The sequence below is a fragment of the Bacillus rossius genome (genome assembly GCF_032445375.1).
Source record: "Bacillus rossius redtenbacheri isolate Brsri chromosome 9 unlocalized genomic scaffold, Brsri_v3 Brsri_v3_scf9_2, whole genome shotgun sequence".
Lineage (NCBI taxonomy): Eukaryota > Metazoa > Arthropoda > Insecta > Phasmatodea > Bacillidae > Bacillus > Bacillus rossius.
Window position 1 is genome coordinate 29,326,880 of NW_026962013.1, and position 143,892 is coordinate 29,470,771.

The 143,892-nt window shown below is 38.2% G+C and overlaps 3 protein-coding genes across 5 annotated transcripts; all 3 read left to right on the forward strand.

The window, feature by feature from the left end:
* The first annotated feature begins 30,091 nt into the window (after window positions 1-30,091).
* Window positions 30,092-54,829, forward strand: LOC134542759 (uncharacterized). Of its 2 annotated transcripts, none has more exons than XM_063387262.1 (3): window positions 30,092-30,370; window positions 49,802-49,966; window positions 52,010-54,829. In XM_063387262.1, the coding sequence occupies exons 1-3, from the start codon at window positions 30,298-30,300 to the stop codon at window positions 52,213-52,215; spliced, it is 444 nt and encodes a 147-aa protein (XP_063243332.1). In that variant the 5' UTR covers window positions 30,092-30,297; the 3' UTR covers window positions 52,216-54,829. The 2 variants fall into 2 exon arrangements, with proteins under 2 accessions (XP_063243332.1, XP_063243333.1); XM_063387263.1 differs by lacking the exon at window positions 30,092-30,370 and adding an exon at window positions 35,809-36,268.
* Window positions 54,830-67,629: 12,800 nt separating this feature from the next.
* LOC134543091 (uncharacterized) lies at window positions 67,630-102,542 on the forward strand. Its single transcript, XM_063387872.1, has 4 exons — window positions 67,630-67,704; window positions 94,409-96,078; window positions 97,201-97,338; window positions 101,951-102,542. Exons 1-4 carry the CDS (start codon window positions 67,638-67,640, stop codon window positions 102,122-102,124), a joined length of 2,049 nt encoding a protein of 682 aa, XP_063243942.1. The 5' UTR covers window positions 67,630-67,637; the 3' UTR covers window positions 102,125-102,542.
* LOC134543090 (uncharacterized) lies at window positions 74,783-87,666 on the forward strand. 2 transcript variants are annotated; one of them, XM_063387871.1, is made up of 5 exons: window positions 74,783-75,220; window positions 79,035-81,061; window positions 82,425-82,562; window positions 85,515-85,718; window positions 87,541-87,666. In XM_063387871.1, the coding sequence occupies exons 1-4, from the start codon at window positions 75,106-75,108 to the stop codon at window positions 85,689-85,691; spliced, it is 2,457 nt and encodes an 818-aa protein (XP_063243941.1). In that variant the 5' UTR covers window positions 74,783-75,105; the 3' UTR covers window positions 85,692-85,718; window positions 87,541-87,666. The 2 variants fall into 2 exon arrangements, with proteins under 2 accessions (XP_063243941.1, XP_063243940.1); XM_063387870.1 differs by having other exon boundaries at window positions 74,815-75,220; window positions 79,000-81,061.
* Window positions 102,543-143,892: the final 41,350 nt, after the last annotated feature.

Here is a 143,892-nt window from a genome sequence, read left to right on the forward strand (position 1 = left end):
CCTAAAAAAAAAAAACATCGATCATTCCCATCAACAAAACAAAAGAATTTGAAAGCAAACATTAGGTGAAAAAGTCCACCACCCCCTTCCCCACCCCCCTAAATAAAATTCCGCGCACGGTCCTTATCCGACCACCATGGTTCATAGCTGAGGACTGTGGTAGCCGAACTCCGAGGCGCATTTGGACGCACACCGGCTTTCGGAACGAGGAGATCTGGGTTCGCGGCCCGGCTAAGGCGAGGGCGTAAATTCGTATTTGTTAACCAAAAGAGTCACGTATCCTGTCCCGTGGACAATGAATTGTCAACTGAGAGTTCTTTTTAAGTTAACCTGTCAATAATAAGACATCAAATGGTGATTGGCTGGATCGTTTGCAACTAAGCATGAATGATTGCCAACGGGCCAAAAATATATATATAAAAAAAGATAGAATAAAATGGGGTGAGATCACTGGCTTCGCACCAAGGCGATTCGGGTTTAAATTCCCGGTAGGGTTGAACGCGAGTTTTTCACAAGTGTAAGACGTGGCGGACGTTGCCGTAAGCCGGTGGCATTTTCTCGGGGTACTTCAGTTACCCAGTTTCCCTCCTTCCAATCATTCCTTCGATGATACATTATCATCTCATCACCATTCATTGACTCTAATGACTTTGATGTGGAGGAGATGTTACTTAAATTTTTCCGATATTTATTCAGAGGGATTTTACACTAAGAAAATCACCGAATGTCATTCAGGATAAAATATTTCTTCTTGTAGTTCATGACAAAATGGATGAGTTCATTTCACGTACAGCTGACTTTTGTGGCCCAGAAGAAAATTCCGATTTTAAAACTTCGAACGCTTTCAGTTTTCCGTAATTACAAGCTAAACGTCCAAGCGCGATAGTGAACAAGAACAGTAGCTGAACACGAGCATGTGTTTAATCAATTGTATTCGGGTCAGACAGGCGGGGATTTTGTGTGAAGTCTGTGGCCAACACAAAACTAATTAAATTAAGACCTTAAGATTTAATTACAACGTCAAAGATGTAGCTGGTGTCTTGAATAAAGACATTTAAATCGCAATCTTAAGAAAGTAAGGGGTATAGGTTATGTTATAAGTATGGATGGGCCAATCATTTTCTCAAATCCTTAAATACTATCAAATCTTTAGTATTCAAAGAATTCGATAAAAAAAAAAGATTAGAAGGAAAATTTCAGAGGAACACTAATAACCTCTAAAATTTACTAGTCCAACTTTTTCTTCATGCCTATCCTGTTAAAATTCCCGAAGATATTGCACTTCTAAAAAAATGTAATTCTGTAAATAAGATTGCAATATGTATTGATTGTGTAAACTTAGTTTGTGAAATGAGCATTTAAAGGATTGTTTGTTTTAACACCACAGATAATATTATTTTAATTTTCTTGTAAATTATTTCGTTTCTTACCCTTGACACCTAGATTTGGATTCGAGGGGGTGTATTCGAGGTACTCTCTGGAATTTGGATCCGATTAAATTGGGATTCGACCCATCACTGGTTATAAATAAATACAGATACAATATTAACCTACTTTTTACACATGCAGTGGCTCAATCAGTCAGAACCATTGTTTCTTCAGAAGGTTTTTTTTGCATAGCAATAGTACATTCTATTCTGTGCATGTTTTGCACGCCAACTCCAGTGATTTATTCTTCTCGCGTAGGCCATCAGTTATCTCGGCGAACGTGAGACCATCCTTGTGTTTATCCGGGCTCGCGGAGGTTCAGAGCAAACAGATAAAGTTGGCGAGGGTCAACACGCTCCCATTGGTCGATTGCTCGCGTCTCTTGCGCGCCCCCTGATCGATAAAAAGCTCCCGGCTGTGGAATGATTGTCATCCTCGGCGGGAGGTTTTTTATAAAGGTCTGTTGGCTGAAGGCTGTGGGGGGAAATTGAGTATAAGGCAACGGTTACAGTGGGCGCGCGTGTTCTGATGAAAAGAGGTTCGTCGGAACAATCAAACAATGCGAATGAAATGGAAGTGTTTACACTGCCTCCAACCGCCTCTGCAGATTACGCACGAACACGCCAGAACGAGTTGGCCGTACAATACAGTTTGATTCTAAGTATTTAGTTGTGACGTCCAATGTGCTTGTAATAGGTTTAACCAATGGGTCATACCAATGGACGCAGAAAAATTAATTGTTCTTCTATTAGAAAACGAATGTCTGTGGGATATGCAAGAAAAACTTTATATATTGCAACGTTGTAGGTGTCATTTTGAAATATTTAAATACTTAAAAGATCTAGAAAGAGCATTTGATAATCTCCTTTATCGTCTCCTGCAGCCAAAAATACGTTAAAATATTCGGTTTTTCATTACTCATTATTAAATACTTTAATATCGGACTTTAAAGGGCATACGCATCATCTGAGGGTTCCATAATCGCTGGTGGATAGAAGTAAACAGATAACAGAACATTTGCCGCATCCCCTAATTCTTTTTGTCTGATCCACTAATTATGTGTATAGTATGCCGTGATAATTTCTGTCAGCCTTGCAACGGGTACTCGTGTAAAGAGCAACAGTTCAAGTTGTCGAAGCCTGAAGAATCTACGATACCACCCGCAGCGCACGTGTCTCGCCGCGCTTTTTTTTTCTTTTCCCGCGGCGATCGCTTCGGCTGACGTCGGAGCTGGTCGGTCGGCTTCGGGGCTTCCGAGGACGTGACCAGAAGCAGGTAGTTTCTTAGTTTTTTAGGTGCTGACTGGCGGCGGAGTGAGTGGTCAGTGCAACCACTCACCACCAGGGGCGCTTGCGTCCCTGGTCACTAAATCCAGTACTGGACAATTAGTAAAGCGGACCACGAGTCCAAGTGCCCAACCCCCTCATGGTAGACTCTTTTCTACTCTGTCCAACACTTCATCCAGACCATCCTCTGTCTCCTGTAAATTCCTACACGTAATGCATGCCAATTTGCATCCCGCATGAATGTGCCCAGATTTTCCCTGTGTCTATGCAGGTTTACCTGGGCCCAACCTATCTCTAGTTATAGTCTAGATTTAAGAGTGAGGGGAGTTAGTCATGGCGCCAATCGCTGCCATGGCTGGCCAATCCCCTCCTAGCACATGATGCATGCGACCCTCTCCCTGCATGGCTAATCCCAGCATGACTAGGCGTATAGGCCTTTGCCTGAGACGCACCTAGGTCCCTCCCTAACCCGGACCCCTACAAAATACACTTAGTTTTAGTTAGGTTAGGAAAATAAATCGCCAGAAGCCGGTCACGTCTTCCACCAGCAGCTGGTGACGTCTGGAGGGTTCTCTTGTTGGTCGGAAGAGGTGTGAATGCCTCCTCCGAGCGAGAGAAAACCAGACTGGAGGCAGCCACCTCCGTCCACGCCCCGCTGTCACCGCCACGCTCAAGTCCCCTCGTGAGGACTGGCCTTGGGATCGTGGTGAGCCCCGACAACTCTTAAACGCATTAAAACTATGAAGTTAACTTGTCGTCAGGGACGACTTGTAAAACTTAAAGGCGGAGTATTACTAGTAACGAAGCGAATGGTAACCTAGACTCGCTCTACAGTAGTTATGCGTGAATCGTTTAAGTTAGAGGGCGTAATAGAGGCTGATCAGCGGTGGCAGCGAGCCCCGGGGATGGTGGGGAGGGGGTTGTAATATTTTTTCATAATTTATTTTGACGAGGAAAGTAATTGATACGCCAAAATTAAACTCTAGCACTTGAGTTTCCGACAAGCCTTTAGTTACTGACTTGTCATGAACTTTTAGTAATTTTTGAAGACGAAACAGCTTAAAAAAAAATTGGATGTCTGTAAAGTCGGTTTACGGACGATAGTTTAACGTGACATCATAACAAAACATTGATGAAATGATTGCATTCTTTTATGAATAAAATTGAATCATTTTTATTGAATTATCACTATTTTGTATGGATACAAAGAAGGAGTGAAATTAAATCTACAATTTTAATTGATAAATTTACTTTTATTTGCACTCATTAATTCAAATATGTTTATTACTTTAACGAAGAGATTATTTTAACTATAACTTTTATACATGTTTGCTATTTAACTTCTTCCAATCTGTGTTATTCTGTTAAGGATAGGACGATGATAGGAAAAGTAGGAAACGAATGGGAGTGTTTCAAGTTTAATGTGCCTCGAAAAAGTCAAATCGATGGTTGTTCCAATCGAGTGGAAGAGAGATAGATGCGGCGCAAGCGTACAATGAGCGTAACGGGACAATGTGCGTAACGGGACAATGCGCGTAACGGGACAATGAGTAATCCTTTTTCGTGCGTGCAGCCGGCGTTCATCGGTTTATTAGACATCACGTAAAAAAAAAACTTTGTATTTTTTTTCCAAGAGCGAGTCGAGTAATTAGAGTCGTCCGCTGTAGAAGCTGAATTAAGAACTCTTGTCCGGGAGCTAAGGTAACGGGAATATCGGCAAGTTGAAGCGCTCGCCAACCGCGAGTCAACACCCCTGCAGCTGGAGGAGCGGGCGAGCGCTGCTGGCGCCGTGCTCTACTCGCTCCCCTCGAGGTGTTGCAGAGCGAGTGCAGCACGGCGACTCGGCGAGCGGACCTGGGGACCAGCCGTGTCCACATGACGACGCGCTTGCACGAGCAGTACTGAAGGCGAGCACGGGCTGCTACAGTTTGCTTGCTCTTAAAACATATTTTGGAAGCATAACTTTAACATTTCAGAACTCGTGAAAGGTATTTTACAAACACGCCTTTGAGACGTTAGGCGTAGTTGTGACTAAAGCCATTTGAAAAGAACAAGTTGCTATCCAGCATTTTTACAGACATTTCATTATTTTGATAACATTTGTCGCTCATGTTTTTAATCTTTTTAATATATCTTGTTGTTTTCGGGCCATGAAGGCTCGCTTGTTACGAATTGCCAATACAAATGTTGTGACTTATATTCTCAGCTTAAAGTATATAAATTGTTTACTCTGCAATTTTTTAAATATAATCTATTAATATTACCCCATATATGACGCAAAAAATAATTTGTTTAATGTTTGTCTTGTTAGACAAATAGATAATTATTCATTCTTATGAGAATTGGCTGTAATAATTGGATATTAGCGCAGTTTACTCTATTTCTTAAATACTTCTATCAAATAAAATATCACGCCTTTCTTTGTTGTAAATATTTTTACGGCGTGGTTTGTACGTTAGTGTCAACAGTCCCTCGCAGTTTGAATAAGGGTACTGTATAAAATCATATTGAGGCTCTGCTTAATGTTGTACAGTTGTGTGTTTACATAATTGGCCTGAGAGACATAGTGAATCTGCCCATTAGATGTTTGATGAAGCTTGTTGTAATTGAAGTATTGCCTCTGATTTATGTAACAAACTTGTGTGCCATAGCACTTTCGTATTCACTCGTGCTAGTATATTATCCAAACTCCCCCCTCGTGACCCACTCCTATCTACATTGGTATTGAGTTTACACCCTAATTCTTTTTGTCTGATAAACTAAGGGTGTATCGGATGCCCCAGCAGTTTTTGTCAGATCCCCTAGTTACTTAGACAGGTGTCAATAAGTCACGTGGGATGGTAGAACGACCACGTATAACAGAGATTTTGTGGGAGGAATCGGCGATGAGGAAACCGAAATTGAATGTCCGGACCGGGATGCCGACCCGAGTCCATCCCAGTCCACGGGTCGTGACCTTCCACTCCCCTCCCCACGCGGTTCGTGTCCTTCCACTCCCCTTCCCTCGCGAGTCGTGTCCTTCCACTCCCCTCCCCTCGCGGGTCGTGTCCTTCCACTCCCCTCCCCTCGCAGGTCGTGACCTTCCACTCCCCTCCCCTCGCGGGTCATGACCTTCCAACTCCCCTCCCCTCGCGGGTCGTGTCCTTCCACTTCCCTCCCCTCGCAGGTCGTGTCCTTCCACTCCCCTCCCCTCGCGGGTCGTGTCCTTCCACTCCCCTCCCCTCGCAGGTCGTGTCCTTCCACTCCCCTCCCCTCGCGGGTCGTGTCCTTCCACTCCCCTCCCCTAGCAGGTCGTGTCCTTCCACTCCCCTCCCCTCGCGGGTCGTGTCCTTCCACTACTCTCCCCTCGCGGGTCGTGACCTTCCACTCCCCTCCCCTCGCGGGTCGTGTCCTTCCACTCCCCTCCCCTCGCGGGTCGTGTCCTTCCACTCCCCTCCCCTCGCAGGTCGTGTCCTTCCACTCCCCTCCCCTCGCGGGTCGTGTCCTTCCACTCCCCTCCCCTCGCGGGTCGTGACCTTCCAACTCCCCTCCCCTCGCGGGTCGTGTCCTTCCACTCCCCTCCCCTCGCAGGTCGTGTCCTTCCACTCCCCTCCCCTCGCGGGTCGTGTCCTTCCAACTCCCCTCCCCTCGCGGGTCGTGTCCTTCCAACTCCCCTCCCCTCGCGGGTCGTGACCTTCCAACTCCCCTCCCCTCGCGGGTCGTGTCCTTCCAACTCCCCTCCCCTCGCGGGTCGTGTCCTTCCAACTCCCCTCCCCTCGCGGGTCGTGTCCTTCCAACTCCCCTCCCCTCGCGGGTCGTGTCCTTCCAACTCCCCTCCCCTCGCGGGTCGTGACCTTCCACTCCCCTCCCCTCGCGGGTCGTGACCTTCAACTCCCCTCCCCTCGCGGGTCGTGTCCTTCGAACTCCCCTCCCCTCGCGGGTCGTGTCCTTCCAACTCCCCTCCCCTCGCGGGTCGTGTCCTTCCAACTCCCCTCCCCTCGCGGGTCGTGTCCTTCCAACTCCCCTCCCCTCGCGGGTCGTGACCTTCCACTCCCCTCCCCTCGCGGGTCGTGACCTTCAACTCCCCTCCCCTCGCGGGTCGTGTCCTTCCAACTCCCCTCCCCTCGCGGGTCGATTCATTCCAACTCCCCTCCCATCGCGGGTCGATTCATTCCAACTCCCCTCCCCTCGCGGGTCGTGTCCTTCCAACTCCCCTCCCCTCGCGGGTCGTGTCCTTCCAACTCTCCTCCCCTCGCGGGTCGTGTCCTTCCAACTACCCTCCCCTCGCGGGTCGTGACCTTCCACTCCCCTCCCCTCGCGAGTCGTGACCTTCAACTCCCCTCCCCTCGCGGGTCGTGTCCTTCCACTCCCCTCCCCTCGCAGGTCGTGTCCTTCCACTCCCCTCCCCTCGCGGGTCGTGTCCTTCCACTCCTCTCCCCTCGCGGGTCGCGACCTTACACTCCCCTCCCCTCGCGGGTCGTGTCCTTCCACTCCCCTCCCCTCGCGGGTCGTGTCCTTCCACTCCCCTCCCCTCGCAGGTCGTGTCCTTCCACTCCCCTCCCCTCGCGGGTCGTGTCCTTCCACTCCCCTCCCCTCGCGGGTCGTGTCCTTCCACTCCCCTCCCCTCGCGGGTCGTGACCTTCCAACTCCCCTCCCCTCGCGGGTCGTGTCCTTCCACTCCCCTCCCCTCGCAGGTCGTGTCCTTCCACTCCCCTCCCCTCGCGGGTCGTGTCCTTCCAACTCCCCTCCCCTCGCGGGTCGTGTCCTTCCAACTCCCCTCCCCTCGCGGGTCGTGACCTTCCAACTCCCCTCCCCTCGCGGGTCGTGTCCTTCCAACTCCCCTCCCCTCGCGGGTCGTGTCCTTCCAACTCCCCTCCCCTCGCGGGTCGTGTCCTTCCAACTCCCCTCCCCTCGCGGGTCGTGTCCTTCCAACTCCCCTCCCCTCGCGGGTCGTGACCTTCCACTCCCCTCCCCTCGCAAGTCGTGACCTTCAACTCCCCTCCCCTCGCGGGTCGTGTCCTTCCAACTCCCCTCCCCTCGCGGGTCGATTCATTCCAACTCCCCTCCCCTCGCGGGTCGATTCATTCCAGCTCCCCTCCCCTCGCGGGTCGTGTCCTTTCAACTCCCCTCCTCTCGCGGGTCGTGTCCTTCCAACTCTCCTCCCCTCGCGGGTCGTGTCCTTCCAACTCCCCTCCCCTCGCGGGTCGTAACCTTCCACTCCCCTCCCCTCGCGGGTCGTGACCTTCAACTCACCTCCCCTCGCGGGTCGTGTCCTTCCAACTCCCCTCCCCTCGCGGGTCGTGTCCTTCCAACTCCCCTCCCCTCGCGGGTCGTGACCTTCCACTCCCCTCCCCTCGCGGGTCGTGACCTTCCACTCCCCTCCCCTCGCGGGTCGTGACCTTCCACTCCCCTCCCCTCGCGGGTCGTGTCCTTCCAATTCCCCTCCCCTCGCGGGTCGTGTCCTTTCAATCCCTTCCCCTCGCGGGTCGTGACCTTCCACACCCCTCCCCTCGCGGGTCGTGTTCTTCCACACCCCTCCCCTCGCGGGTCGTGACCTTCCACTCCCCTCCCCTCGCGGGTCGTGTCCTTCCAACTCCCCTCCCCTCACGGGTCGTGCCCTTCCAACTCCCCTCCCCTCGCGGGTCGTGTCCTTCCAACTCCCCTCCCCTCGCGGGTCGTGACCTTCCACTCCCCTCCCCTCGCGGGTCGTGACCTTCCACTCCCCTCCCCTCGCGGGTCGTGTCCTTCCAATTCCCCTCCCCTCGCGGGTCGTGTCCTTTCAATCCCTTCCCCTCGCGGGTCGTGACCTTCCACACCCCTCCCCTCGCGGGTCGTGTTCTTCCACACCCCTCCCCTCGCGGGTCGTGACCTTCCACTCCCCTCCCCTCGCGGGTCGTGTCCTTCCAATTCCCCTCCCCTCGCGGGTCGTGTCCTTCCACTCCCCTCCCCTCGCGGGTCGTGTCCTTCCAATTCCCCTCCCCTCGCTGGTCGTGACCTTCTACTCCCCTCCCTTCGCGGGTCGTGACCTTCAATTCCCCTCCCCTCGCGGGTCGTGTCCTTCCACTCCCCTCCCTTCGTGGGTCGTGTCCTTCCAACTCCCCTCCCCTCGCGGGTCGTGTTCTTCCACACCCCTCCCCTCGCGGGTCGTGACCTTCCACTCCCCTCCCCTCGCGGGTCGTGTCCTTCCAACTCCCCTCCCCTCGCTGGTCGTGACCTTCCACTCCCCTCCCCTCGCGGGTCGTGACCTTCAATTCCCCTCCCCTCGCGGGTCGTGTCCTTCCACTCCCCTCCCTTCGTGGGTCGTGTCCTTCCAACTCCCCTCCCCTCGCGGGTCGTGTTCTTCCACACCCCTCCCCTCGCGGGTCGTGACCTTCCACTCCCCTCCCCTCGCGGGTCGTGTCCTTCCAACTCCCCTCCCCTCGCGGGTCGTGACCTTCCACTCCCCTCCCCTCGCGGGTCGTGACCTTCCACTCCCCTCCCCTCGCGGGTCGTGTCCTTCCAATTCCCCTCCCCTCGCGGGTCGTGTCCTTTCAATCCCTTCCCCTCGCGGGTCGTGACCTTCCACACCCCTCCCCTCGCGGGTCGTGTTCTTCCACACCCCTCCCCTCGCGGGTCGTGAATTTCCACTCCCCTCCCCTCGCGGGTCGTGTCCTTCCAATTCCCCTCCCCTCGCGGGTCGTGTCCTTCCACTCCCCTCCCCTCGCGGGTCGTGTCCTTCCAATTCCCCTCCCCTCGCTGGTCGTGACCTTCCACTCCCCTCCCTTCGCGGGTCGTGACCTTCAATTCCCCTCCCCTCGCGGGTCGTGTCCTTCCACTCCCCTCCCCCCGAGAGCCCGCACACGACGAGCAGCGCAGAGAGCAGTCGGCGTCCTGGCGCCCCGAGACAGAGAGAGCCTCTCCGGCGACGCCCGCCGACGCCGTCGCCTGACGGCCACCCCCCCCCCCCCCCTTGCCGTGGGAGGACGGGCCTTTGTCGTCTCCAGCTGCTGCCATTGTCTTGTCGGGCGGATCGATGGCCCTTCGCCGACGGCGTGTCGTCAGAAGGGGCTGGTGGGGGAGAGCGCTGTCCCCTCCAGTGGCGTGCTCTCGTCGGGAAGAACCCCCTCAAGAGACTACTGGAAGCTACCCCGTGCTACCCTCTCCCCCTTCTCATCAGGCTCTTCGGCGACGAGCGCCTATGGTAGTGTCTGTACAGTCAGGGTCGTGCAACCTGTCTCCAATTTGACAGCTCTCACAAAATTGTAACATTGTGCACGCATATCACACATCTCTCATAAATATTTGTTTTAAAAATTTAACAAATAAACTTCCAGATTTCATGGCTTGATAGTTTTTTGGTAGGTTATTGTAAAGTTTGGTTATGCTTATCGTGCGTGACCATACTTCCCGTTTAAGCGAGACAGTCCCGCTTTCAGGCTGTCTGTCCCGCTGTTCCCAGCGAGGGCAAAAATTTTACTGCCTTCGCAAACAAAACAATAATTTAATATACCCACCTATTAATTTAATTTACCTGCCCATTAATTTAATATATACCTCTAAATTTAATATGCCTTACTATTAATTAATATACCTTACTATTAATTTAATATATCCAACTATTAATTTAATATACCTACCTATTAATATAATATACCTTATTATTGATACAATATACCTTACTATTAATTTATATACCTACCTATAATTTAATACAACTATCTATTTTTAATATACCTTAATATTGATTTAATATACAATTTATTAATTTAATATACCTGCCTATTAATTTATTGCGCTCGCAACGCACGGCGGGCGACGTAAGAGAGAGAGCGAGTTCCACACCACTCCACTCCTCTCCCCTTCCTCTTCATTCCCCTTCCACATACCTTCCCTTCCACTTCCTTCACTGAGTGAACATTACCTGCAATACGAACTGCAATTTTGGAGGAATGGATAGAAAAGAAATAATAATGTTTACGCAAAATTGAAGCAATCACTGAGAAGACAGCTCATTGGGCTTGGATGTGGAGCCCACATAGCTCAAAACGCGATCGAAACAGCCGCATATTGTCTCCCTGTTGACTTCGAACGCATCATTGTGAAAATCTATTCATTTTTCTATATCTACAGCGTTCGAGTAAAATATTTGAAAGAGTTCTGTGATTCAACTGTGACGCTGCGGTTGATCAGCAGAATGTAGGTAAAAATTGTGGTGACTGAATTTTATAAGAAAAGTAAAGAATACTTGAAACAGTTGTATTAGTTCAACGTAGAACTAGAAGGGTTTGATTGGGCAAATCTGACAAAAGCACCTACGTGTTATGAAGTAGATAAGGATTTGTTGAGCAGCCAAGATAACGAAAGTGTTCGACGATTTTTCGCTTATTTCCAACTACGTCACAGATCAAAACATCACTAGCTGGAACGCTGAGAATGTTGCTGCTTAAGACAGTTTGGTGGAATTATCCAACACTTTGGCTAACAACCTCAACTGTACGAACTTTCGTATAATTATTGAGTACGTTATGTGTCTGCCTGAAAGTAAAGCACCTGTCTGAAGAGTTTTTTTCTCTAATGAACAAAATATGGACAAGTGAGAAACAGTTCAGTGTCGCAGTATTGAAAGCCATTCTGATTACCAAGATTAACATCAACAAATAAAGTAATGACCTCTATATTTTGAAAGAGATTTGTTCAGCCGACAAATACAAAACAACTGCCTAGATGTTAGATGTCATGTCACTACGGCTTATTATTATTATTTTCGTCAGAGCGGGTCACTTGCCGAATTTTGCAAAAAAAAAAAAAAAAGGTTTTGGTATTTTACTAGTTTTTATTCAAAAACGAAGAACATTAATAATAAGTACGTTGTATTACATGTTAGCTGAGCTAGCTTAGTAACTCAGCTAACATGTAATAATACACCCTACTGATTATTAATGTTCGTCATTTTTGAATAAAAACTAGTAATACCAAAACGTTTTTTTACGAAATTCCGGGGGTGTCCCGCTCTGACGAAAAAAAATGGCCACGTTAGTTATAGATACTGACTGTGACACTAGAAGATCCATATTTAATTGTATTAAAATCATATAAATGAATAGCTGCATGATCGTAGGATAATCTGAGTAAACATGTGTATACGAAGTGTGTTTTTAGGTGTGTGTGTTTATGCAAAATGTATATAATTTACAAACAACACATTAAAAAATATCCCTAATATAATTACTTTTCTACTACGTACATTTCACGAAATTGAAACTGTGAACAATTTCATCCTTTTTTTATGGATGAAAGCTGTAATTTTAAACGACAGTCTATTTTATACATAGGTACATAAAGGGATCAAATTAAGATTGTGAACAACGTGGTGCGGTAACTATTATTCAATTCTAAAATTTATTCACAACACACGGTTCGCGATTTTCATTCGAACTACGCTTGGCACGTTGCCGTGTTTGAATTTCAGAAATTGGTGGCAGCATTTCACTCGTTGACTAGCTGGCTACGGCTCGATAAATCCTGTAATGATTTTAATATGACAAACTGCATTTCGAAACAAATTTTGCGCTTATTTTGTTCTTAACTTCGTGCAGCTTAGCTTTTGTATAATAAATCCATTAAGCTAACCTGTAGCCAAGAGCGTACGCAGAATTTCTTTTCGGAAAGGGGGGGAGGGATGACCACTTTGCAGGCTGTTTGCTTTCAAATCTTTTCCTTTTGTGGGGGCGCGGAAGACTACCAAAATGGAAGACTACCATAATATCAGTATTCCGCCTGGCCTCTTCGAAAAAGGCGGAAAAGCACCATAATTTCAAAGGACGAGACGGAAATCTCCCATATTTTCATATACACTCCATGGAAAGAGTACAGCGGCATTGCCCTCGAAGTAGTGTTGTGAGAATACTCGGTAGGTAACGCTGTCAACCCTCTAGCATACAGATTGCGCTTCAGACGGTGATAGTTGCAATAACAAATCGTACTATCCATATCGCGGACGAGAAGAAAGAAATGTTTCCTAAAATGTTATATAGGTAGCACTGTATTCTTATTATGACGATTCCATTCTTCGGAATGAGGAAAATTGCCTTACTCGTAAAATCGTAATCATAGAATTTACATTTTTGCACACTGGAATGCTTGAAGTAATTGTAGATCATTATTTAATGAGTGCAAAACCAACGCAAATGTTTTCATTTTTAGGGTGACAGAACACAAAAAACCATAGAAATTAAGATTTTTAATGTCCACATTAAATTATTTAAAGTCTACAAAATGTGTTTTTAAGATGCTGAAATGCGAAGGAAATATTTTTGTGTAGTGTAGTTTGTTGGCACAGGGCAACAGCACAGGCGCTCTAGGGGAGACATAGGATCGTACATCGAATGTTGGTGGGCTTTGCACAGGTTTGCAGTCTTTCAAAAAAACATGTTACTATGTGTAGCATATTCTTCTTCTTTAAAATTGTAAGACTTATAAACGAATTATGACATACATAAAAAAATAGCTACCATATAAACACATAGAATAACAACCAAAAACACATTAACACAAGACATACACTGATACATATCAATAACTTTACGAAAAAACACGAAACAACACAACACACAAATAAATAAAGATTAATAAAGTATACAAAATAAACATATAGATTGTAAAAGTAACTTTTTGCTTAAGTTTTTTACCAATGAATGTTTCTAGATTATTCAAAAAGATTTATAATTTTTTACAAATTTTATAGTTACTAATGGTTTTAAAAGTGTCACTAATTCTATAATTGCAAGTTGAAATTCTTAATCCAAACCGAATATTATGTCTGAAACATCAAAAATGGCATTAAAACGTATATAATTAATATAATGTGTATCACTGATTGAACGTCTAGTTAATAGAACATGCAAATTAAATTTATATAGGAATGTAGCATATTTAAAAGGAATTTAAAAAACCCAAAATTTGAAAATATTAATTTAAGAATATTTTTCTTCGTACTTTCAATTCTATTACAATCAAAATTAGTAATTTAATTCCAAATTACGACACTTCATTCTACTTCACAGCTAATCAATTTGAACAACAAAGTATGTATACAAGTTGTTTCGGGCCGAAGCCCGGCCTAGCCTCACCACCTCCACCTCCTAGGACTGAACCCGTGAGGGTATTCCAGGAGCACTAACTTTTCTTCTTTTCATCCTGATGTCACCTGGTCTTAATGGCATCAGGATGTTTGGCCTCAGATGTTCATATGCCATGATTTGAATGGTTTAGCACCATTCGTTTGCCTCAACCAGAAACAACTTATCCATTCTGTTTGAGCCGCCGTGCCTGCAGCCAGAATATAGCTTTGTCAATTTTATAATATACTTTGTCAAATGCATCCATGCAGATTTTAAAACACGACGGCTGATGTTAAAACTCTTCAGTCATTCCGCGTGGGATCTCTTGCATGCCATTGCTCCGGGACATACAATCAGGTATAGATGCAGAGAAAGTTATATGTTGGTGAAAAATTAAACTTGGTATCCACTATAACTCGAAGGTACTAAAAGTGGACGCCACGTTTAATGTCATTAATTTATTACTATGTTTTTTTACTAAATGTTATTCAATAAATGCTATCGTAATTCAGAGAAGTTTATTAACTTGAAAACCAGATCTGGACAGCTGAAATATTTAGCTGAATATTTTTACAAACATATTTTCTTTTTTTATCAGCATCTTTTTCTTAATCAATTCCGATTACAGTTGGGATATAATTTATTAAATATTAAAGAGTAGTTGAGATAAACTACTACTTTGCGGAACATCTAAAACCATGGAATTGCATTTGCAAATTTGACTGAAAAGCATCTATTTGTAAGATAATTAAAACAAATATACGCCACGCATTGTTTGACGAGGCCTAAAATTAATATTTTTTTTTAATAATACGATTGGGTTGGAAAGTATAAAAGGCTTTGCTCATGTTGAAATAAATAGAATATTTTATTTATATCTGGATGTTATACTGGTGCGCGCACACACACACTATATAGGCCTATATAAATTCCGATTACATTTGGAATATCATTTATTAAATATTAAAGAGTAGTGGAGATAAACTACTACTTTGCGGAACACCTAATATCATGAAATTGGAATTGCATTTGCAAATTTGACTGCAAAGCGTCTATTTGTAAGATAATTAAAAAAAAAACTGTGTGTTAAAGACGATCTTCCTGATTGAAAATTACGTGGTTTTTCCAAATGATATTTATAGGAATAAAATTAATGTGCCTAAAAATATTGTTTTCTTCAAAAACGTCTAAAATACTACATAACAGAGGTATTGGTCAATATTTTGTGACTAAAATTTAACTGTCAAATATACTTAAAAATATATATATATACCGATAAATGGTTGAACACACATATGTATACATCAACTCACTGACTGATACACACTTAATTTAAATATTTTATGTACAAAAGCTTTATTTATAACATGTTAGAATGATAATGCTACAGTTACAAAAACCTAAAACGCTACAAAAATATAAAAAATATTTTTGCAAAACTCCGTTCCCCCGGAGAAACCGCATGGGGAGCCCAAGAAAAGAAACGGGCTCCCCATTTGGAAGCCACCCGAAAAGGTTTTTTTCTATTCCACCCACCGTTTCTTTTTGTAGCCTGACTTGTTACAAGGGATTGTGTTCATACCAGAGAAAATGCCACCATTTTGTCTGAGCAATCCGCCTTGGAGGAGCCGGGGTGCGAACCCGGGTCCTACAATTCACAAGGTAGGCGCTCTACCCCAGAACCAGAATGGTAGAACGGAAACTTGCAGTCTTCTTAACACTGACATGGTGTTATTTCACGAGTTTACTGTAGTTTCGTGTGTCAATAACACGTGCAGTAAGTGTAGTAACATCTAACATCGGTAATGAATAAATTTATAGATTCTTATGTTCTTCGTTCAGCATGAATTGTGTAATTTCATAACAGTGAAATATAATTTGTGTAACTACTCTGGCAATTTTTTGATTGATTTTCATCAAACAAACTTACAGTTCCGCTGTACAATAATTATATAGAAATATTAACTAGTAAAAAAATATGTAATGAGCTTCCACTGTCGATGGTAAAGTTATTTTGAAATAAGTGTTAGAAATTAAAAGAGTGTGTTTAGTTAAAATATCTGTGTGCTTACAAGCATGAAGTTATTAATAACATTTTATTTATTTGGTTTTAAAGCCACAGAAAAGTTAACTTTTTTATATTACCTTTGGCTTTCTTTTGTTTTACCGTGCTTAATATGCGCAGCTAAAACTGGAAAGATATTCAAACAGCTGTTTGCAAATATGCATTTTCAAAATCTTAAATTAAGTACTAAATCAATGATAGTGTTGGTGATGTCAAATTTAAAGATACATTACATACTGACCTCGCCGGAATTTTAGGTAATGATAGTACTGACCTTAAATCGATCAGTTTCTGAAGACTAAGAATTTAGATGACACTAGTTTTGTGAGATCTGCTTACTTATTAAGAAATATTCACATTATTTGAATACGACTATATTTTATTGGAACTTACAGTACTCCTGAGTACAGAATTCTTGGAAATTGCTTACATCAGGGTTAAGCAGGAGCATAAATGCTTTATTTCATACAATGGAACCCTCAGAAACTTAATTAAATCATTGGGATTATTAAACATGAACTTCTTTGAGTACACAACTACATAAAGTTTTTATTTAATATTTGTACACATCGCTATTTAATTATTTGTAATTTTAATTGTAACAAAAATTGGAATCCGGTGTTTTTATTTTGGAAGTGTAATATTTCGAAGTGTAATAGTATAAAACATGTATTATGTTTTAACTGTTACAGTATCAAAAGTTCATTTGATGGTTGTGTATGTTTATTTTCGTCCAAAAATTAAGAGATTTCACTTTCTTATAATTTAGTTGTTTTAAATTATTATTATTATTATTATTATTATTATTATTAGAACCTTTCCTTCAGTTCAACAACTTAAGTAGATATAATAATTTCTTTATGAAATTAAATTCTTCATAGGTACATAGGTACTACACTTGATATTTTGAGATTATTACGAAATAATATATAATTTTATTTTAAATAATTTTTTTTGAAAACGTACGGGTTTCAAATACCAAATAAATACATTAATTTTTCTTTCAATTGGGGAGATTGATTATATATATAATTTAGGACATACACTATTCCTGAATATAATGTATGTCATAAGAAACCTCAATAACAGACAAGAAAGATAAATGTGCAAACATATAGAAAACAATAGACAGAAAATTACGTAGAGAGACTTGGTAAAAAAAATTATTTCAGCACACACGGACACAGTGGGCTAACAACGATGAGACGTTAGCATCAAGAACAGTAAAATTTAAAAAAAATTGTCCGACTATAATTCACAGTAACTAGAAAATTTATGTTATAATATTTTAGAGTTTGATTAATAATTTATAATTGCTTAGCTTACATGGTCGTCAAACAGGTAAACCTTTACAAGAAATTTTTTTTTCTCTAAATTGTAAGCCTTAATAGTTAATTGGCGGCATCCGAGTAGAAAAGTGTTTAGTCGGACGTGCGGTTCACTGCGAATCGCTAAGCAAGTTTACGGACGGACGAACGGGCTACGGATCTTGTGACTTGTAAGTCCAGCTTTATTCATTAAATACCTTGCATAATCGCGTATTTTCTTACGTCCCTAAAAAATGAAGTGATTGTCAGGATGATTTATTATAACGTCCGCATATTACTAACTTAGGTAATGTAGCATGGTTATATGATACAATATAATTTACACCCGAATGAGTAGTACAGCTTTTTTTTTTTTTTTTTTCAAAAAGATTCTGTAAGTTAATAATAAGGTTCAGCATTTACAGATACGATAACATAACTAGCGCTGTCTGTGATCACGTGTACTATACAACTGGAACATTTGTGCTGCAACCTACCGGCAAAGAACGAACTATCAGTAGAGCCTCTTTAGCGCTATCTGTTATGGATGTATAACACTGTTTTACGTAGCCTACTTAACTAAGTTCTCGTACTTCACTTACTTTACGGCATAACTAAATTATTTAGGTACAATAAACCAACATATTTACGATAAAATGACAATTTTAATAATTTACGGTAATTTTAATTTTAAGTTGATGAAAAAAAAAATGTTTCGAAATCATAGCACGGGTAGAATTTACATAAATAAATAAAAAATATACGACAAAATATATGTGGAACGCTAGATATTTTTGTACTTCAATAACATTTTAACGTATTTAGAACATAAGCAAACATGGCTACCACCGCAGCCATGTACTCGGCTTCGATTGGTCGCACGGTTCAAAGTAAATGGAAGATCTCAGCATGGATCCGTCTCTGTCTGCGTGGTATTGTAGATACTTTGTTCGGCGAGATCCGTGTCATTTGTAGAACGGGTTAAAGAGGTTAAAATTTGGCCAACGCTTTCGGTGCTAGGATTTAATTAAAACCTTTTTCACAACAATGACGCTGACGTATCTCAGTAGCGCGTTGCTTGTTTCCAGCCACGTTTGAAAACATATCCAACTATCGTACACTTAAAATACACACTAAAACTTCGTTAAAGAATGTTGTAAATAAACACCTTTACCAACTATGTGTGTACTAAGTAATCGATTTAAAATGGGGTTAACAATTAGAACAAATATTTCAAAATTTTAACAGGACACAATTATGCAATACAAGCCAACATACACTTCCAAAATGTGTGTAATATTTTTATTAAAAAAAAAATACTCTGTAAAGTAATCAATGTGGGAAATGATAATGGCACTATATGCGGCCGTGCTATACCTAAGTGTTAACTATATTTACCAAGGCTTTGTGAAAATGGCCGTAGAACAATAAATAAAACTGTAGTTTATTCCTGACTGTACAACTTATTCCAACCTGATGGTGATGGCTCAATGCAGGTCACAAGACCATTATATGGCTTACATGTTACTAAAAGCAGGGGCGTAGCCAGGGGGGGGGGAGGGTTTAGGGGTTCAACCCCCCCCCCCCCTTAGCACCAAATCTTTAATTAAATTCTTATTCATCACTCAAAAAATTTCATATTAAAATTAATAAAATTTTTACCATTACAATATTTTAATTTAAGTACTGAAAACTACTAAAATAGCACTATTTTACACCTTAAAATCCAAATTTTCCCGGGGTGGGGGGGGGGGGGGCATGCTTCTTAACACCCTCCATACACAAATCCTGGCTACGCCACTGACTAAAAGTAAAAGCTTGTATGGTTGTTAAATCTTCTTTCATTACTTTTTAAATTAATTTTGTACGAAGTGCCCTAAGTTTTATCAGTTTTTTAAATAGAATACATATTAACCGAAATACGCCACACTAGTTTCAATAGTTAGTAGGCCATAACAATTGTTATCATTTTATATAAAAATCTGCCTTCTTCAAGGCATAGATTACACATTGAGATATTTGTAAAGATCATAAAATTGTGTAAATTGGCAGTATTATTACAGTTGTAGTCATTACCAAAAATGAATTCTCTACTAAACGCTACATAATGACTTCGCAGGGAAAGTATATTTATAGCAGCTAGTCATACTGATGCACGTAAGCCACCATATTAAATATTTTAATTTTTCGAAGTATTGATTTAATGTTAATTTTGCATTGCTTATTAATTTTTTATGACAATGCGTCGCTCATATATTCCTACGCAATTACACAATGATAGGCTGGGTTTATAAACTACAAGAGGGACGCAATGTCGCATCAATTAAACAATTAGCGAACGCAAGAAAATCACGTTCGTTTTATAAAGCACCAGAGTAGCAAGACCTTTTAAAATTGTAAAACCTTAGAAAACAATATTTTTTCCCCAGGCTTATTTTGATGATTCTTGTTCATCAATAAAACACATGAAATTGTCAATCATTTGTTTTAAATGTGTTATTTTCTTTTACTGTGCGATATTTTAACAAGTGGAAGCGTTACGTATAAGGCCCGTCTACAATTGCATTGTCCCAAATTGTGTCCGACGGACACTGATCGCTGATTGGTCCACGTGACCCTCTGACGTCATGGTTGGCGTGGGCGGTCCGAAACTTCCTCGTCAGAATACATTGTCAACTTGAACTCTTTTCGTCCCAAAACTGCAATGGCTTATGTCCAAAAAAATTATTAAATCAAAATACAACTATGTTAATCTCAAATTATGTTAACCATTGTATTAATTTTCACATTTAAATGTATGGCCAATATGTACGGCTATGTGGAAATACATAAATACAAGGTGCTGAACTAGTACTTTTTTGGAGGGTATTTTATTTTGTTTCTATTATTATTATTATTAGGGGATTTTCGTGAGTATTCATCATAATATATCTCTTTCCGTTTCGTCTCTAACTATTTGGAATTTGATTTTAAATTTGATATAAGATTTATTTGTAGTGATTCTTAAAATAAAATTTGCTCTGTTAACATTTTTATATACAGTGCGAAGCCGGTGACTACAACTAGTATTATAAACGTATTTCTAAACTTATTACCGTTGTTATAGTTTTTTTTAAATAAGTAGGCTCTAATGTTTAGCTGCCAAAGGAATAATTTTTGTTTTTCGCGTGGGTGACTGCAGATTACGTAGTTTGTACCCTAGGTTACGAATGTTGGCTCAAAGGATATTACAGCGCTAGGTCGTGCTGTTTGCCAAGCCAAATGAATTAAATAATAAATGCTTACTGCAAGCTGAAGTATCAAAATTGCGCAGGGTACAATTCCCCATCAAGGCGTCCTCATTTCTTCCAGACAGAGGAAAAAAAAAAAAAAGAATCAGCGGGCGTTACCTAACTTCCGCTTGCCGGCGCTAAAACGCGTTAATTGCACGCCGGACAAGTAATTGAGTTAGCTGGTGTCTTTAGCTGCCAGCCGCGAGTTAATTAAAGGCCGTTCAACAAGTGCAAACAGAAATCCCTTCCGAGGTCACAATGACATAGATTTCTTCGTGTTAGCCCGAGTACTTGTGCATATAACATAACACGATGGCCTTTCGGTTTGGTATTTATTAAAATCATCCAGTAATTATTTTCAGGCCTGAATGTATTTAGCTGCATCCGAATAGTAGCCTAATGGACCCCCTAGCTAAGGTATCCCCTGGAAGTGCATCGTAGTGGACGCGACCATCTTTGCGTTGCTTCCGAACTCTTACAAGGGACGCCGATGCATTCCTACACGCGTCCACTAACTCGAGATTTATTCTTTATTATTTAGGAATCGTGTATTATTCTGTTTGTATATAATATTACTTCATATTTTGTCGCATAAGATATGTTAAAAAAATTATAAGAGTAATTTATAACATTAATAAATATTAACATTAATAAAAATTATGGAAAGTCGAACTTAAAATTATAGGGTTATTTAATGCTCATTATAAGTAATTATTTTTTATAATTTGAGAGTCATAAAAATATTTTTATTTTGATAGCTTACATTTATAACATCCACGCTACATTAAAATTTTTAAATTGGTTGTTATTTATGTTTTGCTGAATATTCGTAGATGTCACTACTCAAAATGGCTTCATGAAAGACCAAATGACAACAAGTGGTGCTAACAGTAAAAATCTTCGAATACTATCCACCCCTTATAAATGCGTCCTTTACACTGTGGCTGCATTTAGTAATGGACGTAGGGGTATGTGTGCTATGGACGGATCCATATCTATTCGGATACAGACATTGTATCTGGGTTTTTTTTGGTACATCGGTGCAGTTCATTCCAGTCCAGTTCCTTCTAGAACATTCAGGGGTGGCTCCGGGACAGGCTAGCCGGGAAATCGCCCGGGCCCCGCGCCATATCTTTAAATTTTTATTTATTTTTGTTTGCCTAGCGTTATATTGACATCATGGGCATAAATGGGAAAAAGAAAATTAAATTTTTATTATATTGTAACGTGTTGGTCAAGGCCTATATCAATTCATGCTTTCGTATTTGAAAAAGAAAATTCAAAGATTTTGTTGCCACGTATAATGAATGACCTTTTTCTACGGAAAATTTCATCGTAAGCACTTTTAAAATTGACCCGAGGATAATTTACCAGGAAAGAATATTAAAAAAAATATTAAGATAAATTAGCAAAACCATCGTCGAAGTTCGAGTACCAGATAAGGTTGAAAATGTTGCTTAAAAAAAGTAGATTTTTCAAATTTTCCGAGGGAGGGTCTACATGAAAACAAAAAATCCCACGGCCCCGAAAAGTCCAGGGCCGTTACTGAGTACACTGGAGAACATTTTAGTACATTCTCACTCACTGTATCTAGTGGTCGCTGGTGGGTATTCGGTGGCCGGTTTACTATGGTACATTCGAGAACATGCCTAATACGTTCATTGCCGGGTGATCGTTGGTAGCTTTTCGGTGGCCGGTGGTCAACTCGCATGCACAAATACGCGCGCACACACGCACACACGTACGCATAGACACGCACGCATACACACACGCACGTACACGTGCACACGCACACACTCACACGAGAGAAAATTATGGGAAACTTTAATTGAAATGCATGAAAGTGCCCGAGGTCAACCACATCCGACCACCATATCTCCCACCGCCACCACCATGTTGCACAATGGGAGACTCAAGGTTACAACCACACACAAGCACCAGTGCTCTAGGGTGGGTAATAGTAGCTGCCAGTTGAAAATACGGACACACACGTGCTGATATATACATTACTTTAAGTAATACATTTTTTTTGATAATGACTAACAGTAAAAAAAATAATGTCTGGTGAAACTATTTTATAGCCTCTGAAAATCGCTTGATGAGTGCTGTTATAGATATGAATTAATAAAATAAATCATTATGGTTATAAAATAGTTTAAAACCCAAGATGGCGTCTCTCTGTCCTCATCTCTCCCCCTTAACGCGCAAACAGATTATATTAAGGTTTACTCAGTAGCTGTAAGACGAAGATCCCTGGGTAATTTGTGACGAGTAGTTATTTTATTTGGTTGGAAAATTTACTGTGGAAATATTTAAACAGCGCAACTATAGTTGTAAAACGTGTCCTCCTCGCTACAGCGTCCATTTCTTGTAGGATGTCCCTACTCCACGAGGCATTACGTAATTGCGACCCGTCACTAGCGGGAACTGGGTTGGTGAAGAGACGTAGTGCGTGCGTGTGGGAGGCGGCCATTAGAGACACCACATACGGTCTACTCGTGTGCGCGCGGTGTTAGGCCCGGCCCACAATGATACGGTAACGTAAAAACCAAAACGGACCCTGATCCGCAAGTTATTTACGTTTCATTATCCGTATGCAGCTTATACAACGCGCGGAAACGTAGCAACTGGCGGCCAATTTCTATTGAATTTCTCAATTACAAATTTAATCGAAAATTTTTTTTGAGATACGAGAACAACACACGGCCAGAATTTAAATATATAATAAAAATAAACCACAACGTATTGATATAGCACTAGTTATTCTTGTACTTGAAACAATTTTTTACGTATTTAAAAATAACAAACGTATCTACCACCGCGGCCAAATACTCTGGTTCTATTGGTCGCATGGAGCAACGTAAACGGAAGAGCTGGGCTTTGCCGAGCTAATCTGTACGGGTTCGTGTCCGCATACGTGCCATTGTAGATACCCCGTTCCTTGAGATCCGTCTCCGCTTCCGGTTCATTATATAAAGGGCCGTAGAGACGCCACAACTGAGACACCGTTATGGTATACGAAGTCTCAATCACACGAGACAGGGACAAAAAAAATTGGGTGGGCCTGTGTCGGGACACACGGCCGTTGGTTTAACGTAATTGACTGCGTAAATAAAACTTTTAATACACAAACAGACACTCAATGATACATAATTATTTATTTCGATTAATATTCGGAACAGTTCCCTTACCCCCCCTCCCCCATCCCCCAATCACCACCCCGCATCCTTCGAGCTAACTCAAGGTCGTATCAGCGAGCTGACTATACGTTAAATAATGACACCGCACTTAAGTATCTAAGACTAATAGTTAGTGAACTATTAAGGTAAGACGATATCGACCTTTTCGTTACGATACCAATTTTTGTTTTGATAACCGTATGTTTCGGTGTGATTTCAAAGACGTTTCACGTCAAAACTATTTATTATTCCTAGACTGGCAAATGCTCATTATAGTCACAATCGTATCGCTCAGACGTTTACAGCCAAGCATAATTTTTTTGAAGTGAAACTTCTCTACAGCCGGTAGGGTAGGTCGAAGCTCATTATATAGCATAGATGAAAATGCTACGCTCAGGAGTGGAACGCTCGGTGGTGGAGCTTGGGGAGGGGGAACATTGATCGCCCCACTCCTCACTCTCGGGCCGAGGCCACACAGAAAGCAGTGCTATATTCGCTATGTTCGCTGCGCCAGCCGGCCAGACAGGATATTCTAGCTCGCGATGTCAGAGAGACGCGTGCCGTATGGGATTCGAGCGATGATTTCGACGGTGATAATATTCTGCTGGCTCTCACAGTATGTTAACGTAAAAAGATATGGGTTAATGAATTTAATCTAAAAACAAAAGAATTGGAAAGAATTTCGTCGTTTGATTGTGCAGTTGCTTCCGAGGCCGAAGCCAAATTTTATGGATTATTTCAGAATAAATTCAACTCAGTTTGAAATGATTCCCTTGGAATCCAATCCCAGGCATTTCCTGCCTTCTGTATGCTTTCATTGATTTATTCCATAAACATGGATATTCACGTAATATTTAAATTAACTTTTCCGTCGACTTGACTACTTAAAGCACAATAGTGAGAGAAATTAAACTTCATAAAAAGCAAACGAAGAAGTACAGCACAATTCCGCATTTAAAAAAAAACCAGACGTTTTTGATTATCTGCGCATGCGCGGAGTCAGCGACGTTTGTAAAAACATCCGAGAACCAAACACCGGGCGACGTCGCCAACTAACACAGCTTTGTGTGGTCAGTGATACCTGAGATGCAGCTGGCGTGGCGAACATCGCGAACATAGCGAGTCTAGCGCCAAGCGTGGCCGAAGCCAGTGAAACGACGCTACGACACTCGTCGGCAGTTACACTGCTGCCAACAGTGGCGGATCCAGGATTTTGGTTTGGGAGGGGCTTGACCCAGCTGAGGCTAGGCTTCATCAAGGCAAACACTAAAACAATAGTGGACCCAGATGCTTTTGGAGGGGGCTTGAGCCCTTTAGCCCCCCCCCCCCTTCCCTATGGATCCGCTACTGGCTGCCAACTACACTAGTACTGCTGACCGGACACAGCCCGCTGGAAACACGGTGACAAACTCACTCGACCGTCTCTCAGCTGCATATTTCAGACATATTGTTTAGTTATATCGTTCAAGTGAATTATTGAATACTTGGTTGTATGTATTGTTTAGGCGGATTACTAAAGGCAGCATTCGTTTATTTATTTATTTTTTTAAATTTAACATCTTTGCTCTTGGTGTACGGCATTCGGTAGAAGTAATTTCGTGAATGGACACGAAGTCGCATGGAACGAAAATGTGTGACAACGGTGCTACCGGATGGTGCGAAACAAAGTTCACAAAGCCAAAGGGAAACATTAGTATAGTATTGACTGTTGAGTGAATTTTTACAATATGGGCAGTATTTTAATACAATTATTTGTCGAAAATCAGGTCCAATGCCGGTGTTTAGTATTTTTTTTCTTTTTGTTTTATCGGAGCCGTTTCATTAAACACGTAGTTTAAAATTTCGAAAGAAAAAAAAATTGAATGATTCGATAGTTTACGTAGCTTATCCGGCGGCGAATTCTAGCGGCGGGTGCGGAAACTACGCGTGGTTGCCATCAAGAAATGTAGATGAAAACACAATTTTCGTATATTTATCACGCACGGCATTATTTTAAAGAATTCTACGTTCAATTTCGTGTCCGAGTATTTGCAACGCGAGAACACATGAATTTGCTTGTTACCGAGGTTAGATGTTACACACCTCTGGCGAGTACTGAAAGACTAGCTGACTTTTTATTTTTATTTTTAAATATCAACTTTTAGCGACACCTGCACCAACATCCCTGGGCGAGAGAGAGGGGGAGAGAGAGGGTTGTCGTACTCGTACTGTAGTTCCTCCAGCGCCACTTACGCCCTCCACGGCGGGGCGGGCTGGCAGGATGACGCCAATCATCTAATATCGCCACTTGGCCATCTTGAGGACACACGGTGTGGGCTCATTGAGGGCAAGAAGATTCACAGCACGACAGTAGAATGAAAACCTTTCACAGAAAGCGTTTCCCTCCCCCCCCCCCTTCCCAATACCCTAGAGCAGTCTTTCAATACCCTTTTCACAATGACGCGGAAACTTAAAAAAGAAGAAGAAGAAGTCAACCAATGATATTGGTTGGAAATTTGTCCTGACCAGGGTCACATAGACAGGTCTGGCAACTTCCCTTTCATTCTCCGTCCGCTTAGTGAATCTCGCGGCCTCTGGAAGATTCGACACATTGCATTTTACGTGACTTGTATTTTTTTAATTAATAGATAAAATAAAATAAAAAAAATGTGAAATTTGCTCTCATATTTCTAACTCCGAACAAAATTAGACACGATGTATATTTAACATGTCACATAAGTAATATATATATTTTTAAGCTACCTACCATATTTGTTATCTGCATATTCAGCGATAACACACCACTGTTTCTTGCGTGAGATCTCGGAGGGGTTGGATGGGATAGAATCACTTTGCCAGCTGTTTGTTTTTAAATTCTTTCCTTTTGTTGGTGAAAAAACATATCTGTTTAGGACTTTTTTGTATTGTGTGTGTGGGTGTGTAGGGGGGGGGGGGAGTTTATCCAATTTGTTCCGCCCTCTCGCGTACTCCTGCAGACAAGTTGTAGCAGATTAATAAAAGTAAAGTAAACACATAACTTTATCACATTATAAAATTTGTATTTCAAATTAAGAATAATTAAGTTGCTTTATTTTCTGCACAGTGAATAAATTAAGAATCGTGGCAATAGTAAGGTATTAAAAATTGGAAAGAAAAAATGTTTTTGTTCTAATTATGAATACACACCAACAAACCCATAACAATTCAAATTTCGCTTTGAGGCGGAAACACACATAAGTGTTCAGAAACAATACGCCAATAACTTAGATCTTTGACATTTGTCTGTTGTCTAACAGCAAACTAACAAATGTTGGATACATACAAACAATATATTATTTATCAACATCACAAAACCAATATTTAAGGGTCTCGCAATGTTTAAAAAATTCAAGAAAATAGTTTTTAAATATTTAACAGACAAGATTTTTTTTAAAGCCTTTTTTATCCCTCAAAATTCGAGGGCGCAATGTTACTGAAATGCACATCAGAATATAGTATTTAAAATGATGTTTAAGACTGGTGCATTTGTAGTATTAATTTTCGTATATTTCCAAAGGTTTAATTAAAGTTTTTTATGCAACATGTGTTTTTTCGAATGAACGTTAAATTTGCAATAAATACATTTTTTCTCTAAAACATGTAAACTAATAAACTTGTAAACATTGATGACTATCGTATGTGTAGTGCACTTGTATTGGCCAGACACCTTTGATGTTTAATTGTTTATTTTTGTTCTTCTCTCAGGTAAATATCGCATGTTGGCAATATCGCGATATTATGCTGTCGCATCGCATCCGTCGCACTGTTGTGATGCAAGCATAATTGAATATTTTAAAACTTTATTTGCTACGCAACGCGCATGCGCTTAATCCCGTATTCTCCTGCGTTCGGTTTACCCGCGCTGCGTACCTGATGGTTAGTGCACCATGGTAGAGGACTTTCAGAATAATCGTACAATGGCACAAAATAACGGTGCATTTCTGACGATATGTTTTATTCACTACAATTAAATTTAAAAATAAAAGCAATAGAAATACGTCCCGATTTATGCTTTATGCTTTATTTCATTGGAATCGACTGAGTGATCTACAAATACTGACTACTGACTATATTATCCATCAAAGTATTTCAAGGGGGGGGGGATACTTTTTTCTCTTCATATTTACGTCATTGGCGTGGTTTTTATTGTAGCGTACACAAGGGTCAATGATGGTACAAGCAGGGCCGGAACTAAGGGGGGGCATGGGGGGCATGTGCCCCGGGCGGTAAATATCAGGGGGCGGCAAAATATGAAAAGTGGTTCACTAAAACAAAATGAAACTAGTCATTAAAAAAAGTTTTGAAAGTGTACATATCGCAACTAAGTTAGCCAAGAAATTAAGAAATTCTATTTAACTTGATTATGCATAATTTATACATATATTCGTACTTCAAATGCGTTACTTCACTCTAAGAAACAAGTATTACCTTAATTCGTGGTCTGGAGTGAGTAAAACCACTGCGATGAGAGCTGGCATCTCAAGGACCCGTTGCGCGGGTGATCACTTGGCTGAGCAAGATGAAGCCCTTTCTCTGATAAATACCCTCATTTTTCCAGCCCCTACTCAGTCGCACCTGTGTTTTCGTACCATCATGGTACCATGTGCGTCTCTGCCTGAGGACGGGAGCAGATAGCAGTTCCCGAAACGTTGCTTGTTTCTGTTTTGGAATAACTATTGTGTTTGTTTCGTCTTTTCGTTTTGTCGTGTTTTTGTCTCGTTTCAACCATTGTGCTGAATTTTTTTGGGTTCAATATTTTTGTGTCGTCATCATTTGTAGGCTTTGTTCGTTCTCTTAGTACATTTTTCTTTGTTTTTATTTGTTTGTTGACCATATTTCTGTTACGGAATATTTTGTGGTGTTTATATCCTGTTGACAACAGCAATTTTTTGCTTAATTTGTTCTTTTTGTCTTTTGGTTATTTTTACTTATTTATTTATTTTATTTTTTAGTTTTCTTCTACAGAAAAAGTGCTTAGCAATGGCGTATGTCAAAAAAACTTACATCAAGTAATGTTGGAAGTCATTGACAGATTAATTATGGAACTGAGTAACAGGTTTAAGGCTTTGGAGAACATTAACAAAAAGTTTGGATTTTTAAGTGGTGTTCAAATTCATAACATGGAAGTAGAAGATTTAAATTCAAAGCAGCAGAATTAGGAAACACAGTGCCGATCTTAACAAAGAAGAATTCGTATTTGAAATTGAAAGTTTTAAGCACCATGCATTAACAGTAGACTATGAATTAAAAGATACTACAGCATCAACAATGTTGACCTTATTTACAAAAATAAACTGGAGGAGGCACATCCTAACATTACTACTGCTCTGAGAATGTTTCTCACCCTTCCAGTTACAATTGCATCAGGTGAAAGAAGTTTTAGTAAACTTAAACTTATTAAAAGCTATTTGAGAAGCACGATGGGCCAGCAGAGATTAACAAATCTAAGTATTATATCTATTGAACACAAACGAGCTGCTTTGATCAATTTTAATGATATTAACAACACTTTTGCAGCTAATCATGCTCGAAAAATTAAATTTTGAATTGAATTTCTTTGTATGGTTATCAATACAATATTATACTTAATTCATAATCACATGTTCCTTATGTAATTTTAATACTTAATAAACTTATTGGTAAGACATTATTTTCACTGTTGTGCAAACAATAAACAATAGTTTGATAACAGTCTATTTCATTATAATAAAAAATGTAATTGTATTAGTTTTCCAATTAGTGTACTTGATAAATAAAAGTTCTCAATTATGTATAAGTGAATGGTATCATTTCAACCACCGCTTCTAACGAAAAAGGGTATTTTATAATGTTGGTAAGGAGGGGGCGGCAAATTAAGCTTTGCCCCCCCTAACGAATCTCCTAGTTCCGGCCCTGGGTACAAGTACAGTTATTGTAGTATGTCTGACAACCCTGGTGCTGTGTCGAGCAGTGATGAAACTGGCCGAAAAATTTTCCCCTTGGCATATTTGGCATATTTTAAAATACCTTAAATTCAGACTAAGATACCCAACTTTGAACGAGATAAAATTTATACATCGATAAATTTGTTTTAATTGTTAATATTTTTTAATCGTCTAGGAGCCGTTCGATATATTTTATATCAGAAAAAGATTTTGAAGCATCGATGTTTCATGAAATTGCTGAAAAAAAAAGGCATTATTGAAATGACACTATCATGTTCAGCAATCGAATCATAGAGGGTCACATTTTATTTTTGTCTTATTTATTTTTATTGTGACGCTACTCTCTAGCAGAGACCTCCATAGAAGTCTCGATTTTACATTAAACGAAAAAAATTCTGAGTCAAAACATTATTCATTTACTTCATAAAAAAAAAACCTAAAATAGTCCCCGCCCCCCATAAAATCCCCTTTTAAATATTTGAGGGGAAAATCCGCAAGTTGGCATCACTGGCTGTCGAGTGGATTGGCAGAACTGTCTCGCAGGCTTCGCGCAGCACCCCAGCGCTCGGCCGAGAGAGCGGACGAGCCGGGAAGCTGCGGAGCTGGTCGACGGGTGCCATCTGCCAGTCGGTCCTGCGCAGTAGGTTACCGAGCCTCGCTTTGTTTATAGTTGCGGGACGCTGCGGCAAGTTGGTCCATATAGCTAGCTAAGGGAGGAAACAAAAAAAAGGAAGTTCACCATGGCCGTTCTTCAAGTGTACTGCTCGCTTTTCGCCACGATTTTGTTCGTCATGACCACGTACCTCCACACGGGTAAGTAGGAAATAATATGTTTGCTCCTACGTTTGCTGCGATGTATCTCTACGTAGATTTTTTTTTTTTCAGTTCTTGGGAACACTCCCAACGTGAATAGCCTAAACTGGCCATTTATTTGTTGCATTGTAATGTAGCCAACAATGCTACAAAACTATTTGAATCAACGTTAGAATATATATTATTTCTTGCGAACCACTTCAATTTTCCCTATCTTATTCATTTTTTTATATGATCTTTTGAGTAGCTATAACTGTCGACTTGAATTGTAATTGATTTTATTTGTGGTAAGTTTGTAGCTAAGTACTAGCCAAAAAATTGACTTAAAACACAAATTAATTCACTTGGGAAGATTTGTATTTAATCTTTGTAAACACGTTACACTAGTCAAAAGTGTATGCTTATTAGTATAATATATTATAACATTTTACAATAAAACGCTCTAAGAGCAGTAAGACTTAGGATGATCATATAATTTTTTTGTTCATAAAACCCAATTTAGGTGTTCAATAAAAAGTATTAATGTATAAAGTAAGTTTTAGGAGCATGGATATTAAACACGCTATGAAGAAATTTTCCGTTGTATTTCGATACTTGTTAGTGCCAATTTCAATTTTAAATGCATGTAAAATAAAATAAAAAATTGTGAAATTTCCTTATAACGTATCCAAATTTATCTCTTGATCCTGATATGATCCTGTACATTTTGATCTTGTGGTACATAATGCTTGGTGTTTTAATTTATTACGTCAAAAGATTCTGCACAACAAAAACTTGTGATATAACAATTATGAACTTAAGCTGAATAAAAAGAAAATATGTTTGGTATTCAACCTACGATCAGTATTCATTGTTATATGAAAAAAATTTACGTGCAGGCTTTTTCGACGTACTAAATTAAAACAGCAAGCATCATGTACCACAGGATCAATACTTACAGGATTATGCCATCAGGATCAGTAGTTCTGGAGTGATAAAAAATCTACTCCAGGTAGCACTGGGCCTTTGAAGTAGGTTTATTGTAAAATTTTATTTTCCATTTTTTTTTAGTGCTGCTATTTGATTTAACAATTTTTAACGTGTCGGAAATGCGTTAAACTAATCTTTTAAGGGGCTAATATTAAAAAAAAATTCGATCTTTCAATTTTCCGAGAGGTATTTACTTAAAATACTACTTTTGAAACCCACCGGTCAACCGCTTCCCCCTCCCCACCACTTGAAAAAAAAATTGAGTTAGGTTCGTCATTGCATGATGTGCTATGATACCTATACGTCATTCCAGTATGTATTTTGATACATTATAAATTATCTTACAGATCTCAATTTTTCACAGGTAGACTACTTCGTGTGTGCAACACGTCACGATACGATATCGCGGTTTTGAGTAAATATGATAAGCTGAAAAAGGTTGAGATTACACTACTTACATGGGTAAAGTTTACTGAAACCAACTCTACTCATATGCGCCGTTTACTGATAGCGCAGTCAGTAAAACTGATGTTTTTCTCGATTCACGTGCATGGTGAATAAGTTTAACTCGCAGTGTTTCTTTAATTAGATACTAACACATAAAAACAACTTAAAAAAAAGGGGGGGGGGGGATGTTGGTTATGGCGTAAATAGTACGGAACAATCCCAGGATAGAATTGGATTTGAACCCGAAGCCTTCCAAATGCGAGTCAAACGTCTTTTTTATTGCGTTATCTCGCTCATTACGAACGTGTTAATTTTCAAATATATAATATATATAATTAAAAAATAGTAAATAAAAAAAATATTGTAACCAAAGATGATATACATTTGAAATATATATGATATATATATTTTTAATGCTAACAATCTGGGTAGTGTAAATGTGGTGACAGTGGTCGCCATTTACTCTGTACTACAATCTAAGCGTGAGGTGTCGCCACATCCCTATATATATATATATATATATATATATATATATATATATATATATATATATATATATATATGCATATATTCACACACATCCATATAATATGTGTGTGTTTCGATTATAAATTCGTATTTTTAACATTATTGTCACATTGGTAGTCATTATGATAGTAAAATAATTTATTAGCTAAACACCAATTATTATTCCACAGGAGAAACTATTTGTAGCGGTCCGTAGTTTAAAAAAAAAAGAATTCTGTGAAATTATGAGCTGCCCTTAAAAAAGGCTATTTTTTTTAAATTTTAAGCAAAAAAATTGTTGGATAAAACAGTTCAAACAAAATGGCGTCTTCAATTCACACTCATTATAAATAAATAAATAATGAATATTATTAAATGATGCCCATGATGAAATACAACAGAAAAGTTATTTCATAAATTCTCATTCCAAATTTTATTTAATAAAATACAATATTTCAGATACATCTTAAAATTATTTCGTTGCATTACAAAGTTGTGTCTAAATAGTTAGTGCTCTCTGTTGCTTTATAGCGTTATTTGCTTGGTTTATAAACCCAGCCGTAAGTAGGGCTGCTGTAAATGTTCGTTCCGGTGTGAACCAGGCTGTATTGTGTTGCGGGGTGAGTACAGTTTGACCTTCCCCCCCTCCTCCACTTCATGTGCCCGGTGACAGATGATGATGATGATGGAAGGTTCTTGGCGTAGCGCGAGCCTGTCAAGACTTCCTCCCTGCCGCACCATAGAACTAACTGCAGCCCTGTTGTGTCGTCGCTATAGTGCGTGCCACCTAACTTGACTCTGTTAGAAAGTTTTTAAGAGGAGTACGCAAGTGGCGGTGATGGACGCAGCTTTGCATTTTGGGAGGGGCGAATGATCAAGAGTTTCAGGTGGTATGGAATATCTTCCAGTTAAATGTGGAATCCGAAATTTCGAAACATAATAAATATCCCTTAAACGCCTATTTAAACGCCTTTCTGGTGTTTTCAAAATTCATTATAAAAACTATATTTTAGCTGATTTTTAACATTACTAAGTTGAAAAAAAATCAACCACTGCACATAAACCCTGAAAAATGTAAAATAATAAATTTCTACAAAAAAAATGGAACCGAATTCAAAGATAATGTGAGGACTGTAGTAGATTACCTTTATTTATCTATAAAAACATTTTAGTGGGGAATATAATAGTAGACTTTTAGAGCTCAAACGTTTACACATAGAAATTTAAGTAATGATTTTGCTTGAGAAAATAAAACTGAACATTTTATATTTTGGTTTTTATCTGTTTAATATTTGTTCTTGTAATGATTTGAGGGTTTCGTTAAAAAAAAAGCCATATATTAGTGTTATTAAATCCATAAAAACGCATTTATCAAGTTGATATGACATATATATATATATATATATATATGCTTACAGTCAGTAGCGGATCCAGAGGGAGGGCTAAGGGGCTCAAGCTCCCTCCAAAAGCATCTGGGTCCACTATTGTTTGAGTGTTTGCCTTGATAAAGCCTAGCCTCAGCTGGGTCAAGCCCCTCCCAAACCAAAATCCTGGATCCGCCACTGCTTACAGTTACCTAACACATGTGCAAACCGGCATCAAATATAGACCACTTGGAAACAGTTTCTGTGGCTTCTGTGTGAGGCATGTCGGGCTATAATGGGAAGGAAATATGTATATAGGTGTATATATAAATAAAAATAGGATGTTGGTATATATATGACGTCGATAATATCCGACACCGTTTGACCGATCGCCATTAAAGTTGGCACAGCGAAGTGGTTTTTTTTTTTTTTTCATGGAGAAGGTTTTAATGCTATCCATTTTTTGTAACTCGCCGCTAGATGGCGCTGCAACGCATCAACTTCTAAACCGTTCAACCGATCGCCGTGGGTAAACAGAAAATCATAGGTCATAGACATAGAAACACTAATTGTGTGTACTTTCTGTATGTCCACCACACTGTCATATAGCTCTATCCATTTCGCTTTAACGCGCGAACAATATATCACCATGTGTTCAGCCCGGGCAACGCCGGGTACTGCAGCTAGTACTTAATATTGTAGCCCACAGAGGATTACAATATTCTTTCCAAAATAATCTCTCTGTGAACTAATGTAGGTAGTTGCTATAGTTAATATTGTCATCGTTTATGTTCCTTTTTGTATTTTGAGTCTGGACCCCACTGTCCTCCTCCCTTCCCCTGTATGGTTACATCCCTGCAAACACTGGCAACTTCATCAAGTGCTTACAATGGCTGTTAACAGAACAGCAAGAAGGATACGCAGACTATTCAGAGCTGTCAATTATTATTGAGACAAGTTAATGACAGGCTTTTCGTATGCAGTGCCTGGATTTCCGTACAGTAACGTTAAATTTCTATGTTTCGGAATATGTTCCCGGACACTTGCGACTATTTATTAATTGTAAGGGTTTTTCGTCACATTAAGAAAAATTGAATTAATTAGTATATATGTGTTTTACTCACATGTCTACTTGAAGTAGGAGCCTGTTCTTTTATGTTCACATAGTGTTCACTTTTATGTCCAGTCTTACAAAAAAAATCGTCAGAATGCTCGTATTTTGGCGTATTCAACCTCTACTACTACGACGGACATTCCTGTGCGTCTGGCAATAACACGTGTCTGTCGACATTGGGGTGATAAAGTTAAAGAAAGAGGAGGGAAGCATTTCCTACCCCCAAGTGAACCGCAGGGCCAACTGCATGAGGATTTCATGACTAAGACTGCATCACGATAGTAATATAATTGAGGAATAGGGGTGAGAAGGAGTGAAGAACAGATGGTTTCAAAAAAATAGTTTAATAACTTTGCGTTCGCAGTTATTTTAACTTGAACTTCCTTTCTGATCTTTGTCACGAGCCGCCCCGTAACATTTACATACGTATTATATGCATATACTGCATAAAACCTATATTTTTGCAAGGAATGGGGTTTTCCCCACTTTTCAGTAAACTGATGTTTGTTTTATTTTTGGTTGGAAATGGGGTTAGTTTCATAAATCTTGAGGAGGGTGGGCGGAACAGAAAGAGGCATGGAGGGGGAAAAATTCTTTGGTGAGATTAAATAAAAATACAGACCTATTACCTGAAATACGTAACTTTCACAATAGATACTAATCTACGGCATGCTTTCTAACAATTAAAAACAAATTCTAATGTTTATGGCACAAATTTTACCACTGAATTTAAATTAAAAACTAATTGCTGTCAATACTCATCGGGTACAGTTTTTATCTTGAATATTTTTGGGCTTACTAAAGCCCCCAATTGAATGCCTTTGGGATAGTTGTGGCCGGCTCATAATCTAATCTAAAGCTACGTACATTCAAAGCTATGCCTTCTTGCCCGGTTTTATAACCCAGGACTCATCGCACTGAAGTGGCGCTTGAACTATATGCGTCACGGGAGTCGCTCGCTGCGTACCGCGTGGCAACATGTGCTGTAGGCTGGAATACCCCAAGGTTATTAGAGAGAGGTTGCCTCGATCGCTTGCGCATCGTTCTGCGCATCGCGTCACTTGCAGCCCCGGCTCGGCTTGCCAGCCCGTCCGCTCCTATCAGTTACTTAGTTTACAAGCACATCTGCTCGTAATAACGTGTCAATATACAGCGTAATGCAGGGAGAGTTATTGTTGTGAGGAGTTTAATTAAGAGTGCGTGTGTTATAAAATGTTGGTGTTGCTTATATCATAAGTGCACGGGTGCTTCGTTAATTATAACTAGCAGGCAAAACGTTAAGAACACGAATTTAAAGTGAATTTGTTTTGTTAGGCTAAACGCTGTTAACAAGTTGTATTTAAACATAAAATGCCAGGTACGCGGTGTACAGTGGCTGTGTGTACAAATAGTTTGTAAAAACAAAATCTTTACCTGAAACAAATCATATAAAATATCATCGATTCCCATGTGATGATCATCTGTTGAAAGTGTGGGTTCAGAAATGCCGACGTGATGGTGAGTGGAATCCAAAAACAACTTACATAATATATGTTCAGATCACTTTACAGATGATTACGAGCGCGACTTGAAAGCTGAGTTGTTAAATGCATGCGCTAAAAGACGTCTTAAACCAAATGCTGTACCTTCATTAAAACTTGGAATTACAACACATGTAGAAACATTGGAAAGTCGTCAGTGGCGTAGCCAGGATTTGTGTATGGGGGGTGTTAAGAAGCATGCGGCCCCCCCTCCCCCCCACCGTATTAAAGCGGGTGGTCCGGGGGTCCTCCCCCGGGAAAATTTGGATTTTAAGGTATAAAATAGTGCTATTTTAGTAGTTTTCGACACTTAAATTTAAATATTGTAATGATAAAAATTTTATTAATTTTAATATGAAATTTGATTGATGAATAAGAAATTAATCAAAGATTTGGTGCTAAGGGGGGGGGGGGGGGGTTTGAACCCCTAACCCCCCCCCCCCCCTGGCTCCGCCCCTGAAAGTCGTGTGCGCCGAGAAGACAGAGTTAAATGCAGGGAAAACAAAAAAAAAAATGTTATGTAAATTAATCGTAGATTCAAATGAAAATGTAAGTGAGGAATAAACCTGTTCTTGTAGTCAGTTAAAGCATTCAAAGTCTTGTTCTAACAATGACTCGGTTGAAATGCTTAGGAAGTAAATCCAAATTCTTAAAGAAAATTTGTTTCTTGCCGAAAGAAAGTCAGTTTTAAATTTGGAAGTCATGAAAAAACTCAAAAAAGAAAACTTAAATCTTAAAAACAAACAAGAAAACGTTCTTCGTTAGAGTTCCGCATGCGGAATATTCTTTCAAGTGTTTTTTTTTTTTTTCAAAAAATCAAATTGACATTACTTTCGTTGAAAAAAAGAGTAAACTGGACCAATGAGGAAATAGCTCTCGCTTTCACTTTGCGTTATTTCAGTAAGCGATGTTATTTATTTTTAAAACAGAAACTTAACTTCCCATTACTTGGACTTTCAACTCTTCAACGATGGGCATATTCATTTGACATGAGAAAAGGTATCCTAGTAAACATGTTTGAAATTTTGAATGTAGCACGGTCTTCGTTGCTAGACTTCGATCGCATTGTTGTTCTTTCATTTGACGAAGTAAAAGTGAAGAAAACGCTCCAGTATGATGCAAAACAGGATGAAACTATTACACGAAAAACTGCTCTATTCATGTTAGAAATTTATTTTTAAATCTAACCTCAGTTTATTTATATTGTAAACATTCCCAAAACGTTTTAATGAGCTATGGCTACTTTTATTAAACACTAAGAAATTGATATGCAATTATTTTAAACATTATAATCTTGCTGAGAAATAAATACAAATAAACCATTTTGTTTACTAGTTACATGTTAATTATATTAATTTTTAAAAATTCATGGATTCATCATTGATATTTTGAAAAGTTTTACTGTCACTTAAAAATATGTTGAAATGATAATTCATCCTTGTTTTCAGTCACAGCATTTTGTCATTTGAAAAGCATATCAAAACGATTATAATTAACAGTAATCAACAAAGCATAAATGAAATACTATAAGTATTGCGTATCAGACATGTGAAACGAGCCGAGCTGATAAGAGAGCGCCGTCAGTCAGCAGGTGTAGTATTACGGCTGGGAACGGCTGGGCTGCAGATGACGTCAGAGCGGAGTGTCGGGCTGTCTACATTGTTCTTATGGGATCGAGACAACCTCTCTCTACTAACCTTGGGAATACCCAGGGCCGGCGCGTCCATATAGATAAACTAGGCAACCGCCTAGGGCGCCAAGTGCTGGGGGCGGCGCAGCACGACACATAACAGCTGATATTATATATTTAACGATTATTGAAACTAGATGAAAATGAATTTTTGTAACAGTTTGGAATGTTTATATTAATATAAGTAATTATTCAAAGTCCACCGTGACCTGTTTATGATTTGTAATAAGTAAAAAAGTAAAAAAAAAAAAACAAGCCTGCTTACATTTGATTGTTGACAAAATCTTAGGCTTACGTGATGTATTTTGAGGCAAGGAAAATTTTTTTAGGGGTGTCCGGCCCGTGGGGGGGGGAGGGGGGCAATTAAGGTTTTTCGCTTAGGGTGCCAGTTTACCTTGCACCGGCCCTGGGAATACCCCCAACACTTTGATAGAGGCGCGGCACTTTCTGTTTTTCCACCACAGGACGACGAAGCTAAGATTCACTCACCCCCGATCAGTCCCGAATCACATACACTGCCTGAATCGTAAACTTACTGGCTTGCCGCCAAACACGCAGATAGCAGCTAGGGATGAGCGAAATGGATATTTTACAATCCCCGTTATGGCAATTATGGTTCCGGTTGAATTAACTAGTTGTTTATATGTTTAACGTTTTCAGTTATTGGGCACGGTGTGTTTTCTATAATAATTGCAACGAACGACTAAAGTAATTTTAACACTTGCATTGTAATTTTTTTTTAATTCAAAAGAAAATAATATTTTGTCGCGGTTATGGATGTAATTATATGTTATTTGATCCAAGCACCGTATTTATTGGCATCATTATGAAGAAATTTCTACCGACTAGCCCAGGAAAAGAAGGTTTGGGAAAAATTAGAGACAAGCTGATATTTTCGCAAGTGTTAGGACCTAACTAGATGTATATTTTCCCAAAAGTCCCCACCCCTCCCCTTTGTGCTTCCCCCCTATCCACCCTTAAACATCCGATTTGCAAGCATTTGGATTACCCTTCATATCTCCGTTGTTATTTATCGCAGTCAAATTTTCTTTATACAGTTTTATTCCTTATGTTATTATCTACAATAAAGTTATGTATAGTTTTGTTCTAAGATTAGCAGTTAACAAGATATTAGCTGAGGAATGTCAATTTTTACAATTTTATGTTAAGTTTGTTAAGAATATTTAAGTTTAAAATTTTATTTTGGGACATTTTCACGAAACACTTAAGATAAAAAGTGTAGAATGATTCTTTAGCTTTCCAACGGTATTAATTTTTCATATTTTGGATGACGATAACATGTGTATAACACTAGGTTATGCGAGGAAGGCGCTGCATTTTGATCTACCCTTGGTGCGTGCTGCAGTGGGTGGCCTCAGGAGGCTAAACAACAGGCTTACTATCAAGAGCGAGGGAGCTGGCGTGTTGAGTCATAGAAATGTCCCTAACCACCAACGACCATAAATTTCGTAAGACATGTTTACTGCCTTGAGTAATCCGTCTTCCAGAGACTAGTTCTTGGAGTGGATTTGAAGTGTGCGGTAACGTTCTAGCGTGTATGTGCGTGATTTTCTAAAACTTCCGCTTACTCTACGTCACATAATAACGTGAAGTACTAGAAAGTACGGTGTTAATTTTTGATAACTGAATAAATTTTGCAAAAGCTTCTCGCAAATCTAAGAAGGTAAGAATGTTTTCAATAACAAAAGCTAAGTATTATTGTAATAAAAAACCACTTCTTCCCGTGGGCTGTTGCTATTCAGTGGTTATAGTGCTGTTCTCCTACCAAGACGATTTGGGTTTGGTTCCCGGATAGGACCACACCTTTTTTTTTTCATTTGTACCACTGCATGTTCGGCTGTCGATTTTTTTCCCCTTCTTCGGAGCCTTGTGCTATCCTCCACCCTAGCACTCCGGCCCTGCTTCATTCGCATATTAGCATCGATTGTAGATGCTTCACGTCTTAAGATCCACCAGGACATCTTATAAAATATTTTTACACAGAAGACTATATGTCGGCTTTATTGAAGTTTTCTTACTTTTTAAATTTGTCACGTAAATGTGATTTCTATTGCAACACAAATATCAAACACCGTTAGGCCTGTTGATGTGTGTGTCAATACACTGTTTTTTGAAGTTCAGGAAATTAATAGATCATATAACTTAAATATTTTTACATATTTGTGTGAGATTTGTAGTAAAATCTTTTTAAAAATGTAATTATAAACTGATTCAATTCAACATCGTAACTATTTATCGTAATGTTTTTTATGGTTCTTCAGAATACCAAACTTACATTTTAAGTAAATAAGTATACTATTAAAATGCGCATTTGTCAGTCTATGGTAACTTTTTACTATTCGACAATTGCAAATCAACAACTTTCTAAGTGATACGTATGTTTCAGGATTGAATCTACCTACCATGTTATAACAAGAATTCACACTAACCAAAATTGAAATGGAACATTTAAGTATACTTCGTATTCTATGCGGTAAAGATACGGAAGGAGATACTGTTGTTGTTACAAAAGGGTTGAAGACAATAACAGAAGCAAGCATTCTACGAAAGGATGGGCTCCACAAGAACTTGAAAGAAAACTCAAGTGTTCGAGTACACAAATCGTGTAGGCAAAACTATACCAGACCATCACGTATTAAAGCTGCAACTACATCATCACTAAGTCCTGCTGTATGTATTCCTTCAACATTATCGCCTGTTTTTCGAAGTGTAGGAAATAATTTTGACTACAAAAAAGATTGCATTTTTTTTTGTGGGGAAGAGGCAATTGTCGATTCTAAGATTGCTTTGTATCGTAGGAAAAAAGTTCGTATGGTAGCAACATTTGAAATTAAAGATAGTTTGTTACAGAGATGTGAAGATCGGAGCGATTTATGGGGAGATCAAGTTAAAGCACGCATTTTAAATGTAAGTGACATTGTAGCCCCAGAAGCACGACACCATGAAAACTGTCATGACACTTTTTAAAAGACAAACCCAAGTGAAGGATTTGTAGGCAGACCGATGACGGATAAAGAATATGTTTTAATGTTGTGCAGTTACATTGAACAAAGCGATGAATGCCAATATTCAATTCATGAGTTGCAAGATATAATGGCATGCATTTCAGGGGGAAAATATACATATTCCGACAAACACCTGAAAAATCTTCTTCTAGAACACTTTAAAGAACGCCGCATTATGGTATCTAATGTTTCAGGTAGAAAGAACATTGTGTGTTTGTCTGATACTGTCCATAAAATTATTGAGACCTGGTACAAAGAAAGAGATAGGAACCTAGAAACGGAAAAACTTAGGATAGTATTGGCTGCAGCTGACATCATTAAAGAAGATATTCAAAAGAAGGCATATGATCATGAAACATATCCAGGTACCAATGACATTACATGTGGAGGAGAACATTTAATACCAAATACATTAGCAGCTTTCACACAAAGAGTTACGAAAAAGAAAAACGTTTCAGAGTTTGAAATGGTAGACAGAAAATGTGTAGTCATAAACCATGCTATTATATCAGCTGTAAGACCCAGATCATTTTTGTTACCACTTCACATTGGCTTAGCTCTGAAACTACATCGTTTATATGGATCTAAGCATCTTATCAACATGCTATATTCTATCGGTATTTGTGCTTCCAATTACGAAGCTTCCGTGTACATTAATACTCTCATAAATTCAGGATCACTAAATGTCAATGAAGATGCTTTTATACAGCATGATTTTGATAATGCTCATGTCAATGTTCGAACACTGGATGGCGTCAACACGTTTCATGCAATGGGCGGGGTCCAAACTATTACCCCAGATTCTAGTTTTGAAACTCAAGTAAAGGTTGCAAGGAAATCTTCTGGAACATTTAATCCAGAATGCATTAGGATACGATCTTACCCAAAGAAAAAAGCCCACAACGGACTTAGTAGCATTACTGTGAAAGACTACAACGAAATAAAAGCTGAGCTGAAAAATTCAGACTTCACAGTAGCAACCATGTTTCCTCTAAACTCTATTTGGCTTTCTGGAATGAATGCCCAACCAGGATGGAATGGTTTCATGAACCACATTAACAGCAGAAGGGGAAAAAGTGACTCAACATATGTCATGGCTCTTCCATTTATTAATTTGGATAAGTGTGTAAGAGAAGCTGGAGGCGAGAGAAACGTACGTAAGCCAATTACCACATCTAAACCTTTTGCACCAAACGATCTGTTGCACATAGTGTAATGTTCATGTAAATCTGCATGTGGGAACTATTGTGGATGTCGAAAGACAGGTTTACATTGCTCAGCTATGTGTGAACACTGCAATGGTCTTTCGTGTAACAATGCAACAGCCATAGATGAAGATGAAGATGAAGATGCAATTGATGATATATAATTATGTATGTAGGCGTTGAGTCAAAAACGTTATGAATAGATCTGTTTGTAAAATACATTGAAGTACTTTTGTTGTAAGTAGAATTTTTCTATACAAATTAAATAGCATGATGTGTAAATAATAGCAAAGTTTGGAAGTGAAAAATGCACATAAAGAAGTGAATAATTCAGTAAATGTTACAACAGCTTGAAGTGGGTGGGTGGGTGGTCCGTGATGCTGTGGATTATACTGATTGCTCTTTATCACATACTGTGGATAAGCAGTCATGTATTTTAGTTCACAGCTGCCGGTTGTTGCCAGTCCGGAACACGGCTGGTCCATAAGTGGTGGGTAATTGAACGATCCTATGTGGGTTAGGGTTGAAGCCCCCCCGAACCAAAACTGGCAAAAATAATATAAAAATTAAACCAACTTTGTTTCTGTATTCTGAACTAAAATTGTATATATAATTTATTTAGAATAATTAGGAAGAATTACAAGTAACGTTTAAGGCCAGCTGAGCGAGATTGAATAGGGTGCGAGAGGTAAGTTCTTGGTTTACTTACGGCCCTCTACTTCATGTTATCTTCATCCAAAATATGAAAAATTAATACCGTTGGAAAGCTAAAGAATCATTCTACACTTTTCATCTTAAGAGTTTCGTGAAAATGTCCCAAATTAAAATTTTAAACTTAAATATTCTTAACAAACTTAACATAAAATTGTAAAAATTGACATTCCTCAGCTAATATCAAGTTAACTGCTAATCTTAGAACAAAACTATACACAACTTTATTGTAGATAATAATATAAGGAATAAAATGATATATAGAAAATTTGACTGCTATAAATAACAACGGAGATATGAAGGGTAATCCAAATGCTTGCAAATCGGATGTTTAAGGGTGGGTAGGGGGGAAGCACAAAGGGGAGGGGTGGGGACTTTTGGGAAAATACACCTCTTTTTGGGTCCTAACACCTGCCAAAAGTTCAGGTTGTCTCTAATTTTTCCCGACATTTATGCATTTTTTCCTTTCATTTCCTGGGCTAGACTGAACGAATGGCACATTTTATATAATTTAGCAGATGCTGGCCTATCATTAAGATACTGCCCAACTTGTTAAAATTCACTTAACATTAATCTAATACTATAAAGTTTCCGCACACGTTAGAAGTTATACTTCTATGGCATGACCAAGATATTTACCTGAAAATTTTTAAAACACATATTACATAACCCTAATTGGGCCTGTATGTTTGAATATTTGTTTTTGCTTAGACGATTGAAATCAGACCGTGCATACTTTCTACAAACAAACTTTAACTTTTATCGAGCTGATTCAATATTATTATTAAATATTATAATATTAAAAAAAAACATAAAAGCAATAGTCCCCTTGATGTTACCAAGCTACTAAGTCTTAAAATCAGTAAGGAGAATAATTATGTATTATAATCATTGTAATATCTGCTTTCTTAGTTTTAAAACTTGAGACTACATTTTATTATGACTATTTTAGCTAAGCAAATATATTCCAGGATAGTTTCACTATCGTACAGTTTAATTGGCACACCAATGCGTTTGGTATACTGTAACGTTTAAGAAAATGACTATATACGTGTATTATGCTGCTACACGCAGGTCCGCCATTTTTGTTCCACATTTCCGTTCATCAACTTACGTTTCATTTTCACGAAATTACTCCTACCAAATATTGTATACGAGAGCTAAGACGTCACACACACATATAAAGAAAGATGAACGCGGATTATTTGTGCGTCTGACTCGGGGTCTGTGAATCTTGGGTTTCTCACTTGTATGCCACTTTTTTGTGACCTCGTCAATTGGACCACGGGTGTTTCGTCACGCCTGGAGGCAGTTCAAACCAGTTCAAGCAACTGAGCGATTGCTTTGACGTCATCAGAGCGTGAATAAATTGTAACTTTCAGAGGGCAACCAAAAGTGCAACGATTAGGAGTGGGACGTTCGATGGCATTACAGCACACTTGCACCTCTTTCGCTTAACGCACGTGGCAGCCTCGCACGAATGTGTTTTTTTTTTAAATACTTGCAAAAATATTGTATTGGCGTGATTAAAGTAAAATATTGTAGTCTGCAATACTTACTGATTCAGATAAACAATTAGTTCGATAAATCACACATTAGTGTAGGTGTTGTATATTTAACATTTATATTTGTAGGTTAGCTAGAAAGTATCCTGGCAGCTAGTTTGTGAAATTGCGCAATGTTTTTAGTGTTGTTACACGATGCACGGCCATGTTGCCGCGTACTGCTTCCAATTCTGAAATTTGATTGGCCCGCGTTACACGTGACGTCATTTTAGTGTGTGTATGTGTTAGGGGGGGGGGGGTGGTTTGCGGCAAGCGGCAAATGGCAAATCAGTAAGGAGCGCGTGAGTTGTCATTATTATTATTATTTTTTGGCGAAGAGTTATACGTACATACGTAGGGGTAGAGAAAGATGCGTATTTCGTAGTAATTTAAGTTAATAACGATGGTTAAAAATTTCAAGAACATGAATCATAGTTCATAAACGAAATAAATATTCTTTTGCAAATGAATATTAGTTGCCTGTTTTTAACATCTAAGAATGTTTGGTTTAATTTCTGTCTGCAAATCGTGAATTATTAGACCTGAAACATAACCAATTGTTTACGATTCTTTTATTTATGAAAATTATGAGAATTTTAACAACTATGAGAAATAGCGGTAGTCGTCTTGCATTGGTTGTTTTTTTTTTTTACCATAACTGCTCTGCTTTTTATTTACTTTTAACATGACGAATGCACGTCTTCAGTAGCGGGGTATTTTTCTACGTGTGGGGGCTGGGGGGAGAAGGAGTTTGAAAAATAAACTAATATTACTATTGGTACTAACACACTGATGTGGGCCTACAGAAGTAATCGTAGGCGACGCGGCTGCACACGGTTGAAACTGCAGGTGTTGTAACAACTGACCTTCCATCACCCAAAATAATACACTGCCTTCACTATTATTTTGCAGATTTTGTTTCCCAACTCTCGGGGGGGAAAAAAGGGGGGTGAAGGGGGGATATATGCCTTATCTCTTTCCCCTGCTTCCGCCACTGTGCGCCTAGTCCAAGCACCAGCGCAGCATTCAGGCTGTGTTTAAAAATTACGCATGGAACACAACAACGCAAGAAAATCACTGGGTCGTTTATAAAGCACGCAAGTCGCAAGACGTCACCAATCTTTAAATTTTAAACTGTAAAACAGTAGAAAACAAAATTTGACTCTAGGCTACTTAAGATAATTCATATCTATCACGAACACATATATTGTCAATAATTTTATTTAAAAGTTCTATTTTTATTTCACTGTGAGAAAGTTTTACAAGTGTGGACATGATAAGGACATCATGGGATTTTTTATGTATATAACGTTTGCCTCTTCTAAAGTTTCGTAGCACTTATTTTCAATTATGGCCGTCGGAAACGGAAGCCTAAAAGCAATATAAGTTGGAAGTTATACAGTACGTACGACATGCGTTATTGCGACTAGCGCAGTTTATAAACCGTTGCTGTAGAATGTGTTTTGCTAAACGGTTCGCGTCTGGCGTTCTTGCGCAGTTTATAAACCAGGCCTCATGTTAGTACACGCTTGGACCTGCACAGTGCCGGCAGAAGCGGCAGTTAGCACCGTCCTCATTGTAGCGGGGCCTTCGTGGAGGAAGTGAGCACGCTTATCGTGACAACGGAGCAATTTCCGGTTCGTCTACGCCCTCCTCCCCGATTTGCGTCACTGCATCCAACCATCGGCCGGACAGCCCGTACGTTTATATCCCGCGCTATACCAATGATAACTACGTGGAGTGAAACACACCGTTTTGTGAGACTATATATTTTTACGATTTTAGAGTATTTAAAATGTCGCTGATCTAACTCTTTTGATTTTAATTAAGAGTGCCTAGACGTAATTGGGGCGATATTCCCCCCTCCTATTCCACGAAATCCTTAAAAAAATATATATAAAAAAAAATTGTAAGCTAACAGCATGTCAAGAGAGGTTCTAATTCCCCCTCCACTCCACTTCTATAAATGTAATTCAACATGCAAAAATTTCCCTCCTTCGTGTGTGCATGTGTGTGTGTATAGCACGTATTTTTGCGCGAGATATTGTATACTTTAACCCATATTTTACCTTTTATTTAGGAACTTGATCTAATATAGCCAATCTTACTCTTTGGTTAAGAGTCTAGACATGTGAAATCCTACCTTCTTGGAGAAAAAAAAAAGGATGGATTTTTGTGAGAATTTTATTTATGTACCATATCTAGCTTAACTACCTATTAAGTTGGGTTTACGATGGAAAAAAAAAATTAAGCATTATTAACTTAGCCTGTACACCAAGGAACGCACGTTTAATTAATATCAAATATTGTAGTTGGTTTTTGGTAATACTGTTTTTTTCCAGTTTATAAAATTGAATTAGTGGTCGTTAATTCAAGCTAATGAAAACTGGCGAGAATGCAACCATATTATATAAGCTAACAGGGAAGCACATGTTGATCATTTCAGCAGTAGGTACCCCAAGTTTCAAAAGTTTATATTGATTCTCTATATGACCTATTCGATGTGGCGTTGACAGGTATTGAGGTATCAAAGTATCGAAGGCCCCACCACTAAATTTTAGTCATCCCAGCATATTGAATAATTATTTAATAAAAGTTTTTTCATATAAATACTTAATGTGAATTGTGTATTCAAATTGCTGTTTATCTTAATAATTTTAAGGAAAAAAAATTGTAGTTTGCAGGGTTATTGATTTAAGTGCATTAAAAACTAACACAGCATGTGTTTATATTTACCAAGGAGTGTAGTTTTTCTTACCGAGCAGACAGATGTATTTGGTGACATGAGTCACTGTTGGTTGTGCACATCTGTGTCCACAAGCAACAAGGCAGTTAACTAGAGTCATTTATTGCAGCCGACCTCCATAGACAAGGTCTTGGAGGCATCCTGCGGGAGTGTGATCGAGGAGCATGAAGCTTACAACTGCCTTTCCACGTTTCCACCACTCTTCAATTCAAACCCAGACTGGCCCAGTGATCATGTGAACATTTCACACATCAGAACTTTTGTCTTAACTATCAGAATGTGTGGGTTGAAACTCTGAGTACTTTGAAACCTAAGCAGTAGGCCTGTGCAGATATAATTTGTGGGAGGAGTCTAGATCACGATACCATAACAATAATGATGACATCACCAACATGGTGTAGCTGACATAATTACCACCCCTACATTCTTACGGGAAAAGCATGGGAATATGGGAGTTTTGGGCGGGGAACATTCACATGCTTGTTTTGCACAAATTAAGTTTCTCTATTAAACTTTTGGGTATCATATTCCATACATCATTTCTACCTATTCTGGTATAGGGTACGATGCCGAAGTAATATTTCCCACATTATAATATTTTCAAGTATAGAACACAATACTGAAGATATATTTCCTACGATGTCGTATTGTATACTATAATCCTGCCCGGTTTAGTGTATTTTGCGATACCTTGATTTATAATTTAATTATAGAACACTATACGGAAGATATATTTCATACACTTTACTTTTCTTAACAACAATATCTGTTGCAAAACAAGCACGTGAACCTTCCTTGTCCAAAACACCCATTCCCGCACTTATACCATAAGAACGTATAGATCATAAATTACTTCAGCACAGCCTTGTTGACGACTTCATTAATATACCTATCATATCGCGATGTGAATGTATATAATGTTTTTATTAGTTGACCTACCCTCACCAAAAATTTCACTTTATTTTTATTACTTCAATGATTGCAAAATAATCTATAGATAAAATGCCTTTTTTATTATATCAACTAATAAATTTTGATATCCACCTTATCAGAGAAACTATTTCAACTAACATTGCAAATGGAATACACACAACACACCTCTCATCTAACATCAAATGAAATGCACATAAAACACAACTATAAATCATAAACATTTAAAAACCACAAAAAAACCACTTACATTTTTTTGTTTTATGGCAATAATCAAGTAGTGTCCGTATTTCTCTAATAGATATTAAATTTATGCCAAGAAAAATTGCCATTCCTTCATTTAATTTAGTCTTTATCACGGAAAACAAAGTGTCGCTTTCCTATGGTCGGTAAGGTATGTAGGGCCTATAGAATTTACAAGTTCGTATATGAGCTAAATCGGTCGAGGGGTTGTTGATATATTGGTGTCAAAATTTAGAAGGCAAATAACAATCAGGTTATAGTGTATCATTAAAACCTTTTTTACACATTTACTTTTAAAATACTTACCTATGAAAATAAATGATGCTCATTGTACTAAAAAATTAACAATAAATTTATCAAAAGCTGAATTGCACTGATGAAAATGCATGCAAAAGTTGCATTAACTTTGACAAATTTTATACAGTTATCTACAATTTTTTTTGTCAGTAGGTTGTTTGTTGCATTATAAATATTAGTTATGTGATTAAAATTGACTAAGCCACTAAGTCTCATTTCGGGGTGAACTACTAGTAATATATTAATTTTGGATATTTGCAATTTTGTATATTATATATATTTATGATTTAGAATAATATGTATCATGATGTTAAACATATTTAATTTGAAATTTTTAATTTCTTTTGAAATTATAATAGAAGCAGATATAAAACATTTGAAGTCCCAAAAATAATGCATTGTAACCAGGCCTGCTTGCTAGTTTTTCTGGGGCCAGGTGCAAACAACAACTATTGGGTCCACCCTTTGTTTTATGTTACGATCAAATTTGGTAAACAAAGATTCACAAAGACATAAACAGTAATTGTATTTCCTCAAGTCGTCCATACAAAATTTTTACGAGAACATATCTTTACCCCAGTTGTTGCCTAGCCTAACTGTTCTGTTGACCCTGATCGTTTATGCGTTGCAATTTGTTAGTGTTGCTGCTCTGATAAAAACCCTTAGCAGTTTGTAAATACTGGTAATAACACACAAATGTTATAGCATTTTGAAAATTATTTATAAAATGTGTGGCCCCAATCTTTGGGTGGGCATGATTCCTACAAACTGAATTATCGAGGCCCATTAGTGAATGGAAGTTTTGTTTTAAATAAATGAAGTAATGAGTCATAATTTACTGATAGCAGTTTCAGTTAGCTACATAGCTGAATTACACTAATCAGTACTGAAATAATCCTTTAATATAAAACTGGCTTTAGTGTAAAACTAGCTTTGTGCTATGCATGTCTGTTAAGTGAACCATACTGTAGAAAGTGAAGTAAAGCAAGTTGAGAATGTAATTTTATTTTCAGCTATTCCATTTTTTTTTTTATCATAACTGCCAGCCTATTTCATATTTCATTGAAATGATTTCAATTTAAGTACCTACATAATATTTATTCTCTGTTATGTTTCAGGTTCGGCCATCATGTGCTACGAATGCAACAGCCATAATGACTCCCGGTGTGCGGACGAGATGCTACCCGAAACCTTGAAGAGGGACTGTTCAGATCACTCGAAGGGTGTTCAGTACACCATGTGCCGCAAGATAGTGCAAAACATTGATTTTGAAGTGAATGGAAGTAGGTGATGCTTTTTATTCTTCACTATTTTTACAGGATACAGAGATTACACATACATCCTTAGCTTGCAAGGGCCCGAGGGTGAAAACCACGGGCACTTTGCTCCATAAGTGTGTGTAGCCTTACTGCCTTCACATTTTTACATCTTGCTTAGCTTTTATATATTATGGTGGCAACAGTGGCGTGCCCAGGATTTTGCTCTGGGGGGGGGGGGGGGGTCAGGCAGAAGGCTAGGGCCTTTCCGGCGGGCCTGGGGGGTATGGAATACCCCCTAGCTAGGTGGGGGGTCCGGGGGTCCTCCCTCGGGAAAATTTTGAAAATTACGTGTTCAATATTGCTGATTTAGGCTATCTAAAAATACTGGCCGTAACTTTATAAAAGTCAGTTTTATGAAGTCAGTTTACTCCAACATTCTTGAGCTTGTCGGGAGGGGATGCTTCGTATATATCCGTTTACAGTAGTTTAGTTACGCTAAAAATAGAAAGTTAACTAAGTTTAATTAAACATTTATGCTTGTGTCATTGAATTAATTTTAATATCATACTAAATTTTTTTTTTTTTTCATTTTATGAATTTAATATTAAAATATTTTTAGTCCATGGGGGGGGGGGGGGGGTTCGGTCCCGCTCGTCCCCCCCCCCCCCCCCTAGGCACGTCCCTGGGTGGCAATAGTATTAAATGGCAGTTCCAGAAGTGAAAAATGTTTGTAATATTAGCTCAGTATTTCCAACTTTAAATGAAAGAAAGCAAATTTTCAAACATTCATTATTGTTGTGTAGTGAGGCGGAATGAGATAAGTGCGACATTCGTTGGTGTTTGCTAGAACCGTATCAATTCTAAGCGCAAGGCTCTGGATTGGCGTGCATCCTTCTCGTCGAGCATAGGGAAACTGTCACATTATGTGGCGGAGAAATTAAGAAAAAAGTTTAATCTAAAGTTCCTTGAGTGCTTCCAAGTATTTGTACCGGGTTTCATGCCTAAATATTTTTCTGAAAGCTTTAACCATTTTGTCTCACTTAAAAACCAGTTAAAAAATTAATTACAGAAGAAAAACTATTTTTCCCTCTCTTAGTGTATTTTTAAATACTTTTTGTAAACAGACCCAACTTGGATATCTTAAGCATTGTTAAAATCACGTGATTTTTTTCTGAAGCTCTGCACACCGTATGTATGGCCAGGTTGGCGGGGCCCTGATACTCTTCCCTTCTGTTATCTGGTTCAAATCAAGTCTCTCACTTTCAGACTTTCTTTTGATCTTGACTGTCGGAGGTCGCACCACTATGACGATCCTGTGTATTCTTTTAATGCTGTTGAGTAGCATATCACAACTTTTTTTAAGCATCATTGTACTTTATATCAATTTTTCTTTGGTTTTCCTGTTAAAACTGTGTTGACTTTCAGTTATATGACAATATCACTAGTTTGGTATTGCTGTGGTCCCAAACATGCTAGACTCAAAACAAGTGTGGCTCCAGAGAGGAGCGCTAGAGGCCCGAGCCCAAATTTTATTTTATAGGGTATATTTATGTTAACTTAAATACTTAAATTCATATGTTAAATATCTCTTTCATTTAAAGTGTATTAAACCATTAAAGTTCAGTATTTGAGATCATAGGTTTGAAAATATTCCAAGCCCATATCTGACTTATTCAATATCATGTTTTGCAACTGCCTCCTTTCTTTGTAGTGTCACGAGTAGGGAAAACTGGTTTGTAAGGAAAGCCCAATTAATTTAAACAGTTTTTATTTGCTACTAATACTTACATTACTAATTAAATAATCACACTTGAAAAAGTTTTTTTCAAGTCACTAAATGTCTGTCAAGTTAAACAGTTCGCACTTCTCAGGCTCAATGTTTCGCCCCTTGTCTAACACCTGTCCACACACACACACATAGGCTCCCGCATTCGTAACAGTACGATAGCCCCTTCTGAATAGTTGTTATTAAAGTGCCTCTACTGTAATGACCAGGAAATGAAACGGCGAACATTGCGCGCAGACCGAGTCTAGTCCAGGCGGTGCGTGTGTGTGTGTGCCTCGCAGACCAGCCGGACAGCCGCGTGATCCGGGGCTGCGGGTTCGACGAGTCCAGCTACAAGGGCCGGTGCTACCAGAGGTCCGGCTTCGGCGGCCGCCAGGAGGTGTGCTCCTGCCTCGAGGACTACTGCAACGGGGCCCCGCTCGGGCGGGTGCCGTCTCTCCTCCTCGGGACGGCCGCGTCCGTCGCGCTCGCCCGGGCCCTGTACTGAGCCCCCCCCCCCGTCCCGCTCACCCCCCTCCCCCCCCCCCCCATCGGCATGTTTCCCGTCATCATGTAGTACTTCGTAGCCCCAGGACTGTCTCTCGCTCGGGACACTCGTCATCGCAGATGTTTGCGTGTGGCGACGGTTTTCCGCTTTTTCCCGAGCTGTCTGCATTTGAAAATGTTTGTGCTAAAACTGATGTAGGCTAAATTTTTTTAAACTAAACATTTAATACACTCTTTTCCCGTACTTTTTTTTTTTTTTTAAATTATTAGTTTTTCACAGCATTCCAGGCAACAATATCTCTAGTATTATAATATAAATGTTCGTTATTAAGAGACCAGTTATAACAAGTATTTTCTTACATAGCAAAATTTACCTAACTTATGAGCTCTTGTATTGTTTGCTATGTACTGACTTATTGTGAAAGTACTCAAACAAGGTAGACATACATTTTACTGTTTTTTTTTTTTGCTAATGTAACATAATTGTATTTGGGATTTGGTGAGAGTAATTTTGTGAATGCGACAGAAATGTGCAACAGGAAGTAGGTTGTGACAGGTGGATGACACAAAACAAAGTTTACAAAGGTAAAGGGATACATTATAGTATTAACTGATTAATAAATTTTAACAAGCTGGGCAGTATTTTATTGAAATTCTTTGTCGATAATCAGGTCCAAAGCCGCATTTTAGTATTATTTTTTTTCAAGTCTTTTTCGCTTTTATTGGAGCAGTTTCATAATAGTTTAAATTTTCCATCTGCAAATCGAATGATTTGACTGTAAAACCAGCTGCTCCGGCATCAAATTCTAGTGGTGGGTGCACAAACTACATGTGATTCGCGTCCAAAAATGTAGTTGAAAACACATCTTGCATATATTTATCACGCTCTGCATTATTTCAAATAATTCTACGTTAAGTATTGTGTCAGAGGCCAGAGTTTCATATAATAAGAGTATTTGCAACATGAGAACTCATGACTTTGCTGTTACCGAGGTTAGATGTTACACATCTCTGGCAAGTTCTGAAAGACTCGCTCCCATGTTTTTTTTTCAAGTATGAACAATAATTTATCTTTGCTTATGTATTCTGCATATAAGTGATACCTCCATTAAGTTGTTGACAGTGGTACCACAGTTAGTGGCTGGAGATTTAATACTTGCTTAGTATAGGAGCTCAGACTCGCTTGATATAGGTGCTATATATTCCCTGTCATAGAATTATGTGTATCTGACATCTTAATTTTATGATTGTAAATACATTGTTAAAATTTGATATGTTGTTAGCCTTAAAGATCTTGCAGCATGATTTTGTCATGCCCTAAGTTGGTGCTAATAAATCAGCATTGTATTATTTTTAATTAATTTTTAGTTCGACATTGCATCCCACATGTATTTTTTTGTAACTTTTTAACAGGATAAAATATTTTCTTTGCAGAAACTAATAATAATTCTGTAAATATAAATGAAGGCAGAGTTATTTTTTATATATTGAGCACACTACTTAACAACTTTATTGTACTAACTTTATTTTGAGTAATAAACATTTTTTTTTCCATTCATGTGAGCTGCCAAGGCTCATTTTCTAGTAGACTATGAAATTAATTAATAAATAACTAATCTTTTAGACTTGATACAAATAAGCCACAATCTAGTCATGATTTTGTAATATTTTTAGTGTTTTGAGATACATTTTGCTTAGAAGCCTTTTCCAGAAAATGATTGTGCGCTGGTACATGAATGGTTAGATTTAGTACAATAATAAATGGCCATTAATTTTTTTATGTGGCAAGTATTGTTTGTGTGTTGTGTTGCTACAATGTACATTAAAAAACATCAGTTGAAGTAAAAAGAGAAAAGTATTATAGTGAATGTAATAGAAATTAATCATTATGAATGTAAATTAAGTTATAGATATTTTTTTAGGGGTGTCATCTCAGTTTTTTTCAATTCCAATTTTCAAAACTTATACAAAAAAATTTTTCTCAATAGTCAATGTTATTGTCTAAGTGATATATTGTTGAATTTATCACTTAGGACTGTTATTAGTAAGCATGTTAACTTTAAAACTGTTGAAGACATGAAATAAAATATTTTTAATGACTTCTGTAAATATAGAAATAATAAAAATACTTTAAATGAAAAATTTCCAAGTACATACATATTTGACACTGTACTCACAAAAGTTGTTATTCATAAACTCAAGCATTTTAAAGTTTCCTGGAAGTAGTTGGATTCTTCAGGTTTCTCATGCTTATCTCAATTGTGTAAAAATTACTAAACAGATAAGTCATGTGGTGCCACATAATGATGAAGGAATTAGACCAAGGTTTTTTAAATGTCTACAATGTAGTTGGTTTGAATATTTGTTATGAGTGCACATAATAACTTTGATTATCAGCGATACCTGTTAATCTGTTTTTGTTTAAAATAAGAGTTTTAAATTGATTTATTACAAAATACATACCATAGTCAGAGGTCTTTTTAAGTTTGGTACATTTTTAAATCTGGCACCAGTCAAGCTGCTTGCATTTAGGTTTTTTTTTGTGTCAATTAGGGGATTGTTCATGATGCAACATAAGACAAGAGCTCTTTTAAAATAAAGTACCTAATGACAAAGTGTATTTTTTGAATTAAGCATGTTATTACAAATGTTTTAAGTATCATTGTTGTGCATCTAATTTTTTCTTTTCTATATTCCTGTTAAAACTGTGTTATATTCGTAATCTGACAAAATCACTAATACTTAGACACAAGATTTTATGGTTTTATATTTAGTCCAATTTTGTTTTTTAAAAAACATTTCAGTGATTTTTTATTTTATTTTTATAAAAGCTGTTTAATACAACTTACTCTTACTCTGTCAAAATTGCGGTAAAATTAAGTTCCTGCATTTTTACGATAAAATAATTTGTAATAAATTGGTTTAAAACTGATATATTAAGAATGAGAAAAAATCAACTAGCAAACATTTGTGGTTTAAAAGTGATTAAATAAGAGATGCACAATAAAACAAATGAAATTAATTTTGATGAGTCCATGCTCATGTTTTAAATTTTTCTTCAGAAATTACATTCTTTGGATTTCAAATGTTAAAAAAATATATATATTTTTAAGTGCTGCTTAATTTCAGGATATAAATTTAATTTTGTTACTGTATGGTGTATTCGCTGCATTTCAGTGCTATTCAGTGTTTTGACATGCTTTTCGGTTTTATTGCAATTCTCCATATAATCTGGTCCCGACTAATACTGCTCAGTTTTGGTCATGCCTGGTTAAAGAGATTGTGGTAGTACCTTTTTATTTGGAAGTATTTACCCAATTAACTAGTAATTATACTTCTAAATTCTAACATGAGTGATGATGCATTTCACCCATTACTGGGTACCATGAGGCACAGGCAACGCTATGATGGTGACAGTCCCTATGCTTGCTGAGGCAGGATGATTCTGCGGTGGTTTGCTATTGCCTTCCGTGGGATAAATCTTTTTAACGTTAGAATTGACAGACTGTGAATCCAATGAATCCAAACGTGTGTAGAAAATACCACTTGTGTGTCCACTACACTCAATACAGGAATGCAATTATGGTACCAAACCTGAATACAATAGCAAATATAATTATTTCAACGAGTTGAACTACTATTATTCAAAGTTTCTATCCATAACGAAATTATGTGGACTGTTCAAGCCAACTACGACCCCCTCGGTAATAGATGCAAATACTTGACGAGCACTCCCCTCAATGTCCCAGTAGCTGGTAGTGAGCAGGCCCACGATGAGTCATCTTCTTGCGCCATGACGAGTGGCACACTGATTCCACAGGTCCGACAGCAACGTCCTTCCTCGGCAACTGACACCTTCCTGTTGTCAAGTAGCACACAAGGAACACAGCGACGTTTAGATCAGCGTCTCGGCACAACTAGCTGCTTTGTGCTCTGGTGCAAGTAGGGCTCGCTGGAACTTCTCTTAAGTCCATTATACCAACTGACAATTCAGAATGTCACCAAAACTCGTTACTGCATAATCTAACTGACCCATGAATAAATCTCGTCAATGTCATCCAATATGCTGACGCTAAATTGTGTACATTTTTCCCATGACCATCATAGCTGCCCCGCTGTTATGTCACCGTCTTCCACAATGACATTCTATTACACTCAAGTCAACACTCATGTGATGAATAACTCAACTTTCACGCATTAAAAAATTCATTCTCAGCCTCAATTCTGCAGTTACCTTCGATAGCCGATGAGCGAGTTGAGTTTACGTTACTTGTTGCCCGAGTGACCACCAACCTTCTAAACTCGTTCGTCGATTCATCTGGGTCGATGCATGTACTCCCTGGGTACTTCTGCACTAAGTTCATCTTTAAGGAAAAGAGAAATGTCTCTTACCAGTTCACAGACCAAGTCCGAAGATCGTAGTGTTCCAAGGTTTGGGCAGCATAACGTCGGTAATGGCAGGGCGGTGGTCGTGGCTTTGTGAAGGTAGCTTGGGGTCGTTTACTGCTAGTCAGCTGCTGCTGTGTCCACTCGGGGGAGGGTTATATTAACCCAGACAAGCTAACAAAATTATCTGGCTAGAACATTCGACTCCGTGCTCACGAGCGCGTGGCGTGACGCGGCACATTTTCTGGCCATGTTGGTGTGACGTGGAGCAAGGTTGTGAAACATAACCTTTCATGTATTAAACAAAGCTACTGCCGAGTCATTGTGTATAGTTGCATATGGTATGCCACCAACTTCGGGCATTATAAACCAGAACGTTAATGGGCGTCCCAGTTACACCCGTAACATTCCGAGATAATACCATGGGTTCATAACAGTGTCTGCTGACAACTTATCCTACATACAGGCAAACCTGGCTAATACATGAGAGTTGTAACTAGTGATATTTTATTGGAAGTTTTTTTTAAGCTGGCGGCACGAAACACTATCGCAGGCCATATCCGGTCAACAGGTTGCTAGTTGGTCGTCGTTGGGGAGAAGTCAAAATACTTTTAAAAATGGTTTGGCTTCTATTATTTTGAGGGTTTTTTTCACGGTTTATCATTAGTTGTTTATTTAATTGTTTAAAGAACTGTGAAAAGGCATATTGTGTTTTAACCCAAGCATGAACTGAGCGTATTTAACCATGCAATATGACATTGGTTTTGAAATACTGGTTTGTATATAGTTCTTGTTGTAAAATACTTTAAATTGTAAGATGATATTTATAAACCAATTTGAATTTCATTTTTCCAAAACCTTGACAAACTTGGTTTTCCAGGATTTTGGAAATATTAAAGTTTTATTGATTTTTGAATTACATATTAAAATTAAAGAGGTTCATAATTATATACCACACAATAACATGATTTCAGTTCATGCTAAGGTGGAAATATTTGCTCACCTTTAAAGTTATTAAAACCATTAAGCAGACACTGGGTGCATTGATAAAACAGTTACCCATGATTATGTTATGCATTAAAATTAATCATAGCACAGTAAGAGAAATAAGAGAAGCAAGTGGTTTGCTTATAGTTAAAATATGAATTTGTATCAGTGGTGATGAATACTAAGTGAGACACATGCTAATAATGCATCTCGTGTGATGTTGCCTCCAAGCGCCAGGCTCTGAACTGGCAGGTAGTCTTTCCGTCAGGTTAACTCTAACATTTCGTGGCATAGATATGAAAATGAAGGTGTAAGGCTAGTCTAGGTGGTGCTTTCAAAATTGTGTATTGGGAGAGATTAAATAAAAAAAAATTATTATTAGTAGTCCTGTTGTATACACCATCACACACAGAAAAATACAGTTTTAAAACTAAACCTGAAAACAGCTACCATTTTGACCAATAACATTCTTAAAGGCTTTTCCTAAGCAGACAGCACATGGATATCTCGCACAGTTTAAAATTGCTTGGGTTCTACTGAAACTTTGCACACCACTGAGGGGCCAGGTATGTGATGACATGAAACAAAAGCTCTTTCAATTCAAGTTTTATCCTCCAGTTAAGTTTACATTGCAACGGTATAAGCTAAGAGAATCTTTGAAAGTGAAAATATCTGGCCGTAAAATAGTTTTGTTTACAGGATGGGCTGTATTGATCTTATTTTGTCTGGTAGTATTCAATATAAAATATATCTGTTACAAAGCTTTTCATAGTGTTCTCCAGTGGACTGAAGTGAGTGTGAATCTGATGCAATCTGAAAACTGGGAAAGTGCAAGTGTCGCGTAACTGCTCATAATGAGGTTGCAATTTTGATATTGTGTCCGTAACTGGAAGTATCTGAGAAAAGAGTAAATAAAGGGTTTCACTATTTGAAAATAAGGGTTTTATATGTGAAAATATTCTCATTTTGAGGGTTGAAAAAGAGGCAGCAAAAATACTCTTATAAATCCCAAACCTAATGCAACAATTAATTACATTATTAATTTTTAAAATATGTTTTTTTTTTTTTTCAGTCTCACAGTGACAAACTACATCATCGACACAAATACTATTTTAAATTTATTTTGGAGTTTACATTTCCTTTACAACACATTGTTTTTGATCTTTTCTTCATCTTAACTAATCTAAGATGTTTTAACAAAATATTTGTGTTGTTTTGATTCTTTACTGGTACTCTTTACCGTTCACCATATTTCACTGAAGACTGAGCACAAATTGCACACAGTAAGCACTTACTCTGTGCAGTTTGCTCCTGAGGGAAAAAAAATGTGGCACTTGGCCAGCAGTAGCATAGTGTGCAGGCTATTGCAGTTGCTGGAATTAACTCTCAGTGAAGTACAACCATTGAACGTGATGTTACATCAAGATGTTGGGGAGGGGACTCTGATTTTTCCCTGTTACATTTTTTTACTGGTATTTCATTGGAAACAACCAATATAAATTTTTGTTTTACTTTCTAACACCCCACAAGTTCTTCTATGTTGTGACTAAACTGTTTGCACTTGTAAAAAGTGTACCAAGTTAATGTTTCTTACATTGCACACTGAGACAACATCCCAGTTGGAACTTAGACTCAAAGCAAGCATGCTTCCAAAAGGGGGGTGGTAAAGGCAATAGCCCCTCCGGAACCCAATTTTTTAAATTTTTTTTTAAATTTTGGAGGAAATATTTGTATTCATTTAAATACCTACTTAAATTTGTGAACTTTTCTTTCTTTAAAAGTTGTATGAAAATACTGTTATGAACGTGAAATACCAGACCCCGATACCAGGTTTGGAGCTGGCTGGCGGCCCTACACAGCCACTGGCATCACGCACCGTGTCACGTGCGGCCCACTGACGTTAGGTATGAGACAAGGGTTGTTGCTACCTCCCTCCCCTCTACGCAGCACGTACTACGCCCTTCCTCTGCGCTATTATCTACCGCTGAGCGGCCTTGAGAATTCCATGGGCCGCCGTGCGGAGTGGTCTGACGGGGGCGATGCCTTTCTGGACTTTTCACTAAACTACCGATTTACTGCGAGTTTTATCCTGAAGGTACAACTACACATAGTGTGACACACTAACTCACTTTAACTTTCTGTATTACAAGTTCCATTACGATCTTTAATTTTACTGTTCGCAATTAGCTTAAAAACAGGTGAAATTATTTATAAATTATTGCAAGTATGAATATGTATAAAAAATTTTAAAAAGTTTAGAAATGCCTTTGAGTCAAGTGTGATAACATCAAATGACTTGAAAAGAGTAATTTCAACCGAATTTAGTAGCTTCAAGAAAAATAAAAAATAAACTTTTATGAAACTTATATAGTCAAAAGTAATACATTTTTTGCAGAAAAACTTTAATGTAAATGTTTTAACAGCTTAGGTAACTGGTTATAGGTTATGATGACTGTAAATAAACACAATTGAAGTTGTAATGAAAAAAGTAGTGAATTCAAGAGATTAAGCAATATGTAAACAAATTAAAAGATTGCTGCTATTACTTAATAACCAACTAAAAACTAAAAATCATTACAGTCTGTTGGTTGACAAATTAAAATATGTATTCCTGTTTTTCCAAGTATCAACCAGATTTTGAAACTTTATGACTTGCAACATAACATTGAAACTGAATATATATTTTCAACATAAAACCAAGCAGTGGAATTCAACATTATTTTACAAAGATAAATCAAGGTAATGAAATGGTAATTGCAGGGGCATACACATGGAGAAAGAAGGGATATAACCCACCCCTGAAATTCTAATTTATCTATAAAAAAAATTAAAAATATATCATTTCAGCCAACAAAAGTAAAGAATTTTGATGTAAAAACAACTATCAAATTAGGTATATCTTTATCCCCCCCCACCCCAAAAAAAATTAAATTCTGCGTATGCTACTGACTTATTGTACTTACTTTACAATTATTATCATCATATTACCATAGCTATTATCTTAGCTAGGTACGTCCATTCAGTGAAGCAATATTAACTGAAAAGTCAAAAATCTGCTACCGACACTAAACCAGTGTCGTACTTACTATTAACTAATGTTCAGTGCAGCCAAATGCACAGCGAATCAGGAAAAAAACTTCAAATTAGGGATAGGCCAATCAAAACCTCAAATCCCATCATATTCTTAGTATTCAAAAGATTCAATATTTGAGGAAAAAAGATCCAAAGAGAAGAATATTCAATGCTGATATCCTTTGGAGTTTACTAGGTCAATTTTTTTTTCATACCTATCCTGTTACCATTTCCCAAGATACTGTTCTTTTAACTTGTAAATATATAAATAAAATACAATGTGTTTTGATCCTGGAAACTACCATTTAAAGGGTAGAATGTTTCAACACCATAGTTAATAATTTAATTTATTGAACATTAAAGTACGTTTGATCCTTGACACCTACATTCAAATTCAAGGGGCATATTCGAAGTACTCTTTGGGATTTGAATTCAAGATTTGAATTCGAGAAAATTGTGATTTAACCCATCACTACTTTAAAGGAAACAAATTCTGTCTTTTGTCTTATCAGTACTACATCTTTGAGTCCATTGAAACAGTTTTCAGTAATTTTCAGGCATAATTAAACGATTCTGAGAAGTTTTAACTTAATAAACTCAAGTGTGTAATAATTTTAACTTGTTTAATTTGTACACACATGCAGTACAACCAGAGCTATATATGATTCATTCTTAAATTAGTTTTTACAGGAAGCCTTGCGTTAGCTTTTCTTTCAACTCACTGTGCATATATTCAAATGGGCCTGCAGTGTCATTTTTTTGTATAGAAAATGGTTTTATTGCTGAATTTTACGTATACTAAAGATATGTGTGTTTGTCTTTTGTCAACTTTGAAGCCTACTAATTGTAACAATAATATTACTTAATCACTGCCATGTTAGTTTAATCTCAAATGATAATGAATTCATAGTTACAAAATAATTTTGTGGAATAATGAACAGAAGTTATCATCGTAATATGTATTCCATTATCAGTGCTTCACTTGACAATAATTGTGAAGCATTTATTATTAGTGATAGGTCAAATCCCAATTTTCTCGGAACAAAATCTCGAAGTCTAATCCCAGAGAAAACCTTTAATTTAACCCTCGAATCCGAATTTAGGTGTCAAGGATCAAACATACATTAATGTTCAATAAATTAAAATTATTAACTATGGTGTTGAAATATTTTACCATATAAATGGTTTATTTCACAAACTAAGTTTCCAGAATTTTTATATTGTTACGAATGTTAGCCAGGCCACCTCTACGCGCAGCTGCACGCTGTAACATGAGATGTGCTGTGCGCACCTGGGTTGCCACTTTAACTCCCTCCAGCCCTCCGCTCCCCCCGCACGGCACTGTTAGTTTGACATCCGAAACCTGCCAGCTGTTGTGTTACGCGAGCCGCCGACACGTGTTTTCGAGAGATTTCTGCCGTCGGGATGGCTCGGAGTGACGCGACCGGCCCAGGCCGCTCTCGTGAGTTCTGGAATTTCGCCGGGGCCTATATATATGCCCGAGGACGCCGATCGAGAGTCAGTGGAGTTTAGAGCGAAGTTGGGAGTTTTCCCGCAGCGGAGTTTCCGGGCGATAGAGTGGCGAAGTCCCTGGACGAAGGTTCCAGGACGAAGAGTTCAGTTCCGGGCGATAGTGCCGAGGGCGCGGCAGAGTTCCGAGCGAAGTTCCGAGCGAGGCGTCGAGTGGGATCCCAGCGAAGGGGAAGTGCGACAGCGGCGGCGGAGTGCGGCGACGGAGGACCACGAGGGGTGCTGCGGCGAGAGTTGCGCCAGAGGTGCGGCCCAGCGAGGCGTGTGGATTGTGAGAAACGAGTGACTGGAGTAAGCAACATTTTTTTTAAGTACAATTTATTAATTGGAATTTTTAGATTATTAGCTAGTAATGTAAATAGTGGCAATAAATAAAGCTGTGTGTGATAAAAATCTTTAATTGGGCTATCCTTTACGAACCCGCAGTAAATCGTAACATTATATACATAGTAATTTTATTTATGTAGTTACATTTTAAAAGTACATTATTTTGGGGAATGGTAACAGGATAGGTATGAAAACAAAAATGAACTTGTAAATTTCAGAGGTTATCAGCATTGAATTTTTGATTTACTATTATTTCTTCTAATGTGTTTCTTCAAATATTGAATCCTTCGAATACTAAGGATTTGGTATTTGAGGATTTGATTGGCCCATCCATAGTTATTATTTTTATTATTCCTGCCCCCACTCCTAGATGCATCACTGTTATCATCCACAAGGGACTGCAGAAGTCTAACACACCCCACATGAGTCAAATATGAGTAGTTGCTTGTTAAAGGGGGGCGGTAGTATCCTAAACTATGTTGTTTCTATAGTTTTTAATTATTTTGTGATGTCATGGCTTTACTAATGCTAAGTGTTTCTTAAAATATCTTTTTTTGAATTTTATACCTACATTATTTATTATTGTTTAGAATCTTAAAGGTTATTAATTTCAACCCCAGCATTATCTTAAAGCATGCAGTCACATGGTAAACTGCTTTTAACTAACCGTTTGTATGTAGTCTTTGTTGGAAAACAAATTATTTTTAGTTTATCATTTATTAATAAATATAAATTTGGTTTTCCTAAAGTAATAGAAAACTGAGTTTTTTTATTGCTTTAAGAAAACAAAATTTTTAAGGTTTCAGATAAAGTTAAGGAGTTTTACAATAAATTATAATGGGTTTGATAGTATACCTATTTTAATAAGTAATGACATTTTGTCGTACAGCCCTTGTTATTTCCACCCATTACAGTAATGATTTGTGAAATAAAATTTACTTTACACAAAAGTTTTCAACAATATTTAAAAAGATAAACATAAATAAACATTAATTCAATAGAGTACATGGTAGGAAAGTTTTATTTATTATCTTTTTTCAACCCCGGTGTATTCCTCCCCATTCAGTAATGGTTGATTGTATAAAAAATTACTTCAGACGAATGTTATAGATAATAATTTTAGTTTTTATTCATACAATAAAACAAATGGATTTAATAGTGTATATTGTATGTAAATTATGAATTTTTAAAATTCCACCCCTTTATTTTTTCAACCCCTGCAACAATGGTTCGTATTATCAAAAATTGTTTCCGAAAGGTTTTAGATGAATATTAGAAGATTTTCAAACAATTTGAATGGATTTGTTAGTGTACCTACTAAGGGATAATGATTTTGTTTTTAAATTCTACCATGATATTTTCAACCCCTTGCAGTAATGGTTTGTCTAATCAAAAATGTTTCAGACAAAAATTTTAATATTTACAAAAAATTTGAACGAATATGATGGCGCACTTACGAAGGCAGTTATGATTTTTCTTTGTCCTCTAACCTTTGTTTATTCTACCCCTAGCAGTAATTGTTTTTATAAAAATTATTTCAGACGAAAGTTGTAGCCTATATAATAATTTAAGGTTTCACAATAAAACAGAACGTATTTGAAAGTGTACATGGTATGGAAATTACGAATTCTTTTGACGTGACAACGTCTAATACATCGATGAACGCCGGCTGCACGCACAAAAAAGTGTCCCACTACGGATGTCCCACTACGGATGTGTCCTGTTTGCTCATTGTACGCATGCGTGGCATCTCTCTTCCACTCGATTGGAACAACCATCGATTTGACTTTTAAATCATATTTTCGTCGTTTGAATTATTAATATTATGTAATTTAACGATTGTCCACCGATTTTCACCACAATCGGTACTGTTATTTAAAAGTAATGTTGAATATTCAAATACGTTTTGAACCAACAATGGTGTTTTACAGTTACACATAATAATTCAAATTACACCCGGGATCTTTTGCACAATGTTTTAAAAAATATTGTAACACATTATAAATAAGTTTGGAGTATTTGGGATGCGTATTTGTTATAAAATCGTGTTATAAAAACGAAATAATATTATTCCCCTACCGTGAACAAAATGTTTATAAATATGTATATACCATCTGAAACTATTACTTTTCAAGTATGGCTTTATGGTTTTGTGGTCAGCATTGCTTGCTTCCAATCCATAGGTTGTAGATTCGAATCCCGATATCTGTGAATTTTTTTTTTGTACTTTTAAAAATAAATACGGCGCACGCAACATTTCAAAAGTAATAAATATATTTGAATTAATGAATGCAAATAAAAGTAAATTTATTAATTAAATTGTACATTACATTTCATTTCACTCCTTTGTATCCATACAAAATAGTGATAATTCAATAAAAATGATTCAATTTTATTCATTAAATTATGCAGAGGTAGATTTTATCATACAAAAGATAGAAAAATTAAAAAAATTTCTTCCTCAAAGAATATAATATTTTTAATGCCTAACTGGTTTGGTTGCAAAAACCTATTACGGCTCAGTCTCAGGCCGAATATGATATTTCCTTTTCTTCTGGATCAATCATTTCATCAATGTTTTGTTATGACGTTGTCACGTTAAACTAAGTATTGTCCGTAAACCGACTTTACAGACAACCAATTTTTTAATTCTAACCCTTTATTTTTTAAACCCCTGCAACAATGATTCATATTATCAAAAATTGTAACCAAAAAGTTATAAGATTTCAAACAATTTGAACGGATTTGATCGTGTACCTACTAAGGGAGTTACATATATTTAAATTCTACCCCTCATTTTTTTCAACCCATAGCAGCAATGGTTGGTCTAATCAAAAGTTGTTTCAGACAAAACTTTTAGATAAAAATTATAATCCGTTAGAATTTGATTTTGTGCCTACAAAGGAGGGTTATGATTTTTTTGTCCTCCAACCTTTGTTTTTTCAACCTCTAGCAGTCATGGTTGGTCATATCAAAAACTTATTCAGACAAAATATTTTGGTATTACTCCTATGAGTTATAGTACTTTCAGACAGATGTTATATTTCCCATATTATGGAGGTTCAACGATTTCTCTGTTTTTCACTAAAACTTCTCCATTTCTACCCCTTTGGACGGATATTACCCATTAACGAACTCAATTGAGATTTTCCACTACTAAATTTTAGGTTTCAGTTTGGAAGTGATTTGTGAAAAACTGCGGCAGTTATTGTGTCCTCAAAATTGTGATTTATATATATAAATATAAATTTTCTTGAAGACGCGTCATTGTAACATATATAATTGGTACTATTTCTTTGAAATCAGTCTAAAAAAGAGTGAATCTTTCAGTACTCGCCAGAGATGTATAACATTTAACCCCAGTAATGAGTAAATTTACGTGTTCTCATGTTGCAAATACACTTGTAATACAAAACTCAGACACAAAATTTAACATATAATTCTTTTAAATTGTTAGAATGCCCCTGATTTATACAAATATTACATATTGAAACATTTTATACTTTACTAATTTTAAAATAAAGATTTCAGGCATGTGTACTAAGTACAAACGTTATAAGTTACACTTCTATGGCATTGCTAAAACATTAACCGGAAACATTTTAAAACACAAATTAAGACGCTAAGAATATGTTTGTGTATTTGTTTGTGATTAAACGACTGAAATCAGTCTGAAAATACTCCTTACAAACAAAAATTAACTTTATTGAGCTGATTTAACATTTAAGATTCAACAATAAAAATTTCATCACGAAATTCTTTTATTTTCATGGTGTCGAATATATGTAGGCTAACAATTTGTTGTGTCTCTACAGTGTAATGAACTCTGTGCTATCTCTACTTTTCAATGTTAAGTAAGGGTTGGCTAAATAGATTTTTACGATTTTAATGTTTTTTATTAGTTTTAATTATTTTTTATAACTATAAATTATAACATAAAGTATTAAAGGATAGTTGTACTATTATAAAGTAATTTCTTTTTACCTATGCGTGGTGTAAATTTTGCGATGTTTACGAAAGCAATATATACGGTCCGCTAACTTTCCACAGATTACAACACCATGTTTAAACATTTCCGTTCCAATCGACTTCCGTTCTATTCGAAATGCTGCTACCAAATGCCGTATACCGAGAGCTAGGATGTTACACCTCAATACAGTATTTGTTTATGCAGCAATGCCCGTCATACCAATCAAGGTTGGCAGCATATTAAGAAAAGTAGTAGCTCGACTAAACTTGTGTCTTTATATATTGGCAGCTTATAGAAACGGCTCATATTCAGTTGTATATTTTTGTATTTCCAACAATGTAACAGTTTCGTCTTTCTAGACGCATCCATGCAGAACTTCACTAGGTTCAAAATGCTATTTAAGCTTAGCGTAAGAATACCGAATAAAATTGTTCTTATAAGCATGTGTGCTAGAGACGCGCATTTCGTGGGGTGAGTATTGAAACTGGGTTGCTACAAAAATGGCTAAATATATATATTTAAAGCGCATTAACGTTCCAACACGCTAGGTTCACAACATGCTACATCTAGGAAAGTGTTGTAAACGATACTTAGATGCTACATTACAGTTGTGGGAAGATTATCTAGAAATCACGAACAAACAAAACATTAATATGCGTTTTTATTGAAACAGCATATTTGTGGTCACCTTTTCGTAGTATTGATCCCATGTTTTGATAAAGTGTAAAACAGATGTACTGTTTTCCTAGGGTCGTAATGTTAAGGTAGAAAAAGTATTTCAAAAACGTTTTCCAATAAAACAAAAATGATAAATTCTAGTACGTGTCATACTTATTGTCATATCAACTGTTTGAATTTATACTAAAAAAAAATTAAACTGCGTGATCTAAGATATATACAAGGGAAATAAGGCTGCCGAAACACTAATAAAACATTTCGTAATAGTTATTGTTTAAATTATTTTCACTCTTGATTTTATTTAAAAGAATTTTATATTTTTTAAGTCAAAGCACGTGACGGCGGCTACGTTTAGGTCTCGAGGCAGCCGCTAGGGGCAGTGTAAACAGGCGCGCAACCTTTCCGCCAATGAAATTACGTTCCGCGCAGGCCGTTTCCCGCTCTAAGCGAAACAGTTGCGCAGTCTTCCAGACATGAGCACCCTGCGGTACAGCTGTGATGCGACAGAAGATTTGATGCAGTGGGTGAACGACAATGAAGGTTGGTGTCAGAGCGCTTCACAACGTGCATGTATCCAGTACTCATCGTAAGAGTGATGTTCGACTGTCCTCTTGAATCCGAAGCATCCACACCATCGGGTTGCACACACCCGAAAAAATTCACGTTTGCGTAAATTCGTAATTTTTCTTTCCTGAAGCACAAACATCTTTTTACAGTGTAGCCTAAGATTTGCCTATCCACAGTTACACGCCCAAATTTTGTAATTTCAAGAATGTGCTTTATATGTATATGTTTATGTATATATATATATATGTACGTATATACTTAAAAAGCAGGTAAAAAAGATCATAACTAAGGCCAGGTTTATAAACTACGCAAAAAAAACCGCAAGGCGCAAGTAATTAAATCAAAATATTAAAAAAAAAAAAAAAAAAACGTTATTTAAGTTACACAAGTACAACGTGTATCGGCCAACTTTTCTAAATGAAAACGATTTTTTTATCTCGTTTTCACTTATTAAATAATCGCTCAGTCGAAGAAACTTTTCTACAGTTTTAAGTCATAGGATTGGCAATGCCTCGCTCCTTGCGTTTTTTTTTATAAACCACCGTAGTTTTTATTGCTTGCTGCGTCCTTACGCTCTTGCGAAGTTTATAAACCCAGACTAAAGTGAGGTTAGGTCAGCTACATTTTAATGCTGCAAATTCGTTGTAATGTTTCCACGGAGATGAATTCATTAAGTTGCACGGACACGGATTTTTCGAACGTGTAACCGACGATATGTGAATCTACAAAGCGACTCGGGACAGGAAGTGAGGAAGCTACCACCCACTACTGCGCAGCTGCGCGCGCAGGTGCAGTTCCCGGAGTTGCTCAAGTTGCTCGTCTCAAGCCACGCACGGTGTTTCTTACATGGCGGCCGAGAAACCAGTGTTAGGAACACTGCAACTTTTGCAGCATTTCGTGAGCGCGCGTGATTTCCTCCAGCTTTACGACTCGTCGTAAAATCTCTGTTTCTCAGCCGTCCGTCAGAAGAAAGTTAGTTTTAAAGGGTGAAAAAAAAATAAAAAAAAATAATCGGAGACATTCTACGCGTACCATATTCCTAAGCTCCAGCATTTACGAGTTAGTTGGAGATTAATGTTCATCGCGACTTCGTTATGAAATGTCTGCTGCCTCGTAAAAGCAAACCCTGCTCCTAATACCTACGTAGTCCATTCTTGGTATGAATTTTATTTCTTAGAGACCACCGGTGAAATTATGGTTGGTGGTAGGCCTAAACGTATCTACAAATATCAATACGTCAGTGGTAAAGTTAGAAGTATGATTAACATATATTATTTATAATTGCAATGAAATAATTTGTGACCTCCAGGAAATTTGGCACAGGCATATGCTGTGACATCATATATGTATAAATATATATTTTAATTATCAGCTTATTTAATTTTTATTCCAATATTATATGTCTATTTCTGTACATTACAAAAAAATATTTTCGAAAATATATCACGTTCTATAATTATGACTATCCGGCAAAATTTGATGTATTAATTATAAGGCTACCTGTCTGAACTGTCCGATTTTTTTTCTGCAAGAGTAAAATCTGCCATTGTTAGATTGTTTGGTTAGTGAAGAACTGTAAAGAAACATGATTAGCACTGCATTGCGTCGACAACAAAGATGTAAAAGATTGTTTTACGCAATGAGATAAACTGTAACATTCCCCGCCGTAATGTGGCCAGGAGTGTTGATAACATAAGTATCCAATAACACGGAAAGAAACAAACCAGTTGTCCTTGCAGTTAATCTTCACCGTAATGATACTCTTTTGCGCGAAGGAAGAGAAACACTATACTATGCTATGACCTAATGGTCGTGATGTGAAATAACTTCAACATGATTTGGTGTAAATTATTTTTCGGTTGAAAATACCTATACTTACTCGTATTTCTATTTTATTTTGGTAGGCATGAGTTTAAAATTGATTTTTTTAAATGATTTGTGATTATTTAATGCTTTCCTACTCTTAATAACACAATAGTATAGAATAAATTAATCAAATAATTTCCTAATTTGTTGGCTCCGCGCAGGAATGTAATAAAATGCATTTTAAATGAGGTTGCAACTCAATGAATTGCTAGCTCTCACGTATCTTAAAATTCTTTTTAAGTCTATTATCTTTTAAAGATTTGTGCAATGGGAGTGCATGACTTGATGTAAGCTTTTGGACATACGCCATTGCTAAGCACATGCAGCTATGTCTGTAGAAGAAAACTACAAAAAACCAAAATTAAGCAAAAATTGCTGTTGTCAACAGGATATATACACCATATATCCTTAGGATATATATATCCTTTTGACAACAGCAATTTTTGTTTAATTTGTGTTTTTTGTCGTTTGGTTTTTTGTAGTTTTCTTCTACAGACATACAGATGCTTCGCAATGGCGTATGTCCAAAAGCTTACATCAAGTCTTTTTAAGCCATCATTTAAAATATAAACATTAATAAAAATGCTCAGGACTGCGACCCGTTAGCTGCGTCCAAGGGCTCTCCCTACGCCATTCAAAAGCAGTGGTCAAGCTATTGGCGTGACAACTGCAGAGAATACGATCGTTTCAAGGTCAGCGATAAGAAAAAGAAGTCGCCAACGCCATTGTGTTGCCAGGAGTCTAGAATGAGAGCGTTTTTTCCAACTGCACGACGCTGGTATATTCTAGTATAGTACACCTCTGGTGGCTTGGAACAAAAGTAATACATTATAATTTTCACGGCGAGGTGTAAATAGTTTTTTTTTTTTTTTTCGGTGGAAATTAACGGCGAGAAAACTGTACCGTTGAGTTATCTGTTTTATGTGCTGTTAACTCTTGAATTGAGAGAGAGTGAAAAGGAAAGAAGAACAATGCTGTTAAAACAAAAAAAAAAAAAAAAAAAGGTGGGTGGGTTTACAACTGCAAACTCTCTCTCTTGTATTTTTTAATGATTTATTTACTACTAAAATGTAAACCAACCATAGTGTTTGTAAAATAAATGTCACTATAAATCACACTACATTAACGTATCTAACCAGGGGCGGATCCAGGGCCGGGCGACCCGGGCAATCGCCCAGGGCCCCGCGCCTAGTGGGGCCCCGCGTCTGCCCTCACCCTAGCACCTGTCATGTAAGGTGTACACCCCTAATGTTTATTAGAACCTCTATTATATGCATTACCCGCACCATGCAGGGGACGAGTGTCAGATAATCGGGTTAGCAATATGTGGTTCACATTACCTGACACTTGCCAGCCGGCGATGGTGATTAGTGTTTGCTTCAGGTTACAGATATCACAGATACTGCGACAACAAGGCTTTGCTCTGAGTGTCGTTGTCCTCTGATATATCTCTGGGGAAGGGCGGTGAAAAGTACATACAGTTGTACTTTTTTTGTTTTATGTTTATATTACCATTATTATTATTATTATTATTATATTATCAAAGGAATTGAAAGTATAGGTCGCTATGTATATCTACCCTAAACTTCCTCTCAACCTTCTCAATTTACGTGACTGTAGTCAGCGGCTGATAATTAGCCTTCCCTTCCCTTTTACGATATTCAAAAGTGGAGGGTGTGTGAACGTACGCGTTACAGACCGAGTATTGTTATTTCAGTGTCGCCACATCAGTGGAAATATTAAGTCATGTATCGTGCAGTGCGCATTTTGAATCTCTATTCGTTCGTCCTGTTATTTTGTTGTAACTACTTTCAATGATATTTATTAATAGGGCTAGTTATTTTTAATTAGACAGTTTCATAATCAAGGCTGAAATTTTTATTTGTTAGTTTCAGTCAGATTAATTTACAATGACCTCTCGTGATCGTGACTTTGGTAGAAAATATGATTCTGGCAGTTCCAAACGGAAAAAAATTGAAAACAAAATTAAGTTTAATTTTCTAATTTTCCGGGAGAGTGACCGCAAATCCCCCTTTCCCTAGTGGTATTCCATACTCCAGTCTGATAAGACCCCCCCCCCCCCTCCCGCCGAGATACAAGGGCCCCGCTGAAATAAATTGTCCAGGGCCCCGCAGAGTCTAGGTCCGCCACTGTATCTAACGTGAACCAACTGAACATATAACAACTTACATTATTAGTGCATAAAAATGGAATAACGTATACGGCATTAGGCACGATGTACTTCCTGATTTAGAAGTGTTTTTGTGACTATTGGCTTACTATTCTTTGAGTGGGAAAGATTGATTCAAGATGTTATTTTGGACATACGCCATTTCTGGTCACTCTGTATCTGTATGTCATAAGAACCTTAATAACGGACGAAAAGATGAACATGCAAACACATAGAAAACAAACAAGCGGATGCAAGAAAATTAAAAACATAAAAAGCACAGAAAATTCCCCCTCCCACCCGCGCTTCACCCTTCCTCAGCGGCTCTGAAGGGTTGGGCACGTTCCCAGATTTGTAGCCCTCTCAGAAATGAAGGTTCACTTAAAAAGAGCTCAGAAATTTACTTAAGAAGTAATTTTCCTCATTGCATATTTTACACTTCATGGAAGGGGAAAATGGGGGGGAGGGGGGTTGTTTACGTTCCCCTTGCCACCCTATGGGTCCTCAACTGCATATAATAGTCGTCCGAGTTTGTACTCGTGCATTTGATTGCTACGGTGCGTCTCGGGGCATATTTATGTACCATGGAGGTAAGAAGTCAGAGAGTTGGTGTGTGCTATCTTTGCCATGTTAGTACTCGAAGTCAAAATGAGAACATCCACCACCCCATTTCCCAAGTCCATAGAAAAAAAAAAAGGTTTTAATCATAGGGTGGTCACGTCTGCATCATTACATTGCAAGTATTTGAAGCCTTTCTTTTTTTAATTCAGATAATTGTTGCGGGGCACATTGGTTATACGTCTAAAACATTGGATAAAAGTGTTGTTTTTTTGCATTGTGGAAACAGTTTTAACTGACTGGCTGTTTTTAACGTCGGAAATTCTAATATATACTTACTTATCATCATTAGAACTTATCAAGTATTATTTCCACAATTATTTTTTGGGTGAAACAGTATGGCGATGGCGTGGTTAAAAAGTTATTTCAACTACGCCATAACATGTCGTCTTCTGACAGTTCCATGGTTATAATGAAGTTTATTAAAATTCACTAAATGATGGAATCTTTGCGATTCTAACGAGTTTTTCAAAGTTATTTAATAAATTTATAGATTATAAATCTTTATACATCTACGGAATGTTTTTTTCTAGCCAATTGATAACCAGTTGACTTCAACTTCAAAACAGACATCCACTTCACAGATAAATACCTCCGTGATATAGACATGAAATTATGGACTTATTATTGTCTTCTGTGCAGGATACAAACAATGGATCACAATAAAAAAAAGAATGTCAAAATAATTTAATGCAAACTGCTACACGGGTATTTGTTTTACAAACGGTACTTCACCAAGTATACCCATTTGTTGTAGTACTATGCGGTTTATATTTTAATGTTCTAGTGACAATGTTCTAGTGACGAGATTTGAACGACACCCCTTTAGGTCTCCAAGCGCTCTCTCTACCGCTGTGCTTCTAAGTCAATTGAGTTTTAGAAGGAGAATATGTATTATAATAAGTGTAATGTCAGTTTTCTTACGTATTTTAAAACTTCTGATTACTTTTTACTATGATTATTTTAGTTTTAGAAATATATTCCAGGATAGTTTCACTATCATAAAGTTTTTTCGGCACACCAATACGTTTGGTAACTATATATTTTGCTACACATGGGTCCGCCATATTTGTGACACATTTCCGTTCGTCGAATTACGTTCCATTTTCACGAAATTACTCCTACCAAATGCCGTATACCGAGAGCTAAGATGTTTACACATCAGAAAGTAATTTAAAACGGTTTCCACAATGTAAAACACTACACTTCAGCCAATGTTTTGGTTGTCTAACAATACGCTGAAGAAAAAAAAACGGCTTGACCCGATTACCATGTAATCAATCATGCGACATGGCCACTCCCCGAGTAGAAGTATCCAAAACTACTAATGTAAACAACGAGCATGCGTTTGTTTCCATTTGGTGATCAAGCACACCGAAGAATCAGTTTTACGGCCGAAATAACAATCTCTTTTCAGTATACTCCCAAACACTTGTTCTGTCCATGAATTTTCGAAGTTATACTTCTTTAAGCGAGTTATGAAAAAATGATGAGAGTGAATTTTTACGATGCGCGTGCACCATGCAAACAAATTTTCAAAATACGAAAAAAGGCTATATACAAATAAGAATTATATATGTGGGTTTAAACCTTATACTTTTGTGATTGATATTGAATACTGGTCCATATCATTAAAAGTATTTTTTTATTGTTAAAAAAAAGTGATAGAAATTGTGTTTATAAACATTGTAAAGTGTATTTATATGACTGAGGTAATTTTCCCGTATGAATAATTTATTTTAATTATAAATTAATACTTTATTATTTAATAAATAATTTAAATTAATAAATTAGAATGAATATTCTGCTCACTTATTGATTTTCATTATTAATTAAACAATTTCTCGTTTATTTTAATAAATTTAGTAATTAATTTTTGATACATGTTTATATTAATATTGAATACCAGCATTAATTCAAATTATTTTAATTTTATTTTATTTATACTTTACTAACCGTATTTTTAATAACACTTCTGGCCTATTATTTTTTACTAATAATTTTTAGTATTCAAAATTAAAGTTATTTCTTTACTACGCCAAGTAAGAATAACTTTTAACGCGCGTATATAATAACGCTCTTATATTTTGTTTTTAGTCTCAACAAAAACATTTTGCTGTCAATAAACCATTTAGTGGACTCTAAATATTATTAGTTTATATCAGTACTGTGGTTATATTTAATATATTATTTTTGCCTTGTCATGCCAACAATTGGAATAAAAGGCGTAAAATATAAATTCTAGTAAAAAACTGAGCAAACCAACATGGCTAGGATTAATTCCCCATAAATATATAGTACAGTCAAATATTGTAAATTAAAACGATACAACTGTATGTACTCTTTGGTACGCTTTCAGTGGGTTACAATTTCCATCTCTTTGCATGGAACTTACCTGGTCTTCTTTGGAAATATGCGAAAGTAAAATGAAAAAGTGGTTGGTCTTCATTATTGCAGCAAAAATTTTTCTCGAGTCATAAAAACCATTATAACTACGTGTTTTATCCAAGCTTGTAATATTCCGTTTAGCGTTTGTTTAATAAGAGTAAGTTTCAACAGTTTTTAATTGTGCTTTTCGTAAAATACTAACTAGAATTTCGTTGATTTAAAGTAGTAACAGTTTTGCGTGACAAAACGTCATACTGTTGTTCATTTTAATAAGTTTGTGTAATTCGTGAAATCTTTTCAGTTATCTTATAATAATATCCATTAAATTAAATATGAACGCAGAAAAATATATATCTGCAAAAGTCATTTCTCGTCGTCGTAATGAAAAAAATAGTTCTTGTGAAATGAAGACTGTCGTCAATCCTCGCTTCTCATTCGATGATACAGGTGAGTATTGCAATGTTCTGTTTATTTGGGAACCAGTATATGTAACTTTAGTAATTTATAGTGTACTCAATTTGATCTTTCCTATGTTCCAACAAACGAGTTTGCATATTTTATTCTTTTTGGTGATAATCGACATGATTGTCGAATGATAAATACGCCTGATTCGACCGGTGGTCCAAATATCGCGGGCTTTTAAATTATAAATAGCCTCCTCATAGCAACTATGCTAGTTTTTTTTTTAAAAAATTAGCAATTTTGTTATGCAGCTTGTCTAAAATTAATTATTATTGTAATTTAGTTGATAAAGTATTTTCAAACCATTTAATACACAAACACGTATATTTAGAATCCTAATTTAACTCTCACTCATCTTTGGAAAGCGTATTGAGATTATAAAATATTGTTTAACATTTCGATTTTTCTATTAAGTACCATTGGGTGCATATAAAAATGTCTGGCTTTTAACTTATTTATTCCGCGTATACAAATCATAGGTAAGACGGAGAGTTATTTTAATGAATACTCAGCATTATTTTAAGAACATATGAAACATTTTAATACTCAGCATTGAACTGTTAATTTACCCGAAGGAAAAAATACGTATGTGAAGTTGGGTTTTTCTGTATTCCTCTGCTTCCTGAATACTAATTTTGGCTTTGTTTCATTTGCATATACTTTACTGTTTTTTATATGCGTTTGATGGCTACGCTTTAGTTTGCCACACAAAAATTAAAACTAATCTAAATTATTATGATTTTACGTTTGGAGATTAAAAGCTAATAATTTATTGCCTTGTCAAATACCTAAATGAAAACACAACGAAGCTATATGCAAACTTAAAATAAAAGCCTTTGTTGCTTTGTACGAAAATTTCTCAAAACTGTGCCAACAATCAATCACGCCAATTACTAAAGGTACGAATGACTTTTAAGTAGTAACCCTTGATAAATGTATCTGTATAAATGAGTATTCATTTAAAACCAAATTCCTTGGTGATCTTAGTTGGAATAGATTAAACTGTTGATCAAAAACTCTATTCGTTTACAAGATAGGTATGTTCGCTTAGGTATAAACGAAGCACGTATCATGCTGATGGGCGTGGATATATATATCATTTTGAACTCATATTAAATACTATAGAACTCAATACCGGACACACTGACTGTTTATCATGGAGCAACATGGACACTAGCACTGCCTTTCGAGAGTTGCATAGAACTTTGTTTAGAAAAGTGGAGGGAAACAACATATTGTTACGATTTATTAAAAATGAAAATAATAAATCCTCGTGGGAAAACTACTGGGTTCGTAATGGATAGCCCAATTAAAGATTTTATTACACAGTTTTATTTATCGCCAATATTTACGTCACTAACATAATCTTCTAAAGATGCTTATTAATTAATTACAGTTAAAAATGTTCATTCCCCAGCCACTCAGTTTTTACACAACACACACCTCGCCGGGCCGCACCTCTGGCGCAACTCACGCCACAGCACCCCTCGTGGACTTCCGTCGCGGGACTCCGCCGCCGCCGTCGCACTTCCCTTCGCCGAGCATCCGCTCGATGCTTCGCTCGGAACTCTCTCGCCCCGGAACACCGCCGCACCCACGACACTATCGCCTGGAACTGATGTCTCCGCCCTGGAACCTTCGTCCAGGGACTTCGCCGCTCCGCCGCACGAGCGGCACTATCGCCCGGAAACTCCGCCGCGGGAAAGCTCCCGACTTCTCACTTCACACTCCCCTGACTCCTCACTCACTGACTTCACTGACTCACTCGGAGGCCGGTGTCCTGGGCTTATATATAACAGGCGCCACTTCTAGAATTCACGAGCGCTGCTGGGGCCAGTCGCTTCATTCCGCGCCGACCCGACGGCAGAATTCTCTCGAAACACGCGTCGGCGGCTCGCGTAACTCCGCTGCTGTCAGGTGTCATGTTAACGTGTCAAAGGCAGAGCGCCGCGCGGGGAGTGGAGATCTGGAGGGAGGGGAAGCGGCGACCCTTGTAATCCACCAGGCGTGCGCGGCACGTCTCATGTTGCGGCGGCAGCGTGATGTCAGCTAGCTCTGAACCTTCGCGCGCCGTGGCCCTGCTTATGTTCGTAACAATATAATGACTAATGATGACTAGGAGAAATATTATTGTTTTAATTGTGTGTAGGAATTAAAAAGAAAAAAAATAGCTTCCTGTTATTTGTTTTTAACCAAACAACTCATAACCTGTTTGACATAACACAGTGATGCTTGAATGCAGTGACATCTGAAAAATAAACCCATATTTATTTTTCAAATCGTTGTGTTTAGCTTCTATTAACTATTTAATGTTTATGTGATCAACAGGAGTTAACAATTCTTTAATAATTTGGGAGATGAAACATTACAGACTGAAATATATTTACAAACTAATAATTACATGTTAGTTTTTGAAAATTCGTGAACTATTTCGCGTTATTTTGTACTCGGTTATTCTTACAGCCGTAAATAGCTCATATTGTGACATCTCATCCACTAATTGTTAAAAAATTTACCGAAATTCATAAACATTTATAATCTCTTTCAATCCAAGTACGAAACAACCTTCGCTAGGATCGCTGAACACAGTGGTTTCCACGATGTCCCGAAAGTGTCCGGTATTGAGTTTTATAGTATTTAATTATCTGTCCAATTGATAACTTATGAAATAGTAAGGAGATAAAATTGTAATCCATGGAGGGAAAAGGTTGAGGAGTAGGTGTGTGCGCGTGTATGTTTGCGATGTTAGTACTAGAGTCAAAATGAGAACGAACCCTTACATATCATCCCATCTGGATAGCAAAACCTTGCTGATTTGTTGGTACCATCTTTGCTTAACAATACTCACGTCATGATGAAATTTTTACTATTCTTTCTAGCGAGTTATTTTCAAGCTATTAAATAAACTTCTAGTATTAGCATTTATACAGCTACTGTTTTGCTAATCAGAGTGGATTCAACTTCTATGTCATACTTGCTTAACATCATCAGACCGGGCCAAACCCCGTTTCCGCAATGTTATGGGCAGAACAATATGGCGATGGCAACTTAAACTACGTCACATCATGCCGTTGCTTGACATTTCCTAACTCCATGTCCCGATCCATGGATTATGAACCATAGTACTTGCAAAAAAATATATGAGTCTGTTTCGTTTGTCCTTTAACCTAAAATTAGTAAGAAGAATGACGAGTCAATTCCTATTTATCATGTCTGCACGTCCACAAGGGCTACTATGTTGCTTTCACAATAATTTGCCGGTATCGTAGATTATAAAGAAACGTTTCTGCTGGTTTTGGTAAAGTACAAATATACAGTTTTATTCCGAGATTTATCAACATTCCTACTCTTCATATTCCGAATAAGAGGAAGTTCACTCTCTACATGATAAGCTTCGAAAAATCACTCTTACCTTCGCCCCCCCCCCCCCAAAAAAAAAATTCCTTAAAGCAGGATTGTGGTACTAAAATATGAAATTTTGTACACTTGACGTTCGAGGTAAGAGGATAATTACAGTCTAAAACTGATTTCGAAAGAGAAAAAAAAACTACTCCACCCGCTTGAATAAATCCTCTTCACTATTAAGTCAAGCTCACACAATGCCAGGTACTTCAGCTAGTTGTCAATATATTATTTTCTTTTTGTTAACAAAGTCAGTTATTATCGCAAACTTCAAGTAAATTCAATTTTCACATTTCACGCGTATACAAATAAAAATGTTAGATCGAAAACAATTTTTTGAAAATATTTCTGTTTGTAAATAGATTTGCAGGATGGAAATCACAAGCTGCTGTTACAGGACTCTCTGAGAGGCGGTATCAACTAGATAGAAACATGTTCAACCAAAACACTAGTGAAGATTACAACTGTTTTACGCCATCCTATCAGAAGTTCAGCTTTTACTCAGAACAAAGTGTTGATGCAAACTCATCAGTAAAAATTGACGTGGACACCGAGGATGTTGGAGTTGGTTCGACAGTTGTGAAACACATCGGCGTCGGAGAGAATGCTGCAGGCAGCCATTTGAGAACTTTACACAAAGATGTGGTACAGTATCAGTCTATGTCCGAATTTGGTGAAAACATCGTGAAGTACGTATGCAGTGATGAACCAGAAACGGAAACAGAGACTATGAGTGAAACAGATAATTATGACACAGATATCGCCACAATTGGGTTTGTATCTGCTTCTACGCTTAATGAATTTAATGGGAAGTCCAGCACTGCAAATTCACCCATAGAAGAAATCAGCTCAAGTTCCACACATATGGTTGGCGTAGAAGAGAAACATTACATGCTCCCCTCTGAACAAATTCTGGTCTCAGGAAACAACCTCATGCAAGGAAGCATATTGTTAAATCTGAGAGATGTTAGTGAAATCTCAGTTCGTAAATGTGGAAAAGTCTGCTCAATTAATGAAAATTTAGTCGAGCCAGTTTTTGAAAATGCTAGAACTTCAGATGAATACGACTCAGAATCAAGATTTTGTTTGTATCTTGACTCGAGTGAGGTATTTGCTACTCAGAATAGAAGTGAAGACTTCAAGACGACATTAGTTTCAAATGCTTCATGTGTAATCGGCCATATCCACCAGTGTCTCTCGAATTTAGAGACAACTTACTGCAAACTGCAAATTTACGATGCCATGAAAATTTACGTGTGTGGTGCTAGGGAACAACTAAATGAAATGCAAAATGATCTAAATACACAATTAACATGTAAAGCTCACACAAACAATAGTGCGAAGAAACACCCTCAGCACACACAAAGTAGTCCACAAAGAGGGTTTTGTACAGAAACTAGGAAACAACATGGTTATCAATACTCCACAAGCAGCAAAACAACACGACCACGAAAAAGCTGCTATACATTAGGAAACAACAAAGGTTCAAAAGCTTCAGCTGAGAAGGTTCCAAGTTTTGTTCCTAAAGCTCGAGGTAAACCCAATGCCAGTCATACATTTCAAAAGTTTGCTCCAAATTCAAAAGCGAAGCAGTCGCACGTAAGAGCCAACAGAAAGTGTTCACAGGAAAGGATTATCGGATCGACAGCAAACCCCGCTTCTGAATCATACTGCGATTCCGAAGAGACCCACGACGATGGCATGATACCCACAACAATAGTCTCGCCGCGAGATGAACAGTCGATATCGTCAGTAAGTTATTCTAACATGTGCATTACTCCTGTCCCATGTCCCGATGTGCACAGTGCAGAAGACTTTGACACGATTGTTAAGAAAAAGTACCTGAAAACTGGCACACACTTCGTTCCTGGAAGAAAATCGCAACACAACTCTCACTACGTCAGTGCGAATCGCGTGGGGCACCTTCTCGGCTTCACCAGGTTGCCAACGAATGAAGAAACTGCGCCGAGAAGAAGCAGGCGTGATTTTTCATGGAAAGAAGCCCAGGCCAAGGCTGAAGAAAAATTGAAGCACTCCGTAACTTTGACTGGGGCAGAAGAAGATGGGAATTCAGCAGCAAAGACTCGTGGGGAGAATACAGAAAACGCAAACAAGAACGAGTTCAAGGAAAGCAGATCGATAACAAAGAAAAATCTGAAATCAGTGACCTCGAGAGGGGCGCGGCAGCAACATCATCTTTCTCCGCGACGACCATCATTCGGCGGTCTGGAAAACGGAAGCGGGGACTTCCCAAGAACTCCGGCACGGGGTTGGTTGACTCAGAAAAGTGGATGCAACAGCATCAGGAGGAGCAAGAGGCGTGGCATCAACCAAGAAGAGATGCAGAAGCTCGAGTCCATTCTTACTTGCATTTGGAACATGAAGGAGTCTGAGTTCATCATCACATACGAAGTGAGTGAGGAGGTAAGTAACAGCTACTGTTTCAGCCAGTATGAATTTATGATCTTTATAAGTTTACATAACTATAAATCTGACCTGTTTGCTCAGTGTTTAGAGCTTTTGGCATTTTCCGGGGTTCCATTTCTGGGCGGGTAGAAGATTTTTCACTTGTGAAACATTTCCTTTCTGGGTTTATGGCTAATAATGAATATGAATAATTCTTGCAAAGTGGGAATGATTTTTAAAGATTTATATGGACTTAAATAATGGTTTTTACCAGATTTCACAGAGAAACGACAAAATAGATAAGACATACGAATACACACACGGAAAAACAAGCCAAATGCAAATGTTGTCAAACATAAAATGAATAGACAAAACAGAGAATTCCGTGAAACAAATGTAGAAAGAAAATAATATCAAGGCACAGACGAACACATTGGGCTAACAACGACGAGACAGTTGTAACAATAACAGAAAAAAAACCCAACGACCTTGGACAGCACACTGACCCACAGACGAACTTATTGATGAAACTAAACACGTATTCTGGACAACGACGACGACGACGACGGCACAGTCGAACGCAGTAGGCTTCCTAAGACAAAACAGTTGCGACTTTTTGGGGACTGGGATCTGTTCCCGTCATCAGGCCTAAACAGACTGTGATGTACAGTTATTTAACATTTGACATCGTTTGATTTGGCTTATTTTTCCCTGTGCGTTTTTGTATTCAACTTTCTTGCCGATTCTTGCGGATTCTCTATGAACACAGTAAAAACCAGCCATGATTAGGTGTTGGGTTGTTCTTTCGCCCTTTATACTACCCGTAAAACAAAGCAGTATCGCCCTGCGTTGACATGTTCAGGTGCGTCGTATCTCTCACTGCTGCACTGTTAGCTGGGACCAAATACAAGGGACACCAATACCGGACAGCTCTATAATAACAACACATGCGAGCGTGCGACAAATAACCCGGTGACATGTAATGACTTTAATAATTTTATTAGTTAATAGTTAAATAATTTATTTTATTACTCGTGACAATTTCAATCTCATCAGGAAATTTCAAGCACTGGATGGTTATTTTTACGATAAATTTACAAAGCTATAAAAATGATTTGATTAGAGATAATGTTTTTTGGGTTAGTAGTAAAGTTGTTATCGTGAATTTAAAAATAAATACTGTGTTAATACTTCACATACATGCTGCCATGTATTGGAATGGTGTGACAACAATAGCAGATTTGACGCACGAAATTCTTGAAGCTGTTCTGTATTGGTTTCTAGTGTATCTGGCGGAACCACGGCCCTCAGAAATGACCCAGAACTGATCATCATTTTATTTTAAACTATTATTTCATGTACAGTCGTGATGATTTTCCAGGTGCCCATGTACCGGTACACAAATCCCATGAACCTGAAGGAGATTGCGTCGAAACTGCGGCGTAAAGTTTACGAGACAGTGGAGCAACTGGTGCACGATTTCCGTCGTATGCTCTTGAACGTGCGTCTTCATTACGAAGTGAGTAGTGCACCATTCTCCATGTTACAACTTATTCGTCGTGGAATATGGATTTCAGTGTTTTTGTTGTTTACAGCTAACATGAATCTTTTGGTGTGAAATCTACTTTGTTAAAAATTAAGTTTCCTGAAAAACCTCGTGATCATTTCCAGAAATTTGTGGTCATAAAGTAAACTAAACAAATTCGTTGGAAAATATAATGGTTGTATCTATAGGCTGCAGGTTCGTTACGACAAAATAAGTTGGAATCCTCTTTGAGACTTAAGGTTTAAAGTGCTTTCCAAGGCTGGTGTAGCCTTTTGAAGTTGTATTTTTATTGTAAATCATAGAGAATATATTTAAGATGGAACACTGAACGTCTGGATTATATTTATCTGAATAAGTTATATGACAACCGCGAATTTTGTGACTGTGGCAAAATTATTTCATTAAAATAATGGGGAGTAACACCATTATTTTCCACATATTTTTGTGACATATTTCAATGAAATGATTTTCTATAGACACGAAATTCGCGGGCGGTGGTTGTAGAACTTAATTCAATTAAACATAATCTAGAAGCTCAGTTCTCCACCTTAAATACTTTCTCTATTATTTGCAATAAAGATATTTTAGCCCAATCTTCTAAGACGTATACCAGACTTGTGAAACACTTTAGACCATAGGTCATTTAGAGAGGTTTTCAACTTATTTTGTCGTGGTGAACCTACAGCTGAAATTTGTTGGTCGAATTCCGAATAATTTCTGTATATAATTTGTATAATTGTGACGGTCTAAATTGCATACTAAAATTGTTAAAAGTTACAGTAGGTAAACTGTTAACTTCTATGACGTGATGTATTTAATTTATTTGGAAAGGTTTTTACTGGTATTATGCGTAAAATCTGGATAACCGAGCTTCAATTGGAAGAATCAAAATTGAATTAATATATGATTAATAATTTTGTAGAGCTGCATTTAAAATTGAAATGTTTTGGTTACCAGTTTAATTGAAAATAAAACTGTGTTGAAGCTAATGTAATTTAAGTAAAGATGAACATTAAATGTAGCGATACCGGCAGTTATTATTCGCTGGTTAGGACAGTTAGTTAGTGGCTTTATTACAGTTAAATGCCTCTCAAACAAGCGAATGGTAGGTGCGATTAAGATAAAACTTAAGTTGGTGGGATTTTTTCTCACTTTGAATAAAGTAGAAATTCTCAATTTTTTGCACTTGACGAAACTTATGCTTCTGAATAAAGAATGGTAACGCATAAACAAATAAAGTTTATTGACGATTTTAAAAAATTCCAGAAATATTAAAATAACTTAGCATTAGCAAAATAACTTTTAGATGTTATTGCTGTGTTTTGTTTTGATTATGAATATAGAAGCTTCAATCTTGAAGTATATGCACCCATCTTAATTGAATTAAAATAATCTCAATGTTAATCAAGATTACAAGGCAATTCATAATAATATTTTTTAAATCAAAATATAAAATATTAAACTTTTAGTATTCCCAGATAAAAATACTTGTAAGAATAAGATGGAATGCGAGTTGAAACGTTTCTGTGTTTTTGTTACAGAAGTGACAATCTTAAAGTTTTATTTTATAGTGAATATGATAACCATTTTAAAAATTAATGGCCAAACTATTTTTGAAAAGAATATTAAAAAAAACAGAGTGAGTAAGGAAATACAAATGTAAAAGGTCGAGCTTCGGTAATGATGCAAACATTTCATACGAAACTCTGACAAAAACAGACAATTACTTACTCGAATTTCTGGGAATAATTTTAAACAAAAAATAATAATATTTGTTCATGAGAATTTTAATTTTTTAAGTTTTATCGAAGCTTTTAGTTTTATTCCATTGCTCTAGATGATTTGCTGGAGTCTTTTGTATTGGTGTATTCCTTACCATAACAATATTCAACCAAATGTTCTTGATTGACACACATTGTACAGAAAGTCCTCACTTTTGGAACATTTTGACTTGCTTGTGTGAAGTAGCAACTCTATTTTCATCTTTTTAACATCCGAACAACAGGTAATTTGGGAGATGAAGCACTCTAACCAACACACGTTATAGAGTTTGGAAATCGCATTGCATAATGCATTACTTACTACTAATTATAGGTTCTAAATGGCTAGTGGCTTACAACCTATTCGATTGCCAACGCTACACCTACAATACTAAATATCGTTTGGCTATAAAATTACGCTAATAACTGAAGAAAAAAATTATAATAGAAGGCTTATGTGGTCAAAATCATAAACAGTAACAACAAAGCAGACTTTTTAACTTTCTAATAAGTTCCCAGTGATGCGTTCTTTGAATGCAATGAGGAAGGTTGAGTTAAATAATTACTTTGGATATGTGCCATTGCTAGTTTGCACTATATGTCATAGTGAAAACCCGAAGAGCGGACAAAGAAAGATGAATACAAAAAAAACACAGAAAACAAGCCTAAATCAGCCGGTGTCAAATGCTAAGAGTAAATACGGCACAGACAATTCCGTGAAAGGTATTAGTCAGAACAATCACACCACAGAAGAACAAGTGGACTGACAACGATGAGATAATTGCAACAAAAACAGTAAATACAGACAAACCAAAACTTTAGATAACACAGTGACAGACAGAGGAACCCAACATTGACGGGTATTCTGACAGCACAACGACGTCAGAGCAGACGATCAGAGTAGGCTTCCCAATGCAACTGATTGTACGCGTAGATTGCTTTTGAAAAATTAATTTGTATTTTCTGATATACAGTAACATAGCACAGATCAATAATAATCTATGTATCTTTAGGCAAAGACAGATTGTGTAGAGCATATGTAGACCAAACCTTTATAAAAAAAAAAACAAGGAAAACTAAGAAATAAGACTTGGTGTGAGTGTGGGATAATTGAGAGAGTGTGTCTGTACTTGATTGACGACATGTATATTTTTATTTACCGTAGGATGGCGAGGACAAGGATATATTCTACGAGCACAGTTTCACCCTCGGCAGGAGATTTGACAACCTGCTGCTGGACAACTTCCACGGCTGCGACTTCTCGCAGATAACCGGCGACCCAGACGAGTTGAGGTCCAGCGACGTCCTCCGCTACAGGGCGTGGGATGTCGACTCGGAGTGATGCGCGTCTCGGCGATGTTCTTCAAAGGTGCCGTCTACTGGAACGTAGCAGACACCTGGAAAATTCAGGGTGTTCATTCCTAGCTGGAATCGACTTAAGAACGCTCTGGGCAATCAAGCAGAAGCTGTTAGTTGGTTGACTTAATCTGAACTTATTGATCACATTTTATTATTTAATGGTCTTTCAAAAGACACCTCATAATTCAGGGTAATAATTCTACACTGTAAACGACTTCGGAACACACGGCATACTCAAACAAAGGTTTGTTAGTTGGTTGACAAACTTATTTGTCACATTCATTACAGTTATTTATTTACTGGACTTTCAACCTCCAAAATTCAGGGTAATCATTCTACACTGTAAACGACTTCGGAACACACGGCATACTCAAGCAAAGGTTTGTTAGTTGGTTGACTCACTTATTTGTCACATTCATTACAGGGTATTATTTACTGGACTTTCAACCTCCAAAATTCAGGGTAATCATTATACACTGTAAACGACTTCTGAACACACGGCATACTCAAGCAAAGGTTTGTTAGTTGGTTGACTCACTTATTTGTCACATTCATTACAGGGTATTATTTACTGGACTTTCAACCTCCAAAATTCAGGGTAATCATTATACACTGTAAACGACTTCTGAACATACGGCATACTCAAGCAAAGGTTTGTTAGTTGGTTGATTCACTTGTCACATTCATTACAGGTTTTTATTTACTGAACTCTTCACGACACCTCAAAAATTCAGGGTAACCATTCTTCACCGGATAAGACTTCTGAACACACTGCATACTCAAGCAAAGGTTTTTGCTTAGTTGACGTTCTCCTTTACAAGAAAACGCTTTCTTGAGCGTCACACTTCGGTCTTATCGGTTGTTTGGTATTTGCTTACGTTTGTTCAGGCTTTGCGTGTGTTCAGTGATGAAGTAATAAATGTAAAAACTAATAAATTATAGAAGACTAGCTTGCTATATAATAACTCTAACTTTCCAGGTGCCTGCATCTTCAGAGATCTTTAGTGAAAATTTTAAAATACTTAAAATAATGTCATTTAAAATTTACATATAATGTAATATATGCATATTGTGGTGTTACATCACAATACTGAAAATACTACGCATAACAAATATATTTTCAAAAATTTCATGTTAAACAAATTAATTTGATGTTTATTCTTCATTCATAATGCTTCTGCATTCATCTTGCGTTTGAATGCCTTCTGACACTTTTTTTGTCAGATTATTAAGTAAAATAACTCTTATAGTCCAGACAACGAAAAGATTGTAGAGGGAAGTGGAATGAACACAATTTTTGACTTTGGGACTTTGTTTGGACTAGTTAGGGGGTAAATATACTAAAAGTCCTCATTCCTGGATGGTGAGCCTTCATTGACTGGACTATTATGAGAATCAAATGTTTTATTGAACGCTTATCATTAAGCTGATATTTTATATGTACTAATTTAAATATCACGAAAAAGAACATTAAGTTAGCTTAGAAGATGTTTGTATTTGTAATTAAAAAAAGGTCTACGAGTAAAAATGTCTATTTTCTCACTCTCAGCACGTTGTGTCATTTATTTCGTGGTTTCTGGACCACAACCTGGTTTAAGTTGTTCTATTTTTACAAATTTTTGATTCGATACATAGGCTACTGAATACATCCTATTATATTTTCATAGACATATGATTTAAGTGAATTACATTACTCGTTTTAAGTTTTAATTTATTTTGGAATACTATTTTTGGCATGATTTATTTACACGTATGTAGCTTTTATGCATCGTGCTTGTGTGTTTTTTAAATTAAGTAATTTCTTGAATGAGATATGTTTCTTTTCATTTCAGGTGTGTTTATCAGGATGTAATCGATATCAGTGGAACTGCAGTACTTCGGAAAACCGCATTGTAATTGTGTTGTGAACTCTTCAATTGTTTTAATGTTATTTTAGTTTAGTAAAAGTTAATCCATAACCACAGTGATTTAGAGTAAAAAAACTGAAATGTTAGAGCTGCCCTTAATGCAATGCAGTTAAAATATTGTATCCAGATAGACTGGCTATTCTAGGGCATAAAATCAGTGGTAAATGCAAAATATGTATATATATATATATATATATATATATATATATATATATTCGTCCTTGTGCTAAGAATTTAAAATGTATTAATATTACGAAAGAATTCTTGTGTGCATTTTGTAAGTTGAAAAGTGATGTTTCTATGTCAAATAGAAGTTTTTGTCACTAAAATACCGACCAGTATTTTATTGTCATTACTTTTTGCCTGAATACATTCCAAACTCGTAAAAAATATTTTATGAAGTCACTAGTTTTATTTGCAACATCCGTACATTAATTTGAATATATCTCTCTCTCTCTCTCTCCCCCCCCCCCTCCGCATATACAAAAAATTATCTTAAGATCTATTAACAGTAAATGAAACAAATTTTATTCAGTAATTGTTGGTTGAAACTTCAATACATATTGCCTTTAGTTTGGCAAGTGATGGTTAAATTATTTAGTCTAAATGCAACCACAAATGTCAATCGTGTTTTGCACAGAGCATACGTGTATTAGTTTCATTGCACGTTCGTGTCATCTTCGATCTTCATCAACTTGGGCGTTTTAGTTCAGGAATTTTATTTATTCGTATTTATTGAAACAGCGTAAGGATTGGACGCTTTTTCAATAAATTTTCACGTCAGTGATGTGTAATATTGTGATCGACTTTGTGAGGAGTGGCGGTAGTTATACTCAACTACACTGCAGATTACGTCACAAGAGTTGACTTTAACTTCTGTGACTAATTATTCAACTTGACACGGCTGCAAACCAAAAACACAGTTAACTCTAGAATTAAAATTACTTCTGTTTTTTTTTAATCAGAATTTTTCAAACAGACAGACGGTGTCAGTGTGATGAAAAGTTACAGTGTTAGTGGTATTTATTGATTTGAAGCATATGTACTTTTCATTGTGCTTGTGAAACATTTTATATAAATTTTATATGAATATTTACAAGAGAACTAATTCGTCTCCTCAAATAAAAAATAAAATAAAATAAACTGTTTCTGTCAAAATACAAATTCTGTATACACTTCTTATGACATATTACCCATTTCGCATTGATCTGTTGATGCGTATATTTGTGACATTTATATATAAAACAGTTTATTTGGCAATGTCTCTTCAACTTTTAGGAAAGAGAGAGGGAATGTCTAGCATAAGCATTCTCGTTAATTTGCTGTGTACTTGCTTACTATTTATTCTGTCACGAAATTTTTTTCGTGAGAAAGGTACACACGGCACTGTGCTAATGAGATGGTTTTTGCAAAACGGAAGTGCATACTGTATTAATTTGATGAATATTAATTTAATACCTCACAAGGTTATTTAATGCACGAGTCTATTAAAAATTCGTTTTTTTTTAGGTATTTTAAGAGAAAATACAAGAGGCACCGTAAAATATGTTTTACATTTTACATAAGCGATACGTAGGGGCATGTATTTTTTTTTTCACGAAATGATCTGTTCTCTCACTAGACTGCAATAATGTATGTCTGCGCTAGCAATTATTCACTTGTAATTGGCGGCCGTCTGCGAGAGAAGCCATTGCCATTTCTGGCCGAGCCATTCAGGGCGCGTGTGCTCCTTCACTGGATGGCAGTGATTGGTGTGGCTGACAGTGGACCTAGTTCCTGAAATAAACCCAGCCAACCGCGAAACACAGGCAATGCTACAAAGTTTTAACGCACAGTTGGTCTGGAAATGATTTCGCAAAAAGTTCGTGGCCCTAGCGATACAAGATGTTGTCAGCTATGAAGAATAGAACAGTGTATTCACGACACTCACTGTCGCGATACCAGCGCAGCGGAGCTGATAAGGTGCGGGTGATAAATGCCAGGAATCGAAGCCCGGTAGAATCCTACTTCACTGTAACATTTTTATTTTGTGAAAGGTCCAGAAATCTTCACGTATACTTACAGATCATTTGTTAATTCGTACATTTACATGAAAAAAACTGTATCACTACAATATCACTACAAAATAGTGTTAGCAGTTATACTGGGTTCGGATTCTTACCCAGTAGTAATGATAAATTCTTTTGTAGTGATACAGTTGCTTTTATGTAAATGTACAAATGTACAAGTATCTGTAATTTTATAAGATGATTTCAGTTCAATTTACAAAAAAAAAAAAAATTAAAGTGAAGGAATGCAACAACACAAAAACGCAACACGCAGTCAATGCAAGAAAATCACGGTGTTTATAATCACGCAAGTTGCGAGACGTCGCCAACCTGACAACTTGAAATTGTAAAAGTTGAAAAAGAATTTCTTACCCGGGATTTTTTTTTCTTCATTCATGTTTATCATGAAAATAAAAAATTTTCAACGATATGATTTAAAAGTTGTATTTTCTTCCACTGTGCGAAAGTTTTACAAGTGAAAACGCCATGTTACAATCAAAATAACATCATGGATTGCTATGCACATAAAGTCTGAATCTTTAAAAGTTTTCGGAACACTTCACTTTAGATATGACCGTCGAAAACGAAAGAAATGTCGACGTTAAACAACACTTGTGTTGCGTTAATGGCCTTGCGTAGTTTATAAACCGGTTGTATAAACCTGCGTTTCTTGCGTTATTGCGTTTCTTGTATAGTTTATAAACCCGGCCGTATGGCGAAATGTAGCGGAATTCAAGCGTGATGTCGTTTCATAAAATGGTTTACTTTTTCTGCTGCACCGTTGTGTTTTGAGCGCTTCTCATTGGAATCATTGCGTTCTCATTGGAAATTTCGGAATGAACTGACCGAACCTGCGATTCATAGCGACGATATCGGAACGACAGAGTGCAAGCACACATATCCAGAATTGGTATGGACTTTGTGTAAGTTGTTATTGTAATCAGACTTAAATATTAGAGAATGATTAAAAATACTTGCATCTTTATAGTACGTGTTTGAAAAAGACTCCTTTCTTATTTCATTACGACCACTTCTAATTAGAATGATCTAATTTAAACTGTTTGAAATTATGGTTATTTTAGGTTAATGACTTGATGTAATCTTTTGGACATACGCCATTGCTAAGCACTTTTTTTTGGGTTCAATATTTTTGTGCTGTCATCATTTGTGGTTTTTTTTTTTCGTTCTCTTAGTCCATTTTTCTTTGTGTTTCTTTGTTTGTTTACCATATTACTGTTATGGAATATTATGTGGTGTTAATATCCTGTTGACAACAGCAATTTTTTTGCTTAATTTGTGTTTTTTGTCTTTTGGGTATTTTTTAGTTTTCTTCTACATAAAAAGTGCTTAGCAATGGCGTATGTCCAAAAGATTACACGAAGTAATGCATTTCCATTGCACAAATCTTTCAAAGATAATATTTTAGATTAATGCCTGATAAGCTTTTTTATTTCGTAATGATTTATTTACATATTAAATAGAGACTATTTTTTAATCTCTATTTACATTGCAGACTAATTAGACTTTGACATTTTTAAATATCAGTATGCTATGTTTTACATCGTTATTAAAAATCAACAGAGACTACGTAGCCAGCTTCGATAGTAACGATTTAGAATAATTTCAACCCACCAATATAAAAAGCACCTAGCATTTCTTCCTCACTGTTGCCGCCGTTTGCCGCAGATTGAAGAGTATAATCATCATCGGTTCACGCGAGTGAAGATCGCGTAGCCCTAGTATGTGTTAGCGCAGCGTTTAAAGGAATTATCTGAACATCATTCTTGGACTAAAAAATCATTAGATCGCGAATCGAAGAGCAGAACGGTGCAACTGGTCAATAGACTCTTCCCCCTGACTTGGCTCCGCTTATGCCCCTATCTACAATGGCACGGTAACGGAGATGGATCACGTAAACGGATACGAATACCACTCCGTTATCGCGTCTGCTGCTTCCACAATAAACGGAACGTAACAAATAGTAACCAATGAGATTGCATTTCAAGGTTACGAAATATTGATGTAACTATATACGTATATATAATGCTTCGAGATTATAGCACGGGCAGAATTTACATATAAGTATCATAAAAGTAAACGACAAAGGACTGGTATAACACTAGATATTCTTGTACTTGAAACATGTTTAACGTATTTAGAACATAAACAAACGTGGCTACCACCGCAGCCGAATACTCGGCTTCTATTGGTCGCACGGAGCAACGTTAGCGGAGGAGCTCAGCATTGCCGAACTAATCCGTACGAGTCCGTCTCCGTCTGTGTGCCATTGTAGGAGCTCTGTTTCGTTCCGTTAAGGTGATCTGTTTCCGTTTGCGCTTCCGTGTCATTGTAAAACGGGCGTTAGACCCTTCCTCCTGACACTGTTCCACTAATTACAAACATCGTGGAGGTTGCACCGTCTGTGTTAATCAGCGTGGCGAGCTGAACTGGATTAAGAAACTGTTGCGGCGTGCTCTTGGAGCACAATCACAAACAGACCACTGCATTACACGTATTTGTTATTTACTAGCTGAAGTACCCGGCTTTGGCCGGGCTAATCACATCGTAATATAAGGAACATCATTTTCGAGTTTCAAGTCTTTAGGACGTATACTTGAAAAACGGAAATTTTTTATTTTAAATTCCCATTGATTGCACAGTCTCGGTGCGTCAAGGCTAAGCATCACAAAACCGGGACGCCAATCTTCAGCTTCATTTTGTGGGAAGGGAGGTACACCCCTAGGCAAGACGAGATGGACGCACCAAACGATAGCGCATTACAAATTCAAGGGCAACGCCATCTACTGACTACACTACTGTCGTCACTCGTAGAGCGAGTCCTCCTTGCGAGACGTCAAACTACAAGTCCGTCTCGTACGATCAATATCTTCTGGGCTTGGGGGCGACGCGGCTTAACGCTGCTTGAGACAAGTCTCAGTTCCAAAGCTTTGGTGGGCTGGTCAGCGTGACGTCACGGGTGAAGTCGGGCGGTAGCGGCACGTCGTACTTGTTCGCTGATGGTCGTGTACTTCTCCTCCTCCTCCTCCTCCTCTTCGAAGGCAGGGGATTTATATAAGCCGCGTTGCCGCCCAGAATATTCTACCACAACCTCGCCACGTCTCCCGGACTCCCGGCCGACGTGGCCGTTGAATGGTCTGGAATATTCTCGGCTTGGCTGGTCGGAGCTAGGCGGGCGAGTATAACTTCCAGGGATCAGCAGAGCGCCACCGGTGTTTTGCTGGTTGGCGGACCCACCAGTTATAAGACAAACCCGGGAATGTAAACTGAAACGTCTCTCTGTTATAGATCGTTACGGGTGGTGAGAAGCCCCGGTTAAACGTTTTCCCTAACATCTACTTAAACTATGTTTATTTGCAATACAATTATAGCACTCAAAACCTTTAAATCAATAACCTCACTGTGATATATGTTTTATTAGTACCTACAAGAAATTGCACTCCAAATAACTTAAATTATTAAATAACATAATATAAAAAAATACATCTTTACAGTGTTTCTGTAGTGTAGTTAATTTCATTCGACAGTTGTCATGATATATGTAGGTAATTTAGTATCACCTATCTAGTGAATAAACAACATAACACTTATGTTGTAACTGGAATAAATTATGGTTTTCTTGACCCATATAAAACTCCGAATATTGGGCTGACTAAGTTTATTTTTTTTTTAACTGTGCGCGTACATGAACAGAAGTTGAATTCATGTGTAACTCTATAAAACAGCCAAAATAGTGACTTATGTTGTTTCTGAAATAACCGATGCATAAAGCTGAAGCTCCTCATTCCGGTGTGAAGCTTAACCGGAAGAAGGGAACTTTGAAGTCGAGGGGCGTGATGACTAATAACATGACTCTGGACTACCGCTTGGAAAACGGAATATGCGCAGCTTCACAGTCTACTGGCCTTGGAAATTTTGCTGTTTACTGAAGTATTTCGCAAGGTTACCACACGTTGTGCATCCTTACTGTGCTGATTGTTTCTGGATTCACAGTGTCAAAAACTACATGTTTTAAAACTTTATTAAGAATAATGTGAAAATGGTTAAAGCGTCAGTAATTTCTTTTCAATGTTTATGCTAAAACATGCGGAAATCTTACGTTTGAAATCCGCATATATCTATTTAAGTATTTTTTAAGCAATGTCACCTAATTTCGCACCCTACTTGCCACATTCTTTCTCCTGAAAATCGGAACTTTTATGACGACAAAAATTATGAAAATAGCATCCAAATAAGTGAGTTTAAGTGAATATTACAAGTAAGGTGTTTTCATATTTTTCAAACTATACTGCGGGTTGGTTTTACTTCTCAGTTCTGATGCTCAGTTTATTTTATATTTTAAAATTATACACCTTCAGTATTACTTCTCGTACACAGGGACATTTCACAGGTTATTTTATGCAAAATTGAAAAAAAAAAAAGGTTTTAAAATGATGAATTTATATTCTTACTGTTTCTTAAGAATCTGTATTTCATTTGTGCTTCTACATAAGAAATCAGTAATTGGGATTTATTAGCCTCCACCATCCCAACATTTTCTTAAGAGTTATTTCGGGATTTCTACCCGGGTTCTTAGGCATAGGAGTGCAATGTCTTACCACTGTTCCACTTGGTTTTTTTTACAAACAATTATGCTAATGTTGCATTATGACAACCCAATGAGCACATACACATGTGATTTTAATTACTTATGCGTATTTACCAAATGTAATCTTTTTTTTCTTCAGGAAGCAAGTTTGTGGAGCCTCAGACGTTAGCTGATATAATGAAATGGAGCCCTGACATCAGAAATTTAGTTTTGAAAAAAGAAAATGATAATCATCCAGAACTTAGCTCCAAGACAGAAATACTTGTCTTGGAACACAATCAAAATACAGACCAGTTCATGAAACCAAATGGGATCGGCAACAACGAAGCAAATTACCATGACATTAACGAAAATACTATGCTCTTATGTAAAGATGTCAAGCCTGATTTTGGAAACCACTCCATGGGCAGTTATCCTGATGAAGCATCAGGCACTGTTTGTAGAACGTGTTCTATGCACAGATTTGCATCGTGCTCTGCCCATGGTTCTTGGAATGATGAAATGAAATCAATTTCAGGACTCAATAATATTTTTGAATACCTTAACAAGCTACAGACACCGTGCAAAGATGAACCAGACACTTATCCTGTCGCAGAGACACCTCATTCCCCTACACAAGTCACCATGCCTGACAGAGACAACGCTAATAACGACTATTGCAAAGTCAGAAATGATGTGGTTGAGCTTGTTGACAGAGAGTTTGCAGAAATATTCGGCGTTTGTCAAAAGAAACACGACGGTGATAACACACTGAGCAGCATTTGTGATTTCTTCGATTTTCCAAAAGAACTGGCAGCCAAGGAATACAAACCTCTGCAATTTCAAAAAATCAAATTTTATTCTGAACTAACTTGCAAGCTACTTGCGTGTTTCGAGGAGGTTTATTTGCAACTTCCAGATAACAACACGCTAAAAAATTGCGTGAGAAAATGTTTCTTGAAAAAACTTCACAATTTCGACTTATGCCGTGCACCTCGACCCCGCCGCCAACGCCCGACAGTCGGGAAAACTGCACGATCTCCCAAACATCCGGACGCACTTGCATCTGTATTTCGCATTCCTTCTTGGACCCGGCGCAGGAACAAAACCGCACGAAGAAAGGGAAAGAAAGCCAAGACCAGAAGGAAAAAGCAAACTCCTCGTCCTCCAGTAGTGACAGCTTCAAGAGCTGCTTCGGAGATCGTCTCTGATGTTGACAAAGACGAAGTCGCGAATAACTCAGGACAGGGTTTGGTCACTCGCGTATCGCCATCTGAAGACCCTGATCTTGAGACTCCAACGAGCACACTGGAAAACGACGGGTACTTGGAATCAGTGACGTTTGATGTCGAATCTCGCCGTGAATTCTACGCGCTCGAGGACGGTGAAGGTCTTCGTGGATTTTCCCAGAATTGTGAAACTGCAGATGGTAGGGAACTGGCGTTGGCCGAGCTCGATGGCGGAGTCATCGTGGCGCCGGAGAAGAGTGGGATTGGTGGTTGCAGTCTGCCAGCGGTGGATGAAGGCTCGCGCGCGCCCGGGGAAGACGTGTCGGCGGGGAAAGAAACACCCAAGCCCGCCAGGTCCAGGGAAGCCGCGAGAGGCGGTCCGTCCAGGAAGCGATCCCCGAGGACCCCGGCAAGCGGAAGGAGTGGCGGTGCGACTCTGCCTTCAAGAAACTGGTCCGAGCTGAAAGAAGAGTGGAGCTCGCAGAGGGTCAGGAGGCGCGGGATCAACCAGGACACCGTCAGGAAGTTGGAGTCGATCCTCTCCGCAATCAAGAACATGAGGGAGGCGGATTTCATCCTCAAGTACGACATGAGCAAAGAGGTGAGTGAAGACGATTTGTTCACAAGTGAACCGGGAAAAATTCAGCATGTTGATTTGACAGGTCTCATTCCTATGTGAAAACTGCCTTTGCGAGGAAAGTTATTATTTCTTTTCTTCTTCTTTTAGCTGGATAGGCAATTATCCAGTCATTAAACCGTCCAAGGTACGTTTGGACATCGAGGCAATAAGTAAGGAAGTTGGTGTATACAATATTTCAGGTCAAAATGAAAATATTCCCTCCCCCCTCAACGCCCTTTTCTATCAGCACAGCGAAACAATTTTTGGTTATAACGAAGTTTGACGTTAATTTCTTGCAGATGTGCTGGTATTATGTCTGTTTAGCAGTATTCACTACATGATGGCTAGAGTCCCGGAAATTTCGCGGATTTTTCTGGCCTCAGGATATAATTCAAAGTTATAGGTGTGCTCGACCCATGTTTACTTTCCCATTGGTTGATTTCTTGGCGAGAACATTTTTATTATTGTTATTTGGCACTACCTGATTCGCTTACTTCTCTCCTAGCTGGACATCGTTGGCTCACGGTCGCAGAGGGGCGTGTCCAGATAACTGCGGTCCAATCACGAACACAGTGCGACAGTGTTGAGGTTTGCATTCTAGCTTGCGACTAAATGAATGCGCGAAAATTCCGTGGCTCTAATGATGGCATATTTACAATTCTTTCAAGCGAGTTCTTTTCAAGCTATTTAACTAATTTATAGCATATTAGCCTTTGTATAGCTACGATTTGTTTTGCTATCCAATTGCTAAACAGTTGACTTCAACTTCAGAATAGACACTCAATCTATAGGCTCCTTGCTTAAGGGCATAATTAACAATCAGTTATTTATATATATTAGTTCATATTACCAAATATAAGTATGTAGAGTATTTTACAATCATCATGATTATCTAATTTAGTTATACCTATATTCAGAATGAACGCAATATTCCTTTATTTATAACCGTTCTCATACAAATGAATTGTAATCTCAACAAAACTTACCGTTACATTTTTTTAATGCCACAAATGAGTAACCCACCAAGCCATCCATAGTAAAATAAATTGCACAAAAAGGAACTGGTAGGTAATCCTGTGTTTAGTCTAAGTGGTTGTATTTCAGGTGCCGAGCTACCCCCACACAAACCCCATGAATCTGATGGAGATATCGTCCAAGCTGAGGCGCAGGATCTACGAGACGGTCGAACAGGCGGTGCACGACTTCCGGCGCATTCTGTACAACATCCGCCGTCACTACGAGGTACGTCGAGAGGTTTACTTTTTGACGTGACAACGTCTAATAAATCGATGAACGCCGGCTGCACGCACGAAAAAGTGTCCCGTTACGCACTGTGTCCCGTTGCACGGTGTCCCGTTACGCTCATTGTACGCTTGCGCCGCATCTATCTCTCTTCCACTCGATTGGAACAAACCATCGATTTGACTTTTTCGAGGCACATTAAACTTGAAACACTCCCATTCGTTTTCTACTTTTCCTATCATCGTCCTATCCTTAACAGAATAACACAGATTGGAAGAAGTTAAATAGCAAACATGTATAAAAGTTATAGTTGAAATAATCTCTTCGTTAAAGTAATAAACATATTTGAATTAATGAGTGCAAATAATAGTAAATTTATCAATTAAATTGTAGATTTCATTTCACGCCTTCTTTGTATCCATACAAAATAGTGATAATTCAATAAAAATGATTCAATTTTATTCATAAAAGTATGCAATTATTTCATCAATGTTTTGTTATGACGTAATCACGTTAAACTATCGTCCGTAAACCGTCTTAACAGACAACCAATTTTTTTTTTTGTGTTTTTACTCTAGGAGCGATTTACCTGACAGTGAGGCTCCTTTAAAAAGCAAGTTTTCAATTTAGCGACTGATTTAGTTTCGCTTTTTTTTTCATTGAGGACTGGGCTACATACGCAACAGCACGCAGACAAAGCACACGCGTACGGGATTAGAACGCACGCAGACAGCAGCTGCTTGCATTGGAACACAGCAGCACAACGCTCTGAAAAACAGCGCGCACGGCACAAATGAAGCTTTTCTCTCTGTTGTGCATAGATTTCTGTTCACGGCCAACCAGCATTAATTACATCACTAACGATTGTTTTGATATGTGCGCTTCAAAGATAGAAAGAGGAACTAATTTGAGTACGGAAATTTTTTTTGCGAGGTTAATCTCATCGTTGAAAAACAAACGGTGAGATTGAATGCTTGTATTCAGGTTTAAAAATAAAATACCTCTTTAAAATTATAGCTGGCAAAATCAGAACTTTTAAAACTGAACATTTCGACAGAAGTTATTTGGGGGGGGGGGGGGGGATGGAATGTTTCTAACAGCTTTGTTGTGTAATGTTTTTACTCGCCACTCTCTGAAAAGACTTTTACGTTCTTCGAATGAATCTTGCACTGGTGAAGATTGATTTAAATCATGGACATGTATTGAAATGTATGTCACAGAAAAACAACCTGAAGAACAGACCGAGAGAGATGAATACACAAACTCACAGAAAACAAGCCAAAATCAGTCGATATTAAATGCACAGTCAGCTCAGAGAATCCCGCGGAAAGAATTAATCAGAACAATATAACAGCATAGACGAACATAGTGCGTTGACAACGATGAGACAGTTCCAACAAAAAACTGTAAATACAGAAAAAAAACACAACTTTGTCATTACACTGTGTTTGTCTGTGTTGTGATATTGTTCTGACTAATTATTTCCACGGAAATCTCTATGCAGTACATTTAACATTTGACATCAGCTGGTTTTCTTTTTCTGTTTTTTTTTTTTCCCCTCTAAGATATACAGTGCAAACTAGCAATCGTGTATGTACAAAATAATGATTTAAATCGGACTGAGACGCACCTAGGTCACTCCCTAACCCAGAACCCTCCTACAAAATTCATTTATTTTTAGTTAGGTTAAGAAAATTTATTGTTTTACGCGCAATCTCTACACTTTAATATCTTTCTAATTGGAACAGAAATATTCAAGTAAAATGACAGATATTTGTAAATCTGTTCATTCACACGAAAAATAAAACGAAATCACTAAAAAGTAGTGTTCGCGTCAATACTGGGTTCGAATTCTTACCCGGACATTTATGATTTGTGTTGCCCCAGTACATACAATAGTTAAAGTATTTGTAAACCGTTCCCTGAAAAGCTTTTCAGTATTTAATGCGTACATTAATAAGCATAATAAAACAAAATAATCTAATTGTTGAGTATTTGACTAACTTTTCTTTGGTTTAAAAAAATATGTTTGAATAAAAAATATAATATTATGCGTCAATATTTGTAAGAAATAATCAGTATTATATCGGAAAACGTATTTCATATATGCTAAAATAACCGTATCCATGAATTGTACAAAGTTACAATATATTTTTTGTAGTATTACTCTCTATTCCTTGGAAAATGGTTTCCTAAGAAATCTTTCGTAAAAGTACAGTAATTTTTTCCCCTGTGTATTACTATTTAGATATGTACTATAGGCTGCAAAAAGGAAAACAATGAAGATCTCTACCACTATCCATTTTACCACTGCGAGGACTGACAGTGAGACTATGACTATTGGACTAGGAACATACCTGATGGAATTTGTGTGGAAGTGTGGTACATAATTAAATGAAATGCACCATCTTTACGTCATAACTAGGGGCATGTACGTATTTTTTTCGCGAAAAGATTTCCAGACCAACTGTGTGTTAAAACTTATGATTAGGGACACCTGTATTTCGCGAATACATTTCGTGTCTAGGTACATCGCAAAACACAGTAGTTTTTGTCTTGTAGTTATTGGCTGTGGTCGGCGAGAGGTGTTTTCCCGCACTTGACGGGGCCAATGGGAATGTGGATACCGTACTGCTGCACGCACACGATTCGCCATTACTAAAAAAAAAGCTACAGTGTTTTGTGACACACCTTGACACGAAATGTATTCGCGAAATACAGGTGTCCCTACTTATGATGAATTGTCGTGTTAGCTGGGTTTATTCCAAGTACACGTCTACTGTCAACACACCAATCACAGCCGTCCAGTGCGGGAGAAAACCCGTACTGAATGGCCCGGTCAAATAGGGCAATAGCTTCTCTTGCGGACGGCCGCCAATTGCAAGGGAACAATCGCTAGGGAAAGCATATACCTTATTGCAGTCTAATGAGCTATCAGTTTATTTCGGGAAAAATGCATTCCCCTACTTATAACTAAAGGAACAAAACAGCGTTTTTCGGTAAAGGGATTCCATCATAACCGGATAATACCACACACGCACAATGAATAACCCACGCACAATATTGTAGTACATTCGTTTCCTGCGCTTGGGGAGAGATCAGTTATGTGTTTCATCATCCAACGAAGTTTTTTTTTAAACTTTTTTTTTCATTCGAGAACCGCGAATAGCAATCACGTTCGCCGGCGATGCAATAAAACCAGCCAGCGACATATTTGACGCGACCAAATTGAATTTTTTTTTAAAAGAACGAACTTCCACTTACGCCCACACAGTGAAAGAATTGCACCGGGGGGGGGGAGGGGGGGGGGGGGGGGCAAGCAGAACAAAAATGCCTATCCTGGTACACTCTGTTCCAAATAGTGTTTTTTTACAGGCGCTTCACCAAAATTCTAGAATTTTAAAACTGAATACATATTATTAAAAAATTAAACTAAATAATTAATGATAAATGATAATTTTACCTGGTTCTACATTAAATTTTGTTCATAACGTTTAAATATTAATCTATGGAATTCTGAATGTTTACTGATGAACCTGTCACAAAAGATACAACGTATATGGAATGAATTATATGTAAAATAAAAAAAAGAGAATTCAAATATTGAAATAAATTAATAAAATCTGTGGTTTGCCGCCTATTACACATTTCGTGCACTCACTATAGCAGCAAAACGCTTTTTCTTACAATAATTATCATGCAGGAAATTGATTCATTAAATTAAATCACGCACAAAAACCAAAATCGAGAAGAATCAAGAGCTTAAAAAGGGTAACACGCGAGATTACAAATTTTATACCAAAGTTATTAGAGATTTAGAAAAAAAAAGAACAATGTTTGGAGCACATCCAATACAATTAATTGTCAAAATTCACACATTCAACCGTTTATTCGCCACAAAAGTTATTCATTGTACGTGTGTAGTATTATCGGGTCATTAAGTAATTCTTTATAAAAAAAAATTCTTTCTTTTAATTATGTACCGGACTACCACGCATGTTTCGAGTCCAATTCAAGCCAAATTTTTTTTAATGCACATATAGAACTAAAATAATAAGCGAAATATTGCACTTTAAGGTAAATTAATGTCAACTGTTCAGTTTTTTTTTAGATTTTGTGTACAGTGGCGTAGCCAGGATTTGTGTATGGGAGTGTGTTAAGAAGCATGCCCTCCCCCCCCCCCCCCCAGGGATTAAATTGGTGGGTCCGAGGGGTCCTCCTCCGGGAAAATTTGGATTTTAAGGTGTAAAATAGTGCTATTTTGGCAGTTTTCGGTACTTCAATTTAAATATTGTAATGGTAAAATTTTTTATTAATTTTAATATGAAATTTGTTTGAGTGATGAATAAGAAATTTTAATTAAAGATTTGGTGCTAAGTGGGGGGGGGGGGTGGTTTGAACCCTTAACCCCCTCCCCCCCCCCCCCCCGGTTACGCCACTGGGCTAGATGTATATTTTTTCTTGTTCCCCCCTTCCCCCAAAATCCACCTTTTTTTTTTCTCAGTGGCGCAAATATCACGTTATGCATTCCTCCTGTGGGAAGGGGGGCTGACACAAGCGTAAACCACTGGTCGCTCTTGCACGCGCCAGCGCCTCTCTCGTCTGTTCTCAGCTCGGCGAGCAGGCGGCTGGCTTCCTCGCCGACAGCTGCGCCATCGGGCGGCGCTTCGACGCGCTCCTGGCCGAGAACTTCGGCGGCCGCTGCTACCGCGACGTCAGCGGCGACCCCGAGGAGCTGCGCACCAACCCGGTGCTGCGCTACAGGGTCTGGGACCTCGAGTCCTAGTCCCCCTAGTCCCCCTAGTCCCCATCCCGCCGGGCGCGCAGCTCGGCGCAGGTTCGTCGCGGCGGTTGTCGTCGCGGCGACGTGTTTCAGTGATGCTCGTCGGACATGTATTACATCTAACCTCTGTAAGGTTGAATTCTCGACAATGTGACAAATGTACGCGAATGGTGTTTTCAACTACGTGCCTTTGACGCGAATCTCACGTAGTTTCCGCACCCGCCGCTAGAATTCGCTGCCGGAGCAGCTACGTCGATTAGAAGACAGAAATTTTAAACTACATAATGAAACTGCTCCAATAAAAGCGAGAAAGACTTTGAAATATACGCAATGATTTTTTATTATTAAAAAAATTATTAAAATTATTATTAAAATCTTCTTTGAAATTCATTAATCAGGTACTTAATACTAAAAAAAAAAAGTTTTTTCTCTGGCTTTGTGAACTTTGGTTCACGCCAAACGCCACATATGGCAGTACCGTGTTTGTTACGCTTTTCCATTCCAAACGATTTCCGTTGCATTTACGATATGACTCCTACCGAATGCCGTATGTCGAGAGCTTAGATGTTACAAATCAAAAGTAGTAAATGTGATTACAACTCTATAGAAAACAATTAAGCATGAAAATTGACAGTTAATGGTATATTTTATAAAAAAAACATGTATTATATTATTCACTTTTAAGATAGTCAATAATGTTAATAATTTATATTGTAAAATATATTTTAAAAACTCTCGAATCTTCAGGTCTTAATCATTTTACGTGAAATTAGTGATACTTAACGAACTACAAAATACTCTACAAATAATTTAATTATCATCTGTTTACAGAGTCACTACTTCAGAAATTAGATTTAATTGCAGGTTACATTTTCGGGAATAAAGTTGTTGTAGCAATGTCATAAATCTAATTATAATCCCTATCGAAACTGGTAGAACCTTAACGAATTACGTAAGACAAACTCAAAAACTTACTATAGAACAATTTATATTCCCAAATTACTTGCCCTATTATGTAATTGAAATTTCTTTACTTACGTAATGTATGGAATAGGTTTAAAACAAATATATTCTCAAGAACGGTGGGAGATTCTAAATTTATTTTGTTAAACGGTAGCAACTATAAATAATTTAACCTAGTCCCCGGCATGAGTGTTGGGTACAGACTGAAGTGTCATTGCAGTTTCTTTCCATGTCAAATTCGTCACAATCAAAGCAGTTACAATTTGTTTTTCAAGTCTCGTCGTGGTGCGGATAATTCTAAAAAAATATACTTACGCTGTCACAAAGTTTCGCTACATTTATAACAAATGTTTTTATTTATATAAAAAATTATCAAATCATTTGATAATTAATAAATAAATTTTACATGATTCATGGATATCGAAAATATGGAAAACATTATTTTATACAAATAGTCTAACTGGACTTAACATACTGACAGTATTGCTCTGAACACGATTACACGAAAAAAAAAAATACAAAATTATCCTTTTTTTACTGTTTGTTTTAAAATCCTGACAAATAATGATGATCTTGCTTATCATGATCGCTTCATTATGGTACAAAGGAAGTAGGTCTCTACAATAGTACGCATACATGGATCATAATTTGTCCGGTATACATTTAGACCCCGTGGGAAAGAGGTCGTCCATTAATCACGTGATGTTTTTTTAGCAATTTTTTAACCCCCCTCCCCCCTAGTGATTTGTGGTGATGTTTTAGACTACCCCCCCCCCCCCAATAAATCACGTGTATTTTTTTTGGTACAAAATATTTTTAAAAATTTCAGAATATTATCTTTTAATATAGGTATAATCTAATTTAATTCTGGAAAATTAAGCACAGTGATGAAAATGTCGAGACACACATTAAGGTTGCAGGTTTATTCTCACTGGCATAAAAATAATAAAGGAAAGGCGTATAAGTAGAAATCGCGCGAAAAAAATAAATACACGTGATATCGCTCTACAACCCCCCCCCCCCCCCCAGTGGCGTAGCGTGCCATCTCGGCGCCTGGGGCGGGAGACCCATTTTGCCGCCCCCATTCTATAGGTGCTTACTTAAAATTAAATTTCACATGCAATGAGGTACCTTTTATTGAAGTTAAAATAGGATGAGCGGTTTTACAAGCGGATTCTACGGGCCTTATGAGCAGCGAAGTCAGAAATAACTTTGTCAAAATCAATATTAGCAGCCAATTCTTGTTCAATCGACAATATAGCCAAGTTTGATAGTCTAGCGGAGCTCATAGTAGATCTGAGGTAATTTTTTATTAGCTTCAACTTCGAAAAACTTCTCTCACAACTTGCAACACTAATCGCCAAAGTCAAATATATACGAATCAAGATGACTATATTTGGAACCGAAATTCCGAGATTCATTTTTTGAATGAACTGGAGGAGCTCCAGTGGTCCATTACCACTTATATGTTCCTCTGATTCAGAACAGGCAACAACAACAAACTGCTAAAGACGCTTCCGCTCCATCTGAAACTCGTCCTTGTCGATGTCTTCTAATACATGGGAAAGATCACACTCGAACTTGCTGTCCAAAAGTTTCGCTGGCAGCAAAAATCCGAACTTGTCCGATATTTCTTGAATTTGCTGGAATCGAGTCGTCATTTCTTGAATGATCTTGTCGAATGATGCGATAATCTCTCGACGGATTTCCTGTTCGTGAGACAAAGCTGCATCTTCAGAAGATTCATCGCCATGCATGCGTTTTTTCATGCGAATTCTTCTCGTTTTGAGTTCGATTCCGAGTTTTTCGCAGAGAGTCTTAGCAAAGTCAATTGCTTCTTGCACGAAACGGTCTCTTCTTTCCACTAAGAGGGTTTTCAAAGCGCAGAGTTTCTGAGCACACTTATCCACACTTAGTCCTCGTTGCTGCAGGTAAATCTGTGCGTCATCTACTTCAGGTAGCACTGCAGCCCAAAAGCCAAGAAAAGTTAGAACGTTAAATGACTGCATGGCTGTCAGGAGAAGACTGGCTCCCGATCTTGTTTCGGAAGTTTGAGATGAATCTGTTAATTGTTCCAGTACCTCAAGAACTACCTCAAACTTATTTTTAAGCATCTTGACAGCTACATGTCTAGCGCTCTAGCGCGTTTCAGTGACTCGTTTTAATGCTTGACCTGTGACGGCAACCAAAGCGTTCCATCGAACAGTTGATGCGGAAAAGAAGGCAAACAGCTTCTCCAGAGTTCCAAAAAATGTCACGGAATCCACTGATTCAGAAGCAGCGTGTACCCCAGCCAAGTTTAGTGAGTGGTTTGTGCATGCAACGAATATAGCTTTCGGATTCGGTGCTTTAATCCGGGCTTGAACTCCATTGTGGATCCCTGACATTGTGGCAGCATTGTCATAAGCCTGTCCTCTCAGATTCTGTATGTCCAGTCCGTCTAATGTTATCTTCGCGATTATATCGTTGCTGAGATCTTCTGCATTTTTTCCTTTTGGTTCGAAGAAGTCAATGAAAGATTCTACCACGGCGACTTTTTCTCCTTCGATATGTACGTATCGCAGAACTTGGCTCATTTGGTCATTGTGGGAGATGACTGGTGTGCTGTCGAAGATTACGCAATAATATTTAGCTTCTTGAATACGACGGATGATGGTGGATCGAACTTGCTGTCCCAGTAAGTTTATAAATTCATTCTGGGTTTCTGGAGATAGATACGAAACTGAGACTCTTGCTCCCAGCTTTATCTTTGTCAGGTGTTCCATTAGAAGAGGGTCGTATTTAGCTAGGAGGTGCACTAACTCCAGAAAGTTCCCGCGATTGCCACTATCATCTCCTCGAATGTCTTCTCGATGTCCTCTGAAGGCCAGATTCTGTTTGGCTAAGAACTGGATAATATTCAGCAACCTGTACAGTACATCCCTCCACTTCTTCTCCTCACTTTCGAAAACTTCTTGTTGTTTCTGATCGATGGTTGCTTTACAGTTCAGGCGAACTTCCAACTCCTTCCATTTCAAGAAGCTCTGTTCATGGCCCAGGCTATTTTCATGGTCTCCTATTCTTGGATTTAGCTTCCACCATTTGTTGAATCCTTCTTCAGATGCGAAGTTAGAGCCGGAATTGCCAAACAGTTTGCAAGAAAAACAATACAAGGATTGCTTCAAAGGCGAGTACACCATCCATGTTCGGAGAACCTTTTCGCCGTTAGATAATGGTTTGTAGAACCACTCTTTGGTTAGTTTTCGGGTACCGCCTTTCGTTGAAGTCCCTGAGCGAACAACATCGGCAAATTTGGAATCGATGTGCTGTACTGAGTCAGATCCGCGACATACTAGAAGCGTTCTTACTTCGTCGGTCATAGGAGAAGGCCAGCAACCTACATCGTCGAGATTCACATCTTTGATTTCGGCAGGAGCAGAAGGCACGATTTCAATTATGTCTTCTTTGGCAACATTCACTTTTTCTGCAGGCTTATGACTAGATGCTTGAGGTACTTTTAATGAGTCGACTTCGTCTTGACCCTGCTCTGTGGTGGGACCAGAACTACTTCCAACTGCGACGGCAGGTACGTCTTCTTCTTGTACCTGTAAAATAAGTTATGTATTCCCATGAATATTGGCCGGAGGACACGTTCGAATTTCAAATAAGTATTTTATCTATCACAAAACAAAAGTGGTTTTGGTGACGGCGCGGTTTGCCGGGCTTATAGGAAAATTTACAAACAAAATTGATTTTGTATGGCAGCTACCTTTTTTAGAGTTTCCCGGTAAAAACTGACTGAGTAAGCCATGTTATAGATGTTATTAAAAGATAAAATGACGAGAAATTTGAGAAAAATCGTTGGCGCCATTTTTGAGCTAAATGAAAAATTATGTTTTCTTTGTATGACAGGTACCATAAATAATCAAGATATCCAAAAACAAAAAAAAATATTCCTAGACTACTATTAGATTTACAAAACATCCCCTATTGAAGTTTTAAATTCAAGTAGCAGGACAAAATTCAGTCGTAAACTTAAAAAGATGTACCTTAACTCAATGTAATTTATGTTAATATACTCCATACTTTTTAAACAATAATCAATGTTCAAACAGCTATTAGAGCAATTTTAAGTGTATTATAAAATAAGATTTAATGTACGAGTGTGACTCCGTACTCGCAGACAAACCTAGGTGAATAGGTTTTGCGAGACTAATGTAAGAAATATTGTAACTATTGTAAACAATAAATAAATAATAATAATAATAATAATAATAATAATAATATAGGAGTTTTACTGTGTCCCGGTTTGCGGAAGTAGTTTGGTTTGCCCTGGGTTAAGGTCAAACTTTACAGTACAATGCGTAGTACTAAATTCAATGAGTGCGAAAGAGAGCCATCGACACGGGCCGACGCGTGAAACAAAATATTTTGTATGAGTAATGAACACAATAAGGAGTGCCGCTCAACTCAGCTCGCGCGCGCCGGGCGGCGCGGCGTGATGCGATGTTGCCGTTCGTATGTAAACAAACAAACGTTATAAAGAGCTCTGTCAGTGATTTCGCAGTTTTTCTTTTAAATAAATATTAAAAAATAGTTGGTGCGCAAAATTTTAGATAAAAATGGAACATTATAGTGTGTCTGACACATGTAATGGATGAATCATAGATCAGATCTCAACCCGCTTCACCGGCGACCCGCCCCCGCGGGCTGCCGCCCGGGGCGGGCCGCCCCCTCCGCCCCACCCACGCTACGCCACTGCCCCCCCCCCTCCCCCTTGTGATTTTTCGTGATTTTTCCCGACCCCCCCCCCCCCTTTTCGAGCCTCACGTGATTAATGGACGATCCCAAACCTACGTTAATCGGCTCAATCGCCAATAGAATGAAAGACCATACAACTGAATATACTTGCCAAAAAAAAAAGTTTGTCGTAGTGGACTCAGTTGTCGTTTTGTTGAGGTAGTTTTTAAATTTCATAGAGCTTTGTATACCAGAGTTTCATTGCTAGAATTTCATATTTCTTTATTAGTGCATTTAAATGTGCTGCGTCAGATAATTAAACTACGTTTAACGAGTTTAGCGAACTAAGTATCGCACACATGGCATTATTTACAGCGTCTAGATTTGTCAATTATGTTGGAAAATCGTATGTCAATATTGGTACCACCATGGCTGAAAGAATTTAGGGATTGGGTGTGTGCAGTATTTACCATTTTAGTGAATGAAGTAAAAAAATTAGAACAGTCTGGATTACATGAAATGTTTCTTTGTTATAATGAAATTCAGTGCTGATTACTTGTTAATGTGCTGTTAACATCTTCATAGTGACAATTTGGGATTCTTCCTTGAGAGTTCCTTTCTAGTTATTAAATTAACATCTAGCATTAGCTTTTATACAGCTGCGGTTTATTTTACTCGTAGTTGAATGCAGTTTCTAAACTCACAATAATGTTCCGTCCGAAATATTGCGGAAATGGTTCTTGATGACATTAGATGATGGTTAGTAAGTTTGAATTAGAATCTTCGTCGTTTGAACCAGTCACTTTAAAAAAATCATTTAAAACGGTTTACACAATACAAAAACTTCATAAATTGTTTTGAGTGTCTAACCAATATGGTGTTCCAATTAACTGAAGAAAAAGATCGGCTTCACACACCATATAATCATGCAGACGTAGCCACATAGTTTTATTAACCAATTTCTGGCCATAGTGACTTCAACTTTAAAACTTACACCCAGTCTGTAGATTATTAATCCATGGGTTTGGTTCCATGGTACAGAAGACAACAAGCAGCCTAAATCCATCAGGATATCACTGAAATCCTGAGGCATGAAAAATGCATTGTGTGAACTGCATTATTATAGAATTAAAATGGAGATGTTGGCAAAGAAAGTAGATGCTGTAGCAGTTAAAATACGGAAAAGAAATTCTTAATATTTTAAAATGTGTTTCAAATATTTGTGTGGCTGTCAGAGAGCATATTTTGGTTTTTGACTCTTTTTAAATAAAACACCATAGATTGTATTGCATTATTGTACCAAGTATATAACTTTCGTATGCGTGATTTTATTTCTGATGTGTAACATCTTAATTTGTGTTTGCAATTTTTTTAATTGTACAAGTAATACAATATTTTATCCCAATACATCTACTTGTTTAAACATTTTTGTGGAAATATTTTTTAAAATTATTTTTGCACTGTGGTAAACTGTTTTATTCACGTATGTGACAAGAGGTACTTTATTGAAAAAAATTATTGTATTTAAATAAGTAAAGAAATCATTGTAAATGTTTAAAAATGTTGTGTACATTTAATGCCAGGACACATAGTCCTATTAGAATTTTTACTTAATAAAATTCTGCAAATTTAGTTTTATGATTCCTCAAAAGGCAAAACTTTGTTTGTGGTTTTGTATTTACAATTTAGTATTAATTTTTTAAATGGTATATTGTACTATATTATATAAAACATATATCTGAAAATTAAATTAAAATGCAGCCAAGAGTGGGCGTTTTTGTTCAAATATATTTATAATACAGATATGTATTAAACTTTTTAGAAATAAAAATTAATTTTATGAAAGCCTGTCTGAAGTTAAATAAATTATCTTACTAATAATGTAGTATTGTGTGTTCTGAGCATATCGTCGGGTTATTGGCAAAATATGTTTAAATATTGTGAGTAGTATAGTAAAGTATTTCCTGCGCCAGGTTCCAATCGGTGGTGTATTGTGAGTTCAATGACCGACCAACCTCTGACGTTACGGCGGCCATCTCGGTGTCAAAAATTTCTCAAAAATGAATCTATATTCCTAAAAAAAAATTCCCCTTTCCGATGAAAAAATTAATTTTTCAGGGAAAATTTCCCATTTTATTTCTCTAAAAGACAAAAATTCTATATTCGAAATGCCTCAAAAGATTTTTGCCTTTGAAAGAACTAAACCACTGAGGTCACGTCCTTGACCTTGACTGTAAACTTGAAATTCTTTAATTTTTAACCAAAAAAATTCCAAATATATAAAAAAAATTACCTCAAACGTTTACTTACTTAATCCATCTCGGTTCTCAGGTTGATTTCCGTTGAGAGTAAACACGTTATTTATTAATAAAATATTTTAAAACTTAATTACAATTTAAATAGAATTTTAATGAAAAATTTTGCCTATGTAACAGACGCCATTTTGTATTCTAGAATTTCCCACTATTTTCAATAGTGATGTCACGTTCGCCATCTTGAAAATCCACAATTTTCATCCAAAAATGGGGAAAAATTTTAAAATTTATAAATCATTTAATAAAATTTTAATGAAAACACATATGATGGAGTCCTTGGTTTTAAACCAGTGAGGTAATTCGATTAAAAATAGCGATGGATGTTTCCTCAACGGAAGCCACCGGCAGACAGACGCAGTACACACACCATCTTCTAGAGTGTGCTGGTTTAATATTAGTTCAATTTTTACCCGCTAGATTACAGTAGTATTTACCATGGCATCCGCCATTTTTCTGCCGTCTTGGCCGCCATATTGAAGATCCGTAGTTATCAACATATAAATTCGAGGAAAATTCAAAAATTCATCCAAATTAGCTTATTAAAATAATGATTGGTTCGATTGCATACAGTGCTTGGTTCGATTCTTAACTGAACTGATGCAAAAAAAGTTAATTTTAGGTAAAATTTTATTATTAAATTAAATAAACAAATAAAAATCTATTGCATAATTTCTACAAGTACAAACGAGGAAATCACTAGTGTTTCTCAATCTGTGCAGTCTTCTTAGAAGGCGAAGCGAGTCCCTTACATGCCTTGACACGTGTTTTCAGGGCAATTCTACATGACAGTCGATAAAACAGACACGTCCAGTCAGCAACAAGGCACGTCCAGTTAGATGACCAGACCCGACCAGCCGCTTGGTCAGGCCAACACAACCAGTTGGTGGTTAGATACACATGTTCAGTAGCCAAGATGTCTTATTTTCGATACATAAAACAGACCATGTAAGAGGTCAAACGTATGGACCAACAATCTCCGAACCAAAAGCCCTATCATGAAAAGACTACAGACTGACGATGCACAATCAGTGATAAGGACGAACGTGCTCCAACTGCTCCAATGCTCCAAAGCGCAAATTGCTCCAAAGCTCCAATGTCTGCAAAGCTAGTGCTCAAAAGCTTAAAATTTAAAGTAAAGATATTTTTTTATATTTTTTTATAAAAAAATTATAGAATCTCAAGTTTACGGTCAAGGTCAAGATCATGACCTCGGTGGCTTGCTTTTAGGAGTCTTAAGTAGCTTTTAGGACATTTGGTTTTTCAAAGGCAAAAATCTTTTGAGGCATTTCGATTTCGATTTTTTGGTTTTTAGAGAAATAAAACGGAATTTTTTCCCATACAACGGGAATTTTTGAGGAGTTTTTAATAATTTTTGAGAAATTGTTAGGAATTTTTGACACCAAGATGGTCGGCGTGACGTCAGAGGTCTGTTGGTCATTGAACCCACTACACATTACAGCCTGGAACCTGGGCAGGAACTACTTTACTATACTAATCTGGTGTTTTGTAATAACCAATGTGAAAAGAACGGTTTCGGTGTCCTGAAGAAGTCAAAAAGTGCAAACAATTTTCTAATGGATATTTCAGAACCTAAATAGTTTTAAGGAGCATATCTTTGTCTAATTTTTGGCAGAAAATAGCTTTATTGTTTCTATTAGTTACCAACTTTTTCTTTAGCAACTCCAAGATATGGTCTCCTTTAATTTAAATTATATAAAATTATATAAAACACGATCTCGTCTGTAGAATCACCGTGACGAAGTGCTTATCCATCGATCAATATACCAAACATTTTCTTAAAATTATTTTATAAAGTGTAAGATTATTGCTTTATGTAGGTATTTAATTATAATTAAATGAAGAACCATTTAAACTTGGATGTGTGAATATCAACACAATAATAATTGCAGTAGTAAATTATTTCAGCATTGTAAATAATTTTATTCTTAATTATAAGAAAACATTGACTTAGATAAATTGTTGAAATTTTTGAATTTCGCGTTGGTAATACTATAGCTTAATTTTGTGAGATCTCCTCCAGTAGTTAAACTAAAATTAATTTTCAAAAACATAAGAAACACATTATAAAGTGTAAATAAAACTTTTATTTATTATAAAAATGTATATCTTATATTATAAAAAAAACATTTTCACTGACAGTTAATAATAAAAATCAGGTTATAAATCTAAACAATTTCAAATTTTCAAATACCGTTTAAGAAACAACATATATAACAAAAAGGTCTTATATACTATTAGAAAATCATTAGGACATAATAAAATAGTTATAATATTTTGTTTCCATTTTTTATATTAACACTTTTTGCTTACACTTACAGATAGCCAACTTTTTTTAGTCACTGTACTTCACTAGAGACTTTAATGTTAAACTAATACCCTCATGCGCGTTTTACTTCAATTTCACTGATAATGCATGTTATTATTATGTTTTCATTATATTTTTGTCTGCTTAGAACCAGCTTAGTACGTATTTGTACTGCGCCTATCACGTAATTTTCGCAGGTATTTTTCACAATTACTGCAGATTTTCTTATCAAATAAAAGGCATATTTCATTTGCTATATAATCTGTACATAATATCAACGCCATATATATACTTCGCTATCTGTATTTTTTATGAAAACATTTTATTGGCGCTGTAAATACAAAATACTTTGTCGAGTTCACTCGTACACCTTGGGTATGGATATAAATGCAACAATGTGTCAATTTAAATATACCTACTTGCTACTTTATATATAACAGTATAATAAATAATATTGTTAAATTATTTTCTACAAAAAAACATACTCAATATAAAATCATTTTATAATATAAATCATTGCATTCTTTCTACTGCGATGTTATAAATGAAACCTATACACTATTTTATTTAAACGATCATACAATCTAGATTCGCACTGTTGGAATATAATACATTTTATGTTATATATTTCTGAGACACTGTTTCATAGTGGCGTCGACAGTGGGTTTATATAACGAAGCTGCCACGTGTTTCTGAGAGAAACTGTGTAACAGCCTAGTGTTTGCCCATTTCACACAATCTAATAAAAAAATTTCCTTGAATCAGAATTTCGTGTCGGTGTTTGAAGCAGGCGAGGTAGTGAGACTGCAAGTTATGTCATCGTTTAGCACTGCGTCCTACCAGAGCATCTCGTGAGAGATGGTGGTTTTAATCACAGTGGAGGAAAGATCTATCTTCAGAGATGTTTACTTCCTCCTGATACCCCACATTTTGGAGGTCGTAGGTCAACATTCGGCAAAAAAATAATTGTCAAGGAGACCAGTCTTTTCGTCACGAAGTTAAGTTTATTCGTTGCACAGTTCATGATTCTTTGCGGAATAATAGGTTGTTTACAGGTAATATCACTCCTGCATGAATATAAGACGTGCAAAGAGAGGCAATTTATTACCATAAGCAGACATAGGTCTCTTTACATGGAGACTACATGCTTTTGTGGGGAGATACATCATTTCTGCAGATATGAGACTTTTCCAGTGATGTAAACCCCTTATGCAAAATAATTAGTACCATATGGAGAGAGAAAAGTAATTTCTTCAGTGAAATAAGTCCCTTAAGCAGAGAGATAATTTTCTTTGCAAGGAAGTAACATTCTTCAGCGGGAAGACAAATAACTTCTACAAAAAAAAAAAAGTCCCTCAGGCAAAGATAAAAAGTCATTTCTGAAGACGGATAAGTCCCATAATATCTCTTTTCAGGAAGATAATTTGCTTCAGCAGAACTAGGTCCTAATGCAAAGAGATAGGCATCTTTTGAAATGAGATGAGTTCCTTCTGCAGAGAGATGTCTTATTGCAGGAATAATTTCCTTCAGCAGAACATAAGTTCCAATGCTAAGAGATAGGTGTCATCTGTAAAGGAATATGACTCTTCTGCATAAATATGTCTCTTTACAGGGTGATAATTTCCTTTAGAAGAAAATCAGTGCCAATCTAAGAAGACAAGTGCCTTCTGAAATGAAATGAGTTTCTCTCGTAGATTATCTTATGCCGAGAGATATCTCTTTGCAGGGAGCTTATGTCCTCCAGAAGAAAGAAGTAAGTTCAATTGCAAGGAGACAATTGCCTTCTGTAATGAAATGAGTTTCTTCTACATATCTATAATCCCTTGAGCAGAAAGATGTATCGTTGCAGGGAGATAATTTCCTTCAACAGAAAGTAAGTCCCAATGCATAAAGATTGTTAACTTCGGCAATGAGACGAGTCTCTTGTAAATATATAGGAATCCCTTATTCAGAGAGATGTTTTTGCAGGAAATTACTTTCCTTCAGCAGAAAATGAGTCACATGGCATACAGGTATGTATGTGTCTTCTGCAAAAGAGACCAGTCACTTCTGCAAAGGGATCAGTCCCACCCTCAAGTGGGACGAGTGCTTGTCGATGCTGCGCCTGGATGCAGAGAGTCGCAGATGGGGCGCCGGTCCCTCTTCAAGGTCGTGCAGAGGAACAAACTGGCCATGGACGAGTCTCCTCTGCAGAGAGATTAGTCCCACCCTCAAGCAGGGATCTCCCGCAGGGTGCAGAACGAGTGCTTGTCGACGCTGCGTCTGGATGAAGAGTGTCGCGGCTGGGGCGCCGGTCCCTCTTCAAGGTCGTGTAGAGGAACACGCTGGCCATGTACGAGTCTCCTCTGCAGAGAGATTAGTCCCACCCTCAAGCAGGGATCTCCCGCAGGGTGCAGAACGAGTGCTTGTCGACGCTGCGTCTGGATGAAGAGTGTCGCGGCTGGGGCGCCGGTCCCTCTTCAAGGTCGTGTAGAGGAACACGCTGGCCATGTACGAGTCTCCTCTGCAGAGAGATTAGTCCCACCCTCAAGCAGGGATCTCCCGCAGGGTACAGGAAGAGTGCTTGTCGACGCTGCGTCTGGATGAAGAGTGTCGCGGCTGGGGCGCCGGTCCCTCTTCAAGGTCGTGTAGAGGAACACGCTGGCCATGTACGAGTCTCCTCTGCAGAGAGATTAGTCCCACCCTCAAGCAGGGATCTCCCGCAGGGTGCAGAACGAGTGCTTGTCGACGCTGCGTCTGGATGAAGAGTGTCGCGGCTGGGGCGCCGGTCCCTCTTCAAGGTCGTGTAGAGGAACACGCTGGCCATGTACGAGTCTCCTCTGCAGAGAGATTAGTCCCACCCTCAAGCAGGGATCTCCCGCAGGGTGCAGAACGAGTGCTTGTCGACGCTGCGTCTGGATGAAGAGTGTCGCGGCTGGGGCGCCGGTCCCTCTTCAAGGTCGTGTAGAGGAACACGCTGGCCATGTACGAGTCTCCTCTGCAGAGAGATTAGTCCCACCCTCAAGCAGGGATCTCCCGCAGGGTGCAGAACGAGTGCTTGTCGACGCTGCGTCTGGATGAAGAGTGTCGCGGCTGGGGCGCCGGTCCCTCTTCAAGGTCGTGTAGAGGAACACGCTGGCCATGTACGAGTCTCCTCTGCAGAGAGATTAGTCCCACCCTCAAGCAGGGATCTCCCGCAGGGTGCAGAACGAGTGCTTGTCGACGCTGCGTCTGGATGAAGAGTGTCGCGGCTGGGGCGCCGGTCCCTCTTCAAGGTCGTGTAGAGGAACACGCTGGCCATGTACGAGTCTCCTCTGCAGAGAGATTAGTCCCACCCTCAAGCAGGGATCTCCCGCAGGGTGCAGGAAGAGTGCTTGTCGACGCTGCGTCTGGACGCTGACAGTCGTGGCTGGGGCGCCGCTCCCTCCAGAACCGCTTCCCACAGGTGCGGGTCCCTCTTCAAGGTCGTGCAGAGGAACACGCTGGCAAGGATCCCCACCAAGGCAACAAGCACCAGCACGCCAAACCCGATCAGGAAGGTGAACGTGTGATCGGGGAGCGGAGGAGGCGTCGACGGTGGGGCCGTGGAGTTCATCGTCATCGTCGGAGAGCCTGCAACAATAAGATAAGATAATGTTACGATGCGGCCAGTGACGGGGCTGGCCAGCCAGCCTGCGGGAGAGGCGCGATGCAGGTAGCGCCTATCCCTCTGCGGTAATCCGATTAGCAGCGGCGCCTCTCAACCCCCCTCTACCCCCCTCGAGTTTTCGGCATGTTTCCAGAGTCCCATCGGCGTGAAGTGGCGTAACTAGAATGCTGTTGTTCTCGGAGTTTTGAGTTTCAAGTCGGTGATTGCGATGACGCAAAACTTCGAAGGACTGGCCTGAGAGGTATATAAATGAAGAGGATGACCTGCCAGAGCAGGTATGACCCTTTGGCGTTCGGTAGCAGGTGAGAGTAACGGTCAGGTGCGAAGATAGGAGCATCGAGGGCCTTAGCATCCGGGACTGTGTTGTGTGTGTGGTGGACGAATGAGTATTTCGAAGCAGTGTGTTGTGACTAAGGTGTGCGGTAAAAGACAAAAGCAGAGAGATCCACTATCAAACTGATCTGCAGTCGAGAAGAGTAAATAGTGGACTTACTAAGGTGTGATTAATTCGTGGACGGAATGTTAGATTACTATGTTTTAAGAAAAAAGTATAACTGCAATTAATGAATTGGGATCTACTTTATGGGCGTATTGGTTTTCTGCGCGAGTTACACCAAAGTAAATATTTTTTTCTTTCTAATTTTTGCCTAGTGTTTTAAGACCGTCCACGGAGTGTTGAGGAAATTACTGTTCTTGTTTTGGAAGGACCAGGACAGTTTCACTGTTTATAGCAGTGCAGCTCAGTGGCGAATACATTTTTTTTTTGGAGGGAGGAGAGATTTTAAACGACGAATAGAAAAAATAATAATTTTTTAATGTGTAGTAAAAAATAAACTTACATTACTATTGAAGCTAACACACTGACATATGGGCTTAGAGTAGTAGCCGTAGTCGACGTGGCTGCTACTTCAGTAACAAACTTGCTTCGCTGATATGCAAATTATTTGTCATAACTTTAGGGGGAAATGGGGGATATATGTTCACCTGTCACTCCTCCCCCCTTGCTACCGTCTCTTTTGAAGCTATACATAACACCACAGTTATGAGAACGTGTGTGTTTTGTAGAGTGTGAACGCGAGCGTGAGCGTAATAAACTATTTACATGTGTAATTTATACTCTTACGTTACCAACCCAAGAATACGTACTACGGCTCAGTGGCGCCACGAAATGTTTCTGGCGTATGAACCGTCTGGCGGCGTCGGACTGGTAACGGTTAGACAACGAAGGTAAAAAAAACCACGTGACTTTAAAAACATAAACTGTCTCCCACCCTGAAGGAACGATGTGTCGACACCAGATACAAAACCAAGGCGCGTGTTCTAGCACATTAAGCGAGGAAGGTTTTCAACGTAACTCTAGGCGTCTGGTGTTTGTATACAACCCCCCCCCCCCTTTTTTTTTTCCTTTTCCCAACCATCGCCATTGTATGCCAGCAAACATCCAAGTATTTCTTTATTTACTTCCCTTCTGGCAACTATAAATAGAACCTCTCTCAGTTAACCTAAATGTTTGCATTGCTCTGACTCCTGCGTGTTTTACCGTACAGATGGTCTGATTATTATTTTTTTCTCGTGATGTTGGTCACAGAGGTGTTCCGAGGTTTTTTTCTTTTTTTTTAAAGCTTCAGAATCATTAATGTTCCCAGTTCACTCCGACTCCATAGGTTAACTCCTGTACTAGGGAACAAAAAGGAAATACGCTGCGAAGACATCACATGTTATTACAATCCTTTCACTGTTATTTATTTGTTCTTTTTCTTTCGTTTTCGATGACCGTGACAGTTTAGGGTTACATCTGCTTACTTCATGCTCTACTACACGTTGAACAAAAACATCCAAGCTTAATTTTTGGTATTTAATTTTCTAATAACTTATCCAATCACAACCAGTTTTTTTTTTCGTAATTTTCAAGGTGAGAAAATTTCGACATAGCTTTGCTGATTACTTTTTTTTTTCAATTCCGCTGAACTGTGTCGTGTGTTGCCGTCTCTCGTTAGCTCGTGGCCGACGAGGTTATAGCCCCTTTAAAGGGGGATTTTTTTCTTGGCACGGCAAGGCATAAATATTATCTCCAGACCTTCAATATTTTTTTGGAACCACATATTTACTCACAGGCCCTAGTGCCGCGGGCGACTACAACTGTCACGATAATCACACCGGCTCACGAGTGTTGGCTTCAACAAGCAGCCAAAGCTAAGTCCAGGGCCATGTCAAACTAAAATATTTAGCACGGAAGAGCTATTGCAAGCGGTATCAAAATTTTTGAAACTGCAAGATGGCGAGGCCTAATCCCCATCAACGGCCGCTTCTACCCGGGTATGCACACTTCAGAAGAACTTACGCGATTTGAAAAACTGCTCAAGATATCCGAGTGGGGTCTGTTTACGAAAATCATTTTTGGATACGCTGAGGGCGAATGGATAGTTCTGTTTCCGGATTTCGTAATTTAATTTTTAGGAGCGTGAAAATTGTTAAAACGCGTGTTTACAGAAAAAAAACCTGAGTCATGAAGAGCCAAGTTCAGATTCTTATGAAAGCACTTAAGGGAATTGCATTGCACCTTTTATCTTCATTTCTCTGTCATAAAAATGTTACGTTTACCGGTCCAATCTCATTGTTGTCCTGTGCACGACGAGAAGACTGCGCGCTAGCTCAGAGGCGACACCGCGCTAGAAGCACCAGTGTGTCATTATTTATCATCTCGCCTCCTGACTAGGCGGGGCCCCTTAAACAAAAGAAAGAAAGAGTCTTAAAAAAACTCGCGAGTGAGTTTCATCGACCTCGGAGACGGATGAGGTCTGTGGAGAGATGCGACGGTAAGATATTGATCATCGTCTCCACGGGCGTGTCGCGGTCGAGTGAACCAGTCCGCGAGTAAACCTCTCCGGAGTGAACCACGCGGGAACTGCCCCTGCGATCGATCGTCCTGGAGCTGTCTGCCGACTGAACTGTGATCACTCCTCCCCCCTCCCCACACCCCCTCAACTTTCACAATCCAAGAGTGAATCGGGAGATTTTTTTAAGGAGAGGAGGATATTTAAAAGTTGCATGGGTTATACATGTGCGTAGATTACACGTGTGTGTGTAGCCTCCCACCAAAGAGGATCCCGGGTCGATGCCCCGTTAGGGTAGGAGTACAGTTTAAACGTGGCGGACGTTGCCGTGAGCCAGTGGGGGTTTTCTCGGTGTACCTGCTCCCGTTTCCCCCCCTTCCTTCTCTTATTCGTTCCGTCGAAGCTCCGTTCTCATCTCTTCACCCTTCATCGTCTCCAGTGACCTCGTAGCGATGTGGAACCAGACGCTGAGGGCGTATGTCTCGTTCCAGGTCATTATTTTATATTTATGTATGTTCCACACGGATAAACTCGCCGAGTTTTTGAAGGGCTGAACTTTCACCAATGGAAAAAATATATATCGCATGCTTTTTGCATTATTAGCTGGGAAATTTGCATTTCTTTACGCTTTTGTGCAGTATGGATAAGGGAATGAAATTGAATATAAAACTGATTTGTATTAACTGATTACTCAAAAGAATAATACAAAATTAAGAATTGTTGTAAGACATTTAATATTAAATCAGTGGCTTGCTCTCGGATTAGTTTAAAAACATATATATCTGGCCTTTGAAAAGAGTGAAGTTTGCCATGATTGGCCTATAGTAAGGACCCATGCCAGCGTTTGCCTACACAGTAATATATTATATATAACTAGTAAATGGAACACAAATATTCATGTACAAATTTGTACATTTACATGAAAACAACTGTATCATTACAAAATAAAGTTCGCATTAATAATGGATTTGGATTCATAACCGGCCATTTATGCTTTGTGTTGTCCCAGTAACTCCAATAGTTAAAGTCATTTGTAAATCGTTTCCTGAATAGCTTTCCAGCTGCGCACATAATGAGCATGATACAACAAAATAAAGTCAAATTGTTAAACATTGGATTATTTTCTCCGTGGTTTTGAAAAAGTATGCTCCAATGAAACATCAATTAAAATATAAAATTATGCGTCAATTTTCGTAAGCAATACTAAGTATTATCTCGAAAAACGTATTCAATTCATGCAAAACTAACCATAGCCATGTTTTTTTACAGAGTAACAATATATTTCTTGTAGTATTAGAAACTATTTTTTGGCTACAATTTTCGAAAGGAATCTTTTGGAAAAGTACAGAAAATGTTATTTTGTGTACGGAGTGAATAATGTGTATTTTTTCATGATTATTTTCTCGCGGTTTTCTATCTTAAAATCAAAGGATCCTTTGGTAAAGGCTGCATCGCCAAAGGACACATCTTCACTCTTCAGGGACAGCTAACTTGCAAGGTAGTCTATCTTACATCTTGCGTGCTATAACGTAGTCAATAATGGAAAAAAAAGATGAGACTTTCTGTTTGCCTTGACAACTTGTTGAAAGAACACTTTTACGCCATATTAGTTTTGCAAATCTGTACGTCACTTTTTATTTAATGGCCTTAAGAACTTCGGTAGACGTCGAGTACTTTAACTAAGCTGTTGCCGTCAAACTAAAACTCTGAAACATTAAAAATAACTTCCTTAAAGAAGGAAAAAAAAATAATACTGCCAGGATTTGCCTGTTTCGCGTCATAAGCTATTAGAGTAATTAAAAAAGTTTGTTAATAAAAATAAATCCCGTAGCTAACAACTATCGTTAAGATATTACAAAAAATTGTATTGTTGAGTAAATGAATTCGTGTTTCATAAAACTGGTAATTTATATAGTTCAGAATGGAAATATGTTAAAAGAATTACGTTTACAACTAATTGAGTTCAATAGTTGGTTAAATAACTCAATTTGAAATTAAATTAATTTTTACCCAATTTCCAGGAGTATAAGTTACACTTTTAATTTAAGCTCCATCTACCACAAGACACTAATCTTACTCCACATAAAAGTTGCAAGATACCACAATAACGAAAATTCAAACTGTGCTGTCTTTACATAACCTACATCGTAAATCTTAGCACAGGAACACAACCATAACTCGCAGACAGCGCGAAAGTTAGACTAAGTAACTCCAAGTTAACTGCAGACACTTTTCGTCAGCAGAAAGTTCTTAGACAAAGAAAAACTCCAAATAACGGAGCAGCTAAAATAAAGTGAAGCCCTATAAATACTACTTGGCATGTTGGCAAGCTTGAGCGCTTTCAATCCCCCATCCCCTTCCCCAGTATTCCCTCTTACAGATATAGCAAACAACAGTACAAAGTAAAGCATATCACAGAATTAAAATTAAAATAAAACTCACGGAATAAGTGATTGTTAAATGCTTGTGAATGGTTCTTTCTCGACGTATTTAGAGTAAGATGTCAAAATATCTACATTAAAAAATTTATCTTTCAAATGTAAATGTAGTTGAACAGGATCCATTTGCACGTACGTTATATTTGCAATATTATTTGAAAGAAGCAGACATTATCTGTAAGAAAACTTTTAGAAAAATTTTATGCATCAAAAAGTTATATATATATATATTTATTTATATATATACACATACATATATATCGAGGTACTGTCGTTTTTCCCATACAGTTCCTCCATTACTGATCCGTAATCACCATTTCAAACCTGATGACGTTGATGCGAAATTGAAATTAAAGCCCTATCTCACACCATGCCGATTTTTTTTTCCGTATTGTAATAATTTTTTTTAAGGGCTATGTATAAACTTTTAACTCGACACCTCTTTTGCATTTGTTGTTCTGCCGTATACGTATATCCTCAACAGATATTCACTTAGTGTGATATCAGGGGTGTAAAAAGTCACGCAAGTTATGACAAATAAGAAGACCTTTCCCAGTCGGCTGTTTTGCAGCGCACCAGCCCTTCCCAGCCTCAGTGACACACGAAACTACTCCAGGCGATTTTAAATAGTCTGTATCTGTTCCACAACAAATAGCTCGAATATCTGTTTCTCGCCAAACATATATTGAAAATCCAAAGTATTATGACTTCAAGATTAAATAAGATACTTTTATCATTAATTTGTGATGACTATTTACGTCATTGGTGAACTAATGGACTATTTAATACAATTTAAAACTGACGAAGTGAAAACATTACGAATCGCGAAATGTGTTGAACTATTTACCTTAGCAAACTGCAGCAGCGTGGTCAACAGGGAATTCTAGCAGCACTAGTACTAATGAACGGCATTACCGGTAATCTGGCGACCGATTCACAAGCAAACACACTAGTTGTGATTGGCGGCGGCTTGAGACCGCGCGCGTTTGTGCGCTATCGATTCTAGTTTGGCGAGTAGTATCGATATTGACAGCAGCTGTCAACCTGCCGGGAACAACATTAATTGGAAATCAGCGGCAGATAGTTCCGCTGTCCGCGCACTCCCCATCCCTTCGATGACACAGGCGAGGTACACAAACTTGAAATAATTGCTACACTATTTTCTGGCTTTTCACATCCTCGCCCCTCAAGAACACAACAATAAATAATCACTGCAACACAAATATGCAGAATAAAATTGAGAATAAACGCGAGAATAAACTTTCATCTTGCAGTTCTTTACAAATATATCTACACCTTAATTCTTGAGAATATTTTACACGCTGGAGTAAAATTTTCGAATTTTGTTTCATATTTGTATTCGAGGCAAATATTATATTTTACAATTGATTTACCTGAATCAAAAACTGACAAACTGAAAGCTAACCTAATAATTTTTTTAACATTTTAGGGTAAAAAAAACAGGGTTTCTTTGATGTCACTTAGAAGAAGAAAACGTGAATTTTTTTGTTATATTTGAAAACATCATATTCTTGTCCATTTGACAGCAAAATTAAGGTATGTTTAAGCTTTCTGAAAACTTTTTCTGTATGATGTTTAGATTCATAGTGCATTTCCACTAATGTAAACACTTCTGACATATTTAAGTCAATATAAGTTAAAATATAAAACTTTTCGTTTTAATATGACTCTTGGAAAAACATTTGAAATAGGGTTATACTGTATTTTTTTTTTGGAAATGGCATATAAATATTGAAGCAAAATTACATATATTTTTAAATAACTGTATCACTGCCTAATAGTGTTCTCTGGGTACCCAGGCATTATGTTTTGTGTTGTCCCAGTACCTCCAATAGTCAAGTTATTTGTAAACCGTTCCTGAATAGAATCCAGTATTAACTGCGCGTTAAAATAATCATAGCCTAATAAACAAAATAGTCTAATTATTGAATATTCAATAAAATTTTCCACGGTTTAAAAAGTTATGCTTGAATTTAACATCAATTAAAATATAAAATTAAGCAAGAGGAGAGGAACCACATAGGGTCTAACTCCGATTGGCCCAATGAGACTAGGATAAAATACATGATTGGCTGATACAGCCTCTGATGGGAACTAGAGCCAATAGGAGGACGTCACTCTTGATTGGTTATGTTTATATTTATATATACATACACACATAGAGAGAGAGAGTAAGTGAATTTCAAAACTCTCCTTATACACGGTGTATAATGTTTGGGAATATATATAAAATATTCATAACTTTTGTAATAAGTAATATTTGTCTATTTGGTTTTCGCTAGAGTTAGTTATCATTGAAAAACCATTTTTGAAAAAAAATCTGACGAACGATACTGGGTCTAAAGCACAAAAGAATATGGATGAAGGGTTTTTATACAGAAAACCATAGCTAAAATATTGGAAGTAATTTTTTTTTCTTTAAATGAAAATTTGAGCTTTGATACTACAGGAATGCTAAACTATACTTTCATAATATTCTGTGAAATTACATTTATATATGGATAGTTCTGTAAAACACATTTTCGTGTTTACCACACATACATATATGAAGGAATAGGCAAGTTTTGCAAACAATTTTAATGTTGATATAGCATGTTTTATTGCAACCTTTGCTAGCGTAAAGGCAGATCAAAAAAAAACTTTTTTTATACTTAATAAGCATGGGTAGTAACTAACATTTTAATGAATGACCACTGAATCTAAATTCGCTGCAATTTTTTTTTGATAAAAGCAGTTTTGAAATTCACCTATCCACACCACCTCTCAACTTTCAGTTAATGATCAACCCTGAAGATGCCTCATGTAATGCAGAGCGAAACGTTTGTTCTCACACACTATCACGGCGACGTAGCTCTAACTTCAAAATCCAATATAATTACCATACAATGACCGCGAAGCCTGGAATAATCTTTAAAAAAAAAAAAAAAAAACTCTTGATCGAATCAGCGTTACTCACCGCGTGAACATATGCAGTGCTCGATTTACCGAGATGAGACGAACACTTCCACCTGGGAGTTAACCCCGTCCAAAGATGCCGAGGAAGAGGAAAATGGACTAGAAGGAACGACGAAAAGGAAGGGCTTAGTGAGTGAAGCGGAGAGGCAAGAACAGAGATAAGACATGGAAAGATTTTCAATAGAAGCGCCCCCTGACGGTAAGCCCTCTTTCCAAGTCCCGCGACGTTTAGAGAGAAAATATGACGAAGAAGAGGGAAAACCTCTTTTCGCGGTTAAAGGCGAATTGAGAGAAAAAAAGCAATGCAGTTTTTTGATGACACTCAATTTACATACCTCTACTTATACACCTCCATTTACAATCCGCCAAACACATTTGCAGCATCTATATGTGTTGGTATTATTACCAGTTTGCAGGAGCAATATTTCACTCTGTGGAGTATATTAGGAATTTTTCCAAACCTGCCTCAGTTGAATGTGTACGTATACATATACGGAATTCAAGAAGAGAGAAGCCGCATAGGTTCTAACTCCGATTGGCCAACAACAGCCAATGAGACTAGGCCATGCATATATACATGATTGGCTGATACAGCCTCTGATTGACTGGCATTAGAACCAATAGGAGGATGTCTCTCGTGATTGGCTATACATAATTTATATGAAAGAAAAAGAGTAGGTGAATTCCAAAACTGTCATCCACTGTGTTTAATTTTTGGAAAATAGAAAAACATTCATAGTTACGATTGAAAGCCGATGAAAATAAAGAAATATATTATGAATCTGGTTTTAAAGCACAAAGTAGTCTGTATATAGGGAGTTTTGATAGAAACCATAGCTAAAAAAAGTTTTATTTTAAATTTAATTACGTCCCAAATTCATTCATGTATAGTACGCTAATTCTGGCCGGTGAGAAGATGATGTTGGCACGCTAAGTTAGTTTATTAACACTTGTTTATAAAAAAATATAATAGTAAAGAAGAACGCATTGATTGGCTGGCGCGGGATGCGATCCCGGGAGCTTTGGATCGCCGGTGGTGCTTCGAGCGGCGGCGCTGCCACCGCACACGGCAGAAGTTATAATGCGGGCTAAAACGTCTTCGGAGCGGAGCCGCGCAGGTGCGCCCGTCGCAGACGCGTTGCTATGATCGGACCGGCGCGCCGGGGCGGAGCATGAAATGGCAGTGTTTTCCGACCCGAAGGCCGGCTTATCCTCTACCTCCCCTCCCAAGTCAGCGCCCTTATAGGGTAGTTTGGGACTCAACCTTCAGATCTGTATTTAAACATTCCAGAGCCGATAAATAAAGCCAGAACTGTATTCTGGATTGCTACCCCCCCTTTTTTTTTTGTTCAGGAAAGGTGTCAGGGCTCCGGCTATGACCGGAGGCTAGGGGTACCCATCCCAGCATACTCACCACATTGGCCTCCTGCCTCACTCTGCTAACCAGACAGTTGGCTGTGTCCTTAGCCTTTGGACCTTATTAGCACTGTTGGTGCCTACCCCGATCTGCCACAGCACACTGGGACTCCTCAGTCACCCAGTGAACACGTGGTCCGGTGGAGGTCTATCCAAAGTTACCGGAGCTATGACGTCACCACGTCGACTCTTCAGAGGGAGCCTAACATGGCAGGCGGAGCAAGTAGTGCCGATCAACGACCACACATCTGCAAGACTGGCAGCTCGACGGTTTTTTTTTGTGCCCGCATACAATCACCTACTCCATGAATCTACAAATGAAGTAACGTGGTTGAAAGTGGGTGACGATAGAATGTATTGTAAAATTCGATTGTCAGTTGTTTTTTTTTAAAGCTCGAACGGAGGCATTGGATAGCTAACATTATCGCGTAGTTAGAGTATTGATAACAATAAACGCCTCAAGACATTGTTATTGCCAGGATGCTCGATACAATTCCAGAACGCAGAAATAATTTTTATTTTTCTCTATAAAACAGCTTTTTAATTTACACTATGAGCTATACTGTACCTGCTAATTTCATTCTATTCAGTTTTTATAGAAGTGATTAGTAAAAATAAAACACATTTAACAAACAATAATATTAAATAATAACTATGTTTTTACTACCATTTATTACTTAATTAATACATTTAATTCCGTAATAAATATTTTAATTATAAGTATTAACGCTCTCTGTAAATGTAGAAAAGAACTAGCTACCTACAGTAGCGCTATCTATCGTGTCGATTTTTAACACTGCTTGGGTACATATCGGGCTATTCAAGTTGCCGCCCTCTGGTGCCGACCCAGCGCGGCCTGGTTACGTAACTGTTCTGGGAACATCAATCTTCAAAAACTGGGGCCCAATTCTTGACGCTGTCGGAATAATTCCGCTAGCGGAATGATCCGCCAGTTTCATTCCGATACACAGCTAGAGAATTTTGAACCTCCTATAGCCGCGCCCCACTTATATGTATTCCCTTACACTACTTCCCTTTCCATCAGCTTAACTGTCTTCTTCCTCCTCCCTTCCACGCGATGACAGCTCGCAATACGTTTCGTCCGCACTATACATTTTCCTTTCATATCACAGGGACGAAAGATGCTGATCCGCAGTATAAATATAAATCCCGAGGAAGAGGATTAGGTACCAGCTGCTATAGTCTGTCTCACGCTTAGCTTGCAGTACAGAGTAAATGACCAACAGTGTTGCCAGATTGATACTACATACTTACCGGCTTGTTATCATTCAAATTCTTATTTTGTATACCATCGTACGTTATAAGAAGTTATAATACATTTAAAAAAAAAAAAACTATTTTTTTGGTTTTCCAAGACCATTTAAAGTGTCTATTGACATTGACAGTGTTATTACAAGTTGTAGTCATTCTAACAGAAAAAAAAATTCTGTGCTAACAACTAATTATTATTTCAGAGGAGAAACTATTTGTAGCAGTCAGTCAATATGAACAACAAGTCATTCCATAAAAGTGTGTGCTATTCTCAAAAGAGCCAGCCTTATTAATATTAAATTATATTAAAAAAATTGTTAACATAAACAGTAGCAACCAATATGACGTATTTCAACTATGTCTACTTAGAAGTTAAAAATAAAATCGATATTATCAGATGATGCTTCTGGTGAAATACATCAGCAAAATGTAGCTTCAAATTCTCATTCCAAATTTTAGTTTACGAAATTTATTGCTTCAGATAGGCCTACATTAAAAAAAATCTATACCCATTTCTCATGTCGTCGCTCTTCATCGACTCTTACGACCCAGATGTCGACGTGACGCCTGGGCCCTCATTCATTCCTTCAGCTGATCGTGCATCGATTCATCACCCGCGGTAAAAGGACTGATGGGATAACGAGATTTCCGTGCCGAAAACTCGATCAATCATACAGTATGATAAAGTGGTTCCGACGATTAATGCTCGTTAACGCTCCGTTCTGTCTCCTCTGACAAATGGTAGCACTGAATTTTCCACAACGTCACGTATTGAAAATACTGGACACGTATCACTTATAAAACAGTTTAGGAACGTAACGGCACGTGTCTTTAATATCATTGGTAAGTATTGGTAAGTCGAAAGATGAATGCAAGTGCGGTCTGTCAGGCCAACTCATTAGAGAATTTCACGAGCCAATCAAAGATAAATAATCGTTCTTCAGATCATTTGTCAACTTTGATCGCGTGGAATTTCGAGATTCCGTTGAATAGTTCTAGAGCGGTGCGGGCAAAAACAAAGGCGTAAGTACGTCCCGTGGTATAAAAACTTAAAATTTATTTCTCTATACTTCATCGAAACACATTGGACAGTTTTTGGGCAATGCTGTAAAAAATTGACAGAAATAAATATTTTTTGAAATATGTTGTTTACCGTGGGTGTACCATAATTCTATCAATTGAGGGGAAGGAGAGTAGGACGTACCATAATTCATTGCCGGAAACGCATGTGTACATGCATGGATCCCACGTATATATTTTCGAGGTTGAATAAATTGATTTACTTAGGAATACTAAATAAACAAATATGAATAAATAAATCTTGACTGAAATAATTGCTGAAGGAACTTCTACGTCAGCAACTTTCAGTCAAGGCAAGAAAAGTACGGGGAGGAAAAGGAAAATAAAAAGGGGCGGGGGGGGGGGTCAAGTGGCTTCCTCTTCCCCCCCGTGAAACCACCGCTGAATAGCGTCCGTAAGTGCTGTGAGTAGAGGCGCTAAACCCAGATTTACGACACCTGTGGCTGCTGCGTTGACAGCCCAACTTCAGCAGAGGAATACGACAGTCATCTTTAAATGGCTCCCGCGACGAGAAATTTAAAGGTGATGTCCCCGCGCTAGAAACTTGTCTCGCTTTTGGCATACCATTACCAGGCATTAATTATTAGTCTAGCATTTGAAGGAAAACAAAAATATGTGCCACCAAAAGTGGTGAAAAAATCTTCAAATAATCTTTTAACCTTTCGGTCGATTATACAGTAGCCACCTGTAGGGGCAACTGCTACCCTGAGGATCGCGAGTGAAATGTTGGCCGAAAATGTCGAAAATTATTAAATGTGGTGTTATGGTGAAATGTTTTAACTTAAATACTAATGAGTATACAGGCTGGGTCAAAAGACGACCGACAAACATCGGCTGTAGGATGTAAGTATGAAGTAATCGGGGTCTCAGAGAAATGCGTGGAAAATAAAAGTAATTATTACGGCAGCGACAAGTTTTACAGTGATTTAAAAAATTAGTTCGATCAAACATTGTCTAGTCGATTATTGTTCCATCTTAAGGGGTCGCCTAGTGTGTGTATGTGTTAGTGAGGCGGGATGATAAGCGCGACGCTCGCTGGTGTTTCTAGCGCGGTATAGCCTCTGAGCACAAGGCTCTGAACTGGCGCGCAGTCTTCTCGTCGTCATATAACTACTGTGAAAGAAATTTGAGCGGCGACCGTAACATTATATGGCGGAGAGAAGAAGATAAAGGTGTAATTCAATTCCCTTAAGTGCTTTCAAGAATCTGTACCGGTTGTTTTACGCCAAAAAATTACTCGGAAAACATCTCTTTTAACCATTTTCACTCTTCTGAAAAAAAAAAATATATACAGTTTAAAAACTTAATCCGAAACCATAATTACTTTTCGGCCCTCAGCTAATTCTTAAATGCTTTTCGTAAACAGACCCCACTCGGATACCTCTAGAAGTTTTTTAAATCGCGTTTTTTTTACGTGAAGCTCTGCGCACCGCGTGTGTGCCCGGGCAGGTGGGGGCCTTAAGTACTCTTTCTTTTGTTTAGAACTAAATGGTCGTTCATCTCCGATTTCAAAGACGTGCACCAGTCTCGGGAAAGCACTTCAGACCATAAATGCGTATTTATGTTGTTTTCAACACGACGAAGCAGGTAAGTAATACGCGGCGGGGACGCACCACAACGCCGAAATACCATAACGCCGAAATGCCAAATTGACCACAACGCCGACAGCTAGAAAACTGCTGTGTACCACAACGCCGAATTACCACAACGCCGAAATACACTAACGCCGAAAAATGTCATTGCAGGACTGCCACAAAGGTTAGGTAGGTTAGACTAGGTTAGGTTAGACTAGGTTAGACTAGGTTAGGTTAGGCTAGGCTAGGCTAGGTTAAGTTAGGTTAGGTTATATTACGCTAGGTTAGGTAAGGTTAGGTTTGACTGTGGTATTTCGGCGTTGTGGTACACAGCAGTTTTCTAGCTGTCGGCGTTGTGGTCAATTTTGACATTCAGCGTTATGGTATTTCGGCGTTGTGGTAACGACCCGAGGTCGTTCTGACGTCCCAGCTGAGTCCTGCTCTATCGGCCCTTAGTGCAGCCTCAGTTGCTTATTAGTAATAAAAGTACATCGTACTTCGAATTTTTTTTTTTAACATAAATTACTAACTGCAGCAGCCGGCGTGCCCAGGCCTTGCACATCAGGTCAAGTATCGTAGGACGTTACTTGTAAGACGGAAATTTCTGATCTTTAACGCCCCCACAACCCACCTTGATAGCTTGGTTTTCGTAAAATCCTATCTTAGCGGATGTCTACGTAGCGAAAGGAATACACGTACCAATTTTCAAGTCTGTAGTTCCTTGAGAATTCATGATGAGTGAGTCACTGAGTGGTATTTTGCTTCACACAAATTTTACCACCCCTTTTCACCCCTTTAGAGACGGGAGTTCAAAAGAATCCGTTTTCAGTGCACCCTTGGAGTACTCAAGGAATATTTCCTTCAACTTTCAAATCTCTAGATCCACCGGTTTAGACTGTGCGTTTTCTGTCAGTCAGTATTAAAAGTTTTATTAAGTAGATTATTTTCCATAGATGATGTCTTATGAATGAATGTGAATTTAAAAGTGAATTCCTTTTTGTTAATTTTTTAGTAGCATAGTATTTTTTAAATTTTATTTTTACTCTATTCTCTTCTCATTGTGTTGCGTATGCTTGCTTGGATATCCGCGTCTACACTTCACATTTGATTCCCCCCCCTCCTCCAATTGTTTCTTTTCTATATTTATATTGTTTGAATTTGTATTTGTTTTATACTTGCATAGTGCCAGCTTGTTTTGGACTGTTTGTTGGCCGGCGGCTTGATAAATGTATTAAAAAAAAAATAACTTGCAGCCGAAGTCCGTCGGTGGAATCATTCTGATCCACCTCGTGTGTCTCCGGCGGTGTTCGACTATCGTCGTCTCTCGCGACACTGACGTCAGAGAAGGCGTCAGTTAGTCGTAGAGCTCCCGAAGGCCGTAAATCCAGAAAGGATTTACGACCTGAAGTCATTCGGAGGCCTCAGCATTCGTGTTGAGGACTATCGACACCCCAAAGGCCCCCTCCAATGTGGCAACTGTCAGAGGTTTGGCCACCCCGCAAAAGGCTGCAGAGCCTCCCCTGTGTGCCGATGGTGCAGCCAAGGGCACAAAACCGAGGTTTGCCCCCAGGGAGGTGACAGGACGAAGGCAAAGTGCGCGCGATGTGAAGGCCCGCATTGCGCCAATTACAGAGGCTGCATGGCCTACAAGAGGGAGAACTGGCGTCACCTCCCGCAACAGGAGCGGAAAGACAGAGAGCTGCAGTCCAAACGCGCATTGCGCGAAAACAAGCGAGCAACAGCCGCGGCTCAAGTCCGCCCGCCCCCACAACAAGCCGGCCCCTCAGGCTACTGCCCCCAGCCCCCAAGGCAGCCGTGGCGAGCCCCGAGCTACCCCACCCCCCCGCAATGGCAGAGCCCTAACCAATACTCAGTGCTGAGCGATAGGCATGAACTGGAGTATCCTGTCTTGGCAAACCCACCCAGACCTAGAGGCCAGCCCCTGCCCCAGAGGCCCCCGAAGAAACACCATTCGGGGCACAAAAACGGTAAAGGCCGGGCGCAAGGTCAAGTGATGGATCAGCCAGGTACTAAGGCGCCACCCAACTCCACCACTCCCCCCAGTGATTCCAAGAAAGTCGCGCCTGGGCAACAACAAGCCAGCCCGTTGCAGACTGACTCACCAACAGTAATGCCAACTGCTTCACCGCAGCTAAATCCCGCGGAGAAGCCAGCGATGGACGCGAGCGACTTTCTGAAGCTCGTAGGCCAATCGGATGCCATTACACAGGACCCTAACCTGGCACACGTCCTGGAACCAATGTGCATTTTAATGGCTATTTGGTGTAATCCGTCCAAGTCAATAGAGGACAAAATAAAAGCCACCACGGGCTTCGTGACAGCATTAGCGGCCAGCTTTAATGCTGCACACCCTTAATTTAGGTTCTGCCATTAATACTACCCCCGTAGACAGTAGATTAAGTACCATCCTTTACTGGAATGCGCGAGGAATTAGAAATAAAATAATCGAATTTACCGATCATTTAATTAAACATAATATTAGAATCGCGGCGATAAACGAAACACACTTAATTCCAACAGATCGTCTAACTATCTTAAATTACACTATTTATAGGCGCGACCGCGATACCAGAAGTGGAGGGGTTGCCCTACTAATCCACAGAAGTATACAACATAGTGAATTTCATTTACCTGAATTTAATAAATTAGAAGCTGTGGCAATTACTTTTAAAGTCAATAAACAACAAATTGTGCTTATTTCGATGTATGCACCACCGGGCAGGTCACTAACTGAAAACGAGCTGGACATCTTATATGGCTCAGCTCCCACATTCCTAGCAGTCGGCGATATTAATGCCAAACATAAAGACTGGAACTGTCGGAGCAATACAGCCAATGGCCTACTGCTGCAAAGACACGAGTCTAACAAAAATTATCAAGTACATGCTCCCTCAGAGCCCACTCACGATAGCGGAGTACTAAGGCACAACCCCGATATTTTAGATATTGCATTAAATAAGAGAGTTCAAACGGGATTCGAACTCAGAGTCTTTCACGAAATGTCGTCTGACCACTTTCCAGTACATCTACTATTCGATGACGTGGACACTGACATCAGTCCTCCGAGAAAAATTAAAGACTACAAGAAAGCTGACTGGAGAGGCTTTCAGACGTATTTAGTCGATAATTTGCCTGCAGCCGATGCTGCCAACTTCAAAACAAAAGATAACATCGAATCAGCAGTCACTGAACTTACAGTTAAAATTCAAACTGCAATTAACTCGTGCATCCCAGAAAAGGTGGTTAGATTTAAGCAAGATGAACTGCCGGTGTATATTAGGGATTTAATTTCTCAGAAAAATAGATTAAGGCGCGAATATACTCGACGTAGGCAGCGCGACATTAAAGCGAGAATTAATGAATTACAGAAAATAATTTCCGATGAAATAACTCTATGGAGGAGCAGCCAATGGGAGACGAAAGTCTCTCAGCTACAGGTGCAAGATGGTAGCACCTGGAGTATGACAAAGCGATTCCTTCATAAGATAGATAAAATACCTCCGCTACAAACACGCACTGGGTTCGCTTTTACACCGACAGACAAAGCACAAGCCTTCGCGAATACCCTTGAATTAGCCTTTCAACCTAATATCGAACCCTGTGACCCGCAATTTAATGCCAGAATATACAGAGACCTTACAATTAAACTTAATCAGCCTTTAACCTCAAAACCTTACTTAACTCAATCTCAGGAAGTTAAACAGGCTATCAGGCGTATGAAACCACGTAAGGCACCGGGAAACGATGGCATTCAGGCAGTAGTCCTTAAGAAACTGCCCGATGAAATTTTGGATTACCTAGCTCAATTAATAAATGGAATACTTAAACTACAGTATTTTCCATCGCAGTGGAAAAAAGCGAATGTGATAGTTTTTCATAAATCCGGAAAAGATAAGACACTGCCCCAAAATTATAGGCCCATTAGTCTGCTGAGTACATTGTCAAAAGTAGCTGAATGCATAATTCTACAGCGACTAAATACTCACATTAAAGAAAATGACGTACTGCCGGACGAACAATTTGGTTTTCGCAGCGCGCATTCAACAACGCATCAACTGGTCCGTATGACAGAACAAATAATAACTGCGTTCAATCAGAATAGCTATAATCTCGCAGCGTTTTTGGACATAGAAAAAGCCTTTGATAGAGTACTTCATGAAGGCTTAATTTATAAATTATATAAAACTGGCTTCCCCGATTGTTATATTAAATTACTGGCCTCGTATTTAGAAAATAGATCGTTTAGAGTCACGACAGAAGGAGCACAGTCCGATTTAAAAATAATTAAAGCAGGAGTCCCACAAGGCAGCATCTTGGGGCCGGTTTTATTCAATATTTATATCCACGATATGCCTAAGCACGCACACCGATCAGTTCAGTTTGGCTGCTACGCGGACGATACAGTATTGTTTAGCAGATCTAGTATTCTAGAACTCGCAGCAGACAGATTACAAACCGCGTTAAATTCAATAGAACAGTGGTGCACAAAATGGCGAATTAAGGTAAACCCTACTAAATCAGAAGCTATAGTTTTTACGCGTAAACATCTCCCGCCACTTGAAGATAGACCACGACTAACACTTTTCAATGAGCAAATTCCTCACAAAAATGTGGTTAAATATTTAGGCGTACACATGGATAGGAAACTACTATGGCGCGATCACATAGAGGCGAAAAGAAAAACAGCATTCACTAGGCTCATGACCCTCTACCCCGTCATGAGCAGACGTTTAGGTAGCTCTGTTAAAAACGGAATAATAATTTATAACGCACTAATAAAACCAATAATCACGTATGCAGCGCCGGTGTGGGCAACAGCAGCGGAATCTCACTTAATCAAGCTACAGAGAATTCAGAATAAGAGTATTCGTATTGCGACAGATGCGCCTGTGTATTGCCCCGTAAGGGCTATGCACAGAGAGCTCAAACTCGAACTTTTAAAACATTATTATTTCCGAACTGCGCAAAAATTCTATGATAAATGTGCCATAAGCAGAAACCCATATATTTCATCACTGGGCGAACAAGATCCAGAGTTGCATGGAAAATATAAAATGCCAAATTCAATCTTGGCTCACAGACCTCCGTAGTGTGCTGTGGCTGGCTGAGCGATCGGCCAATCAGTCTCCCGCGAGTTGAACTTAAATTATAGACATTAACGAATAATTTGCTTATTCAAAATGGTCCGAAGCACGCAGGTGTAGGTTCGGCTCCCGGGAGTTCACTGCCTGTTGTGTTAGGGCTGACTCCCTATGTACGATGGGCATGGCCCGCCTGGCAGGCTTCACCTCCAGTGCCGGTTGTGTTTCTGAAAGACATGGGATTTTGAATTACAAGCTTGCAACAATGCCAGAATGCGAATAGGTCTTGACTTAATTCACCTGTAACTTTATACACCGACAGTTCCTCTATATTTAACTAGTAGTATAGTAGTAGATATTAGAGATTTGTAAATTAGTAATAAGTCCTAGATACTAAGTAATAGTCATCAAAAATATATATTTCTAAAATAATAATAAAAAATCTAAAAAAAACTATTAAAAAAATTAAAAAAATATATATATATTTTTAGTTCTTATTTTAGTTTTATCTTAAGCACTGCACGTCCATCCCTGAGTTGGGTGTTTGCATATTTCTTAACGAAATGCCTAGTTTGTAAGTCATTTATCTTTTTTCTGTTTTAGTTTCTTAGTTTTTTTTAGGTGCTGACTGGCGGCGGAGTGAGTGGTCAGTGCAACCACTCACCACCACGGACGCTTGCGTCCCTGGTCACTAAATCCAGTCCTGGATAAAAAGCAAAGCGGACTACGAGTCCAAGTTCCCAACCCCCGCATGGTAGACTCTTTTCTACTCTGTCCAACACTTCATCCAGACCATCCTCTGTCTCCTGTAAACTCCTACACGTAATGCATGCCAATTTGCATCCCGCATGAATGTGCCCAGGGTTTTCCCTGTGTCTATGCAGGTTTTACCTGGGCCCAACCTATCTCTAGTTATAGTCTAGATTTAAGAGTGAGGGGAGTTAGTCATGGCGCCAATCGCTGCCATGGCTGGCCAATCCCCTCCTAGCACATGATGCATGCGACCCTCTCCTTGCATGGCTAATCCCAGCATGACTAGGCGTATAGGCTTCGGCCTGAGACGCACCTAGGTCCCTCCCTAACCCAGACCCCTCCAAAATACACTTAGTTTTAGTTAGGTTAGGAAAAAAAAAAAAAAAATAATCGTCAGAGAAGGCACGCAGTCGGACGCACCCGCGACCAGCCCACATTCCGATCAAGCTGTTTGCGTCGACCGGACAGGTCGTTCGAAAGCGCGCTCGTATTTTGTCGACGAAGGCGAGCCACTCGACCGTAAATTTACGACACGCGGAACCAGCCAGGTGGAAGTGGTTTGGGGAAGGAGGGGGAGGGGGGGAGGGTTTAGAGAACTAAAATCTTAGGGGAGGCTGTTTATTCCCCGCGCGAGTGTTACGTCATTCGCACCGCGAGAATAACATTTCCACAGTTAGGGAAATTGTTTTTTTATTTTTTTTTAAAAAAGGCCTGTTCACGTGGTGCACCTCGAGAACCAATGCCATCTGAGCGTGCGGAAATGTGAAACACGCTTCCACTGCTGAGTAGAGACCGGAAAAATTCGCGAGTTCATTGACCTCTAGGATAGACTGCACGATCTTCTGCATACTTGAGCAAACATCGCCTTGTTCATTGGCTACTGACATGTGGGTAGTCTCAAATTGGTTACATGTGATTCGAACGTTCTTTGATTGAGGATCTTCAATTGGCCAAGAATCCTCCAAATTAACAGCGAACAAATAGCAAAAGAGCACAAAGGTATAATTATTTAAATGTTAGCATATCACGAAACAAAACCGCGAATTTTTCCGGTCTCTACTGCTGAGGGATGGACTTCGTGAATCGAACAAAAAAAAAAAGCTTCCCAGTTATGACGTCACCAGCTCAAGAACCAACGTTCCATTTTTGTTTTAATGTCTAAGCATTTAGCTCTCTGTATACGGCATTTGGTAGGAGTAATTTCGTGAATGGAACGGAAATCGCATGGAACGGAAATGAGTAACTACGGGGCTGCCCTCTGTAGCGGGTCACAATCTAAGAGTATCTCAAACCGTTTGAAATAAGCGCATGCGCGAGTACTGCTTTGTTGTTTTCTCGCTTGCAGCGCCACCTACGCAAAATGGCGACTAATGAGCGTAATTTCCCCAATTAGTAGAGGGTGAACCTCAAAACTTAATTTGGCAACAGAATGGAGCCCCCCCCCCCCCCCCCCCCCTCCGCAATTGGAATCTCTTTGAACGAGAGTGGATGAACGTCGAAGTCCCTGGCCGTTGGATTGGTTGCAATGGTCGAGACGACAGAGCTCTTTTTCGCTGGCCTCCACGTTCCTTTGGGGCTTCATAAAAGACCGTATATATGTTCCGCTGCTACCTAATGATTTGCCAGAGTTGAAAAACATAATTGAAGAGGCCATTGCTTCTATTACTCTGGACTTCTTAACCAAAAGTGTGGAAAGAATTGGACTTTAGGTTGAATGTGTGCTGTATAACTAAAGGTGCACATACTGAACATTCGTAAGAAAAATCAGGTTAGATTGCCTTCACTTTAACGTAGGATGTGTTGTAAATAGTCTAAATTAAACCGTTATAATATACCGTTGAAACTGGAACATTCTTGTATGGATACCCTGGATTACATCTGGTGAATATCTGTTGAAAATTTTAGTGATAGAACTAAAACTTCAAGGAATGTGTCGTGTTAGAATTTCAGAAAAAGCCCTTAAATTATAGCAATGATGAAAAAACGAAAAAGTCTGTAAAGTCGGTTTACGGACGATAATTTTACGTGATAACGTCATATCAATTTTTTTAAATTGCTGCTTTCAAAAAAGCCCGCCTTAACCTGTTTGATATTATAGAAGATTTTCTCGCACGGTGGTTGGTCGGTTCTTGTACGCTCGGCTCAGATGGAACTGACAATGAGTCATGTTTTTTCGTGCATGCAGCCGGCGTTCATCGATTTATAAGACGTTATGGGGGTGCCTCCAATTTTAGGTCAAGATTTTATACTCTCAGTAATTACAGATAAACTTGTAGACTTATTGAGTTGTTTAACTTCCACGAAATGAAAAATATATACAGCGCATACTTTTTGTATAATTAGCTGCCAAAGTTACATTTTTAACGTTTTTGGGTTGTACAAATAAGGAGAATTTAATTTATTGCAGAACTGAAACTTTTTAGGCTTAACTGCATTGCCACTGGCTACTTCAAGAAATGGTTTGAATTTATTTAAGAAAATATTAATTAATTTTACCTGGCAGTTCTAAAATTCTCAAATTTGTTACGATTTTGACAGCCAAGAAACATGAAATGAGTTGTTGATCTGTGATTAATATAAATATAAAAGCATGACCTGAAATGGGAGGCACCGCCTTATCACGTCAAAAAAACAAAACAACATGGCGTGTGAGACCTTCAGTCTGTCTCCTTTCCGGATAACTCGATGACGGCTAGGAGACGTTTCGCGGCCGAGGCTGCTTGATGCAATCGGAACTGTGCACTGCAAGGAAAAAGTTTTGATTCACTTGACCGTACGTTCTCAAGGAAAAAACATAAATTACTTCGGACGGTAGAAACCGAATTTCAGACACAAAAGAAAACTTTCTTAATAAATTTAATATGGGATCCGAGGCAGGAGCGTACGTAGAATTTCATTTCGTTGGGATAAAAAGGAGGCGTGTGTGTGTGTGTGTGTGTGTGTGTGTATAACCAATTTGATTTCTGCTTTCTTTAAAATTCATTTCTTTTGTTGGTGGAAATGATAGCTTTCTTCCCTCACCCCGTGTACGCCCCTGGCCCAGGGGTTTCCGGCTTGGAGGCAATTTGAGAAAACCACACAGAAAAAAAAGCCTCAACATTTAAAAAAATGATTCCTTTGAAAACCAGTTACTAAAGAAATTGTCTGTAATACTACAAGAGAGCTATTGTAACTTTGTACAACATATAGCTATGGTTATTTTTTGCATATCAAATACTTTTTTTGGAGACAATACTGAGTTTTTTTACGAAAATCGGTGCCTAATTTTATAGTATAATTGATGTTTCATTCAAGTATATATATTTTTCTAAACCATGGGAAAGATAATTAAATATTCAATAAATTGACTGTTTTTGTTTTATTATGCTTATTAATGTGCGCTGTTAATATTGGAAAGCTATTCAGGGAACGTTTACAAATAACTTTAACTATTGGAGGTACTGGGACAACACAAAGCATAAATTACCGAGTAAGAATCCAAATCCAGTATTACTGCGAATACTATTTCGTCTTGATACAATTGTTTTCATGTTAAAGTACAAATTTACAAATATCTTTAATTTTACATGAACATTTTGGTTCCATTTACAAAAAAAAATTAATATTGCATGGGTTATATAGGGACCTGAAAAATTCGCGGTTACGATGACGTTCAGGATAGTCTACACAGTCCTCTGTATACTCGGGAAAATAACGCCAGTTCGTTGGCTGCTGACTTGTGAGTGGTCTCAACTGGTATTGCCCGTGAGTCGTTAATTCTTTGGTTGAGGGTTTCTCATTGGCCCAGAGTCGCCCAGACGAACAGTGAGCCAATAGCAAAAGCAGTTTAAAGGTATACGTGGATGAATTTCAGACTATCGCGAAATGAATCTGCGAATTTTTCCGGTCTCTAGTTATATATCTTACAAGTTAACAGTTCAGCTTGGAATCATCAAAACTGATTACTGATTGTTTTGCAACAGTCGCATCCCGGGAAGGATAAGTTGTTAACGTGCTAGTGTCATTCAGTGTCTAGAATTATTTCTGGGATGCGTCTCTCGCTGTTCATGTTAATTTCATACTGAGCTATTTAATTTAGCATGTATAGTGTCTGCAAAAGTCCAATAGAAATACAGCTTTAACATAATCGATTATAGTTTCTTTTTTTTTTTCAAAGTTAATATGTAGTTCATCATTATGTGAGTCTTGAATAACAGGATTCTAATATGTACTCAAATTTTTACATTACTTTGAAGGAAGAAAAAAAAGTGAGCGAGTAACCTCGGTAACGAGCATATTCACGTGTTCTCGTGTTGTTTATGTTGCAAATAAACTTAAAATATGGAACACGGGCACGAAATCTAACGTAGAATTCTTTAAAATAACGCTGAGCGTGATAAATACACGCAAACTGCGTTTTCAACTACATTTCTGGACGGGAATCACACGTAGTTCTAGCCCCCGCCGCTAGAATTCGCTGCCGGAGCAGGTGTACACGACTATTGAATCATTTTATTAGCGGGCCGAAATTTTAAACTACTTATAATGAAACGGCTCCGATAAAATCGAGAAAAAAAATACTTAAAAAAAAAAAACAACTTAAAAAAACAACTAAATCCCGGCTTCGGACCTGATATTGGACAAGTAATTTTATTAAAATACTGCACTATTTTGTAAAACATTCATTGAACTGAAAATAATAATATTAAGTTTCCTTTTGTCTTTGTGAACTTTGGTACGCGCCATCCGCCACAGATGGCAGCACCGTGGTTACGCATTTCCGTTCCATCCACGAAATAATCACTCCTACCAAATGCCGTAAAACATGGCCCATCTGCGTACAAAGGCTGCTTCGTCATGGAACATCGCGTGCGAATCACGTCCACCAACCTCGCGTCCACCAGCCAGACAAAAACCGGCCGTTGGAATGAACCCTGCCAGCGGAGACCGCGCGCTCGAGCGAGCCATGATTTACGATCGTTAAGCTGCCAGCGACTCGGGAGCGCAACCCGAAGCCTTGCTCGGCGCGCGCTCAGGGGTGTGTGAAGCGGGCTTTCCTGGGCGCTCGCGTCAGACACTGCGAACTTCTTTTTTTTTCCTTCTTCTGTAAATGGAACGGAAGTATCCATGTAAAATTACAGATATTTGTGAATCTGTACTCGCACAAGAAAAAAAAAAACTGTAGCATTAACAGAATAGTGTTCGCAGTGTAACACAGGGTTCGGATTCTTACCCAGGCATTTATGCTTTGCGTTGTCCCAGCACCTCATTTATATTTAAAGTCATTTGTAAATCGTCCCCTGAATATCTTTTTCCAATATTAACTGCGCACATTAAGAACCATGACAAAAAAAAAGTCAAATTATTGAATATTCGATTATATTTTCTGTCGCTTGAAAAAAATTATGCTTGAATGAAACATCAATTAAAATATAAAATTAAGCGAAAATTTTCCTAAGAAATACTCAGTATTGTCTCGAAAAACGTATTTCATTTATGCAAAAATGATTACAGCCATGTGTTTCTTGTAATATTACCAACTCTTTATTAACAACTGGTTTCCAAAAGGAAACTTTTGTTTGAGTACAGGAAATTATTTTCTTTGTAGTGCAGCGGGCTGATTGCGAACCTTAACTAGGACACTAGGTAGTTGTATTATTGTCCATTCACAGCAGAAACACGCATAGCATTTAATTATTACGAACCAAAATGCGTCGTGCGTTTGGTTATAATCCCTTGACATTGTGTATCAATACCGGACAGCTTGGTGATTTTTGTGTGCGACATATCTGCCATTGTTATCACTACAGTCCAATAGATGTCATCGTTTTTGTGCAGTATCAATGAATTAGTTAAAAATGTACGGTACCAACTTTATACTATACATTTTTTTTACCATTACACAATTTTACTGTAAAAATAAACCTCCATTGCATAGAATTTCATAGCATTGAAAAAAGAAAATTTACCAGTTAATAAAATACATAATTGACACGACAACGTCTAATAAATCGATGAAAACCGGCTGCACGCACGAAAAAGTGTCCCGTTACGCACATTATCCCGTTACGCTGTGTCCCGTTACGCTCATTGTACGCTTGCGGCGCATCTATCTCTCTTCCACTCGATTGGAACAACCATCGATTTGACTTTTTCGAGGCACATTAAAGTAGGAAACACTCCCATTAGTTTCCTACTTTTCCTATCATCGTCCTATCCTTAACAGAATAACACAGATTGGAACAAGTTAAATAGCAAACATGTACAAAAGTTATATCTAGTTAAAATAATCTCTTCGTTAAAGTAATAAACATATTTGAATTAATGAGTGCAAATGAAAGTAAATTTACCAATTAAATTGTAGATTTCATTTCACTCCTTTGTATCCATACAAAATAGTGATTATTCAATTTTATTCATAAAAGTATGCAATCATTTCATCAATGTTTTGTTATGACGTTTTCACGTGAAACTATCGTCCGTAAACCGACTTTACAGACAACCAATTTTTTTAAATAGTAACTTATGAAAAAAATATTGTAGCGATACTCCATTCCGCCGCCTGTGTTGATACCATAGAGCTGTCGGGTATTAGCAATGCAACTGTATAAATCAAATACGTCTAAATGGCAAGAAAACACTCAGTAGTTACCGTGTTTCTTGAATAAATTCATCACAAAATGTGTTAAAATTTTCTTAATTACTCTCATGTCCCAAGCACTCCAAGTTTTGGCGGCTTTGACCCGCGGTTATTTAAATTAAAGATGCAATAAAAAATCTTGTATCGTCATTTTGATAAACGCGTGATTTGCCAAAGCGATTATGAAACCGTAAATAATTGATTACGTTAAACTTCAGTTTTGATAAGTTTGGCTTTTTAACACATTAACCCTTTCAGTCAAACTATGTTAATTTATAAGATACACCTAATTTTAATTTTTTTATTGTCACTAAACTATTTTTTTTGTTTGTTAATAATCTTATACCATAATTATAACATTAATGTATAATTATTTGGTATAAGTTAATATAAGTAAAATATTTTATTTTATTTTATATCCATAGGTACATCTCAACCCACACATTCAAAGTTTGATAAACTCAGTGTATCATTGGAATTTCAATTGTCCACTTCAGTGAACGAATACACTGAAAGGGTTAAAATAAGCATGTTAAAAGAAAATATTTCCATTGAAATTTAACACTGTTTCATACTTATCACAGTTAAATCACATTGCTAACTTTTTATTCGTTTCATACCACCAACTGTTACACACGTGGAATAGAACGTAGGATCGGTGCGATAAACCATCCGAAATGAGTGTACGAACTCAAAGGTTACGGCACATACTGTTACCAACGTTATCAACCGTCGGAGTTTAACAAAAAAATATCGTGCTCGGATTCACGTAATTTATTTCTGCGGTAATCTCCACGACATTATTTGATTACCGTGTGTTATAAGTATCGCAAAAACGCGTGTTCATAATCAGCTCGCTGGCTCTGCCACGCCAGCAGGAAAACACTAATGGAAGACGGGACATTTCGGTCACCGAATAGAAGCTCTAACCACTGAGGTAACAATTTACATTCTTGTAAAATCTAAATGTGTAATTGGCAACCATAATTTGTTTTAGAAAAGAACTGTGGTTTTTCCGTAGCCTACTCAGTACCCACCTATCAAAACATTTAAAAAAAGTTGTATAAAAAGTGAATGTTTTCAGTCGATGCTACAAAAAATAATTATATAATTCGCGAAAAAAATTAATACCCGTGCTAGCGATTGTTCCCTTGTAATTGTTTCAAGAGAAGCCGTTACCCTATTTGGCAGGGTCGTTCAATGCGAGTTTTCTTCCGCGCTGGATGGCTGTGATTGGTGTGCTGGCAGTAGTCATGCGCCTGAAATAAACCCAGCCAACCACGAAACACAGACAATGCTAGAAAGGTTTTAACACGCGGGCTGGTATGAAAAAATCTTTTCGCGAGAAATACACGACCCTATCTATAAAACTCAAATTGGCTTGATAGAGTTCATAATTTTATAAACTGGCCCTAACTGTTTGGGGGCGTTCATTAACTACGTGAGGCGATTTTGGCTATTTTTTGACCCCCTCTCCCCCCTAATCAAGCGTGAGATTTTTCAAAATGCGTATTTTTTATGTGTAAATACGTTATTTGTGCTTGATTGTGTTGGATCTATTAAAAAATACAGAATTTGCTTAATTATTTTTAGTTAAGACTAGCAGTTAAGACAGAACGTAGTCTAAAACCACAGTGATAAAATCGAACAATAAAATACTTAAACAGGAATTACTAAAATTCGTAAAAGAATATTCATTCTAAAGAAGTCCACGGGGACTCATGTTGGTCTCAAGAGTGACTTTGTGGCGATCACA

Bases quoted from the DNA above. Each gene is read 5' to 3' on its own strand.
- LOC134542759 (XM_063387262.1), top strand. From the start codon at position 30,298: ATGGCCGTTCTTCAAGTGTACTGCTCGCTTTTCGCCACGATTTTGTTC. The intron at 30,371-49,801 runs GTAAGTAGGAAA...GTTATGTTTCAG, and splicing joins GACCACGTACCTCCACACGG to GTTCGGCCATCATGTGCTAC. The intron at 49,967-52,009 runs GTAGGTGATGCT...TGTGCCTCGCAG, and splicing joins TGATTTTGAAGTGAATGGAA to ACCAGCCGGACAGCCGCGTG.
- LOC134543091 (XM_063387872.1), top strand. From the start codon at position 67,638: ATGAGCACCCTGCGGTACAGCTGTGATGCGACAGAAGATTTGATGCAG. The intron at 96,079-97,200 runs GTGAGTGAAGAC...GTTGTATTTCAG, and splicing joins AGTACGACATGAGCAAAGAG to GTGCCGAGCTACCCCCACAC. The intron at 97,339-101,950 runs GTACGTCGAGAG...GTCTGTTCTCAG, and splicing joins ACATCCGCCGTCACTACGAG to CTCGGCGAGCAGGCGGCTGG.
- LOC134543090 (XM_063387871.1), top strand. From the start codon at position 75,106: ATGAACGCAGAAAAATATATATCTGCAAAAGTCATTTCTCGTCGTCGT. The intron at 75,221-79,034 runs GTGAGTATTGCA...CTGCTGTTACAG, and splicing joins CTTCTCATTCGATGATACAG to GACTCTCTGAGAGGCGGTAT. The intron at 81,062-82,424 runs GTAAGTAACAGC...ATGATTTTCCAG, and splicing joins CATACGAAGTGAGTGAGGAG to GTGCCCATGTACCGGTACAC.